The 128,166-nt window shown below is 35.9% G+C and overlaps 2 protein-coding genes across 3 annotated transcripts; one reads left to right on the top strand and one right to left on the bottom strand.

Moving 5' to 3' along the window:
• The first annotated feature begins 8,393 nt into the window (after nucleotides 1-8,393).
• LOC140141761 (sonic hedgehog protein-like) lies at nucleotides 8,394-42,391 on the top strand. Its single transcript, XM_072163629.1, has 3 exons — nucleotides 8,394-9,499; nucleotides 37,332-37,593; nucleotides 40,087-42,391. The coding sequence occupies exons 1-3, from the start codon at nucleotides 9,200-9,202 to the stop codon at nucleotides 40,785-40,787; spliced, it is 1,263 nt and encodes a 420-aa protein (XP_072019730.1). The 5' UTR covers nucleotides 8,394-9,199; the 3' UTR covers nucleotides 40,788-42,391.
• Nucleotides 42,392-45,387: 2,996 nt separating this feature from the next.
• LOC140141760 (death-associated protein kinase 1-like) lies at nucleotides 45,388-70,319 on the bottom strand. 2 transcript variants are annotated; one of them, XM_072163627.1, is made up of 20 exons: nucleotides 70,194-70,319; nucleotides 69,375-69,450; nucleotides 67,691-67,801; nucleotides 67,066-67,164; nucleotides 61,056-61,154; nucleotides 60,474-60,572; nucleotides 60,018-60,116; nucleotides 58,819-58,920; nucleotides 58,240-58,320; nucleotides 56,805-56,921; nucleotides 56,238-56,468; nucleotides 55,925-56,042; nucleotides 55,386-55,549; nucleotides 54,941-55,120; nucleotides 54,371-54,597; nucleotides 51,910-52,490; nucleotides 51,452-51,560; nucleotides 51,127-51,278; nucleotides 50,724-50,981; nucleotides 45,388-49,606 (listed from the first exon to the last, which is right to left on the bottom strand). In XM_072163627.1, the coding sequence occupies exons 1-20, from the start codon at nucleotides 70,220-70,222 to the stop codon at nucleotides 49,458-49,460; spliced, it is 3,081 nt and encodes a 1,026-aa protein (XP_072019728.1). In that variant the 5' UTR covers nucleotides 70,223-70,319; the 3' UTR covers nucleotides 45,388-49,457. The 2 variants fall into 2 exon arrangements, with proteins under 2 accessions (XP_072019728.1, XP_072019729.1); XM_072163628.1 differs by lacking the exon at nucleotides 70,194-70,319 and adding an exon at nucleotides 69,897-70,093.
• Between the last annotated feature and the right edge of the window lie 57,847 nt (nucleotides 70,320-128,166).

The following is a 128,166-nucleotide window of genomic DNA, read 5'->3' as shown; positions in this document are numbered from 1 at the left end:
GGTCAGATGAATAGATAAGCGAGTCATTTTTTTTCAATTTCTACTTATTGCACGATTACGAGTATAATACCCATACACCGTGAAAGACTAAACCTAAAGTGCTTTAATTACAGTCAAATTTAAGATTTCTTTATTAAAACCGGGTGGTTTTATTTAATTTTACCTCATTATTTCGGCTTAAAATTATCAGAAAACCTCATTGACAGTTGTTACTAATTATATATAATAATATTTGACAAAGAATAGCAAAATTAAAATTTTACCGAAATCATACATTATGGTTTTAACTAAGAGAAAAATGACAACGCTTTCTTTCCATATTTTCGTTATCCTGATGAAAAGCACAAAGGACCGCTTTCTCGAAGCATGGCTAATGGCCAGACTTCCTATGCCACCAGGCGTATAAGCCCAATCAGTCCTATGTTCCGATGCTTATACAACTTCCCATCATCCACATTGATAGGGCTAGTCTGTTGGCTTAGGAAGCCTATATAACCACCACTAGCCAAGATTCATGAAATCGGACCAAAGAGAATACAGAAGCAGATTATGTTTATTTTATGATCTGTATAGAACATCAAAATTCTTTCATAAAAAAGCTATATTGCAAGCAGGTCTCATCACACTAGAGGGTTTATAAAATGTTAAGTTTAAAACACGTGTTTCGATAAAATGGTGACACTTGACATCAGCATGGAGAGGGTTATTTGGAAAAAAATACTTTTATCCATTTGTCAACGATGAAGAAAATGTACCGTCACAATCTTATCAGAAAAAAAAATTAGAAGCTTTTAAAAAGCCAGTCTAGAACATTTCACTATCATATTAGGAGAAAACAAAACAAAGTAAGAGTTCATCTCGTGTGTTTCTCTCTATGGAAAGCGATACCACAATAATGGGGATATACATGTGCGCGATATATTTGGATCAAATCTGAACCGAACTGAATCTAGCATGAGTTCTCGAACGAGAAGAAAAGTGTAATTTGAGGCATTATAGTTTACGAAAAAATGGAAATGACGTTACTTCAAAAGACATCACCCTCTCATAAATCATATCCAGAAGGTCCTAAAGACATCCATCAGGTTGGTGAAGGAAGACCTTGAAAAAAAATTTCTACTCCGCGTTATTTGGATGTTGCAGAACTGTATTGCTGATGCGCAATTAGTGTTTTGATGCATGCTGTACACAAAAGGAGGGCAGTGTTTCAAGTGGATTAAAAAAACCCGGCAATTTCAAAAGCCTACGCCCATGTCGTGCACGATGAATACAAATTCAAATAAATCAAACACTTCCTTGATGTGTGACCAGCTTAAATTTTCTTCTACAGTACAAGGCATTCATATTCACCAAAGATTTATCAATTTCAGAACCAAAAATGACTAGTAGGTAAAATGTGTGGTCTATTTTCGCACCTTCTAAAATTTTCCCTTTGGTAAGCAACTCGGAAAATACTGCCTGAAACATTCGAGTGAAATCTAAAGGATAACATGGGATCCTTTTAAGATTCTTACCAAGTATTGTCATTAAACAATAGAATTTCTTCACCATATTTTTAACCCGGATTTTTAATAAAGAAGATATGCTGATGTTTCATGATAGAATGTAGGAAAATCCATATGAACAAAATTGTGTATATACCAGGTATAATAGTATTATTAATCCACATCGGACTTACCATGTGAGCTGCCTCTTCATGGCTAGGATAGTCTGTGGTTGTACCGTGGTGACGTCACAGGCGTTACTCATTTTGGTGAGTGATATGTAGGCTAATTTGATGGAGAGGATGAGACGATAAAATGGTACACAGATAAGAATTCATCTCGTTTTGGTAATAATAACATTATTTTACTTGTCTATCAGCTATAATATTTCTCTCATTCGATGGCAAGTGAAATGCGATATTAAGATAGGATTTTTTTCTGTAGGACCAAGTAAGCATGGTAAGTTTCCATTTCATGTGCTGGAATGTTATTAACAAATGTTCTATTTTCGCAAAATAAAACATGTGGTGCATGTGCATCTCTATGGAATTGAGTTGCATGAGATACATATCTGCTATTTAGGCCTACTTATTATTTTTAATTTTTCGAAGAAACGGGTAGACCCTGAGTTACAAAATTGTACAAGCATACTTATTTAGAAATCGATGTTACTTACGCATGCGCAAATCATGTTCACTTAACAATGATTTTGGTATAGACATAGGGCCTACATGGCAATGATGGCATACATGAGCATGGTGGATTATATCAAGAAACAGAAACTCAAAGATATGCAACAATGGCAATTATAAACAGTTTCTTTGATGGAATGCCAATTTATTTTATCAGCCTGCATATTCTGAAATTCACTTATCATGAGAAACAATCATTTCTCATCTCGTAAAGGAGAGAAATGATTGAATAATTGAAACGAAGGATTTCCGGAATATGTACTAATTGACATACTTGTGACAATTGCATAATTCATCAAAGTGACGTTATCTAGTCGACCCTGTAAACTAGGCTAAAATGTATATAAGGCGTTATAAAACTTATCTTGTCGTTTCTGAGTAAATGACATGATCGAAGGAAGATGTTTCATTTCAGATGAGGACTTAATAACAGGGTGTATCCATCAATGTTGTTCTTGTCCTCATGTGACCGTCCTTAATGATAACCGATTCCGACATACCAAACCAGTCACCGTGCCCAGACACTCCTGATGATGGGTGAAAGTTTTCATTTTAAAAGAGATGTTTTGATTTAAAAATGGAGATTAAAATTATAACAAACGTATAAAATTATTGTCAACATGGACTTTGAACTAATATTATGTTATGATACATATGGCAAGACAAATTTGACTCATTAGCATTTTTTTTACTTTGCATTCCACACTCTTTAATTGGTTTTTCTATAAAATTGTGATTTAAAAATAGAATATCCACGGTTTACTCCATGTACTCTGGATGTCTACTCGCACATATAATGTTTATGTGAAACTTGCATGTATTACACACAATCTATGATCAGATGAAAGCATGGCTAATGATTTAACATGCTTAAGTGCAATTTATACCCTTGGTGTTGATGTAAGTGTGTTGTCATGTAAAGCATGTCGTTTGGCGATATATTGACTGATGAGGCAGTCACTTGCAGAAAAACATCATTTATTATGTTCCAATACTTGTTAGTCTTATCACAAATTTGGTCTGATATATATCAACAGAAAAACAACGAGCATTTTCAGAAACATCACAAACATAGAACGTTCTTCAGAAGTAAATGGGGTAAATAGCCTTGACATCGATCACGTGACATCGAACATAAAGCGTAAAGTAAAAAATTGTATGTTGTTTTTTTTGAATTTTTTTCTTCTTCTTTTTTTAATAACCACATATCCTTTTATCATGTTTTTAATAAAAATGTGAGCTCTTTTTTCTGTTTTTATTTTTGTGATTATCGAAGATATTTATTTGCCCCCCATCCACGACTGAAACGTGCCAATAGTTTCCTGATTTTCGATTGTTTTTGTCTTTTTCTTTACATACATAATATGTATAGTCAGTCGTACATATTCAACTTCTGACACCACAGCACTGGTGACTATCAGGTTTTTGAGGAGCAAAATTTCAGCTTTTGAAAAATAGTCCACCTTTCAAATACGTCATTTCAGTGGCATCATAATAGGCTTTTAAATGTCACCTTCACCTCCAAATGCCGACACAATTCAATAACACAATTCAAATATAGCACCATCAATATCACTCGAATAAAAATCCTAAAAATGCCTCATCCACCCAAACTAATTACAATACCTCTTCTACATTGATGCTGGCTTTCCCTTTTAAAGGGAATGTTTATTTAAGAATTTGCTACATGTGCGTCCATGCATGGACGAAAGAGATGTGGATGTATATACCACTATCAATCAGATGCTGACAAAGTGAATTGAAGAAATATACGATGTTTCTTTACCAATGTACCATCAGATAGTCACTTTGTTCTCTCCCTATTGCGTCCATTGACAATTTCGTTCTTTGTAGCCTTATATCTCGCACCCTTTACTATACCCTAATCTTAACTCTAATTCCCTTATTATATCTAAGCCAAAATTGTAACATTGTAAGGCAAAAGAAAAGACCGGACGTGTTAGCTCTTAAAATTCAATTCATTGTGCATTTATTTTTAAAAACATCAGAAAAGGGTAAAAAGTGACCAAAAATATAATTTTAAAACAAACACAAAATGGTTCATTTTGCACAGCTTTTTTCGATGTTTTTAAAACTCTAAAAATCGCTAAACCGCTTTTTTTTGTAACCATGGAGGAAGTGGCAACGAGAGACTGCCGTGACTACGAATTTTTGATGCCCATTTACGATATAAAAAAAAGGTTGAACAGGTTTCCTGCGTGCTGTTTTTGGCAGATTCTTTGAACTTATAAATACCAGTTGGATTCAAACTGCATAATTGACAAAATGACAAGCATTTATAACTTTTCAAAGTCCCCATGTCACTCCGCCCGTCAAACCTCTTTTGTTAAAAAGCTACAAGAATGCAACACCATTGGGAGTGACAAATCCAAATGCTCAATTGAACAAATATTATTCTGTTGATGCATTTCGAGATCGTACGATTCCATTATTCCTAGTGGAGCACAATATAGTACTAGGTTAGTTGTATACCTTTTATCGAAGGGACGATTCTATTCCTTGTAATTTATATATATATAGCTGCTAAATTGTAGGCACGAACATTCTGTTCCACGAAACATACAATTACCGTATATTAAATTTATTATCTATAGTTTAGGCAGATGATTTAGTCTTAACATGCTTTAAGCTAGATGTACATTATACAGCAAACACAGAGGTGTTTTTAAAACGTTATAAACGTGTTATAAGCACGTTTTACAAAATGTTTTAGAAATGTTCAAAACGTTTTAATATTTAACATTTAAATATCTGGTTATATAAAGGTCATGAAGACATAAAACGTTTTAATTTAAAAAAACCACTATACACAACATATTAAAAAAATGTTGTCAAAATGCTTTTGCAAGATATACGTTAACAAACATTTTCCCAAATAACGTCAACACTAAATACCATTATGTTAGAATATTTTGTATAGGGGCCTAAGTGTTTTTTACATCTGTACATATGCCCTCTATAAAACCCGACATTTAAACTTTTTCTGTACAACATTTTGTGTTTGCTGGGTATATAATTATACGAGGAAATATGATTTCGAACACTCTTAACTTCACTTGTACATTTGTGGGATGTCTCCTGAAATGGCTCCTGACTGGTACGGCTCAATCTCCATCTGCCCCTTACTCGTTACGCCACTCCGCGTTACCTCACCACTTCAGCATTTTCAGCATACACGCGTAACGAACCTCATATGAAATCTTAATATAAGGAGCTAGTGTCCAATGTTACGTTTAATAATAGACATTTAATCAATTCAAGCATGCATCAAAGTCTACCAAAGTTAACCATTCTATAATCTCCTCTTTAATGCGACCATCTTTTTTAAAAATTGTTAAAATATTTTGATAACTGATTGCTGACAACCAAAAGGTTAACACATTTAATCTGATTGACATCTCTACTGATGTTGGCATGTTTTACCCTACAAACTTAAAAGAACGTATATCTTTAACTTCTGTTCCCCATCACATACGACTTTTTGTATGTACGAGCTGAGTTTTCCACGTGGACTTAAACTTCAATAATAATGACCGTTCGTTCACTCTTGTTATTTACTCCATCATGTCCATTGTCAACGCAATTTGTATAGGGATTAAGAACAACTACAAAAAGGTGGAAACTTTTTAACGAATGAAAACAAATTATATAAAAGGGAAAAATGGGAAACGCGATTTATGTTCTATTCCTATTTAAGGAAGTCATCTGCAAGTTTAATTTTGTCAGTAATTGAAGTTATAAATAAAAGTATATTTAAAGCTTAATATTGTATATATCAGCAAAACCAAATGCTCCATTTTCATGTTTAGTATATGTTGTTTTGGTAATCAGATAATAAGTGCAAAACATTAAGGGTTGGCCGAAACGATAGACTTACACCTAAAATGTGATTTCTTTCTTCGGCCATGACATCAAACATACTCGCATATTAACGAAGATATGCCTATTATCTGCCTGTAAGTTATTATTGTAAACCATAAAATTATGTTAATTGCGTTTCTATTTTCAGAAAGTTTACTAAAAAAATGGAATAAAGACAAAAATGAAAGTAGCCCTGAAGTATAAAGCAAGTATGCCATGGTATTACAGAAAAGTTTCAAAATGTATGGGAACAAATTGAACAGATAAATAAAAAATGTACATATCAACAGTGTAAGGTGAAAAAAGGAGGGAAACTATGTGCCAATCAAGGTTTAGTTTGGTTTTTGTGGTTTCCGGGTCAAATGCAATACACATTCCCGTTGGGCAAATTGAATATTATTCCACTTTTGAATGACGTGAGAAAACGAGTGCTACTTTCTATGCACTAAAATCACTCTTACAGTTACTTGAGTTAAGGTGGCCTTAACCCTGAAATTATGGAAACTTTCGGGCCTCATAACTGCTAAATTGTTGGTCTAAAGTATATAAAAGTACACATATTTAGCATGACTTGATAAGACTTGAGGTCAAGTTTGGGCCAAAATGCTGACTTTTGGCCAAAATCCCCCAAAACGGTTTTTGGCCCAAATATTTTCGTTCAACGTAACAAAAAAATTTTAAATAATTTTTAAAACCTAGATAAAATATTAACAGCAATGAAAAATAATGAAACAATAAAAGAAGCAAGCGCAAGTTTACTCATGTATGTGGTCTGATTTGATTCATTTCTGAATATCAACAGAATAACAATTATGCACATGCAGATAAAGTTGCCCATTGAACGCAGAATCATTGGTTTACCCAGTGTGCAGTACGATGCTCTGATAAATAAAATGAATATTCTTAAGCTATAAATATCACTTATCCGTGCAGCTTCATGTAATTTCCCATCTGCAGGTTTAAGAAAGGCGTCAGAATTTTCAACGTAAATTGAAGGTTGAAATTCATGCAGGTTGTATACCGTATCCAAGAAAACAGCAAGCAATGCATCTAAAATAGTGTTTACAATCCGATTCCCGTACCTCGATGCTTTTCGTTTTTTAACGCAAAAAAGACTGTATGCATAACTTTTGTGTTTACTGTCCGTGATTTTATCAAAAGTGTGCGGTTTTGTGTACAATTCGTCTGACTGACATTAGTTCAAGCTAGGTTTCTGTGGGTCTAACGAATGTTAAACCCCAGATATAAGTATAAGCATCAAGTTAAAGGAAGGAAGGAAGAAAGAAAGATAGAGAAATAAAGAAAGAAAGAAAGAAAGAAAGAAAGAAAGAAAGAAAGAAAGAAAGAAAGAAAGAAAGAAAGAAAGAAAGAAAGAAAGAAAGAAAGAAAGAAAGAAAGAAAGAAAGAAAGAAAGAAAGAAAGAAAGAAAGAAAGAAGAACAGGAGAAAAGAAAGAAAGAAATAAACAAACAAACAAACAAATTTTTAATATGATAATTAACAAAAAATAAAAAATCTAAAATTTAAAATTTAAAATCTAAAAAAGAAATACAAAATGAGAAAAGATTATTTATGTCATCAATAACCCTCTAACTTGATATTACAATTATCAATGAATGTATTGTTTCTTTGTGCGTGTATTTTAGGTTGTTCATAACAACAATAACATGAAAAAAATATGACATTTTATTCATTAATTGTTTTTCACAGATCCTCTCCTACGACCTCCAGTGTATGGTGCTTGCATATTCTAAGCAGTAGAACGATCGACGCAACAGGTGGTATCTTCGTTTCCTTGGGCTTGTATCGTTTATAATGTGAGCCAGCCAGCAGTGCTTACATCTATGTATGTGACCTGTCGGAAGCATCAGTGATGCTATCTTCTGAAGACAGCACGACCGAAAATGACTGCAACTTGGAGTTGCTTGGACTTTGTTTCTAAAACTACACTCAAAGTTCGTCAAGTTTCGTGTCAGAGAAATCATCTGTAATGGCTAACTCGTGGTGACAAAGGTATAAGTGTGTGTTTACCATAGCACCAAAACACAATAACAACAATCATCTAATTGAACTAACATACTAATATATAGCCATTACTGACACCGTCATCGCCGAATGATATTAATTCTAATAAACATTTGATATGTATTTTCATAATAACACTTCTAACTTAACATCGCTTATATTATAACAATGCACGTTGACAGCGCTAATTGACGATTACGGAAATAACGGTTATTAATTGTTATTCATTGTTAATAAGAATTGGGTTGAGGTATTTAGTACTTAAAGAACAAGTACAGGCAAAGCTTGACATTCAAGTTCAAACAAGCTAAAAATTTCACAGAGACATCAAAACAATGGCATCGCTATCATGGTTATGGGAAAAAACGTGAACCACTATTTTCTACAGTAAAACAGATTATTAGCTGTGATTTTTAAATTTTCAAACACTATCGATATTTTAAACAAAATTATGTCAGAATATCTACTCATGCATTATAGACTGGAATATGCATGGACCAGTCAAAATTGACAATGACGTTTCAACTTGGGCGCACTCAGCTACCAATCACCGTTATAGCAGGGTTTATCTATATAACCCTTAGCCGTCCGCCAGTAAATTGCATGGCAATGTGTACTTAAGTTCTGACGTCGTCGTCCGACCAACCAGTTCACATGCTTTACGACAACGACACCACGATAAAAAGCCTGGTCCACCGCCGCGCCCCCGTCAGTTCGTCAATCAACACCTTACTTGTCACTCGTGTACCAAACTTTTTTGCTCGGGTTTCTAGCTTCAAAATTTGGATTTTTACTTCTACCAAATAAGGTGACTGGAAGTTTAATATCTATCCTGACATCTTTGAATCACCTATCCGGGAATATATCAATTGTTTAAGAAAAAGGATAATTATTGTCAGCGTTGTTCCGGACCAGTTACTAACATGGATACCAAAAGGCCGAAGTGGAATTCCGTTTGCTCTTAAAACTTGTTGGAATATATATTTATTGTGACGTATATCAAGGAATCATTATTCACATAGAGTGGTTTATATAATAGTTGGTTATCGGAACATTTCGTTCCCTCTCTTTATTCTGAGATGATTTTACCAGTGTGAAAAACCAGAAGAAACAAACCATGGAATTATACTTATCTTGGTTAAGGAAGATATTTCTAGTGTGCTTATTGGTGTATGGTACCAGAGCGTGTTCGCCTGGTACCTCGAGTAGAACTGGCAAAGAACCCCGCGTAACTACTCCGTTAAAGCTTAAACAAAGGGTTCCTAACATATCGGAAGATACTCTTGGGGCTAGTGGGCCACCAGAAGGAATTATCGAAAGAGATAGTGCCAAGTTTGAAGACCTATCGCCAAATAATAATGCAGATATTCAGTTTAAAGATGAAGAAGGTACAGGAGCTGACCGTATGATGAGCAAGGTGGGAATTATTGTTTTAAATTTCGTAATACTAAACATCTTAGACATAATTTGAAATAACCCCTACACCATAGGTCCTATCTTGCCGAAACATGTCAAAGTTTACCTTTGATTAATCTGTGTGTATAGTACAAGTTTGTTCATCGTTTTGCACCTAGTCATTGTTTGCTTGTTGCTGTTGTCTTTTGCCCTAATTTGGTTTCATGGGTAATATTCTCTTAAGAACCATAATGACGTTAGGAACCGGAAAGTTAACCATGATAGGTATGTTTGTTTTAGCAATGAGCTCGACTGATTAGGGCAACCTGTTAACCACGTTGGTATTGCCAACCAACGGTTACTTTTCTTTATCGTGTTTATAGGAAACAAATTAATACCCCGTATGTCCTATATAAAATTAAACTTGACATATTAAAAGGTTATTGTAAACCTTTATTGTTTTGATATTTTGACATAAATTTAGAAAGATTTCGTACGAGGTATTTGTCTTATCAGTTCGTTGGAATCATCTTTAGGAAATCCGGTTATGATATGTTTAGTCAAAGACGAGGGCGGAAGTTATTTCATATTGTTGAGCAACTTCACAATATCATGTTTACTGCACGCACGATCTCAGATGCATTTATATATCAACATTGACCATGTTGACTCTTAAGTTTCATCAGACTCAGAAGCAGTATTTAACTCATATTGTTCGAAACTTTGAATTGAATGAATAGATGAAATAAAATCACGTTATGCTTTTATTTATATTTGTAAATGTTTACTGTTTACGGTTAGGACGTGACGTTTATGCCCCGGAAACGGATCACAATACAGACTAATTTATTGACAATAAGCCGAGCCGTTAACTCATGAAGTGTTAAACGTTTGCATATTTATTATTATATTAACAAGTCTATCATATCACCATGTTTTCAAACATATGGGATATAATATATAATTTACTTTGAAAGTTTACTGTTGTCTAATGTCAAAAAAAAACCACAAGAATATAAATAGTTTTACATTCATGACATTAGTTGCGATATTATTTTTTCGAAATTTGATAACTGAATGAAATATAGTGTGCATTATAAATTGTTAATCAAGAAGGCTTAAACCAAATTTGGTGATTTTAAATAATGAATCGTAATAGATTAAAAGTATGCATGTCCAGCAATGCCTTTTAAAAAAAAACTCAATTGGCATGGACATGCGACTATATTCTGGTGTGTATCCTACCCACAAAAACTCCTTGTAATGGTTTAAGCGATAATAGGTATTCAAATAGAGTCAAAGTTTACCTAAATGATCACGAATGCACGTTACCTTGCATTACCACAAGGTTTAAATATGAAAATTATGTGATAATGTTTTCTCAGCTTAAACGGTTCTCATTGTCCCAAAATTGGCCGTTGAGGTGAGAAGTTAAAAGTTAAAAACCGATCGTGAAAAACATCAAAATCTGATGTTTATTGTTTTACTTTTGTCGTACTGAAGATAGTCGCTCATACAAGATAATCGATGTGAAATTACTTTTAATATGTTATAATCAAATATTATAACATATAAATATAAGAGCAGTATGCAGTATTTATTAAACTCCATGCTGTATATTCATAAAAGTCTGGCTTCTTCACAAGTTTGTTTGAACAACCCACCGTTAGTCTTTTGTATGCCGAGTAAAGCTAAGTATACTGGTGAAACATTGGCCCTCTTATAAAAGTTAGTCTCCATAAAGGTAAAGACCTAGCGTTAGGATGTGAAGTCATGACTGCTATAAAATGGTTGTCAACTGTGTTTTGACATGCCTCAGATGTTAAGCTATTTGTTTATTTTGTTGTTTGTTTATTGCATTATATTATACTACCAGAAATTAAACATGTTGGGTAGAAATACACTGCAGTTCAATTCACGCTATACAACACACTCAATGGAAGTTATGAAACGCAGTAAAACGTACAACTCCATGTATTTTATTGATAGTATAAAAATTTAGAGATATGTACACATCAATATTACATAAATAAATTTCTAAAAACATTTTGTTTATTTCAAATAAATCAAGGATGACACGAATTATGTATTTTTCTTATTTTCCAACAGTGAAGCAAATTTAAATTGTCAATGATCTGAAAAATACAGATTGGTTTTAGTTATCAGTAGCACATACATGTAGATGAAAAAAATAATGTATAGGGCCTAATTGTACATATAAAGTATTATAATACATTCGTGTATTCAGTATCAATTCCAGATGAAATTATGAAAGCAATTCTCGTATTACAAATACTTTAGCATAGCCAAACCAGCAAAGAAAACTGGCTACTCGTTTTTCTTGTTCAAGTCATACTATACCAAATGGTAAATCCATACAAGTTTTTTGTATGTTTAAAGTACAAAGAAGAAAGCGCTCTTAGATGTGCGGTACGCCTGTAGACCGGATTGGATCATTTCCCGTTCTCATTTCTAGCCAAAATTTATCTGTCTATTTGTTCCTTTAAAAAACACCCAAAAAACCGTAACGGACCACCACCATCTTGTCGAAGGAAAAGCTTCTAGGTCCTTCGTATTTACATAAGTATTTAGTTCACAAAAGCGGGCGTTTATTGCTTAATTTATTTCTCAGGTCTCCGTTAAATGTGTCCGGTCAATGGCGCTATTAGAATCACTATGATCTCATCTCCACTGGCGAAGTTCTATAACCTCCATTTAAATACCAAGGCACAAATTCGACCTCAGTTATGAAGTATGAATATGTGTACCCAATGCATTCAAAGATAATTATGTTAGTGTATAAGCATATTTGGGTTAACGAACTATGCCTTGACGGTGAGTTTGCTCGAGATTCTATAGTGAATACGTTCTAAATAACAGCAATATTTTGCCCTCTAGCTTGTAAATGTCCGCTGATTGTGCTCATCTATTCAAGGTGAGAAGCGAATGCTAATGGCCGATGGGTTATATGGCCAAGTTCAAGCTATATGTATTAACCTAGACTGTATCTAAAAATAAATGCCTTTAAAAGGGGTTATTACATTATGAAACATTAATATTTGTCATAAAGCTGCAACTTATACAGGCATAGATCCAATGTATGGCTATGTATTATCTATACCTAATATATTTTACCCATAACTATGCTAAGGGAGATCTAAATAGATTTTTTGATTGTCATTTAATACATTTAAAAGAGAACAATTTCTTGAGACTTTGGGTACACTGAAGGTTAATGTTTGATGGATGTTATGGAAGTATCGGGGTTCTGTTCCCTGGTACCGGGGCTTGGCTCAGGGGCGTAAAACAAAAATAGTCGGGTGATTTATCTGTCTATTGTGCTTGTATGAACAAAAATAACAAAGTATTCTTTATTTCTTTCAATTTAGGGCATTAGGTCTTGAAGTGTTGAAGTAACCGTCTGATAAGTGTACGTCTACTGGAGAAATTGGTGTTAATAAACGATGTACATTTGTTACTGTGTTGAAACATTATTCTATGCGCGTACACCCCAACATAACCCAAATACGATAGGCCTACTCTCTAAATGTAAACGAGTGAAATACACTCATTTTAGGAGTTAAACGAAGGACAACACTTTATCGAGTGGGAAAAAAAGACTCTGAAATGAGTGAATGTTTCAGAGTTCACTCGTTTCAGAGTGTTTTTCAAAAGTGTTGTCCTCCTAAAACGAGTGGATTTCACTCGTTTACATTTAGAGAGTACACATTTGTGGATGTGTATGTCGCAGTGCCTTGACTTTTTCAGGCGGAAGGAGTCGGGAGGGGGGGGCTAGGCTAATTTTCAATGGGGAAAATTATGACGAAAATTGTCAAAAATGGGCTAAATATACAACAACAAAAAAGGTATAAAGATCTTAATATTTGGACGGCCAGCATCCAGCCGGGGGAGGAGGCAAGGCTTCACACATGGGGCTAGCTTTCTTCACCCCCCCTCCCTTTGCGTCCTAGCTACGCCAATGAACGATAACAGGTGCAACATTTGGATTTGATCATTTTTCAATACTAAGTGCCTATGATAAAATATAGTGAGTCTACATGCTTAATGAAAAATTTATCAGTTACTTTAGCGTTCGAAATTTTGGTTGTCCGGTTGCCCGGGACCGGGACAACTAAAAAAGTCGCCGGACAACCAAAAATACTGATTCGGTTGTCCGCCGGACAACCATAAATCTAGCCAAAAGTCACATTTGTAGGCCTACGGACAACCAAAACCTTAGACGGACAACCAGAAATTGTAATCTGGTTGTCCGTGGGACAACCATTTATTTTTCCTAAATTCGATCACCTCAAATATGACAGTTTTGAATCACATAGAGCCTATTTGTTAAATTGCCAAGATAAAAACGAGCATATGTTAGCAGATAATTCTCACATTATCACATAGCACATTCACATTACACGAAGCTGTCTTATAGAATAAATATTATTACATTGTAATATTACGGCAAAAAATATATCTCAAATATCACAGTTTTCTATCATATATAATTGGCAAATTGCCAAGATAAAAAAAAACATCTGTTAGCAGATATTTCTCACATACAGCACATGATGTTTTTAATTTATTTCATTTTATTTTATCTTATCTTATCTTATCTTATTTTGTCTCGTCTTGTCTCGTCTCGTCTCATCTCATCTCATCTCATTTCATCTTATTTCATCTTATTTTATTTTTATTTTATTTTATTTTATTTTATTTTATTGTATTGTATTGTATTGTATTGTATTGTATTGTATTGTATTGTATTGTATTGTATTGTATTGTATTGTATTGTATTTGACTGGGGTACAAAGTTCAGTGATCAACACTGTTTTCCAGTTCGGCCCATGGGTCAAAACAAAAACAAAAAACAAAGGAAATACATTTACATTACACAAAACTATCCTATACATGTAGAATAAAATTATTATCATTATATTACGGTTAAAAAACCATTGTATCACATATTTTGCAACTTGTTAAGATAAAAACAAGTATTAGCAGATATTTCTCAGCACATTCACTTTACACGAAACTATCATATTGGATTATTGTATCAATGTTACAGTTTAAAAAAATATATCTCAAATATCACTGTATCACGTAGATATATTAGGTAAATTGTCAAGATAAAAAAGAGTTTCTGTTCGCAGATATTTCTCACGTGGCACATTCCCATGATACGAAGCTATCCTGTATATACAATGTATATATTAGCATAAAATAAATATATTTGGTGCTAAGCATGCTTATGCTTTTCAATAATCATCACCAAATAACCAAATTTCATATGAGCGTGAGAAAAACAAAATCACGATAAAATAGAATTGCAATTGCAATTCAAATGGATATAGAAGTCAACCATCAGCACTACCAAAAAAGACAACGTTAAAGGTCAATTCAATGATTTGCTCATCCGGACGATCGTAAAAATCATCAAAATTCAGATTTTGGTACCTTTGTCATTGTCATAGATGTGCTAACATAGCCTGCTAGTGGCTCAGCCGAAAGCTGGGCATTTAAGACAAAATAAAGCATTTACATGTACAATGTAATCTGTAATTCATACATGTATACTGTCATAAATTAGCTATACATGTATGTGAATGGGGCTTCAACTTTGTCAATACTGCCGTTTGTTGTTGTTTTTGGTTTTTTGTTTTTTTTTCGTCTTTGGTCAAAAATATCCTTATCCTTCACCTTCAAGCAATTTATAAACAATTTAGATTTTTTTACACTTGCGCTGGGCTCACTGAATGGGACTTTAACAATTGTACCAATTCAATTTCGCATGTAACTTATGCTGTATATTTCAATTTCTTACAACTCGTAATATTTGTATATCAATCACCTTGACGACCTAACAATTATAAAAATAATATAACAAGTAATTGACAGCAAGTTTGAATAGCGTTTCACTGATTTGTATCATTAAATTTGATGTTTGAATAAGCAATATAAAAGGCAATCTCAATCTGTCAAAAAACGCTTAGTATAAAATCATTTGACTGGAAACTAAAGCCGTCACATGCATAGTGACTGACCGCCTGTTTCAAACAAATCTCGAATTTTACACATGTAATTATCATTATTATTAATTTTATTTTTTCTGTGATCGTCTTAATGTTTTACGTTGTTTTATTATTTTTTTCATATTTTCTCTTTTGATTTTTTTCTTTAGAAAGATATATATTGCGTCATTACTAGGAGCAAAACAGAGTTTGTTTTAAAATCATGAGCATCCATGCTCATTTCTTTATATCAATGAATAAATGTTCAGCTGAATCACACATATATTATTATCGCAATGATTTAAAAAAAACAAATCTTTCAGCAATGAAATCACGAAGTACAGTATGAAAACGTATGGTTATAATCAAACAAATCTTTCCATAATCAAATCATCATTCGGCATTCCCTTTCAGCATCCTATTAAATTCATTATCATTCCGAGAAAGTTTTTTTAGAGGCACAGCCGGGCTTTGGAAAGTCCGTCTTCTTATCATAATTGACTACGCCACTGGAACAAACCCGGAACAGTGAATGAAAGCCGAGTACTGCTGACCAACAAACAACGGTTCCCGCAACGGTTATTGTCTTACTAACAATGGTCACCATTGTCATGTACGTTCATTTGTACTGATATATCAGATAAATGCACTCTGTATCAGAATTATTGGTACCCTTCATTTTATTACGTAACTAAGACTACAACTTGAAAATAAACGATCATTTGACGATAAGCTGTACACAGCTACAGTTTAAATGTTGGTACCTTTTTCAATTACGCCTTCAAGAGGAACAATTGCCCAGTAATTTTTGTGGGACATGAGAGCACATCAGATACATCAAATTTCATTCTGAATACGAGGAATGTCCTTCTGATATCAAATAATTTTGATTTGTTTGAAATTCGCGATATAATACAAATGTTATGGTAAATTATTAAAAATTGATATTTTATGCCTTTTGGGGGAAAATGTTTATCTTTAATTCGTAAGGTTAATAAAAAATTTCAAATGATGGACGTCTTTACCTCCCAGCTAGATACACTTTAAGATACATATCATTGGACTTATAAAGTCTACTTCGATGTGTGTTAAATGTTAAAATTATAAAAAAAATATCAATTTTTAATAATTTGCCATACATTTGTATTATATCGCAAATTTCAAAAAATCAAAATTATTTGATATTAGAAGGACATTCCTCAAATTTCAATAAATCAAAATTGTTTGATATCAGAAGGACGTTCCTCGTATTCAGAATGCAACTTGGTGTTTCTGATGTACTCTCAGACCCCACAAAAATACTGTGTAAACGTTGCTATCCGATTAACGTAAAAATACATTTAAAGGGTTTGAATATGATTTCTTCCGAACTTGGCCTATGCAAAGGAGGCAGTGTTTTTGGCAGGCCATTGTGAAAATTCTACTCCAAAGGGTACATCATTATTGTACAGCGCATACAATGGAGTGAATACTCTTTAATATATAAAAAAAAATCTATGAGCCAGTGGGGATTCTTAATGCGTCTGTGGCCTTTTTTCTTATATGAATATCCGTGGGTAATATAGAAAAAAACTGTAGGCAGAATGGTTTTAGTTCCAATTTTATTTATTATACAAGCAACGTTAGGCCTAATTGTGTACTGAAATACCAACGCCATGCATCATGTACATGTCAGGTAAAAAACTCTTTAGCCATTATAGCTGTGTTTGAGCCTTGTGTGAAATACTGCAAAAAGAACACCTTTTCAGTTGAGTTACCAATTCTATTTTACTAAGGTCTGGCCACCAGGTTGTTATCATTGGCAAGTATAGTGTGTCGAGAATGGCATAATTGAAGGATTGTTGCAGAGTACAACTTGCCAATAATTGGAAATATTATACACGTATGATAATTAGTGAGAAAATGTATTAAGGGATACTTGTACATTGAACCTGCACAGAACAGAGACGTTAAAAAGAATAATGTGAAGTCTGTTGCTCGTTTTACATACAGATACCATAATTATGTGACACGATCTGGTCCATGGGAGCCAAAGGCGGCACATTTGAAATTGAGATACAGGCAAATATATGGAGTAAAACACAATAAAATACTCACAAAGCTTCAGATTCCAAGCGTATTGTTGTTTGTGTTAAAGATGCAATGTTAATAAAATATAACAAGACGCATGAACTATCTAATATTTTGACATATTCTCTATTAATACCACTTCAAAACAAACTGAATGCTGATTCGTGTAATTTTAACTAAAACTTAAAAAGTTCTCAAACATGTGTGTGCAAAATGGTTGGGGTGTGTGGGCTACTTTGAAAGTGTAACGAGACTTAAAATACCGTTAAATATTACATGTTTTACAAAGGTTTAGTAAATCAAATCGTATCTCTGAACATACTGACCGCAGATTACGATGGGAAAGTCCAATATTTGGTTGTTATTTTAAGAAAATTTTCAGTTTTGTTGAAACTAAGTAGGTCATTATTAACGGTATTACATGTACACCCCCGCGTACCGGCGCTTGATAAGCAGGCATAGGGTGCCATACATGGTATTGTAGGCAATTCGGGCAGCAAGAATTAGGACAGCAATTGTACAGTTACTTCACACGTTTAAAAAAGAAGTCAGAGGAAATGTATTGTGGTGACTGATTGATGTTCATGCCTGATTAAATCAAGACATTAGAAAGAAAAATACAAGCACAACCTTTGACTAGATTACTATAGAGATTTTCTTGTCATAATATTGTCAAAATTGAATGACAGCAAATCTTTACATGCGGGTAATAGAACAACTTGACTCATGTTCAAGGTATTAAATACGTAGTATAATTCTAGAACGTATTCCCGAGAACATATTGGTCAGTCAAAAGTACATTATGAAATAAATAGATAGTCTTACTCTACGGGAATTTATAATAAGTTATAGTATTCTACGAGTACGCCGTCGGTTATCATACATTGTAGTACCGGTGCAACTGGTCCCTGTGTGAGTGGTCGGGCTTTAGTCAGATGTATCTCAGTCCTGATGAAGCGGGTGATGAAGTCAGAGATACATATGACTAAAGCTTGACCACTCACACAGAGACCGGTTGCACCGGTACTGTGATAATCGACGGCGTACTCGTAGAAATAATATAACTTATTACGTATGAAATAATTATTGTAATATATAGGCACGTGATTTTCACGGTTTTGAATGCCAATGTGGCTTTTTATCATAATTAATGATACATGCATCATTAATATTACAAGGTATTTTGCAAACAGCACATTTACACACACTGGTCAAAAATATTTCAACATCCACAAATAGGGGGTTTCTGTTAAAAGTTAGGTGACACTCAATTGTGTCATATAGATTCTATATTGCATAAATACCGTAATATCGAAGTGTTCATAAGAAACAGTTAAGATTAACCTAGTCACAGGATCCAATGAATATTCATTTTGGTTACATATAAACATCCAAGTTACAAGAGCTTAACCCCATGAGAACTACCTGCCGATCTAACATTGCCTCTGATTGGTCAATTACATGATATCTTCACTTTAATCACCAATCAGAATGGAGCTTTGCAAATAATTCACCCCAATTTTTTTGTGTGGTGAAATTATTCTAACAATGTTGCTGATTGGTCCAATTGATAATAAAACTTCTTTTTGACCAATAGGCAGGTAGTTCTCATGGGGTTAAAATGACATACGTGCATAATAGAGCGGAACGTCTTGATCCAGAGAATATCCAGAAAGGTTCACTATCCAGAAAACGTTTGTATACATGTAAGAGTTGTAAGCTCAGTCAATATAATCTGTACGCAGAGGTTTGGATACTTTTTTGAACTTTTTAAAGCTTCCCAACAATCATGGCAATCACGTCAATGTTATTTGAATCTTGACTCAGACTAGATTTCAAAATTTATTTCACGGTATTTGAATTTATTAATTGCTTAATTACCATCATTATTTGCCACATAATTAGCATACTATTAATCTCGTTGACCGTTTATACAATAAGCGACCTTTTGTAACAATAACATGTACATTAATCACTTTAAATAAGAAAAATGCTTAGAAGTTTTAAGTACAGCCAAAAGTTCATCGACACATTGCTAACATCTTGAATTACACCTTCCATTGTAGTCAATTGTCTTAGTATCATTAAGAGACAAAACCATGTTACTTTCGTTTACTATCACGCTCTTGAGCAAGTATAAAGAGCAGCCATATTGGATTTCGTCCAAAATGGCGGCATCGTCTAAGTAGGGTACTAGAGTTCATTCTCATTTTATCATATCAAAGTTCAGGTCTATAGTTAAGTACGGGGCGCTTTGGCGCCTTTTGCTTACATATTATGTGTGTAAAGGGGTTATTTAAAATGTTTTACAAGGTATATCAAAATAGATATTATTTTAAGAAACTCAGCAACAGGAAGAGATTAGTAAATCCACAATAATTTCCAATAGTGGATTTTGACCAGCCGCTAAGTCAATTTGAATTCAAATTTAATATTCAAACAAAACACTGGTATAATGTCAATAGTGTTTTCAGGTCTGTGGAAAAGGGTAAAACGAACGTTGTTTAATTATCGCATTTTGTGGTCTATAAAGCCACCTTCTCATGGTCATTTACATTGTGTTTTTTGTATTATGAAACGCCCAGTCATTTAAAAATCAAGATTGACCATTACCATTCCAGATGGGAGTTTTGTATACCTTGGTTACCAATTTTGGACAACATTGTAACAGCACAAAGGGCAATGACCAATTTGGTGCGACGTGGTTCTATTATCTTAAAGTAGCATTTCGTGATCCACAGCCTCGTCCCCACCCCCTCCCCCATTTTCTAAAAAAATGATGAGATTTTTATATCATCGGAAACCTCTGGCTACATAATATTTGTGTGCAAAAAGCAACAAAAAAAAAACATCTTGCAGATTCATTCGCTTAGCAAAATTGTCTTCAAATGTATATGGTTTGTTAACAGATCGAACTTATAACGCATGTAATAACCATGTATAACTTGCAAGATATGAATAAGTGAAATAGGATAAGTGAAATTTTGGGAATAAGCTTTTGTCGTGGATATCTACTAAACATACCATAAAACGATAATGTTAGAATCGCAGAATACTCCTTTAAGTTACAACACTAATTTTTAAGACATCAAATTTGTAGATTGTAATTACCTTGATCATTGCATTGCAACACCATGTTCGTCATAGTGCTCGTATTGTATTACATCTTTAAGTGAGAGTACACAGCATCCTTTTGTCATATTTTGACCTTTGTTGGTATTAGTAATACAAGCTACTTGTAAATAACATCGTCATTCGATTTAACATGTTCTTGTAAAAATGTTATCTTCACATTAACAAAATACATTAGCGACAAAATCGTGTCCGGATAGAATCACCATGAACATCGAAACCTATTGCTCGAAAACTTCATTACAGAACTCCTCGTCCATTGCCGTGGCATGTATGTATTTCATTTATATTCACATATATTCTGGGACGTTACGGTACTAATGTCGATGTACTGCCAATTAGGCACTCGCGTAACCCAACGGCCTGTTCAACTCTCTCCTCTGCAATGCCTAATCTCAGATCCTCGGGCCGTTAGATTAGGTTAGTGCCTAATTGGCATTATGTCGATGTCAGTACCATAACGTCCCAGATTATGTGACGACAAACGAAGTACATATATGTACTTGTATGGAAGGATGGTCTGTTGTGTTATATTATTTGATTGATTAATAAGGGGACTTACATAAGGGGATTTTGGTTGCAATGTTTAATGGTACATTAATAAGAATGTGTAAAATGTTTGATGGTCAATGCTTCAGCGAAAAACAAAAGTGGTCCTGTGGTCCTGGTAGAATGTAATCGTTAATTTGTTGTTGTTTTTTACATTGAAAATCTGCAAAGTTCCGTGTACATTGTTTTCAAAAAAATCTGTACTTCCTGTATACATACACATTTTCAACACAATTAACAGAAAATTTAACAGTATTTAATACTGTCATTCATAACACACCTACATGTACTTAGATGCTACCGCAGACTGTTATGCTATCTTTACTGGATTTGATAATCTGTTGAACAACATGTTCAAGTCTTTAACTTATTGGCCGATCTCCAACAATTATTTAATGATGAATGTATTTCATCTGCACTTTAATTACTGAGGTGTGTGTCTTATGCATAACAAAAAGTCATAACTTATTTTTGTCATGATAATTTGAAATTGGTGTCTGATGTTTTCAATTCAAATCTAATTTAAAAAATTTTGATTGCGTATCATCTTGATTGGTGCTATACCCTTAAAATATACCGTCTAAGGAGTCTAGCTTTATACAATAATGTGGAATATCTTCATGTATCACACTTAAGCATGGTGTTGCGCTAAAGACCACTTAAGTGTCAGCGTAAGACATACGATACGTCTGCAGTGTATATTGATCTGTTTCTGTCAGACTCAGGTAAACATAGCTTCTTACAATTGGTAACACGAGATGGTTTAATGCTATCCCACAGTGCACTGCTTCACAATGTATTATTTAAGCATGCAGCGTTTTTGTACATTTGAAAAAGTCTGCTCTCTATATTGAACATTCTTGAAAGAAATTATTCATATTAAAAATGAGTAGTCCAGATTGTAACACTAACACGTGATGCTTTCTATCTCACATTGAGGATCAAACCTAATTCTTACATGTATATTCCAACTTCCAAGGTTTGAGGTAAATTGCTCCAACGATTGGATTCTATCACACTGAGTGGTAAATAAGCCTAGAATAACTACCGCGAGGTGGTGTTCCACCCAACAACCAAATTTTCGCCTAAGTGAATCCTATTTCAATCAGGTCTGAAAAGACAAAAATGGGCTTTCACCTGGTACCAAAATATGCACTTTGATAAAGTTAAGCTACGAGTGAGCTTCTTCTTTTTGTACACAAGGTACACAAGATTCTAGTTTTAAGTTGAAGTCAGGGGATGCACATGCACTAGGATCAACAACATGCTCATCTATCAGGGGGACGGTTCTTAAACCCCAATACATTTGTACGTTCATTGAATGACCTTTGAAGATTTGGGTACAAAAAGTCATATTCTGCAACTTGAGGTCAAATTTTGCACTATAATTATGTAATTGAGGTTATTGAACTATGCCATTGGGATGAGGCTCTTGTGGTCCATAGTGATGTACATTATATCAGAAACTCTCACGCCGAGGTCGTAACACACAATGATTTCATGAAACGTCGAACTATCAGATCATGGTGCATTACGGGATAGCCAATTTCGACATTTATTTCGACCAGGGAAAGTCCTGGCTACAATAAAGGAAAGGGTCAAAATCACAGCAAATAAGCTTGAGGCTGTGGAAAGGAAGGCCCAATGAAAACCGGATAAACTTTTTGCTCCTCCTCTGGCTATATGGGCTACTAACCTTACTATATTTTGGTAAAAGTTATACATTAGATGCTGTCGGCGCGGTACTCTTGGTAGTGATAGTACTGGGGCACGCAACAGGCGTTGATCTTGAACAACCCGCTATTATAATCGCCTTCCAAGCGGGAAAATGACACTATTAACGACATTTTTGTGAAGAATTGAATTTGATTATCGATTACTGTAAAAAGTAGAAAGACCTTTTTACAAGCGACAAATGCCTCTAGGATAACTTCCTTATAGGAAATTTTAAAAAAGGGAGAAATTTAAGTTATGCATACATGCACATTGTACAAGGTACATGATGTTATTATTACTATGATAAGGGACCGTTCGCAAACACTTGTTAGGGGGGCCTGATGCAAAAAAATGTCATCGCGAAACGTTTTCGCCCCCCCCCCCTTTTGAGATTTCAAAAATTTCAGGCCCATAGTACTAGTGAAAATGTATATCAATGATCATTTTTTGTTCGGGCACCCTTGTCGAGGCAGTATACTGCTCATTTATATTTAGAGTGTGTCTATCTCTTGTTTTAACTTGTAATCAAATAACAAAGGCTTGAAAACTAGCCTTGATACTGTTAAGCCTGATAAATGATGATAAATAACATGTCAGCCTTTCCGATTGCGCAAGTTGGACTTTAAAGCAATGTTGTGTACCTCAGAATTTATCGTTATTTAAACCTCAGGGAAATGACGTCACAATGTCGTCACAGGTGCTAGTGCCGTCAACATGATATACCAGGAACCATATAAGGATACATCTAAAATATTGTTTTTCACATTTTACATGTTTAAATTCTTTAAACATGTTAAATTCAAGTTTTCTATATTTTTGAGTTTTTACCAATAACTCAAATTACTTATCGAAAATAGGCCTCTGCAATTATTGTTATTTTTTGGAAATTAACCATATGTCCCTATTTACATAAAATTAGATTTACCTGCTAATAAAGTTCGGCTTTTGATAGTAGGAGAATGATGAGACTCATAACATCGTGTATTGATATATACAATGGCGTGCAGTAGTTGGGCGCAGCACTTACGCGTGTTGCGTAATGCGTAATGCGTAGGATATAGCGCAAGTTGGCCTTTAACGATGCGCGCAGTGTTACAAAAAATACATTTCTTCGCCAATTATGCGCCGAATAAACTATAGTCATGATAGTTCTGAAATACTTTATGTACATTGTCTCTCCCAATTTTATCATGATTAAATTGATCTTGATTACATTCTTGTTTGCTAGTTGTTGTTTAAGGTCCGTGGGGACGCCTTTTTACAACACATGATAGTTTTAATTTAAGATATAAATCCTCTCTTTCTAATACCGGGATTATTTTGTTATACGATGTCCTTACTGACAAAATTCATGTTTCTTATTAGCATAAATTAGCATACAGACTGCAAAAGAATTAAAGTACGAGATTTTTCACCTCTGTATATCCTAAACAAAGACATATACCGTATTTCGTCATATAGTCGCCCCCCCCCCCTCAAATAAACGCCCCACCACTTTTTTCAACCAAGATGTTTCAAAAATGCCTATATTTCCATGCTATCTTGTGTAGTAAGCTTACCAAGTTGCGCACCCCAGCAAACACAAAACGTTTTCGACATCATTCGCAAAAGGTTATAAAAGGTTGTCAGAAAACGTTTAAATGTCGGGTTATTTAAAGGGTATATTAAGAGAATAAAACGTTTTCATAACCTTTAAAAACATTTTTTGATAACCTACTGCTCAGCAAACAAAAATGTTTTACAGAAAACGTTTAAATGTCGTATTACATAAAGGGTATACAAACGTTTTAATAACATTCCGAAAACATTCTTGAAAACTTGATACAAAACATTCTAAACAGAATGTTATTTTGGGGTTGAAAAAATATTTTGCGAGAGATGTTTGCCCAAGATATTTTCAATAACGTTTTAAAAACGTTTTCATGACCTTTTATAACCCGACATTTGAATGTTATTAAAAGGTTTTGAAAAAAACATTTTAAGAACATTTCTGTGTTTGCTGGGTTAAAACATTTTAACATAATGTTATTGAAGTATTGACACAATATTTGGCAATAATGTTTGTAAAAATAGTTTACAATAACATTTTTTGAAAACATTTAAAAATATTGTTGTAGTGTGTTTTCATACAAAACGTTTTAAAACGTTATCATGACCTTTATATTACCCGACATTTTAATGTTATTAAAACGTTTTTACCTAAATCAAAAGCCAAAATATAACTTATTTAAAACGTTTTTAAAACGTTTTTGTGTTTGCTGGGACATGGTCGATAATAGCGTCAATAATTGGCGAAAATCTGGATCAGAAACCCGGAAGTGAGCCAGAAGTCAGTGTTTCTAGTTCGTCATTTTAGCGTGTGTTTTTAGTTTACCTAATGATTTTAACGGGAATTATCGTTCTAAAATTGACCTTGAATAAACGCCCCCCCCCCCTTGGGAAAATGTAACGCCCCCGGGGGCGTTTATTTGACGAAATACGGTATGTCATATTTAAAACCAGCAGCCAATAGCTGAATCTTTTAGATCAGATTTAAGACCTTATTCGTTGAAATCGGTCAAGAAAGAAAGGCACTGTGATCCAACATTCCAAGGAAGATGCAAATTCAAAAGTTGCAGATTGCTCTATTGAATGCCCTATTGATTTATACACAAATCATTTTCGAACATGCGCCGTGACTTCCATTGATTAGAATATAAAAAAGTTCACTTTTGATTTAGTTCCTTCCTTTGGTGTTCGCCAGCGTTTCTTTAATTCTTAACCAAATTCAACAATGAGGTTTTAAATCAGAACTAAAGTGTACAAGTATTGGTTGCTGGTTTTAATTTAGAACATAATTGATACCTTAATTCTTTTGCTGTCTCATGTTTAATAAAATGTTATTCATACAGGTAAAATACAGTGTTTTATGATCTAGTGTGAAAGGAACGGAATTTTGGTGTCGCCTTTACACGTGGAACCAAGATAATAAGATGATGCATAATAAAAATTATGAAGATTGACAATACATTCATTTTCTCAAAATCAATCACAGTGCAAAGGGGACACCAAAAATGTGGGTTTCATTTACACTGCGTGAAACCTATGGATTGTGTTCCAAGTGTACTTATTCAGTCAAAATTTATCATTGTACAAAAGAATAACGAATTAGCTTCACATTGAAGCAAAGTAATGTGCCACATTCTTTTTAATTTTCAAAATGTATATCAAATAAAAACCATACCATCACATAATTTTTTCATGCCCCACTCATCGTGTCCCATTTGATTTACACGTTTAAAACCATCATATTTTTGTGGCAAGGAGTCAAAACGCCATTGATTCATTGTTGTTATTATTATTATTACTATTTGTGTTACTTTTGTTTATTTGTTTGTTTATTTATTTTTTTATTTTTTTATTTATTTATTTATTTATTTATTTATTTATTTATTTATTTATTTATTTATTTATTTATTTATTTATTTATTTTTTTTTATTTTTTTTTTTTTTTATTTATTTATTTTTATTTATTTATTTTTTTTTTTTTTTTTTTTAGACGGAGCTTCAATTCGGCCATATATTGTGGCTAGTGAAATAACTTCAATATTTATCTCAGCGCTTTGTTCACTTATCACAATATTAGCCCCGCAACGGCATATCTAAAATACATTGACACGAAGTGCAAACACTAGCATAAATAGACTACAAAAAGACTTCAAGTGACCTTTAAACCCTTTGTCAATATAGGTTTTAGGCAAACACATGGGTTTACCAAGATGCAAACACTGGACATATTCTTATAGTTGCGATTTTTGGTGGCCATACACTCTTTACAGTTTGTACATGTACGATAAATTTTCAATTCGTTTTTCTTAGACATTGATTTTGATAACTTTTTAAGTAAAACACGAAAAAGTAACAATTCATTATGTTGTGTTTATACAGAATTAACAAATGAAAATGAACACAAATTATACTTTTATGAAGATAGAGTCTTGCATAAAAATCTATGTTTATAAAAATGAAACAGTAAATGATACTCCCAGTATGATAACAATAACTGCAATTCAAGAACATTGTAATAAAGTGTACACATTGTCGAACAGTATTAAACTGTTGTTCAATTATCCATACACACAGCTCATGACCGCCACTCTTAACAATAATAGAATATGCTTATGCCAATGAGGTCATTAATATTCACGAATGTGTCAGTGATAACAGGAAATATAAGCATACAGCAGTAGAGGTCGTCATGCTTTATCTCGCTACATGTACATCTACTGTGACATTCGTGGATGCTGCGCTAGGTAACGAGTGAAACATTTTGAATTTACCACATTTCTGACAAATCGTGCTTGTTTGTTTTCATCAAATGTCTTACTCACAACACAGTTAATGTGATATTTCCTTATTTCAATTCCAAATACTCAATAAGTATATTACTCCATTCCGAAATTGGTTTGATCATTTGTAAAATAACGTTCACTTGAGGCACGGGTCAATATTCTTTTCTTCAGTATGTAACATAGAAATCAAACATACTTAGCACAGTTTTCTTCTAAACACCACAAAAAGGATACTCGTCTTGCTAAATGTAATAATAACATTGAATTACTGATTGTATGGGTACAGTAACGTAATAAAGAAGGAGTCGTTTGTATTGGTAAAAGTTCAAATTCTTAAAACCGTGGGCGAGATGCTTGCAGGCATAACTTCAATGCAAAGTTGCAATGGGGTTACATGAATATTTGTTCATAATGTATTTCAAATAATAATGACAAACTGATTCAACAAATACAGTTTCAAAATGTTATTTAGAATGAAGGACCGCCCACCCTTGGGCTTTCATCTTCGACGAGCTTTTTCTCCGAGAATAAAGCAAAAGACATTTTACATAATGGGACTTTCAGAACTTGATATACCCGGGGCTATATTTATACCATTGAACGTATAAATCTTTTACCTATTGTTCCCTCGATTTAGGAGGCTTTTGAATTTTTCATTATTTCCCGCCCAAGTAGTCAAGTGTATGTAGTTTTCTGAGTGCGTTTTAGTCCCTTGGGAAGTTTTAACTTTTTCAAGGTGATATTAAAAGAAGGGATTCTCTAACTTTTTTAACCATATTATAATAGCTATCAAGGTCAAATGTGGGTAATCGAAATAAAAGTCCATATTGACGGACGCCATCTTGAAATTACGATTTAAATGATAAACATGATAAAGATATGGCATGACCCCAACGAAAGCTTATAATATAGAAGGTGTAAGACACATGCCTGAGATAATTTTGAAATTTGGTCGCAATTATTTCAACGTTTTGACGAAATGAAATGGCGGTCCAGAAACGTCCAGAAACGGTTGGAAAGCCCCTTTGTTTTCTTGTGTTACAATCTTAAGATGGGAGCACTAAATCTTTTGGTGACATTGCTTTTTGTTCTTCAAGTGCTAGAGCTTGTTCTTACCTTCTTTTTTGTTTTATATATCTATGGTTTTGCCAAATAATTTAATTGATCCTACAAGAACCACGAAATTGGAATTTGTTTCTTTAACTTTAGTTTGTCTATTAGTACTTCTCTCCAAATTCGTTTACTCGAAGCTTCTTTATTTTTAACTCCAGTCTAATAAAACAAAAAACAAAAAAAATCGAAACCACTCTTAGCGCTTGTGTTACTGACGTATTTATTTGTTGGTACCGCTTTACTAATGGGGTTTGTTAACACCCCCCCCCCCGAATTTCTATTCTGTATCAAAGGAGTCCTCTATTTAGTGATACTAAATATGCTCCATAATATAATGATGGAATTACTCCCTCACAAAATTGGAAACTTTTGGCTATTTTTGGCTAGAAAATCGTAAAAACATGCAATTTCCATCGGATTTTTACTAAATATGAATGGAAATCACTAATTTTATTTAAATATCAAATATTTTTGTAAGAGCTATAATGAAAATCGATGGGTTTCAGCCTCCTGCCCCCTATCCTTGAAGTTCGAGCGAACACCCTACCGCGCGTAAGTATGGTAGGTACACAAATGGACTTACTGCGATTAGCCAAAGTCATTTGGCCGCTATTTTAAGTGCACTGAGAAATTTTAGTTGGGAGGTAGTTTGGTACAAAATAAGAAAAGGCTTAAAGGACTGGAATGAGCAAGCTTTTTTTGATGAAAAAAAGTGAGCTATAGGTTAATTATTTTGAGAAGAGTGCATTTCACCTGAACTAAAAGAGAATTAACATTCAATTTAGAAGGACGTTTTCACTTCAAAACGAATGGTCACTCTGGTTTTTTATTTACCGAACGCAGCTGGTGATTTTGTCGCCTTTCCACCGAAAAAACGAAAAAATTCTGATCAGCAAGCAATATTGGAGTTAAGTACACGAAAGACTTTTAAGATGATAATTGAAATTAATGTGTTTAACACAATATCCATTTATAAACAGTTTGTGTGTGAAGTACACATATTACATTGTATTATAATACAATGTAATATATCATGTATATAGAACTGACCTGAAACAAAATACAGGTAAGCAGAGGAAAGTTCACAATGATGCAATATTAAAATTATTCTAATCTTTATCTAAATATGCTAACCAAACCAGTCTCAATTGAGTCATGTGGTGGTGTCACCTGCTTTCCGTGAGGCTATATTTCTCTTTAACATAATGTCAAGAACTACAAGCAAATACTTAAAAAGACGAGTACTGGCTTACATTTTTCAAATTGTATTTTGAAAGTGCAAGCGTCTGGCCTTTACACACATGTTCTTGAATTGTGTCTTACCAACAGGTACACCTTCTTCTACCCTTTCCATTACTTCTATCATCACAATCTCCACATAATAGTCTAGTGGAGAGCACCGGTGACAGTACGGTAGGCGTCCTTGACGCACTCCTCTCCAATCCCAACTACATTTGGGTTCACTGAAACCCCCTTCCCGAATCTCACCTGTGTCACTTGTAACATCTATATAGTTGGCTTATCAATCTTCTGTCTCTCCCGTCAACTCCAATCCTCTTCAGATTGTCTAACAGCTTTGCCAGCTTATCCTGTTAAAACAACTCAAGGCGAAAAACACACTGTTTATATAAGAAAATCATTAATGTAATGGTATGATTGAAAAATGTTCTTGCACAGTTGCATATACAATGCTAATTTTACAATGTTTACTTATCCGGCAGTCTTCTTTTTCTTCTTGTTGGTTGAAAAGATCTGTTGCACTCAAAGTTCCGGACGACTGATGCATATCCTGATTCAAACTTGTCCTGTGAAGATCACTGTAGACTTGCGTAATACCGTAAACGTTTGCCTAATGGCCCTTCTGGGCTCCTTTGCCTGGGGGAAATTTCATGTACAAATAGAGAGCTCCCTCCTCTAATAATCCCAACAAGAATTAAGGGTACGTGCCCTTATTTGCTGGTGGGATTTTTATGGGAGGACAGTTTTAGTTTGTCAAGGGAGTCCATAGCGCCATTAGCATGATTAGGCGAACGTTTACGGTATACATCCATGCTGTTCCCTCTTTAGATTTACAGATTTGTTGTTTCATAAACCAGGCTTCAGCGTGTCGACAAAAGAATACATTCTATTGTTGGAAAGGATGGGCGCTTTGGCGTACGCTGAATCTCCTTCGTTTTTGCTGGATATTGAGCCTTTGAAATTATTGTCTCTTCCAAATAATACACTTGGGTTTGAAACTCGTATTTGCTACTCTCGCCTGTGCTATTGTCTCATCTCCAAGACTCCAATCAACCCCAATCTCCTTCACAATGTCGCTCCACCCGGTTTAACATGTCAAAGACTTTCTGTGCCATTTTTTGTCTCTCAATCTACCTCAATCCCCTTCAGAATGTCTATCAGCTTCACCAAGTTTACCCTGTCAAAGATTTTCTCTCAGTCTACAAGGCAAATACATTGGCAATCATTTGATAATGTGAAATTATTGTCTCTCCCAATTACACTTGCATTGAAACTCTATTTGTCATTATCACCTGTGCCATCTTTTGTCTCTCCAGTCAATCCCTTCAGAATGTCTAACAGCTTCTCCAGGCTTACCATGTCAAAGTTTTTACAGGCAGATACATTGGTATGCCTTTGATATAAATGTGAAATTACTATCTCTCCTAACTTCACTTGGATTGCAACTCTATCTGCCATTATCACCTGTGCCATCTTTTGTCTCTCAATCAACCTTAATCCCCTTCAGAATGTCTATCAGCTTCACCAAGTTTACCCTGTCAAAGATTTTCTCTCAGTCTACAAGGCAAATACATTGGCAATCATTTGATAATGTGAAATTATTGTCTCTTCCAACTACACTTGGATTGAAACTCTATCTGCAACTATCACCTGTGCCATCTTTTGTCTCTCCAGTCAACCTCAATCCCTTCAGAATGTCTAACAGCTTTACCCGGCTTACCATGCCAAAGTTTTTACAGGCAGATACATTGGTATGCCTTTGATATAAATGTTGAATTACTATATCTCCCAACTACAATTGGATTGAAACTCTACCTGCCACTATCCCCTGTGCCGTTTTTTTTTTTGCCCCTCTCCAATCAACCTCAAACCCTTCAGAATGTCTAACAGCTTCACCCTGTCAAAGGTTTCTCAAAGTCTACACGGCAGATACATTGGTAAGCCTTTGATAATGTGAAATTATTGCCTCTCCTAACTACACTTGCATTGAAACTATGTATGCCACTGTCACCTGTGCCACTTGTCACATAGTGGATCAATCTTTCGTCACTCCAATCAACTCCAACTCTCTTCAGAATGTCTAACAACTTCACCCATCTCCACTCTGTCAAAGACTTTCTTAAAATCTACAAAGCAAGACATTGGTAATGGAAAGCTTCTGATAATGTGAATTTGTTGCCTTAATAATTATTTAAACCAGGTGTAAACCGAAATGATTAATGTGTCTTTTGCAGATTCTACAATTTGCTGAATATGAATAGGGTATGTTTGTGAATAACAATGTATTAAAAGAAAAGTAATTGATTGATTAAGTAAACCATCGTTTTCCCAGCACGATTTCATGATGGTATCTTGGGGTTGTATGCACATGGCGTTCTGAATAATGTAAAATACGATAGGTAATTATCATTTGTCGTACAATAATGGTGTACATATATTCAATCTTTTTATTAAACGTAAAAGTAATTTGACGTTACAGGAACACGAAACGAGTTCATAATATAGTTGGAGAACACCCCGGGAGAACACAGAGATTGAGAGAAAAAGACTGTAATGTGCAAAGAAAGAATGTAAATATAAGGCAAAAACATACATGATGTTTAGCTGTAAAATATTGTACAAAGTGACAAATATAAAGCTAACGAGACACTCACTCCAATCTGACATACTTCGTTTTGGCGATAAAGGCATGTTTGGCACACACCGGACAAAGTTCGTATGGTATTTGGTTGTTAAAGCATGTTCATATTTTAACAATAGACACAATAAGATTTAAGTAAAGTTTCCCCGTTGTGTTTCAACTAAAGCATTGAATTAAATGACAACAGAGGCCCCAGGATGACTTTTTTATTCGGTGTGCATTTCTCTGCAACAAAAAGTAACCAAGCAATGGCTGTCTGCATGAGTTACAGTAGGTTGTCGCGGGGCAATTGGTTTGGCTGGTGTTGTTCTTTCCTCTAACGTCAAACTTGGGGTAGAACAGTGTGAATTGTGCCACCCATAGACAGTTAAAGCGGCCGGATTTTGGCACTGCAGAGAACAAATCAAGACACAATGTCACTTCCATCCTTAATTTTACGCCCTGTTCAACATGTCAACACGGGAGAAATGATTGACACTTCAATACCCCGCAGGAGCTAGCGACTTGGGAAAGAATAGTGTAAAAGAAAGAACTATAGTTCGTCTCTCGTGTATAAGAATACAACGAGACTAACCAAACTATGAGCATAAAGTTGACTCTAAATTTATTCCAGTGGGTGTAAAAACCAAAAATTCTTGCGTCTTGTTACGGGCCTAAGCACAGGATTATCTCACGAATTGCCATACTGCGGGTTGTAGGTTATAAAATATAACGTTTTCGTTTCTAAAACCAGTTTGGTTTAGTATTAAGATGTATAGAAAAGAGTGCAAAGGACTCTCTATGACCACTTGTCACAATTCTCGTCAAATCTAAAGAATGTCCTAAAAAACTGAGAACTCCAACAAATTTGTAAAATGTCTGTTAAACTATTCTAATTCAAAATATGTGTCTATGTGAGCTTATGTGTTATTGACCAAGTACTTTTCAATCATGGATTATTAAAGTGAAAGCATCTTCCTACACCAGTGAACCGGTGTCAATTCTAGTTCACTATTTCAGAAATCTACACATTTGTGGCACCTGTACGTAAAATAGCCTTATCCTTGATTTCAACTTCAATGCCATATTTGCAGTTCAGTTTTCAAACTGTAAGTTTGTTTGTAATCATTTAAGGATCACAATTTTTAGTTTAAGTTTGCAAAATTGTGATATTAAATTAAACAAAGCAAATCTGTTATTAACAACAGAATGGAATTCAAGCCATATGCCTATTATAAACATTGATGATAGGAACACTAACATAGTGGGCCGGTCAATGTCCCTTTTCCTTATTTTATCGAAGGGTCAGTTTGAAATTCTACATAATAACCATAACACAGTATAAAAAACAAAATCGTCATTATCTAACTACCAACAGCACTACCAATTACATCGAAACCACCACCATCCCAAACAACACCAATAGCATCAATGGCAATCAAGTGACAATGGGCAGAAGGTGAAATACATATATTACATTTGACTATAATTATTTGTAGCAATAAAATGTCTGTTGGTAGATGAAACAAATACATACGTAGAACAGATGTTTCCAGCCATTGACCCTGCGACAGCAAGTTATTACAACGCACTTTTCACGCGTAACATGAGGAGGTTGCCTCTTTACTTTACTGGACACAACAAATCCGTATGAATGAATCGTTGGACGTTTTAGGCAAGTCCATTCGGCCGGCAAAAAATATCCCTCTTGTTGCTCTTTCTACAAACTTAGCTTTGTAATATATTCAAACTGACCCTTCGATAAGAAAAGGAGACGGGACATTGACCGACCCACTGTGGTAGTATTTCCTATCATCAATGTTTGTAACTATAAATGGGCATATAGCGTGCATTCCATTCTGTTGCTATAATTTCACAAAATACACTTTTAAGTGTGTTTTCCTACGGAGTTTGTTTTCGGAAGTCTAACATTCCGTGAGCTTAAGAAAATTACAGTTCTCCTCTAACTTGAAGGCAGTTCATATCGTCCATACTTTTGCTGCTTTTGCTCTTGATACATCGATATCTGTTCCTGTAATAAATACAGCAATTGAATTAGTTTGGGACGATATCTAAAGGAAAAAGAGCAAAAACACCCTCAATTCTATCGGACCATGTAAGTTTTGTACCATCCTGCTTAGTATTTTACTCCTGTTAATGTTTTGTCCTCTGCTTTACCATAGTTCAAATGTACGTCTTGCACACGTGCCACTACTAGTACTTCATCTGAAATATCTAATATTGTACACATTTTTATGTCTTGGTTAACTTGCATAACTTTGATTGATTGTACACATTTGATCTGCTGTTGTATGATTTTGTCTGAGCCGAGAAAGTTAGACAATTGAAGACCTGAGCGCAAGAAGACCGTAAGTCCACTTGGCCCCTCAACATGTATACACTAAAGTTGCGTATAGTTTCGTATAGTTTGGTAATGTGTTATACATGTTCAGGGGCCAAAACAAATCTTTCTCAACCTTTCATGATGTTTTCACCCTGGAACATGTATTAAACATTATAAAACCCTAAGAAACTATACGTAACTTTATTGTATACATGTTGAGGGGCCAAGTGGACTTACGGTCTTCTTGCGCTCAGGTCTTCTATTGTGAGTGACAAATTGGGTTAGTGGAGATACTAAATGCGTATAAACATGATAAATGTCTATTTCCAAATGGCTTTATACATCTTCTGATTTCACTACATTTGTTATCAACAATATTCAATAGGATTCCTGTGTTTGGTGCAATAGTAACAGATGGGTAAATGACACTCGACAGCAAAACAGTTGCTATCTAATCATTTTGACAACTTTTTATACTTTACATGCACTTAGAACTAGATAAAGCTGATAACTTTAACATGCGTTTACCAAGAAGAATCTGTAAAATCGTGAAGATTAGATAACTTGTTTTAAAGTGCTGTCTACTGAAGATGACGGTTAAATGGATTGCATCTGAATCATTTACTTCTTCCAAAACGATTTGGTAAAAGGCTATAGCTTAAAGCTGCTGAAATTATTAAAGAAGTTCTAGTTGGTTATTGTGTGAACCTGATACTAAAGTTTTTAGTACTCTAATTAGTACTCTGGTATTTCTAATACCAATTAGAAGTATTAAAGTATATAAATACAAAAGACACGCGAAGTAGTGTTAGACTTATATATACATGTAGATCGATCTTTTGATTACGTTTTGATTTTCCATGTCTTCAAGCATATTACAGTCGCTTGTTTTGTTTCACCCTGTTTTTCTTGGTGCTATCTACTAGGTCTATGCTCTGATCATGTCCAGAGAGGTTCTTTTATATGGAAAGCTCAGACCAGACCGCTGATCTTACTTTCAATGTAAAACAGCAACCACTCGGGCTCACTCGTCATGCTCGTGTACATTCTATTACATTTTAATGCTTAATGTCGACGATATAATGCTGTACATTTCTCTGTCTAGCTGGGTTTTTTTTTATAGAGCCAGCTATGTGCAAATCATTGGACTGAAATCAGCTAAAGGCAATAGCTAGAGTAACTGTAACGAGCCCATTCACTACCTAAACGACCAGTCTTTTATTTGGTATGTGTTTGCTCGTGTAGAACTTGTCTTTTATTATGGGGTCAATAGCCATGAGGCATTGTTACTCTGTCAGTTCCTAATTAGTGAGCTGTAATGAAAATAATATCAGAATTATAAGGGACGGGAATGGAAAGGCTTTGCTTGCAAAATTGGTGAGAATGTGTCGTTTGCTATATAATTGTTGTTGGCATAACGAGGGGAGTGTATTTTAGTTCGCAGTGCATTGACTCTCTTAAGGATATATGCCTGATATTGTTGGCACAAAATTTATTATGTTAACTGTGCTGTTGTACGATTGTATCGAAATTCAGACGGTTTCAAGTTCAAGTTGTGGAACACTGGATAACCAGTAAATTAATACATTAAATAAAAATAAAAATCTTAAGTTTTGATTAACCTAATAGACATTCTTTAATGTTTAATAAAAATATATTTCGCGGATGTGGTGATGAAATACTAAAATTCAATATTTGTTGAGAGAACTGTTCAAAATAGTCATTTTACCATGTTTCTTGAAGTTACGTTAATACCATAGTACACTGTGACCATAGTATAACATAAAGTGCTGAAATAAGCATTTACTAAAAACATTTATATCCATATTTTTCAACGTCCAACGTTAAACTGTTTTGGGTACGTGTGTTTTGTATAAGCTTAGTAACATGAACAATAAAATTGTATGTGAAACCGTATATTTGCATGTGAAATTAAATTAATTATTTGATCATTGTGTTTTTAAAACGGTTGGGTTGTTTTGACGTTTAACAAATTACTATTATGAATACCATGTCGATATGGGGTAGTGATCCTACAAATATATTATATTATTTACTTTTTCTTATCCATAACTCTCATCTTACCACCACCTCCCCTCTCACAAACACCCCCACCCCCCCCCACAAAAAAACCCGCACCAACCCCACCCACACACCTACCAATTTGTCCCGGTGCAATAAAACACTCACTTTAGCGCACACATGACTTTTGCTAATCGTAATGCCACACCTCGCGCTCATTGCAGCGATAAAACAATAACAATTAGGATACCATCTTATATATCCGCGGGTATGGTAGGCGATAAATCTTCGAGAGTAAGGGGGTTGGTGAGGATCAGCGAAATTTGTTTTGGTTCTTAAACTATTCAAGGATACATTGAGTTCAAACTGGATTTTTAAATTCGGATAGTAATTTTCTTTCAAATTTTTGTTTAAAAGCCAGTGAAAATCCATCAGTACCAAATAGAACATAATATGGCAGTTAATGTGGTCAGATGGTAACCCTCTTTGGCATTTTCAAAAATACCTTGCTATGACGAAGGTAAAGGAATAGGGTTTATTGCACAGAAGTAAAAGTAGTCACAGAGTTTAGATTAAATATATTTTAAGATTGCCCTGTTACTGTAGTGCAAATGTAGCATTATAATACCAGACGCAGACATAATCAAATTGCTACAAAGTTTTAAAAATAAACCTATTGATTTATTTTTGTTTCTCATCTGCAGAGATGTAAAGACAAACTCAATGCTCTAGCTATCAGCGTAATGAACCGATGGCCTGGTGTAAAATTACGAGTGATTGAAGCTTGGGACGAGGATGGACATCATTCGCCAGATTCGCTTCATTATGAAGGACGAGCTGTTGACCTTACTACCAGTGACAGAGATAAAGAAAAATATGGAATGTTGGCTAGGATGGCGGTTGATGCCGGATTTGATTGGGTTTATTATGAGCAAAAAAACTGGATTCACGTATCGGTTAAATCAGGTAAAGACACTTATAAATTCAGATTAAGATGTAAATATGTGACTTATTGATTTATTGTTCATATCAATTTCTCATTCAAATTATTATTCTAACTGTTATGATTAATTTTGCTTGATGTGATCCAATTCCCCGACTTCCAGGAGATTGTCGATGTCATTTTAAGTAGGCCCTATGACAGTTTACAGAAAGTACATCTAGAAGTCGTTGCATAACTTAATAATGGGTCGCACACTTCGCTGAATGAATCCTCCTACAGTGTGACCTTCGATGACCTGATGTGACTCGTCATGTCATCCTCGATCACGAAATCAGTCTCGTTCAAAAATATTATTACTTTGTCAGGGCATTAATTTTCTTGTAAGGACGATTTTTTTTTCAAGTTGGGTTGTGTGCCGGTCGGGATTTGTGTTTAACTGTAACACTTTGGGTTGGTAAACAGTTCATTTCATTCTTTCTTATTAAATATATTCAGTTTCCTCTTGTAGCGAGCAATCGTTCCCCGTTGTGTTTATTTGTTCTTGTGCAGGATGCGTATCTCCATTACCTACTTGAATAAATGATCCTTCATTACAAATATGTTTATGTCTCTTGTTCATATATCTCAAGCAGTAATTATGCTTAACAACTTCTCATGATCCGAAAACAAGTCAAATGTGAAGATATGAATCATTCCGTAATCACGTTGCATGTATCTGACTAATCTCGTCATGAGGCACGTTCCAAGGGCAAATCATATCTCTTTAGTTTAAATAATCACACTATCATGACCCAGAATTAAATACACAAACAATACGAAACTCTTTTACATGTTTAATCACACCAGTTTAGTTCAAACGTCAAAAAAGAATACTGTTTTGAAGGGAATTAAAATAGGTCAATCGCTTGACAGCAATAATATTATATTGTTTTCTACATTTCATTGTAACACACAAACCACGCAAAAAGGTAAAAAAGCACTGATGGTCATAGATGTTCAAACAAATGGCGTAAAACAATTTATGGAGGTGATATGTTTTGGAACATAAATGTGACTTCTGTCTCCCAAACATTGAAAACAGAAGTCATGCAACTTTCCTTTAAACATGTTAAATTATAATTATGAAAAATATAGAAGCTATAGACAGCAATCGCGATCAGCGCAAGCTATATACCCAAGTTGTCTTTTAACGGATTTACATTTCATACTTGGAAAAGCTTCATAAAAACCAATCTGAAGTACGATAAATTGCAATGCATGTTTGCAAGTAGTTTGTCCTCTGGACTTGGGACTTTGCTTGTTTGATCCTGCTGAAGAAACTTGCCGCCATCATATTGTAATTAGGATGTCATTTAACCCGCAATCGTCTGCTACTATCGGCAAATTAAAGACTATTTTATAACGATTTGCCCGTAGGAAAATAATATAAATGTATAAATAAAGAGATTGGGCGACTATCATAGTCAGATTATCATCCTTGAATAGATATTGGATGGCCTTAAACAGACTCTAAAGTAAGACCAGTTTGCAGAGTTCATATAATAATACTACCACGTGATCTACATGTCTGGCTCTTAGAATGCCGAGAGGCTTTGGGAACGACGACAAGCGAGACATATTGCTTCGAGTGGGTACAATGAAATGTACATGTACAATCAAATATGCATAATACTATTTTCTATTTTTTATCAAAATGATTTACTCTTAAATCATAGAGAGGTGAAACATAAATTGCATTTCCCAAGAAACACGGATCATGAAATCGTCATCAGTGACATTGCTTGGGGACATGAATGCCCTTTGCCTTCTCAGGTCTTGGGCATTGGGCCTCCAGTTGCCCTCCCCTCCCGCACACACCCCACGTGTCTCCCCGGTCAATAATCATCTAAACTTTGTGAGCACATAATTGTCTATTTTGGGTAAATGACCGATTATATGATTCAAATCAGCACTATTGTGTCAGACCAAGAAAAATACGTGCTGAACTCAATTTTATATGTTCACAGATCTGTGTGCATGTGGCATGCCCCTGTACAGGGAACATCATTAGGAAGGGAATAAGCATAAAGTTAGAGCCTAGTGGCAGGTTTCGGATGCTATGTGAAAGCTGAAGAGCACGAAACTATTCTTTTTTTGGATAACATAATAATGTACAAGTTTGAGCAGGTTATTGTGCCATGTCATATTCTGTTGGAGCAAACTAATTGATAAACATAAATCATTGTAAATAGTCATCATAATTCTATTTGCTGGAGTTAAACCTACGTTATGTGACAAACACTGGCAAATAAAAGTTTAGCTTTAGAGCTAGAGCTAGAGAAACTACAACTGACGGGTAATGACGGAGATAATAACATGAATAATACAAACTTTTCGCTGAACAAGGAATAACCTTTGACCTGACCTAAGGTCAGATCAACACTAATTGAATTAATCTAGACTTCCAGTCGTGTGTTAACCTAACTACAGTGAGAATATCTAAACCTGTGTATATCACCTTTTTATTTTCATTATAGATTCATCAGAAGCAGCCAGATCTGGAGGATGTTTCCCTAGTGATTCTTTAATTACCATGGAAACTGGTGAAAGAAGAACATTAAATGGACTCCGGATTGGAGACCGAGTGCAAGCAATAGACTCTCGAGGAGAGATAATTTACAGTGATGTTATTATGTTTTTAGATAGAAAGCCTCTTCAAAATACTTTATTTTATGTCATAGAAACTGAGGACAAACAGTACACTGCCACTTTGACGCCCCAGCATCTTATTTACGTGTCGGATTCGACGCATACGAACTTCAGTGAAGCGAAGGCGGTATTTGCTAGCCATGTAAAAACAGGACAATTTCTTTACACAACAGTACAGGATCACGATAGAGAAGAGGGCGCACTTTTGAGACAGCTTAGAATAACGAGAATAACAATAAAGACGATAAAGGGCGCTGTAGCACCTTTAACAAGACACGGGACGCTTATTGTGGACGATATTGCCGTGTCGTCATACGCAGTTATTCAGCAAGAATGGATCGCACATGCATCATTTTTGCCAGTTAGAATTTATTATAGTATAAAACAGTACTTATGGGGAACAGCGTACTCGGAAAACAATAACCACACAACTCCGACGGAATATGTTAACTGGTATCCCTACGCATTGTACAAAATTGGTGAAATCGTTGTGAAAGATTATATGCATCCGCAAGCTATTGAATTGTGAAGATTTTTTTCTAGATTTTATAATGTTTTGTATGTCTATGTAATTTATTACGTTTTCTTTGATTCTAATTATGAAAAGATTGATGAAACTCAGCAATGCGCTGGTCCGTCGAGAATGACCTTCGACAGGGGGCGCCTTATGGCGACCCACTCGCTTGGCGGCATAACGCACTCCCTGTCGTGGATCCTATTTTGGCAGACTACACTTTGCAAGAAAAGAGTTCCGAAGTTTGGCGCATCAGTGCGACACCACTCGCCTGACGACTCGGTTCTCGCTCCCTGTCGAGGGTCCTTCTTGACGGACTACAATTTGAAGGAAAAGAGGTTACCACGTGGTAGCATATTCAATAGGCTATAGCTATTTCAGATTAGATATTAATGCTTATATCTACTATCTTAAATATATAGCAGATATTTAATTTACATTTGCTGAACATCATCTATCTTTCCATGTAACCATGGTAACTATAATCATGATAATAGGACTAATGCTGGTTTCATACTTTGTGCCGCTTGCCGCTGAGCGGCGTGACGCTTCATCATGCCGCTTGCACTTGTCTACAAGCGGAGCGGTACACCGCTGAGCGGCAGCGATATGACTCTGAAAGCCACTCTTGCCGCTCAGCACCGCTCCAAAATCGTATTTTGTTATCATACGTCAGAGCGGCACCGTTCTGAATTCAACTCCCAGCGGTGCTGCCCCGCGGCAAATCGGTGGAGTGATCGATATATCGCGGCTTGCCGCTGGTCACCGCTAGCGTTTCTGGTGCAACTGCGCAGTGAAATAAAATCATCTTCAAAGCGGCAAAGCGGCAAGCGGCAGGAGAGTATGAAACCAGCATTAGTTGCCTAAAAGTCGATAAAATTGACTTTGCCTTTATATTTAAATTATTCACCAGCGTATAACACCATGTTATCATGAAAACAATAACATTATCTAACATATTTTAAAACTCCGATCTTCTGTTGATCGCAGTACTTTCCGCTCGCTCTGAAATGTACATACCTACAATGAGAGATTTATTAGCATCAAAGTTCATCTATAATGGCACATTTTATAATTAGTTATTTAAACCTACGATTTCAACACATAATTATTAAGACGTACCTCAAATTGCCGGTCAGAATTTGGACCTTCATCAGGAGACTGGCAATCCAAGTTAGTGATCAGTGACCTTTTGACACTTGACCCCAAACCTTGATTGTAAACTCATGGCAACATGTATCTTCCCCTGCCACGGTTGTGTGACGGTTGAGATCATTGGTTGAAATAATTAATTATATAGACTTGACATTTAGTATGGAATATTTCTGCACGAAGTGCCACGACTAATCTGAAAAGGGCCTGCATAAACCGCAAGGGTTAGATATTTATTAGGGTGTGTCGGGAGATGGTGTCAAATTATTTTTGATAGAAAATTATTTTTGATAGAAAATTTGTTTTCCAAGAGTCTATATATATTATTGACTTTGCTCATAATGTAGTGATTTAGCCTAAAGTGTTGATCAGAACTGAAATGCACTTCTAATGTACCAGTTTTGAATGTGGGAGGAGCTTTTGCAAAAATGTCTCTTCAAAGTGATACGTACTCAGAAAGTTTGAATACCCCCTGAGGTCAAGTGTTATAAACTTACTGTAAATAAATAAACAGCGTGAGTCCATTGGACAACCAGGAATCCGCGCAGTTGTTTTTGTACCGTAAGTTTATAACATTTGACCCCAGTAGGAGACATTCAAACTTTGAAGAGCCATATTTTAAGCTCCTCCCATTTTCAAAACATGGTACATTACAAGTGCATTCAGCTGTGACAAATGCCAATTGCTGACAAAGTTAGGAAATATCACGTCAAACCTCAATAAATTTGATAATAACAGAACAATGTTGCATAAAGTCCGAAATTGTGTCCACCACAAAGCTCAAATTCAGCCTCGTTTAATCCGCCATTTTAGGCAAATTCGCTACATTATGAGCACCATAATGTAAACTCATGGAAAGCACATTTTCTATCAAATAATTATTTTACACCATCTCCCGACACACCCCAATTAATATTTAGCCCATGCGGTTTATGCAGACCCCTTCTAGACTAGTCTTGGCACTTCGTAAAGAAATATTCCATACTAAATGGGAAGTCTATAAATTATTAAGGCCTCTAGAGAAGACAAGACTACCAACTTCACATGATAGCATTGCTTCTAAACTTTAGATAAAAGAAGGTGGGAAACAATAATCAACCTGGACTGGATCGTTCATGTTTGTCATGTCTGTTGGACATTGAAGGCAAAATTGTTCTTTAAGGGTAAAAAAAAAAGGATTTTCATTATCAAAATCAATATATTATTGAAAAATAACAATTTCATGTTTTGCAAAAGTTCATTCTACAAATCACATTATACTTTGAAAACTTGCTTGATTTATTGTTGTTAATGAGTTATGTATGTTTTACAATATGACAATATGAATGTTTCGGTGATGAGCCTCCACGAGAGGAATAGTGTGATGCAATCGGAGCACACATCTTTAATTATTTCTTTTGCTCATACTTCTTGTTTTTTCAACTAACGACTCAATTTGGTCGCGTGCGGGGTCGCGTGACATAGGGGTGACATAATTATGCACTGTGAGGACACTTTATAATTCCAAGGACTAGCCTTATTACATGTCGCACCCTGTATGTGTGGAAAACAAGTGCAAAATTTATGAAATAAGGCGTAATATGTTTTTGCGGCTCTTTTTGTAAACTACGTATATTTAGAAATTGACCATTGAGGGCGCCAACTCCAGTTTTCAATCAGTCGGACGACGCAAGGCCAATCACGACAACCCAGAGATCGAGTCTGATATGTATTTTACTAGTTAGTCATACAAAATCAAATCAAAAACAGTTATACACTTCAGTTCATTCTCGTTTAGAATGGGACGATATAGTGTTCAAATTTATTTTACTTGACACGCTTTGTATTCGCGTTATGGGGCCATGGCGATGTCAACAGTTATAATAAACCTTGACCTCCGCCGCCTGAATCAGTTTTCAAATGAGCGACGAGCGATTAGTTTTTAGCCAATGAGGTAGCGCGCTTTTTGTTGCATTGAGAAAAGCGCGATACCTCGTTGGTCAAATACCACTCGCTTCTCTCTCAGCGATTGAATATAAATTTCGGCTTTCGAAATCTGTAAATAAAAAACCAATCTTTTTATACATTCTTTTGCACAGCATATGTTGGTGGAGTAATGTTATTATATATTTCATTAATCAAATATCGTATCAGAAATTAAAAAGTATCATACCTCAAGAAACAAGATGATTCCTGAAAGCATAGTATCAAAAAATATCTGATTTATATAGCCTGCTACATACAGAGACCGACTAAAAACTCTATTTCCTGAATGGGCTTGTATGATGTACAGTCCACCTTTATAACAACTTAACGCAATTTTATTTTTTTTAAATCTGTACTACCAGTGTGTTAAAGAGGACGCCCCACCAGAGCAATTCTTCTGGGGTTAACCAAACCTGCCTGGTTATCAAATTAATCAGTTACAAGGTTATCTCTGAATGTAACGGGTGCTAATTGATACAATAACATTAAAACATCAACTTACACCTGTCACTGATTAATTTGATAACCAGGCAGGTTTGGTTCACCCCAGAAGAACTGCTCTGGCGGGGCTTCCTCTTTAAGCAATTTTGTAGTGGATTAAGACATCAGAAACATGGTTCTATCATGTAAATATTTTTTTCCACATGTAATGCTCATGAAGCTTTTTTGCCACTAAGTGTTATATTAATGACATTTATTCTGTGGATATTCCGGAGCATAACATGTTGAATGAATCGCAATTTTACGATTTTAATGTTGGACATTATATGAAGAGCTTATTACCACAAGTCCACAACCACAAGTTTCTCCTTTACTTATGTGATACAATCACAATTTATACTTTGACCTATAAAACTTATAAGTTTGACATTAGCAACAATGAGTTGTACTATCAACAAGCCATCATATACCACAACAATGCTGGTTAACAATATGCAGACTATTGTTCTCATTTGGGAATCAAAGGCATCACACAGTATTATTACTGTGCGTACATCCACTGTATGCTTTGTAATGGTGCATCCAACTGAAATTATAATACCTATAGCATCACAACCCATAGCAATATCGCACAGGTAAATCAGAAACATGTGTTTGTGGACTTAACACGGTTTGGAAATAAGCTCTTCATATATACCATCTATTCTAATGTATTTGTAGCAAACATTGCAAAAACGCATGTGGATAAAATAACACCATGTCATAATGGAGCTGAAAATCTTCACTTATAACGTATTATTACGATGCATTTTCTTTACGTAGAGACAAACATTTAGTATTTGTATTCTGTTGGTCCTATGACCCTTTTGCTCACTCTAATAAACGTAAGCGTGGTTTTTGAACACATGACGCGTTCGGAACCCATACGTTGAAATTTTTATTTTCCATTTTCCTCAAAGTACATGAAATACAGTAAGCCAAAAAATAAGGTACCAGTTGTGTTCACTCCTGTATATCCTAAGTAAAGACAAACATGCCAAACTTAAAACAACTGATTTAATATCTTATTTGTTGAAATTGGTTGAGAATTAAAGAAACGGTGATCTAAAACCTAATGAAGAAACGAAATCAAAAGTTGCACTTTTGTGTTCTAATCAATGAAACGCACGATGCCACTTTTAACGTGCTAATCAATGGAAGCATGGCGCTAGTTCTCTTGTTCGCGAACGCTTTGTGTACAAATCAATAGGGCATGCAATGCAGCAAATTGCAACTTTTAAATTGGCATCTTCCTTGAGTTTTTGGATCATTGTGTCTTTATTTCTTTGACAATTTCAACTAATGAGGTCTTAAATTCGAGATAAAAGCCGGGGATAAAAGATCCAGCTATTGGCTGCTGGTTCCAATTTCTGTCTTTGGTTAGGATATACAGGGGGCGAACATAACTGGTACCTTACTTTTTGGGTTACTGTATGTATTTACTTTTTCTGTAGGGCTTCTGAGCGTACTAAGCGTTTCACCCCAATAATTGCACAACTAAGCAGATTACATTAAACTTTTTTTTAAACTTTTCACAATTTTTACTTTTAAAAGCCTGGCGCGTTCTCCAAAGTGTCCAAGTGTTCCAAAAGTGTTGCATACACGGTGTTTAAGAACTCATTTTGCTCACTCAAGAGTATTAAATATGCCTGCAGAACCTTATTTTATTTAGTGTTCAGTGTGCAATTGATGAACGCCGCGGCGTACACAAACGTTCAAATTTAAAATTGAACATAAAAAGTGATAAAATGGTGTGTTAAACATGAACAGCAGTATTCCATACATGAATATGTTTAAAAAGTGGTTCATAAAATATTGTTTTAACCATGTTAACACGAGATGTCCGTTTCATTTAGAATGCAAGATTCGAGTCAAATGACCATTGACTGCTGTTGTTGTATGACATAGGTTCGAGGTCGAGTGTCAAAGGTCACTGATCTGTAAATTAGGTTGCCAGTCTCTTGTTGCAATAATGACGTGAAAAAATAAAATGGTAAAGTATTCCAAAGCAGTCTTAATAATTATATTTATGCTGATATATGTGATGACATACAAACCTATTTTCTTATTTTATGATTAGTTTTTTTATCATACACCTCTTCATTCCTAAAATAAATGTAGTGTTATTGTTTTTGTCGAAGAATGTGGAATCAATCACAATTGAAGACCTGAGCGCAAGAAGACCGTAAGTCCACTTGGCCCCTCAACATGTATACACAAAGGTTACGTCTAGTTTCTTAGGGTTTTATAATGTTTAATGCATGTTCCAGGGTGAAAACATCATGAAAGGTTGTGAAAGATTTGTTTTGGCCCCTGAACATGTATAAAACATTACCAAACTATACGAAACTATACACGACTTTAGCTTATACATGTTGAGGGGCCAAGTGGACTTACGGTCTTCTTGCGCTCAGGTCTTCAATTATGGGTCTTGAAAAATAGCCAAAATTACTAATGTTGCAGCTATTCTACAGAAATCATTCATGGCAGCTATAAATGCGCGTCTCTCCAATAGCAATCACATTATTCTCTGCATGAAACACAACACTGTTGTTAGATATAGTCATTTTTAATTAACTGCGTATAACAAACAAAAAATTGTCTATAACTTTGTACAAAATATGCAAATATATGTACAAATTTATGAAGCTATATGGAAGTGTATTCTGTCCATTTATCGTGTATTATTTCTTATGATATTCATAGATGTAAGTGCCATTGCTTATTTGGTATATAGCACAAAAATGTATAAAGTAAACCAGAGCTAATGATATAATATAAGTTGTACGGCCTTCTTTTCATTTATCATTTTGTGACTTTTATGTGTTACTTACATTACAACATACCGTAAAACCTCGTCTACAAGTATATAGAGTGCTTCTGCTGAAAGCTAAATTAATCCAGTCGCCATTGTGGAGTAAATAAATTACTGATCCAAGCATATATACGAGTACAAACAGGTATTATTGTAAGATCAATCTATTGTATTGGCATATTCACGCTTCTTTCGTATTAATTTAGCTTTCATCAAAAACATTATATATGCTAGTAGACGAGGTTTTACGGTATTTTATCTCAAGCAAGCTTGTCGTTACAAGTTTCATAATTGTTGGCGTTATCCCATAATGTTGGCTTGGCTTATGTAACGTGTAATAAATGTTGAGCAAATCATTTTTAAGGGAAGAATTATAACCTATACACGAAACTACAAGACTACTTAGCAGTTGATTTCAGTGGTTGTTCAACATGATGACCGCGTTTTGTTTAAATAGCTTATATACACACTGTTAGCGGTTGGGTATAATTTTACCCAAGTTGGGCAAAGCTACACAGAAATAAATTAGCCAAAATGGTATCGGGTAATTTTTACTGCCTTTACTCAATGGTATTGGGTAATTTTCAAATGGTGTTGGGCATTTATTTTACTGCATTATTGGGTAAATTGTATCCTTTTGTTGGGTAATATATGCCTTTATCAAATGGAAATACTCCTTCACACTTTCTCTTTGTGTCACTTTGTTATAAATACCATAAAAAATAAGGAATATACATTCTGTGGTGTTAGTACTGGTTGTGGTATTTTCAGGCGCAAAATGAGAGTTATTTATAGCAAGTTGTGTCTAATTTGGAGCTATTCAAAATAATCAAAATAAATCCAAAATCTAATCAGAAAAATATTTGTTCTCTTTAATGATCTCATCAGATTGAAAGATTATATGGACTATAACATTCGATAAGAAATCAAAATATATTTGTTAAGGCACTTTTTGGGGCTGTATTATGAGGCAAGGCGACGACGACACCACGAACACGAATTCCGGAACATAGTGGCAAACCTAATTTTGATAATATCATCAAGAAATTTAATAATATCAAGACCAGTCAAAACCTATGACGTTTCTGGGTGTTTCATCAACCATAGGTTAATTTAATCAGCAGTGTTGCTGTTTTGGAGTGATGTCTCATCATCTGACCTGTACACCAGTGGCCATTACAATGGTGAAAAAAGTAGAAATTCGAAAAAAATTGAGGGCGTTGCTGTGGAGCAAATCACACATGGCTTTTTACTGGTCTTGATGATGAAATTTCTTGATGTTATGGATAAACTACTGACCTGATGAACTTCTTTTGTTAAATTTGGATAGTCATAATTATAATACACTGAACGCTATATACACAAAAGTACCAAAGTGTACACAATTAATGAAAACTTAACACAAAATAGGTTAGAAATATGATTTTAACATTAAAAGTGACAGTAGATGGTGCTGAACTGATTACAATAATGCAATCAATACAAATGAATATTTAGTGACCAGAGCTTTCGATCCAAGCAGAATATCTTATCAATGGCAAAGTGACAAGACGTACATGTACAAACGTATAAAAAGACATGGACTCTTCAACATAGATGTGGGGAAACAGTCCATGTCTAGGTAAAACTGTCCATATGTCTGTTTATGCATTAATTGTTTTGTCACTCTGCCTTTAATAAAGATTCTTCTTGAGAGCACAAGCCACTAAAATTTTGGATTTTACTGCACAGGGTTGTAGTTGTGGATAAGCTGTTTATAGCAGCTCGCTTTTTTAACAAATTAAATCTGGCAACATTTCAACAAAACTGCCAAATAATAATGATAGAAAATTTAAAGCGTCATTTTAATCCAAAAATAGCATATTGCTTCCACCTTGCTCGTTTTTCACACAAAAGTAGCAATATTTCCCACAATTTCTGATGTATTTCTTTATTTGGAAAGACAAATTCCCTCCATTTTTTCCAGGCATATGCGCTAGTCAATAATCCATTTGGCTTCCTCGAGAGAATGACGTCAGTGCGTGGTCCAGTGCGAGTAGTATTCAATAGCACTGGAAATGAATTGGCGGATTTACGCACGCGATCAAAGGTGGTACAACCCTACACACGCGAAGTAACTCCGACAAAGTACTGACGTCGCTCTCCTGAGGAATCCAATTGGACTGTATTGCTGATTTGCAGCGGATGACTTGCTATATACATTTGTGAACTTATTTTATATATAGAAAAACCAGAACTCCCTTATATTAGTTGTCTCGTCTGAGTGAGGATACCTACGATGAAAAAGCCTCGTCTTCAAGTTCGATACACGCCACCATCGATACCGCCCTCTCTACTCTCTGTTCACGTGGTCTTTCTAGCGTACTCTCCGCAGATGCACTCGATGTACGTGATAGGAGAGGATGACCACTTGTTTGTGATTCTGCAATGTTATGGTAAAAATGTGAAGAGGTTGTCAAGAGCAGAAATTGTCTGGATGGTCTGCAGCAAGAGAATTAAGGTTTATATATCGTCAAGGTAACACGATTATAGGGATTCATATGTGGATGACATTCACGTATATCACATCATGCACTGTTCTCTGGGTTTACAGGTCTCGTATCCGCATTCACTTAAAAGGGTATTTCGTGATCCACAGCATCATCCCCTCCCCCCTCCCCCAACTTTTCTCAAAAAAAGTTGAGATTTTTATATCACTGGAAACCTCTGGCTACATAATGTTTATGTACAAAAACATTCTTGCAGATTAATTCGTTTAGCAGAGATATCGTGAAATTTTAATTTCGTTCCGAAATTACAACACATTGTCTATATGGAGCAGTGTAATACACATAATCAGGCATAACTCGCAAACGCAAAATCGGAATCAACTCAAATTTTGGGAATAAGCTTTTTTCGTGGATATCTACTGAAAAATGTCATAAAAAGAGGCTGCTAGGATCACGAAATACTCCTTTAATATATAGATGACATTCACGTCCACGTGCCTATATCACATCAAGCACTGTTCCAGGGGTTTACCGGCAATAGTCTCGTGTCCGCATTCACTTCGAATATCGGACTTTGATTGGACTTAACAGCCCACATTCGTACTCGTTCGTAGATATGAGAGTGCGCGGCACCCTTACATCATATAAGATACAGAGGGAAAGATATAAGTTTGGAATAAAGCATGAGCCATGTCGTGATGGGTGTTATCATGCATGGTAAACCTATACGGTATTTAGCTTCTGTTGAAGCCTGAGAAGAGTTTTGAATGTCCTGCGCGCATCCAACGCATCGTGAAGAGACTGCTACTTCCGGTAATACAACACTTATCCTCGTGTGTTTATAGTGCAAATATCTCGCGCCAATATCCTTCTGTTGAGAAGGGTATCAATGCACTGTACACCCCGTTGCGGCCACAGTGTTTTTCCAGACAATTTCTGAGCGGACAGAATTTGTACGCCAAAATATCGAACATACGCGTTTAGACAATGATGAATGCGAAATGATTTTATGATAAACCTCGGGATAAACCGAAAGTACGAAATACAAACCAAAGAGTGCTTGAGCCAAGTCATTCTTTCCTACACGTCTCAGGCCATTCGTCAAAGTAATGAGGGCGTCCTTATCGGCAGATTGTCTCTGTCGCCAAGTGACAAGCATGTTGAAAATGGCGTCTTCCACAAATGTGTGCTGTGATTGAAGTTTAGAGATATCTTCTCGCGTGAATTCTAGATAAGTCGCGAGAGGTAGCCATGATGAACCAAGGTTATGTGTCAGGTCACGGAGTTTGACATCGCTAAGATATGACACTGTGAAAGGTTGTCCAGAGAAAACATAATTACTAGTGCTAAAAATAGTTACACTCACAGTTTAGTCACGTTAGTCAACATTTGATCAAAAATATATTATAAAAATGTACTTAGAATTGCAAATATCTTAACGTTGTGCTGATACCTTTAGTCCCTTGAACTAAGTCGACTCGTTCAACCTTCTCAAGCGCACTAGCGAGTACATCAATCTTGTTCACGGATTGTGGTTGCATTTTACGCCAACGGATGAACATGTTGAATATACGGTCATTGGTCTCGGGAAAGTCAGCTGTGAGTCTGTGAGAACAAAAATTAATTAGAGTAATCTACATTTCTACTCTTTTACACATTGTATAGTTATGTAATGGGCACTATTATCTATGAAGCATCAAGAATCAAGAATCAAACAGAACGCAATGGATACGAAAACAAGACAGTGTCCGTGCAAATTTTCTATAGTTAGATCTTACCTCTGAATAATTGCAGAATCCATTCCTAGATACGTCGCCAAACTCTCCCATTCGGTACCTATCTTCTTAGAGAGATCCCTCAAACTGACGTCGTCAACAGATAAAGGACCTGGTGATAGGTTTTCATAATGAAAATTAACTCATGCACGTAGTTGATTATAAAAACAATTACAAATTGTTATTCTCGTTGTGCAGGTATTAGCAACAGGAGTTTTATACGCTGAGAATGTCTAATATCCATTATAATGTGGCATTACTACATGAATTTATTGAGGTACGTTTAGTTTGGTCCGACAGCGCTATCGATACCCGGTATGCACCGCACGGCACCGATGCCTATTCCTATCGTACCCTGGATATGTAATAAATGTTTCGAGCATAATAAAGATTTGCATAAGAGCCATCAGTACCTATCGGGGCTAACTAAAATAGTAACAGAGATGTAGAAAGCTATTAACCTGATGCCTGTTGTACGATTCCTGTTACACTCTCCAGTGACTCCGAAACGAGTTTCAATGGATGCACTAATAATGTTTCCCTCTTCTTCAACGCTTCATCAACAGCTTTTTTCCTGTAGAACTGAACTCCTGTTTCCAAATCCGAGCACTTCTTCATATCAATCGGGCTCAAGTAGCACACATTGAATTTAGTGCCTCGTGATCTGTTTCCAATCTGCTGTAATACCATCTCCTTCAACTCATTCAACTGCTTGATTCCAGGATGTTTCTTACTTGCCGTCATGCGTACACCTATATGTATGGCTCGCCGGTTGTCAGTCAGTTGCACCATGCCTTCAACTTCATCAAATACCTTCAATGCCGACTTGGATAGCTTAGGTTGGATTCCATCTTGAACGTGATAGCGCTTCATAGCTTGGACCTGGAGACATGGAAATACGTCATCGGTGAACATGTCTGTCTGATCACGACATTCAATACGAAGCCCATAGTAGAAGGTATAGGACTCATCTGGTGTCCATTCGATGGTAGATAATCCTGGTGGAAGCTTCATTGGTATGATGAAAGTGTCCACGTCATTTCTGTATGTAAAGATGATTATAAAATAGTAATTTTCTCTCCTCTTCACAAATTTTTACTTTAAGGTATCGGAGCGCTGTGTGTGCACTGAATAGGGAAAACGGACAATGACTGCATAATGCTGATCTACATGCTACATGACCACATTAGCCTTGCTATTATCGGTGTAATGATGAAAATGTTACCATCCACCATGTCCACATGTGTCTATGTTGCCATACCATGCTTTTGTTAAGTAGGTTTAGCAAGGCTATCCACGTCTGGAGTTTATTTCGAGCAAACATGCCCTAACTATAGTAAATTTGAAACGTAAGAATGTTTAAAAACGTATTGTAGTAGTGGCTATTTAGTGTATGCTTGGTTTGTAAAAATTGCAGTAATTGTTATGATGTATGACCACACTCTAAATTTTGCAACGGTTAATGTAGTTGTGAACAAATGGTTGAATCGTTTGTTGCACTGTCTTAATACTAAGTACTTTGAATAAACCTCGGCACATGCAGTGCTTATTATGATATAATTACCATTAAATGGCCATATGTGTCAAAACTAGTCTTTTGGTAAAGGGCTCGTAATTGTTAGAAGACAATTTCTTTGCTCTTTATACAAATTTATACACCATGTATTTTCGGGACATTTACGTGTAAGTGCACTAACACATAATAGAGACATTGCGATTTTCCAAACGCAGCACGTGGAACGTACGTTTTCGCGTACGTTTTTACGTACGTTAATACGGTGTTAAATATTGCTAGTCTCGGTTCCAGACTGGAATGTGCTCATTCGTCACGAAGGAGAACAAGACAGCTAGAATAAAGACTATAATATTTGATCTAATCTAACAGCTTCTAACCTAGGTTGATAGAGGGCAGTGTGATTGAAAAAATAACAGTGAGCTGAGTCTCTGTCTAAATTCAAACAGACCGCTTTTGATTTTGATTAAAATTTTGACCTACATGCTGATTAAACCTAATTGTTTTTTTGTGCTCCCCAAATATTATAGTTGCCCAAAAACATATATTTTGGTAGATTAAAGATCACTACATACATACATCATGACTTTACTTTCAAATTGAGACTTTTTCGTCCTGAAAATTGGGCGCGTTACATGGACTTAGACATGAGGTAAAATCAGCATATTTAAACGTAGCATCTGCGTTTTTATTCTACGTTGGAATCCAAACTGGGAAATCGCAATGTCATTTTTTTAACGCAAAGTATCACACACATTTCAATGGGCAATCTCTGCGTGTGAATATTGCGTTTAAATTTAGTCCATTTTTAACACATCGCTGTACCTTTATTATAATGATTTTTACAAACAAAAAGGATCATAATAATAATTAGACTTTCCTTCATACGGTATGTTCATTATCTTTGACTGTCTTTAACATATTGTGAAATGGACAAATTTTGTGCATTTTCAACAAAGTATCTACGTCGATTTCGCACGTGGAATATCTTCAAAAATAGCTAAATACGTGACTTCGCTTCGATACAGGAGAGTGGTTTTGAATAGATCAACGTACGTCCGATGTCTACGTTTGGAAATCGCAATGTCTCTAATAGTCCCGAAAGATGCGTTTGTATTTTCAGGCTAATTATGTGTTAGTGCAAATATAAATAGCCAAGAAATTACTTTTGCCAATTACGAGCCCTTTTCTAAAAGACAATTGACGCCTATGGTTGTTTTATTAGATTTATATTGTCATATAGGCACTATTTGTACACAGGTTTATTCAAAGTACGTAGCATCAAGACCGTGCAACAAACGGTTCAACCATTTGTTCACAAAGTACATTATCCGTTGCAAAATTTAGAGTGCATACATATGTAGTTTACAGTACTTAATTAATATATTTCAGCGGTTCCTTTTCCTAACCTGTATGCTAGTTCGAAGTATTCCAGCAGCGTAACAAGCAGATCTGGATCCTGAATGGCAAAGCGAGCTTTCAGGTCATGTAGCTGATAAAGCTGTTTCTCACCTAATCCAAGGTAGTCTTGGCGGAAATTTGGTCTTGCGAATATTGGGCCGAATATGGTACTTGTGAGCCAGTTTGGATCCAAAATGATCAAGTCATCCTTGTTTTCAACCTTAGCATGATGGAGCTATGATGTATAGTTAAGGGTGAAAGAAAATTAGTATTACTCTATTAAGATCATTTAAGTTAAAGTTAAAACAAACATTAGCCCTATTCTATAAGATCATACAACAACAACTTGATCTTATCACATAGCCTTACTATAATAGAGGATACAGCCTCACCCGAGAACCGCAGCGCCCAAGAAATCGACCACCAAATTAGTTCTCGGATGGCATAAGCTTTTGGAGTGAATGGGACCTATCTAGTAGAGATACTTAATCATCTGAAAAGATCGTCGTTGAATTTAATGATATAATTATAAACAACGAATGTACCAAATCAAATATGAAGTTTAATGATGTACGTACTTCACCAGTGTCGTGAAGATGAGCCACTGCAAACCGAATTAGAGACTCGCTTGCCATATCACTGACATGCGTCCGTACTTTGCGCACAAAGTCTGGCCAATACAATATGGGGCACCCAGAATCGCTCCAAGCAGGTAAGAATTTCGTTATGTCATCACATATACTGGGAACCTGCACATCCTGGTATGAAAAGTGAAAAGGTGAAAAGAAAGCCATACAATGTTAATAAAATTAGAACAGCAACCAGCCAGTTTTATCTCCCTCTCTATAATAACACTTTATGTATCGCCTCTCCCCTTATTATTAGCTTCGCCTCGTGGATTCGTATCCAAGAAACAACAGTTTTTCGTGTATTTTACTTAACATCCTCTTGCCATATTCACTCATTTTATTCCTTTATCATATTTATTATTCCTATTATCCTTGTTTCAACTGTACAACTTACCCTCAATGGTTCGCTCAATTGTTTTAGGGTTTCCTTAAAGCTGGTGATATTTTCTGATCCTGAATCACGGGCATCGACGAGAGTTGCCTCCTTATGTATATCCAAAGAGTCGCCATACATCTCGACCAGTTCATCTAAAATTCTTTGGGCTGTTGTCCTAGCCACTGGAATGGAGACCAGATATATAATATCAATATTACTTCACTTCCAATTATTATTAGACACGACATCTTTTTGGTCCTATAGCGCTATCGGTGCCCGAAGAGGTACCGATGGCACTTTTTATCGGACCCTGGACCATGTGTACAATGCATTCGGTTTTTATTTAAATGCAAAGCAATAACACTATGCATTAGTATGCAACTGTTAATTATTATGCTAGATACAATTTATTACATCTACATGGAGTGCTGTTAAGAGTCATCGGTACCTCACCGGGCACCGATTTATAGGACCAAATTGGATGTGGTGCCTTACTCAATGGTTATCCTTAATTTCGATGATGTTAAATAATATTATATGTGGCATAAAGTACATACCTGATTTTTGATTGTCATTTTGAAGCAAGTCAAGATGTGTTCCTACTATTACAATCAGGTTCTTCGATTCGTCACTTGGATTTTGTTCTGCCTTAATAAAACTCAACCAATATCTTAACTGCAAGATCAAAATCATTTACAAATAAAAGTATACGAAAGCAAAACATAGGCCTGCATTAGATACAGGTTTTGAAAAACAATACGATGTGTGGCATGCAGATGAACAGTCGTTTCAACACTTGTCCACAGCACTGATGAGCAAAGATAAACCAAAAACAAAACAATAGGTTATAGGGCTAATATATTTTCTTACCTTTCGGGTTTGTTCTCCATCAGGCTCACTGGCATTATAAACCAGAATGAACAACCCTCTACTCGAACCCAGCATCATGGCATGCGTGACGTGGTACTCTATCTGGCCTGCCATATCCCATATAACGAAGGTTCCAGCTCCCCGAATACATTTCTCTTTCACGTGAATACCGGGCGTTCTAACGTGGCCCGTTGATTTAGTTTTGGGCCTTACAGCAGACTCCAGTAGACCCTGTGAAGATTACAGAATATTGATATAATTAAAGGTTTCGCTAGTCAGAGGAAATCTAATTTTGTTTATGTCAAGCTTATCTAGACATAAGCAGTTGAAATTGAGGAGAAAAGCCTGACGAAACGTTAGCCAGACCAATTGACTTGGTTAAGGTGGTCGCCCCAGGCAGCGGGTCGGGCCATTTAACAGGAGAGGCGAGTGTAGCTAACAATCGGACTTTACCCACCCTCATCGGAACCGACTGTAACGAGATCTTTAACATGGGCCATCATCTGCCATTTCCAGAGGAGCCAAGAGGTTATGGCATAAAGTTATAGGTGCGATAATATCCCCTACCTTTGATAGAGTTTTGTATAAAGTCGTTTTTCCAGCACAAGGATCGCCACACAAAAACAACTTGACTGTCTTCACAGGTCTCTCGCCATTCGCCTTGAGCATGTTGTATCGTGTTTTCTGTGTATCATGGTAAAATACGATGGGATGTAATTAAATTGAAAAAGCTCATCAATATTATCAACTCAAGAAATTGGAATTTGCCTCAAAAATTATTTAACATTATTATGTTTCCTGATTTTTCATTTCGTCTTGTATCAGCTTTACAATGGTCATGTGGAACAAAATAATATCATTAGCACGGCAAAGGCGTTACTATCTCCCTTTGTATTTCCTTATTGCGATAGCAGAGGAGAACATAAAAACCTATGGTCTCAGATAAAAGCAAAATCTAATTAAAGACGGTGGTTCAATTTAATCATTATTATATTTTCTCTATATTACAAGGAGGCACATCACCCAAACATCCCAGCAAACACAAAACGTTTTCGACATCATTCGCAAAAGGTTATAAAAGGTTGTCAGAAAACGTTTAAATGTCGGGTTATATAAAGGGTAAATTAAGAGACGTTTTCATAACCTTAAAAAACATTTTTTGATAATCTACTGCTCAGCAAACAAAAATGTTTTACAGAAAAGTTTAAATGTCGGGTTATATAAAGGGTATAAAAACGTTTTAATAACATTCCAAAAACATTCTTGAAAACTTGATACAAAACATTGTAAACAGAATGTTATTTTGGGGTTTAAAAATATTTTGCAAAAAATGTTTGCCCAAAATATTTTCAATAACGTTTTAAAAACGTTTTCATGACCGACATTTAAATGTTATTAAAAGGTTTTGGAAAAAACATTTTAAGAACATTTCTGTGTTTGCTGGTTTCCAATATTTTAACAAAATGTTATTTAAGTATTGACACAATATTTGGCAAAAATGTTTGCAAAATTTTTTTACAATAACATTAATTTTTTTGAAAACATTTAAAAATATTGTTGTAGTGTGTTTTCATACAAAACGTTTAAAACGTTATCATGACCTTTATATAACCCGACATTTTAATGTTATTAAAACGTTTTTACCTAAACCAAAAGCCAAAATATAACTTATTTAAAACGTTTTTAAAACGTTTTTGTGTTTGCTGGGATTCTTATTCCAAATGTTCTTGTAGATGGATCGTTGTAGAAGAAATCTTCATACTGAACGCATGACTATGCATAAGAAGAATTCTGGATGAAGGTAAGTATTCAAATAGTTGAGCAGTAAATTAAATAGAAGGATACTGGTGTTAATGATAATGTAGGGACAAGAGACAAAAATAGACAAGACACACATGACCAAGGAATGACTTCACCATTAAATAACAACAATGATGGTGGCTAAATCGTGAAACTACCACTAAAAATGTGTATGTTCAACTTATTATTATTAGAATTTTACCTGAGTTTCCTTTTGCATATAGATCTTTAAGTCTTCGAGTCCAAAAAACGATGGGCACAGATCTAGTGGAGTTTCTTCTGCCTGTAGAAGTAGGGACAAAACACGTATATTATATCAAAATTTTACGCTGAGGCAATATAATCAAATTAGGTCGATGTTTCGATCGACCAACGATGCTTGGTCGATCCTTATTATTATAAACCAATTAAGTAATTAAATAATTGATAACAGTGATTAGATTCCCGGGGAGTAGATGTGAATCTGTGCATGAAATGATATCAACCAATATAAATTAACCAGTAATTATGATTAATTAGTTGATATATCATTAATAACAAGTATCGAATCAGCATCGACGGATCATCGAACATATTTGGTTCTAGTGCCTAAGGCCGTATCGAAAATGTTTATAAAGGCGCCTTGAGCATCTTTTTATAGGCGGATATAAGTTTCGTTATTATTTTCATTATCAGTACATAATTTTAGTCTTTATTATTGTCACTTTTTAGCCTCGCTCTGTAGCAAAATAGAATTAAAGGCAAAATATATTTTGAAAATATAAAAGTAAAGTGACCACACCTTGTTCAGGATAAGAAGACAGCTTGCATCTCTATCTACTAACATCCTACAAACAATATCGTTTGAACCAGATGCTGCTAAGTGTAGTGGTGTGTTGCCAGTCTGTAGTTAGTAATAGAAAGGAAACAGCATTCTTTTGGTGAGATACAGACCTACCATTTTGGAATATATACCATCTATCTTGGATATTTAGTGGTAGACGTCAAGTTTTCTTGCAATTTTAAAACTTTTTAATATTCTCCCCCCCCCCCATATAAACTCCTCAACAAAAGTTTGGAAAGTTTTTTCAAGCATCTGTATCTCCAATTATTTGTGACCGTATTCATATCGTGTTGCATATCACTGGATAGCTACAATACTCCCCTTTACAATGACACCCCATTTGAAACAATAACGTTTTTCACGGCTGAGTACACGCCTTGTGAATGTAGTGGGGTCTCAAAAAGAATTTGCCAAATTGATCATTATTCTGTGCAGCAAGCTGCAATCCCATAACTTCACAATCTGGGACCTAATGCAATCCTCCAAGATGACACCGCTCGCCCCACATAGCCACGGTAGTCAACGACTACTTACAGAATATGGGAGTAGAGTCAAAATGGCCTGCCATCAGGCCAGACCCGGGGGCCAGACCTCAACCCGATTGAACACTTGTGGGACCAACTTGATCGTGCTGTAAGTGCCAGAGAAGCCCACATGCAACCGCATTGAATGACTGGCGACGAATCCTTGTTGAAGAATGGAATTCCATCCCACAGTAACGTGTAACCAGGTCGGTGAGCAGCATGAGGAGAAGATGCCTGACTATTGTGGCTGCCTGTGGTTTTTCCACCGCTATTGAGGTTAGTGGCTAGCGTTGTTTGGCGCAGAATAATGGTCAATTTGGCAAATTCTGTTTGAGACCCACTACATTCACAAGGCGCGTACTCAACCGTGAAAAATGTTATTGTTTCAAATGGGGTGTCATTGTAAAGGGGAGTATTGTAGCTATCCAGTGATATGCAACACGATATGAATATGTCGCAAATAATTGGAGATACAGATGCTTGAAAAAACTTTCCAAACTTTTGTTGAGGAGTTTATATATATCGGGCCCACTTGATGCACACAGGGTAAATGTGTCTTTGCCTCATCACCTCCCCTTAACTGACCCTCTGATAGCTGATACCACTGCTTCACTAGCATCTCACCATGCTCACCTTATTAATCAATTTACAGTCGGAACCAGCTTCTAACAGCTTGCGAACAACCCCAGTATCACCGGACTTTGCCGCTCGATGCAACGGAGTATTGCCATCCTTTTAGAACAAAAAGTGCAACCAACATATTAAGTCTTGTATGCCTATGAGTTTAATTTTCTGTCGAATTAATGACTATAAAAGAGTTGTTACAAAAATCATGCAGCTACAGCCTGAGTACAAACAGTGATAAAAAAAAAAAAAAAGCATTATGTCAGAATGAAATAGAACTTTTCAGTTGTTAACAGTTTATAGAAATGCTACACCGACGCGGACTATTAGTATTTCATGATATAATTAATGTAATATCTTGGTTATTGTCTTCAGGATTAGTGAGCAGATACTTTCGTATGATTGTAAACAAGGAATGCTGTAAAATCACATCATAATGTGCTACCTAAATTACAGATTACAAACCTTATTGCAGGCATGACAGTTGGCAGACTGCTGCAAGAGTAAATGGCATATCTTCGACTGGGCATAATTAGACGCATCGTGTAAGGCAGTATCTCCATTCTGAAAAATTATCATTTTGAAATAGATATGCATGTAGTGCACCTTAATCTACCGAAATATTAGTTGTTTTTCTTGTTTTGGGGTGTTTTTTTTTAGTTAGTCCTGTTTTAAAATCAAATTCAGGCTGAATTCAAAATGTTAAAAAAGAACCGCTAACATAGCTAAGAAACCTGTACTGTGCGCCCTCCTGTCACCAAATTTTGGTCCTACACATTTGGGGTCACAAGAGGGCCGAATGCCATATGCAAAATCGTTAGCTGAGCAGGCCTGTGGCTGAGTTTGTACCACCTCATGCGATAAACGTGTATATGTACGTTATGAACGCACGTATGAACGCACGTACCACGTATGGAACATCGCAACCTCTCTAACACAACGTACATACGTAATAAAGAATCACGTAAAAAATCTCCGTGTTTGAACGGAGGTGGGGAGCGTATACGTGAGTATAGTGAAGAGTTCTGTGTCAAATAAAACGATTACCTGATCAGGTTCATTGATTGGACAGCCAGCTTTTATGAGCTGCTCACACACAGTAACGTAACCGTTTTTGGAAGCCTCGTGAAGAGCGGTACGTCCAAACTGAGGAAAGTTAACAAAGAATTGCGAAATAAGTTTTGATATTTCTCCTCTGTTTCTCCTGTGAGAATTCATGATGCAGTCATGTCTACAGTAGAATTCAATTCGACCTTTGCAGGACTTAAACCCCATTAAAAGCTATTAAACCAAGATAACACTCATTGAAAACAGCTCATCTGATTAAATTATATCTTCTCTGGTTAAATACACACATCATATGTTTCTGCTTTTACACGTACAATGGAGCAATGCGCTGGGATTATCCTTTCGATTATAAAGCGAGCCCTAGAGAACAATTGTGTGTGGTCTTTGTTTACGAAATGAGACAATACGTGCTTATTGTTAACCAGCGTTCTTGAAAATGAGAAACATGGTGGTTTGCAGACTTAACATGGTTTGGAAATAATTTCTTCATATTTTTTGGTGTTATCTGTCGTTTACATATCCTTCCTAAAACACCAAAGTGCGAATATTTCCAAACATCTAAATTAGCTAAAAATTTAGGACATGTTACAAAACTATATTGTCTAGAATTTTAGAAGAGTACTTTTAATATTGGCCGGTTATTTTTCACACAGCGACGTTAACAAGGCAATATACTATTACCTATAACATTAACTAAAACACCAAAGTGCGAATATTTCCAAACATCTAAATTAGCTAAAAATTTAGGACATGTTACAAAACTATATTTTCTAGAACTTTAGAAGAGTACTTTTAATATTGGCCGGTTATTTTTCACACAGCGACGTTAACTAGGCATATCCCCATACTTTTTACGTAGGCTATTTGTAGAGGTCACGCGTCAATGGGAAAGAGCACTGTGTAGTATGTATAGGAAAACGGACAGTAACTGCAGTATGTATAAGCCTATGTTTGAATTTACACGTACACGTGCATGTATGATAATTTTAACACCTCACAAAAAGAAAGTGTCAACTTTGAGTGGTCGTAATGTTCATTGAAATAATAACATTGATATGGACGTGGTGAGAGTATCATTGTTAGCAATTCGATACAACATTGAGTAAAACAAAATAGGAACTAGACTTAGCTGTGGTCTAAGACCACGAACACAGCCGTGCTGTGACCCCTTAATGACCTTTGACCCTAAAATATATGAAAACCCCATAGACATTGGCTAATGTCAATGTATGTGTGCACGTGGCATCACTTTGCCATGTTATTTGTGGCAGAGGGGGCATTTTGAAGGTTTTTGTCTCAGACCGGAAGTGACACCTTTATGACCTTTTACCCCCAAATAAAAAAAATACCACGTATACACTGAGTAACATCAATTAATGTGTGAATGTACCGTCTCTGTGCTATATTTTTCTTGGCTGATATATCGTTTTATACCGGAAGTGACCCCTTAATGAGCATTGACCCCAAATAATAAAAATACCACACATACATTGGGTTACTGCAGATCATATGTGAACATACCGTTACTGTCCCATGTTTAACTGAGCTAATAAAAATTTTTGAAGTTATTTCGTTTTATACCGGAAGTGACCCCTTAATGACCTTTGACCCCAAATCTGTGTACACCTCATTGACACTGGGTAATAACAATGCATGTGTGCAAGTGGCATCACTGTCCTACGTAATTTGTGGGAGAAGATGTATTTTAAAGGTATTTCGTTTTATACCGGAAATTACCCCTTAATGACCTTTGACCCCAAAATAAAAAATACCATATATACATTGGGTAGACATAATTCATGTGTGAACATACCATCACTCTCCTATATTTTTCTTAGCTAATAGAAATTTTTTCAGGTATTTCGTTTTATACCGGAAGTGACCCCTTAATGACCTTTGACCCCAAATCTGTGTACACCCCATAGACACTGGGTAATAACAATGCATGTGTGCAAGTGGCGTCTCTGTCCTACATAATTTGTGGAAGAAGATGCATTTTAAAGGTATTTCTTTTTATACCGGAAGTGACCCCTTAATGAGCTTTGACCCCAAATAAAAAAAAAAATACCACATATACATTGGGTGACTGCAGATCATATGTGAACATACCGTTACTGTCCCATGTTTTACTGAGCTAATAAAAAATTTGAAGGTTTTTCGTTTTATACCGGAAGTGACCCCTTAATGACCTTTGACCCCAAATCTGTGTACACCTTATAGACACTGGGTAATTACAATGCATGTGTGCAAGTGGCGTCTCTGTCCTACGTAATTTGTAGGAGAAGGTGCATTTTGAGCTGAAATCACGTTTTGACCCCTGTGACCCTGCGTGACCTTTGACCCAACAAGTTTCATGTGACATGTAGGGGCACGGTCAATGATCATTGTGACCAAGTTAGGTCAAAATCGATGTAGGCATGTGAGTGCTAGAGCAAATGTAATGGTTGACAGAAGAAAGAAGAAAGACTAGACTTAGCTGTGGTCTAAGACCACGAACACAGCCGTGTTGTGACCCCTTAATCACCTTTGACCCCAAAATATATGAAAACCCCATAGACATCGGTTAATGTCAATGCACATGTCCACGTGGCATCACTTTGCTATGCTTTTTGTGGCAGAAGGGATATTTTGAAGGTATATCGTTTTATACCGGAAGTAACCCCTTACTGACCTTTGACCCCAAATGTGTGGACACCATATAGACACTGTGTTATAACAATGCATGTGTGCAAGTGGCGTCACTGTCCAACGTAATTAGTAGAAGAAGAAGAAGCATTTTCAAGATTTTCGTTTTATACCGGAAGTGACCCCTTAATGACCTTTGACCCCAAATCTGTGTACACCCCATAGACACTGGATAATAACAATGCATGTGTGCAAGTGGCGTCACTGTCCTACAGAATCTGTGGAAGAAGATGCATTTTAAAGGTATTTCGTTTTATACCGGAAGTGACCCCTTAATGAGATTTGACCCCAAATAAAAAAATACCACATATACATTGGGTGACTGCAGATCATGTGTGAACATATCGTTACTGTCCCATGTTTTACTTATCTAATAAAATTTTTTGAAGGTATTTCGTTTTATACCGGAAGTGACCCCTTAATGACCTTTGACCCCAAATCTGTGTACACCCCATAGACACTGAGTAATAACAATGCATGTGTGCAAGTGGCATCTCTGTCCCACATAATTTGTGGAAGAAGATGCATTTTAAAGGCATTTCTTTTTATACCGGAAGTGACCCCTTAATGAGCTTTGACCCCAAATAAAAAAATACCACATGTACATTGGGTGACTGCAGATCATATGTGAACATACCGTTACTGTGCTATGTTTTACTTAGCTAATACAAATTTTTGAAGGTTTTTCGTTTTATACCGGAAGTGACCCCTTAATGACCTTTGACCCCAAATCTGTGTACACCACATAGACACTGGGTAATAACAATGCATGTGTGCAAGTAGGGTCGCTGTCCTACGTAAGTTGTGGGAAAAGATGCATTTTTAGTTGAAATCACGTTTTTGACCCCTGTAACCCCTGCGTGACCTTTGACCCCACAAGTTTCATGTGACATGTAGGGGCATGGTCAATGATCATTGTGACCAAGTTAGGTCAAAATCGATGTAAGCATGTGAGTGCTAGAGCAAATGTAATGGTTGACAGAAGAAGAAAGAAGAAAGAAGAAAGAACTAGACTTAGCTGTGGTCTAAGACCACGAACACAGCCGTGTTGTGACCCCTTAATGACCTTTGACCCCAAAATATATGAAAACGCCCATAGACATTGGCTAATGTCAACGCATGTGTGCACGTGGCATCACTTTGCCATGTTACTTGTGGCAGAAGGGGCATTTTGAAGGTTTTTCTTCGCAGACCGAAGTGACCCCTTAATGACATTTGACCCCAAATAAAAAAATACCACATATGAATTGGGTAACCACAATTCATGTGTGAACATACCGTTACTGTCCTATGTTTTTCTTAGCAAATGAAAAATTTTGAAGGTTTTTCGTTTTATACCGGAAGTGACCCCTTAATGACCTTTGACCCCAAATCTGTGTACACCCCATAGACACTGGGTAATAACAATGCATGTGTGCAAATGGCGTCACTGTCCTACAGAATCTGTGGAAGAAGATGCATTTTAAAGGTATTTCGTTTTATACCGGAAGTGACCCCTTAATGAGATTTGACCCCAAATAAAAAAATACCACATATACATTGGGTGACTGCAGATCAAGTGTTAACATACCGTTACTCTCCCATGTTTTACTTAGCTAATAACAATTTTTGAAAGTATTTCGTTTTATACCGGAAGTGACCCCTTAATGACCTTTGACCCCAAATCTGTGTACGCCCCATAGACACTGGGTAATAACAATACATGTGTGCAAGTAGCGCCTCTGTCCCACATAATTTGTGGAAGAAGATGCATTTTAAAGGTATTTCTTTTTATACCGGAAGTGACCCCTTAATGAGCTTTGACCTCAAATAAAAAAAAATACCACATATACATTGGGTGACTGCGGATAATATGTGAACATATCGTTACTGTGCTATGTTTTACTTAGCTAATACAATTTTTTGAAGGTTTTTCGTTTTATACCGGAAGTGACCCCTTAATGACCGTTGACCCCAAATCTGTGTACACCACATAGACACTGGGTAATAACACTGCATGTGTGCAACTGGGGTCGCTGTCATACGTAAGTTGTGGGAGAAGATGCATTTTTAGTTGAAATCACGTTTTTGACCCCTATGACCTCTGCGTGACCTTTGACCCCATGAGTTTCATGTAACTTGTAGGGGCATGGTCAATGATCATTGTGACCAAGTTAGGTCAAAATCGATGTAAGCATATGAGTGCTAGAGCAATGTAAAAATTGACAGAAGAAGAAGAAGAAGAAGAAGAAAGAACCTGTAAGAAAAAAGCCGTGACACAGGCTGTGTAAAGAACCTGTAAGAAAAAAGACACAGCCGTGACTAACGTCACGGCTGTGTAATGACAATCAAACATGCATACCCCGCGGTCAGTTCGGGTTCTTCCCGATCGATGACACCCGGGCTTAATTTCACACCACGCGTAGGCCTACTGTTTGAATTGCAACTTTTCAGTCAATTTGTAGGTATAAAATTGTCTTCACTGTCTATACTGTTTCTTTGTGTATAGATTGTCAACTTTCAACATGGGAACACGTTATGAAGTACATTTAAAACGAATTTATTATAAGCAGTCTGAATTATTTTTACACACTTAAGTGTGGTATCATACTGTAACTATAATAAATTCATTTTACTTTGACAGTCGCGGGGGTTGTTCTTTTCTGAATGATAATTGACTCACCTATTCGAAGATTTATAAGTTATGATCATTTAAACAAGTGGGTACTTTCTTTTTGAGGGGTGTTTAAAACATTGTTCAAATTATTCATTTATTCACGTAAATATGTAAATTTTATTATAACTTCATCATACAAGCTTTACGCGTCCTGTTTTACAATTGGATCGAAACTAAACTTTAACTTTTTTTTCTTATCATACACTATCGTGTGTCCTGAATATTACCGCAGACATAAGGCGAGTCGGATGACCAGATCGAGCTTTATGTTTCTAGTTTTAGCCATTTAACTAAAAAAAATACAGTGTACAGTACTTCTTAATATTATTTTATTAATACATTGATCTTGCATAAAATGAGTAAATGAAACCAGTAATCGCATTATATTTGAGTTAAGGCCAATAATATAGGCCTACAAAAGTTTGAGCGTTTTCCCCATCTCATGAAAAATCACGCACATCGTGGGGAGGAAATGACACCCTGAATAACAAGCCTTGGTATCTCCTTTATAGAACCCGTATCATTCCTCTTGTGTGTCAGCTTTATTTGTTTCAATATTTGAGTGCAAATACCGCTAGACCGTGCTCCCCTCTGACCCACCTTAAACTTTATGGCTCGTCAAATAAAACATAACGTAAGTAAACTCACTTTGTTCTTGATGTAACAATTGCATCCATATTCTAACAGCAGACTACACATGGATAGGTTTCCTGTTGAGGCTGCTCGATGTAGAGCTGTATCACCATCCTGTGAATGGATATTAAGTAAAGAGAGAAAGATAATAATTATATAATTGATTAATTAATTAATTAATCAAATGATTGATTGATCGATTGATTGATTGATTAGTTGATTGATTCATTAATTTATTTAAAGATAATAATTAATTAATTAATTAATTAATTAATTAATTAATTAATTAATTAATTAATTAATTAATTAATTACTCTATCAATCCATTTGATTGATTGGTTGATTGATTGATTGATTGATTGATTGATTGATTGATTGAGTCACTAATTTATTTAAAGATAATAATTATATAATTAATTAATTAATATATCAATCATTTGATTGATTGATTGATTGATTAATCAATTCACTAATTTATTTATTTATTTATTTATTTATTTATTTATTTATTTATTTATTTACTTTGTTTGTTTGTGTATTTATTTATTTATTTATTTATTTATTTATTTATTTATTTATTTATATTTATTTATTTATTTTCCATTTAATTAATGCATTAATCGTGTGTTCTTTTACGTACCGAATCCCGTACATCGATGAAGTTCTTCGTGATTTTATTCATCTGTAGTAAAACTCGTAACACTTCTGTATGCCCTCCCCATACCGCACATGTCATGGCTCTTTTACATTCCTGAGTATCAAAGAATAAACACAGAAAATTAAAACTAGCCAACATAAAAACAATTATATTTAAACTGTTCATTTAGACAGATGAATAGTTTTTATATAAGGCAAAAAAAGGGTTTTTGCGCGCCGATTTGTAAAATCGCACGATTTGAAAAAAAAGAAATGCGGAATTTTTTTTTTCCGCATTTCCTTCTTTTTTTCCCCTCTTTTTCATTTTAAAGCTATTAAAAAAATGTTCCCTCTTTTGCAACATGGCTGCCAAAAGCATACATGTTGTAATTAGGAGGTCATCGGTTCCTTGTACAGTTTTTTAAGTTGCGTAGTTGTATTTCTCATGCAAGAAAACATATAATTAGACACCAAAATCACCGAAATCGGACGTTGTTTACTATGGTCAGAATTCAAAAAGGTCGTTGACCTATGAACATTTTTCGTCATAGCGCCCTCTTGAAAGGTCTGACACATAACAAACTATACATTTTTGTTTTTCTCTTGACCACACGAGTAATTACTTGACATAATTGGAGCATTCTGAAAATTTGACCCCCATGTAACCTTGATTGACCCCTCCCCGGAATGCCCGGAAGTTTCAGGAGGTGAGCCCAAGCTAAATTGATTCAGAATCAATCAAAGATCCCACAATAACTTTCAAATCTATCTTTGTTCTATGAGTTAGTCAAGAACTCTACAGGCTGGTCTTCTACTAACGTGCTTTCATTGATTAGAACACAATAGTGCAACTTTTGATTTCGTGTCTTTAATAAATAAATAAAATGTTGGTATTTATACAGCGCCTTTCACATGTGAACATGTACCAAAGCGCTTTACATTTATTCCGCCGTCATTAGAATATGTCAGCTGCCATACAATGCCCAAGGCATGCTCATACCTTTGGGCGGCGCTCAATGGACAGTATTCATAACAGCTCCCCATTTCACCCCTGGGTGGAGAGGAGTAATCGAGATAAAGTGCCTTACTCAAGGGCACAACACGATGGCGTCGCCGGGGCTCGAACCCGCAACCTTCAGATTATGAGTCCTAACCCGTTCCGCTCGGCCACCGTGCTCCCATACTCTTTATTCGGTTTTAGATCACCGTTTCTTTAATTCTCAACCAATTTCAACAAATAAGGTCTTAAATCAGAGCTGAAGAGTACAGGTATCGGCTGCTTGTTTTAATTTTGACATATTTATCTTTATTTAGGATATACAGGGGTGAACACAACTGGTACCTTAATTTTTTGGCTTACTGTATAATACGGAATAATAAAATCCTCCACCCCCCCCCCCCCGGCGTAAATAGTGATCCCTCCCTAAAGGCATATTTCAGCATGCTTTTGTGCGATTTTGGCCCGATAATGTAGTCCTGTACCATATGATACAGGAGCATGTTTTTCAATTTAAGTACATGCTCCAGGAGCGGTTTGAATTAGAAACAAGCTCCATGGTCATGTTTGTCAAACATGCTCCTGTACCATGGTGCAGACCATAATGGTCCAGGACTATATGGTCCTGGGCCATTTATCGTGTCAAAGTCGTACAAAAGCTTTCAGCATCGGGCTGGATTATGCTTCTTACCTTTTCACCTCGTGTTTCAGATAGAAGTACATGTACTCTACTTGAGTTTCCATTTCTAGCTGCTTCCACGAGTTCACTAAATATATTTTAAAAAATATACAAAAACATAAAGATGATAAAATTCTAGATTTGAGAGATTTTCCTAGTTCTGTTTCTAAGTTTTGGGTAAAGTGTGGGACGAGGCTGTCAATCGGGTCACCTTTAACATGTGTTGAGCTACAAGTTTATACAGAAGTACAATTTAATAATCAGAATTCCAAAGCAAGTATTATTTTGCTTAAAAGGCACTTTTTATTCTTGTTGGGGTAAGTGTTATAAATAAATAAATCCATGTTTTAAATTCTAGAAAAAAGGGGGAAAAAGGAGTAGGCCTAGGCCTACCTATATACCAATTAGGATGATTTTCAGAGGGATGAAACAATTAAGTTTAGTTTTAACCACGTATACCCTTCGCAATTAAGTATAACTGAACTGCCACCCCTTCCCAAAGTATTTCTGAATTATGAAAAAAAAATCACTCACCTTTAAACCGCACAAAAATAGCATCCGGGATGTGAATAATTGTTGAAAATGGCGGAAAGAAAGTATGCTGTATCAGCTAACTCTACATTACCTTTTACATAGGTATTATTGTATACTTAACTTCCGTATACGCACGGTGTAGTCCCTATAGTGTATTATCGGTCTATACCCGGGAGCTACACATGTAGAAACCACTTTAAAACGACTCCTGAAAAATGCATAATGCAATCGAGATCGAGACTAACATGTAAAGCATATAATATCGTCTCCCTATATTAATTTCTAATTTAGACCTACCTCTGTTGGTGTTCATCAAGGCTCCACATATTTGAAAACTTGTTGTCTCAGTATTCCTGGTACTGATGTAATACATGACTTAACAGGAAGAATTGATATTCAATAATGACATGAATGACCTTTGCACTATTTAATGAAAGTCAAGTTTATTAAAGTCACATAATCTCGCCTAGTCACTGAAAATTATTGTTAAACGAATTGAAATGCCTCTGCACCAGTTCAACCCAGTTGCTATACTTCGTTTTCATGTAGGTTTATAGCGCTTTCAATTCTTTTTTGAAGCACTTAGGGAATCGGATAGCAACGTTTGCACAGTATTTTGTGTGGAATCTGAAAGTACATCAGACATATCGAATTACATTTTGAATACGAGGAATGTCCTTCTGATATCAAATAATGTTGATTTTTTTCCCCTTATTTTTGAAATTTGCGATATAATACACATTTTATGACAAATTATTAGTAAACTTAAATAAATCTAATGATGTACTTAATACTGTTAATAAAGTGTATGTAGCTGGGATGAAAACCCGGCCATCAATTGGAAATGTTGACCTCTCATATTGAAGATATACATTTGCCCTCAAAAGACTATTGTTTTGGTGTTTTGGGGAACAAATCTATATCTTCAATACGAAAGGTCAAATTTTTTGTATGATGGACAACTTTCCATTATATACACTTTAAGTACACATTATTAGACTTACACAATTTACTTCGAGGACTGTTAAATTTCAAAAATATAAATTTTTAATCATGTACCATAAAATTTTTATTATATCGCGAATTTCAAAAAATCTAAATTATTTGATACCAGAAGGACATTCTTCGTATTCAAAATGCAATTCGATATGTCTGATGTGCTCTCAGTCCCACACAAAATACGTGAAAACGTCGCTATCCGAGCCTTTAAGGCCACATAAAATAAAGTTCGTTTCACGTCCACATGTTGTTGGAAAGGTGAGGAGAGCAGGAGGTGTTTTTGTTGTTTTTGTTTTGTTTTGTTTTGTTTTGTTTTGTTTTGTTTTGTTTTGTTTTGTTTTGTTTTGTTTTGTTTTGTTTTGTTTTGAAATTTGGGTCGGTACAGGAGTTTTTTTCCCAAATTATTTCAAAATCTGGGTCGGTCGTGCCCGTAAAACATGGTTTTCTTTTTTCGTCTCCTTCAACACTTGAAAGTGATTTATGCTAATAAACTTGTTTATCAGCATAACAAACTAAGTCTAATTTTTATTATTAGAGAGATTGCGATGTTCCATACGCAGCACGTGGACCGTACGTTTTTACGTACGTTTTTACGTACGTTTTTACGTACGTTAAGACGGTGTTAAATATTGCTAGTCTCGGTTCCAAACTGGATTGTGCTCATTCGTCACGAAGGAGAACAAGGAGGCTGGAATAAAGACTATAATATCTGATCTAGACGGATCTAGGTCGATAGAGGGCATAATGATTGGAAAAAAAATGGTGTCTCCAGGTTACCGAGTCTCCGCCTAATTCAAACAGCACGCTTTTGATTTAGACTAAAATTTGTCGTTTTATTTCAAAAGCAATGCTCTATAGCAGAATAGGACAATTTCCGATTACGAAATGTGAATAGTGAGTTTAGTATATTTTGCCCTTACTTTTTGCATCGCGAAATAGCGACAAAAGTCAATGGTCATCGATATATGCCAACAAAAGTTTTGGAATCTACAGAAACAGAGCTTTAATTTGATACCAAATTTCATTTGCAAAGTATTGCAGGGACGCCAGTATTGACGTTTGAAATAGGCCGAATTAACGCGGTTTTTCTATGGGACTCTGAATTAGTGTTGCGCCCCCTTGAACGAAATTGTTGCGCTCGTAGATTCACAGAGCTAGATTACCATTGGGCCAGATGCCCCAAAAATGTTGGTGTTGATTTTAATTAAAAAAACTGAATCTATAAAGTGAACCAAAATTGAAGCTTAAATGAAAATTCAGTCCTTATTAATACAGGGATGACGCATGATAGCAGTAGCGTACGCAGGAATTTTTCAAGGGGGGTGTGATGATAAAAAAAAAGTTTAAAATGGCCGCGTAGCGGATACCGCGCCGCGCGCGCGCCAGGGGGGTGTCTGAGGGGATGTGCCCCCCTCCGAAGTAAGAAACTTTTGCAAAATGAATACCTAATTGAAGTGATTTGGTGGACCATTTTGGCACTATTAGTGTGTAAAATTTTTGTCTGAAAAAGCCGAAAATTTGTGAAATGACGGTCTATGAAGCCTTTCGTGTACAAGTTTTCCCTCCTCAGAAATTTTGCAAAATGAAGGTCCAATTGAAGCCATTTAGTGCATAATTTTTACACTTTTTCAATGCAAAATACTGTCTAATTATGCTTTATTTTAACATATTCTTTTGAAAAGCGATTAGATTTGGATTACAAAGTAAAAATCATCTGAATTACATTATGCTTGCGTACTTGCACCGTGTTTTGACAGAAAAAAATCGCAAACGGTTTTCAGCTGATAACATGGCGCAATGCGGTGTAAGAGATGCAGTTTTTTTAAGCGTGATGATGGGGTTGACAATTCAAACTTTCAAGTACGTTGCTGGGGGGTGTGGGTGTGATGATGTAGGGGTGGGTTTTGGTGTAAACATGTATATCCATGTCAATTAACAATTAAAACCTTTACGTACGTATGTTGCCAGGGGTGTGATGATGTGGGGGGGGTGTTGACATGTATCAACAATTAAACATTTACGTATGTTGCCGGTCAATACCGGGTAGGCCTATAGGGGTGAGATAATTTGTGTGGGAGTTGTTAAGGCATCTAAAGGCCTATGATTGTGATGTCCCCTATGCCTTGCTCATCTCACCCTCTCCCCTCTCTCTCTCTCTCTCTCTCTCTCTCTCTCTCTCTCTCTCTCTCTCTCTCTCTCTCTCTCTCTCTCTCTCTCTCTCTCTCTCTCTCTCTCTCTCTCTCTCTCTCTCTCTCTCTCTCTCTCTCTCTCTCTCTCTCTCTCTCCCTCCTTCTCTCTCTCTTTCTTTCTCTTTTCTTTCCCCCCATTTTTTGGACAGATCCAAGGGGGGTGTTTCACACACGTAACACCCCCCCTGCGTACGCCAATGCATGATAGAGAGAGACGGCAAACCGACCGCTCAGCTTTTCAATGGGAAAAGTTATTTGGTGGTCTGCGCCCTTATACTGGAACGTAAATGTTTCGGGGTCAGGGATTGTACTACGAACCCTATTATCATTCAACCTACAAAACGTTCACCAATTCAATCAAAATTGCCCACGAAATTGCTTAAAACATACTGATGCAGGGAAGCAGCAGAGATTTCGGTTATCGTGGATCAATAATAAACCCTGAATATTATTGATATAGGATCTAATTCGTGATTTTTGTTATCCCGGAAGTAGGCCTATATGTTCCATGAAGAGATATTGCGTGATACGTGATGCACTACATTCACACTACGAGCCGGTTCTGTATACAGAGATGTAATGTATCAAAGATATTATAAAACTGTATGAATTTATTTTCTCTGATCTTGGGACGCCAGTGACGTACAAAACTTTCAAGATGCCAAGAATACGGAGAATTCATCAACTTCAAGAATTACATGTTGGAGAAGATAGGCGAATCAGACATTTTATACATGAACCTGAACATGCACACAGAAGACATCAAGTGCCGATGATTTGTATGCGAATTTTATTTGATTTGATACTTTGTTATTTTATAGCATGTCGGTTTTTTGGTGTGGAATTCAAGTATATTGTGTTTTTCAAATGCCTTTCAGTTTTCTTCAGATGCTGTGGATTTCGTCTAAAGGTCGGTGTAGATTTTGCTGCGTTCGTCTGTTGCATTAAGTGGTTATTGAAACGTCCACTGCCAGATGTATATGAACAAGCAACGGAACAAACTCAAATTTTACCTGAAGACATGGTCCAGGCGATATCAAAAATGAGGATTTGGATATACGAAATGATGTGTGTCGAAGAATTATTTCAGTTATTTTCATATAAACTGGCATCAGTGTTCACATTAATTGCAGATATCAGCCAATCTTCTTTGTCGATGCTTTCAAAATCAATATCTAACACTGTGCACACACCCCTGATAACTGCTTCTGCATCGATAGCCTCTGTACATATTTCTGTGCTGTCATGTGTTCTAATAATAACTACCCTGGTGTTATTGATACTTGGTGCGAAACAACAGATGGAATCGATTAATAATGGCCCAAAATATACAGAAAACTGCGTAAATTGCAATAAACTTGAATCAGAATCAAACCAATGGATTATGTATCTCCAAAAGGAACTTTCTCATAGAAATGTACTGCAAACAGAATACAATAGGGGACTACAGCGCATACACAATGATAATAAACGAAAAGGAGAAATTAATAAACTCTCTGAAGAACTGCGACGTCTGAAAAAGAAACATATTGAAGTTATTGATAAATTGACTTGTATAGTTTGCCAAGAAAACGAACGCGATGTCGTGATTTTGCCCTGCAAACACCTCTGTTTGTGTCACAGTTGCGCTGATAAAATAAGGAGATCAAAAGAAAAAACATGTCCTGTGTGTCGTCAAAATATATCAGACTCGGTTACATTTTATTTATAACAAGGCTATCGGTTTGATTTGGTTTAGTTTAGTTTGGTTTGGTCCCGGGTTTGGTTGTAGTTCAGCTTGGCAGCAAACAAGTTAGGGATCAATGGAATATGAGGGTGTTTTCAGAACATTTTATTTTTATTCACAAGTTTCTTTGAGAAGTATTGTCTTTACCAATGCAAGGTACACTATGTTGCATGCAGGTAAATAACAGAAAATAAAACTATAATTCTAATTGGCTAATATAAAGTTGAATACAACCTGTTTGTTCTTGGAAATTGTTGTAAAATGGGACAACTTTGCCAGGCTGGCATCTTTTATACCAACTCGGGGAATTTTCACGATCTCTAGCTCTATTTTTGCAGGGAGTGCAATATAATATGCAGTATGTTTTCCTAATATAAGGAGCTAAAAAGGAAAGTCTTTTCAAGATACGCCTACATGTCATTGAAATATTTCCACAACATTAAAAAAATACTTGTTGAGGAAATAACTTTCAATTGTACATCTTTACAAATTACCAAAAATATCATCAGAAATTATTTTTAACATGAATTGCTTGAATAAAGATAATGGAATAAAAAAAGAGCCGTTGTATACGTTATTATTTCGTTATTAAAACATTTTGGTGCAAATATTCAGCAATCAAGAATTGAACTGTTACACGGCAGCGTTTTTAAAACGTTTTTTAAACGTTTCACAAAAACGAAACCAAACTAAAACCAATTTAAAACGTTTTGAAAACGTTTTGTGTTTGCTGGGCTAGGAAAGAATAATGTTATGACTCGAAACTTACAAGAGATTCATCAATCAGTAATTCTGGTGAAAGATAGATTTCACACCATAATAGATGACCGATGGATCTCAAAGTTTCACGGGGAAAGACTCGCTGAATATACGAAAAGAAATAGCTGGATAACAAAATATAACTTCATAATAATCATAATAATTCCGCATTATAAAATATCAACAAAGTATCACAACATAGATTACGGATCGAGTACACTTGTGGTGTCTCCTTCAATAGTTGGTCGCCAAATACGATGATTAGTATTTAGCAATCGATGAGAGAAAGACCGCGGAGCGATATATTTAAATAAATGATTAATAGAAAGAAAATAGCGCCATAACAATGAGGATATACAGAGAAAGGAAAAGAAAGGAATGATAAATAAATGTTATAATTATTATACACTGCAAAAACATAGTTTAGAAATTAAACACTTTTCTAAACACAATTTTGCCTTCACTTTGTAAACACGAATAGAAGCTAAACATCATGTGTCAAATTTCTGAACATTGGTCAGTGATGGTGTTCAGTTTCTAAACATCTGACATCCATATTCTAAACATAACGTTTCTAAACACATTCTTGCCTTCACTTTCTAAACACTGTTTTTGCAGTGAGTGTAGGGACTAAACACATAACAGCACTAGGCAGCCATTCGATAATATCAATGCCTTTATGCGTTATGCAATTGATACGCCCAGTCATTTTTTCACACCTGCCAAGTCACCTAATTTTGAAATCTGGACGTTGAATGCAACGCTCTGCAGGGTCTTTTGTTCTATTGTTTCCGATTAGAGCGCTGACATATTGGAAAATGTTGCCAATCAATATTCATGAGAGTGTACATTCAACGTCCAGTTTTCGAAATTGGGTGACTTGTGTTTGGCAGGTGTGAAATACATCTGACTGGGTGTTTTAATTACGTAACGCATAAAGGTTTTGGCATTGAATGGCTGCCTAGTGCTGTTATATGCTTAATTTCTATAATAATAATTATTTTCTTTATTCATCACTTTCTTTTCCTTTCTCTGCACTTATTCTTTTTTATTCCTACACTTTAGCAGTGGCGCGCAAAAAATGTTACCACAAGCCTATTGAAACTAAACTGTTGAAATATGGGACAAAAGTGGAATAATTCGCGCGAAGCACTAAAAAATTGGCATTTTGTGGCTAACATGGCCAAATATGAGGTTGATTTCGACAGAAACCCACACACAGGCGTCAACATGGGGTGGGGGTGGGGGTGATTGTATGGACAATCCCCCTGACAAAATATTCGGTGGATTTATCCCCCCCGATCTATACGACATCGCTCTCCGTCTCCCTCTCTATCTCCTTCTCCCCATCTTCCTTTCTTTTTCTTTTTGTCTTCCTCCCCTCCCTACAATCACGATCACACATCCGCTTCTCCACTTTTCACCCCTCGACTCCTCCTGCACTACCTCAATTGCCTCTACTGGCCTTTAAAATGGATATTCGTGATATTAAGAAACCCATTTGACTTCATTGAACAGGCCTATAACCATGATAACAACATAATATAAGCCTACTGCGAAGGAGTTAATTATAGATAGTGACACATATACATAGCAGCTATGGCACGTTGTTACGGTAATCGAACAATAACTCTATTGAATTGATTTAAATGAGGTGCCTAAATAAAGATGGGTCGTAAATAATTGTACTTCGACGGTATAGTGTGATTTTGTGTGCTGGCGAACACTCAGTCACACCCTTGGGTTTAATCAGGACAATAGGTACCTCCCAGTCAAGTGGGCGCTTTCACATGACATTCTTTTGATCACTTATTGACAGTAGCCTGCCTGGTAAAGCGTTAATACGCTGTCAGGTTAGTTACCGATTTAATGGCACAAAGTTACAATGCGTTATGTAATCCATTGCGCCTCCACGAATATGATACCTCCGTGGTTGAATGTACACTCTCATGAATATTGATTGGCAACATTTTCCAATATGTCAGTGCCCAAATCGGACACAATAGAACAATAAACCCTATAGTGCTGTGATGATGACGCTGTGCGACCATGCGACATAAATCGATTTTTATGGAATGTTATAATAATGGCTTTAATTGCCTAATGTAATAATGAATCCCGCATGTCCTACTGTCTGTTCAATTAGCTTAGATTCTTGATTTTTTAAGATATTTGAACAAATAAAACATTGTGGCCTAAGTCGCAAAGAAAAGTGTTAGCACAGCCTTAGACCTAACGTGATTTATACTTTTCAAATTCCAAAGTTCAATTTAAAACCCCATTTCTTTTCAATTTTGCCTCATTTTAGGCAGTTATTTGGGTCCAGCAAAAGGGTTCGCGACCTTTTTACAAATAGAGTGGGACGGTCCATTCATAACTTAGGGCATAGACCCTATCCAATTTAGCAAAACAATCTGTCCACCAATCTGTCCTGCCATTCCAATTGTTATACCGTTCCGGTTATTGGATAGGTTCTATAGGTGATGATGGTCCACCGGTTTTTGTTACACGAAATTGTATGGCGCGATTACTTTTCATGCATAACAATATTCTGAGCATCATTTTTTTCCTAAACAATGACATTAAGATTATGGATTTCGTTCTTATTTCAACTGGTTTACAATGTAAATTGAGTTTTGTTTAATACCACCATTCCTTCCCAAGAATATCAGCATTCGCTTGACATTTTCAGATACAGTGACTTTACAAGAATTGTTTTCTGTAACATGATTGTTTTAAATAATATTTTCTTGTGCAAAAGTTTTTTCAGTTTGTATTCAACAAACAAAACGAAATAACAAATTAAAAATAAATGTGTAGTTTTATAATAGGCCTATAGGTCTACACCTTCTCAGACCCATTCGCAAAATAAATAAATAATAAATAATAAATAAATAAATAAATAAATAAATAAATAAATAAATAAATAAATAAATAAATAAATAAATAAATAAATAAATAAATAAATAAATACACGGGAGAAATGTGATATGACAGACGTAGCAGTAACTTTATTGATATTGATAATTGCTAGCTTTCGACTATGTCTTCATCAGGCAACTCAAATAGGACACTAAGGGTCCTTTCATCTTTTCTGTTTCGGTTTCCGGTTTCGGTTTCGGATCTCATTGTTATTTTGAAGTGTTAGCATGGTACGTGTGAACAATCCTTTTATTCTAGTCTTTTGTTGACTACAGAAAAGTTGAACGAAGATAACTTCTGTTTCGGTTTCGGGAGTTATGTTAATTTCTGGCAGGAAAAAAAGTGAGATGAGAGGGTTGATGCTAATCTAGACAAAAGAAGTGTCTAAATTTTACGGTCGTAAATTCGCGATAAATTGTACGGCTTCAATTGACTTGCGTTGGATGTATAGGTACTCCAGCCTAAGCGGGAGTAGATTGTGAAAATTGCCCAACCAGTCTGCCGCCTGGACAACCAATTCTTTAGAAATGCTTAGTCGCGCTAAAAGTCGATCGATACATGTAAAAATCAGCACAATTCAGAGATACACCTTTTGCTATGAAATTAATTTTCTCGGTCAAATATAAAGCAATATTTTTTTTCTTCAGTAATGTCAGTTAAAAACTTGGTGCTTGGATATACATTTTTTTTTAAATCCTGGTGTTAAAATTAAGCATCAAATTGTGTCTTTTAGTGTGATATTTTTGATTTTTATAGGCCTTGAATTCGCCTGCGAGCTTTTTTTACGGAATTCATGTTTTAGCGTCTCAAACTAACATAGTTTGCTAAAGAAAGATATTTCCCACCTCTGTAAAGCACATCGTGTGGGTCTATATGTTATAGTTTTGTCAGAATTTCCGTTTTGTTTTACCCTTTTTCCATTCATGATCCGAAAATGTCAAACTAAGTAAAAGTAGGCAATGGTGAGTACTTTTATCTCGAGAGCAACCAGTAGAAATAGTCGATATTTCCTTTGTTGTTATCCAGGTCAATTTTTCATTGAAAGCAAATTGCCCGACCAGCGATTAAATCCCCAATTGGGTGTTCTGGTTAAACATGATCAGTAGGAGCGCTATAGGTCTGGGAATTTCTTTGCTATATTGAAGTTCTGGCAACACTATAGCCATGCCGGTATTCCTATTAAACCCAGGGATATCGATCCACAATGCTAGTACTAGCCTTTAGATTTCACGTGTTGATTTAGAAATTTTTTCAGCCGACAGTGAAAGATGGTGAAATCAAAACGGAAATTCTGACAAAACTATGATATATAGCTCACGGTGATGTGCTTTAGAAAGTTGGGGAAAATCCTTCATTAGCGAACTATATTACTTTGAAAAGCTAAAAGGTTGATCCAAGAAAAAGCTCGCGGGCCGAGCTGAAGCCTATAAAAATCGAATATCTTACACTAAATGACTGAATTTCAGGCCTAAGTTTAACACCAGGATTTAAAAAAAAAATCAGTATCAAGCATTATAGTTTTTCCAGCCATTTACTGAAAAAATGAAAATTATTGCTTTTCATTTGGCTGAAAAAAAATTTTACACTGAAAAGGTGTAACTCAAAATTTTGCTCATTTCAACACCAATTTCGATCGTTTGTATTGCCTCATTAAATGACTGAGTGAGCCTTGCAGAACAAAAGAATCGGTTGTGCAGGTAGCTGACTGCAACGTAGAAATATATACATTAACACGAGTAATCAGTGTTGCCAAGCATTACGTACTTGTTCGTGCAATCGCGCAAAAATCGGTTATATTATGATTATGTAGCGATTAAACGGGGAATTGTTTTCGTCCCAAATACACCTTAAAACTTGGTAATATGCAACACCAGAGAAGTGCGTTGAAGTGAAACTAATAGGATTTCTTTCATTGGAATTGGTAATCTGATAATTGCTTCAGGCAAAATTGCCAGACTCAAATCTATTTTAAATGTATATTATTTGAGAGAGTGGGGATGATGAGACGCGGAGATGATCTGGTAGAGGAGAGGAGAGGAGAGGAGAGGAGAGGAGAGGAGAGGAGAGGAGAGGAGAGGAGGAGAGGAGAGGAGAGGAGAGGAGAGAGAGGAGAGGAGGAGGAGAGGAGAGGAGAGGAGGAGAGGAGGAGGGAGAGGAGAGGGAGAGGAGGGAGGGGAGGGAGTGGAGGGAGGAGAGAGAGGAGAGGGGATGGGAGGAGAGGGAGGAGAGGAGGGAGGGGAGGAGAGGAGGGAGGGGAGGGAGGAGGGGAGGGGAGTGATGAGATGATGAGTTTATTTAAATTTGTCCATGTTTATGATAGGCAAACTGCTAAAGTTTTCCAATTGCGTAGCAGGGTAAAACAGATGAATTCAGAAAGCCCAAAGTTTACCAACATCGAAGGCCTATCGGTATTAGAGGACATTAAAGCGAAAGGGGCGCTAGACCACTAAAAACACCGGTCTTCCACACACAGTGGGTGTCCCATAATCTCGTCTTATCCATCCTTGTTTATTAACAACAGGTATCTACCTCTATTGAAATAAGCTGATTGGTACTTAAAACTTAACAATGAATTCAAGGAACAGATCAATTCACACAATCCCTTGCGTTTTCGTTTCTGAACAATAGAGCTCCCGAAACAGAAAAGATGAAACGAGGGTTAGACCAGAGCTCTGTGGATAATATGAAATTTAAAAAAAAGGAAATTTAGTTCGGCAGAGCGGGGATTTGCCATTTGGTCTAATACCATTTGGTCTAATATCCATTTCATCTATATCCATTTCGTCTAAACCCATTAGGTCTATATCCACTACGTCCAATAATCATTTGGTCCTTTAACAATTTGGTCTGATAACCATTTGGTCCGATAACCAATAAGTCTAAAACAATTTAGTCTAACAACCATTTAGTTTAATACTCATTTGGTCTATAACCAATAGGTCTAATAGCCATTTGGTCTAATACCCATTTGGTCTACACACCATTTAGTCTTACAAGCATTTAGTTTATTAATAAATAGACGAAATTGTATTAGACTAACTGGTTATTAGACCATACGAGTATTAGACCTAACGGTTATTAGACCAAACGGTTATTAGACCAAATGGTTATTAAAGAAATATTAGACCAAATGGTTATTAGACTATATGGTTATTTATTTATTTATTTATTTATTTATTACACTTTATCACTGGCACAGAATTACAAGAAATATATAATATTGCACATAAGTTACATCAAAAATTACACAATATTATGAAAGGAACATTTGTTTTAAAAAGTCCAGTGAATGGCTGGAGCGAACAGGTGCCAGGCACCTCTAAGACCGCCCCACCAAAACCAAAAAAAGAAGGGAAGGGAAAAATAAATTAGAGGGGAAAATGCAGGTAAGTTACATTTGCCTGCAATTTGGACAATTACAAAAAGAGGTCCAAGTGCAAACAGAAGTTGCATCAAAGGTGCGAGCAAATTTGGACTGGTAAAACTCCAAAACTTGGTGCTTAAATGAAGCAACAGAATTTGTAGATCTGATAATACTAGGGAGCTGGTTCCAAATGGGCACCATACGCTGAAAAAAGCCCATCTTGTGGCACTCAGTTTTAGAAAGCTGATTTACCAGCAACAAAGGATCAGAGGAAAATCTGGTGGTGGGACGGTCTTTGTTAATACCATTAAAAACTACATAATCATCTAGATTGATGTCATATAATCCCAGATTGCACTTGAAAAATATATTGAGATCAACATATTCTCTTCTAAAACTTAATGGGAGCCTCGGGATAATCTAAAATGAATTTAGTTGCCCTTCTCTGGACCCCCTCAACTTTCTGGATGTTGCGCTTTGAGGTACCACTCCAGAGGGGACTGCAATATTCCAAATCACTACGAACCAAGGCTGATTAAAAATAGACAAGGATGAATGAAGAATAAAAAGATAAATGACGATTAAAAAAATATAGGAAGGTAAAAAGGACAAATTCAAAAACATATTTATAAATCAAAAACGTTTCCTTGACGAAACATTGGCTCATAATTAGAGTCGTTCATACCTAACACAAATACGGTATATTATTTAAATCACAAAGGTCTAACGTTTGAGTTTAATTGCCCCATCCGTATAAAATAAATATATTAAATAATATTAATTTGAATACACGTTCCTTTTTCAATTTTGTGATTCCGGTATGACCATTTTAGAGTATAATCATCCGGTAATTTTTGTTGGGACACATTGTATATGTTTCTAGTGTTAAAAGTTGCATAATTATGAAGCCTTTAAATTTACCTTTGGTTCCGATGATTAAATGAAAAAGGCAGACAACACACAACAAAACCCGCATCCTTTATATCTGATGGGTAGACGTGTGCCACACTGAAACAAATATACAATGATTAAAGAAATCCAAGCAAACAAACAAATCAGAACAAAAATATAAATAATATTAAAAAACAAATCGTTTTAAGCGTGTTGACATTTTCTTGATCTTTGTGTTATTTAAACAACACATTCGTCGTCTTTGAAAGAAACATTAAAATGGCAATACCATGTTGCTACAGTTGGGGTAAAGTTGGAATTTGTGGAAAAAAGAGTGGTTATTAAACGGGAATCTACTTCTTACATTAACCTCTCCTATATAGCAGGATATATAAAAATTGTAAATTAAACAATAAACACAATAAATCATTTAGCATCAACAACTGATTACCTTTGCAATAGTAGGCCTATTTTTCCTCTGGATCCTTGGCAGACCGATACTAATTCTGTGTGCTATATTGCCGAAGACGGATATAATTTTACATAAGTTGAGTAAGATAGTCTTTACTATTTTTGGAATACACTTATCGTCTTGTAATAATAAACAATAACACCTTCACGCGATTTGTGACAGAAATTGAAAACATCAAATACTGACTACAATACCAAATGCAGCATCCTCTAAAGCAACGCAACAAAAACGAGCTACCTCATTGGTCAAAAACAAATCGCTCGTCGCTCAGCGATGAAGTATAAATTCAACTTAATGCATTGGGAGTTTGAGTCTTTTGTTACCTATTTTTATTACCAGTACACAACTGTGGACTTGTGAATTCTCACTAAAAGCACTTATACCCTTCCCGCTTGTACCGATATTGATATGACAATAATCTGCAGCTGTACTTGCTTGCAATACATGGTTATTTGTTGATATTGTCATATAATTACTCCGTTACGAAGCAACGATCGGTGTACACCTGTTGATGACTGCTGCTTAATAAGAAAGTTGCCATAGCATTTCTCCATCAACAAATTGTTATGGTCTAAATTGTATTACCCCTCATCTGTGTTCTCTTGCCATCTTCATTTCACGTATCGTATATTTGAGAATAATGCTGAAAAACGTAAAGTCAGTTTGTTTATCCAAGTCCCGATGAGTGTTGAGCGGTCTTAAAAGCAAGAGAAAGACAAATGATATGTTTAAATACTATTGAATTCCAATATTAATTTTGAGAAAGTTGTAGGGGTGAGCTTTAATAGGAGAACAAACAAACAAACAGGTACGACTCGTACATTCCATGCAAAATTAACAGACATTTCAGTTGCTTTATTTGAAGAAGAGTTACCCGTTTAGAGGTATATTTTCCACTACATCATGTTAACACTCACACTGTAAATGAAAATGTTCAGGTTCTAAACACATATTTAAACACTTTACTTTATAACACTGTGAATCACTGCAAACTGCACAATGTGGTGGGTTGCCAGTATGATGAAACCACTTGTGCAGGTTTGAAACGTCTTTCTTTGGAATAATTGTCCAAAAAAAACATTATCTGTTGAAATTAACATTACTAATGAACTTGCTCAAAACCTAACAAATTTAAACACTAAATTAAAGACATGAGTTTAAACCCTCAAACGATAAAAACACCACAGGTTTTAGGTACAAAAATATACACATGGAACTTCGATTACTATCCGGGAATCGCGACTGAAAAAGGTCAGAAAGTTCGCAAGTGGTACCTCATTTCCATGACTTGAATTGACAAAGGTCAGTTTCCTTCCCGGCATGGCCAAATCCAATCTAAGTCCGTAGATGATAATATTCTCATGTGTTCCACATATGATTATTTCGTCACATTAATTAATACGATTAATAATATGAAATGATCACTACTTTATAGTAAATTATGACGCAATGACCAACGATGACATTTATCCTATGATTGACAGGTACGCATCATAAAATGCATGTCAATAATTTTATCTGCGCATGGTCAGAGCCGATTCCTTACTAGCCACATACTGTCCGACACTTACTAGTTAGAACAGGATCCATTCGTTATAATTAACAAAATGGCTATTGGTGGTATCTCATGTTCTGACATGCTGTTACCCCGAGGTTCCCGACATTGCCCTAATGAACTCTCACCCTCCTGTCTAAACATCTTGCTTATGAACTTTCTTCCTTTCCTTCCATAGTACACCTCACTCGATATTTGAATATTAACGGACGAGCTTTTCGTTTAAAGTTTACCTATTTCGTGCATATGGAACCTAGAATTGATTGCAAATATCAGAACTCGAGATGTTCCCCTCCTTCTCTTTTCGAATAGCTTTGACACTTATCGTTTAAAGAAATGACTCATCCTGTACACAGGACCAACATCTTTACGTGACTTCCGAACCACGGGACGTCGCATATACACTGCTTATATCTGTACGTGCTAAGCAGTGTATGGGGTGAGAATAAATTCTATAAGGGTCACACCATTTAATTTCCAGGGGCGGGATGGGTGTTTCTTGGAGAAAAAAAAACTTCGCCCACTAGTCAGACGAAAAAATAATTGCTTTACTGATGAGTAAAGAAAAGATTTTGCTCCACCCAACTCTGTATAAAGGTATACATTAAAATTGAAAAAAACAATATAGTCGCTGAAGGTGGTGAAAACAAATGTCGCCAACTTCGGTGGCGAAAAACAAAAACCGCCTGATCCAAACTCCCATGCCATCCCCCTGAGAATCTAATGGTGCGTCCCTAACTATATTCTGCAAAATAAATCAACATAGCGACCTCATGTAGCAACATTTCGGGAGAGGAAGGGAATCCGTCACGTAAGACAAGCAGATTGTATTCTCCCGTTCGACTTATATATTATTTAAGTGTTTATATGGATATTTAGTTCATTTAATATAAATACTTTAATTATCACCAAAAGGAATATACATAATACATCTTGATATTTCCTTACATTTACAAAAGTGCATTTATAATACATAAATTGTCACTGCGCTCAGCTCAAGATATTTAATTGGAAAAAGAGGTCACGAACTCTTCGGGACTCTATGGCAAAACTATTTGATTTTTTTTTCTCGCTAAATCTTTGGGTGAGGCAAATAATGGTTACATCTTCAATTACAAAAATAATCGTCTGCATAAGTTGCAACTAGAACTAAAGAACGATTTAACTTTATCACGATATGGCTTTAAGTTAAAAATATATATGAAAGGATTACATGCTGAATTTATAAGAACCAAGCTTTTTGAGAAATGATTCTCTGGTCCCGGGAAGTGATTGTATCCTCCTAAATTGTACTGCAGAAACAGCACCTGATTGGTGATCCAACAGAGAATGTACAGGACAAACGCGATTATAAATGTTTTAGTGACATCACGGTTTCGACGACTCCTATCGGCATTACTGTCATCAACGTTTGTGATATCTTCATTAGAAATCTCACCATCATCGTCTGCGTTATCCATAACAGTGTACATGGTCAATTCGACATCATGACTGCGCATCGCCCGTTTAGTTAGTTTGTCCTTCCGGTACAGCCTCAGACAAATGCGAATGTAGCATGTTCCCATGATAACACACGGGAAGAAGAACTCCCACAAGAACAGCATTACCCCAAAAATAGCGTTTTCAAAGGTTCTTCCAAACATTCGCCGTTCTTGTAATCCAATTTCGGTAGGAAGTAAACGAACTGCATTGTGGGTGCGAGTATCCAAGCAACAAGTCCCAATATGGCGGCCTTCTTGGGAGAAAATTTCGACTGGTACCACGCGGTGTAAAAGACGGACGTGTATCGCTCTATGCTAATGGCCACGAGGTTGAAGGTTGACATTGCAAGCAAAGAGAAGAATAATGCACCACTACTCCAAAACAAACAATGCAAATGTCCGAAGATATTATTTCTTGGATAAATGATTGCAGGGGCAACTCGGGTAATTGTATCAATCGCTAAAACCACAGACGTCGTAAGATCAATAAATGCCTGGGAGTTTATCAAAAATTTGAAATTGTGTGATGGTAGTTGACGCAATACGAGAATTGCAACCAGGTTTCCCATCACTCCAACGAGACTAACGAGTAATTTGAATACCAGGAGGAACTGGTCGGCATTAGAGGTATCATCTTGATTCGTGTCCATCTCAACTGATGCAGTATACATGCTGGATGTGGTCATCGTACCTGGTTGCTGAGTGCATATAAAGATCACAATATATCTTCTGGAAATAAAACACACACTTTTAACTGATATAAGATGAGGTGTTTTTATCTTTACAAAATGGGAAATCGCACATATTTTACAGAATTTCTGCTCAGTATATAGAATTCATCACAAGTTTGTTGTTTCTTAGCAGATTTTGTGCGATCTAAGGCGATTTTAGCAAATTTATCAGAATTTTAAACAATTTAATTTACCGCCATTTCCTGTGATTTATCAAAAGTAATCGGTCACAATTTAGCCAGGTCTGCAGTGAGCAGTCACAATTTTGCATAATTTAAACAATTTACAGCCATTTCGCTCTATATAGGGCCTACTGCGACTACCAGCAATTACGGGCTCCTTTCCTAGTTTTTTCCTATGCCTTCCCTATTTTCTCCCTATTTTCTCTTTCATTTTTGTCAGGGGAGCACTTTTCTCTTTCATTTTTTGTCAGGGGTCACTCTGCCCACCAGCATCCCCTCCCTCTCCCTCTGGCTACACTACTGGTCTATCACACCTATGCCATTTTACGTAGCGGACAAAATGGGACCAGTGGAACATGGATTATGAGTAAAGAATATTTTTCGTGTTTGTAGCTTGATTTTGTTTTCCACTTGATGAAGAACAATTCTACACTACACAGTTAAGAGGAGAGAGTTCATAAGGGCAATGTCGAACCCCCGGTCATAGGAAGTGAGAAACAATGGCAATTGTAGTGCCAAGTTGCGACTTTATTCCACTTTTGCACCATATTTCATCAGCTTAGCTTCAATATGACCCAAAAAAAATTCCGTGCTTCGCGCGCATTTGTACCATCAACTTATTCTGCCGCCAACATGTGCTGGGTGCACTATACTTCAAGAATTTGTTTCCAACCCCATCCCTCCATGTCAAAGAGAAATCTACGCCACTGGCCATTTTGTTCATTCTAACGTTTCAAGTACCACCCGACATTGCCCTTATGAACTCTCACCGTCCTGGCTCTATGTAGTGTAAATTTGTTCTTCATCAAGTAGAAAACAAAATCAAGCTGCAAACACAAAAAATATTCTTTACTCATAATAATCCATGGTCCACTGGTCCCATATTGTCCGCTACGTATAACATGTAATTTCTGCTAAAAATGTGTGTGTTCGGATATTTCCTCTATGAAAATTTATCAAAATCCAATACTCAACTACATTATATTGCTGCCTTTTCCTTTCTGCAAAATACTGGATCATAACATTCTCCTTTCCATTACTTGCATGTTTTGAGCACAGCCGATAGACGCATGTAGCAGAACTTTTGTGTTTTATGACCTTTGACCTGCTTTGACATTCACAAGTCTTTCAATTCGCGCGGATGTCCTTGACTATGCTTCAGTAGCTATGAAAAGACTCTATGATAGATAGACAGATAGATAGATAGATATAAATATGGTTGTATTTTGTTTTGTATTTTATGTGCTTATTTAAGCGTCAAACGGCAATTCAAGTTCGCGTAGAAGATTGCAATATATGTTGTCTACCAAGCTGTATTTGAACCCCGTGACCCTAAAAAGGACCCTAACCCCTACTAGAAGCAAAAATTAAACATGCTCCAAATTCACTAAAACATATCAAATTATTTGCCTGGGCCTAATGATCACAAAAGTATAACATAATTATGTGTGAGTTAGGGCATTATAATTACCAAGTTATAAGGCTTAGCAGTACCAAGTACTCTAGGGGGTCGTGTACATGACTCTTTTAGAAATTTACTTTGCATTTTCATGTAAACGGAATGTCGTATGAGCTTCATATACAGTAAGCCAAAAAATTAAGGTACCATTTATGTGCACCCCCTGTATATCCTATACAAAGACAGATATGTCATAATTGGAACCAGCAGCCAATAGCTGCATCTTTTAGCTCGAATTTAAGACCTCATTTGTTAAAATTGGTCTAGAAATGAAAACACGACGATCCAAATACCCAAGGAAGATGCCAATTTAAAATTTGCAGTTTGCTGTTGCTGTGTACACAAAGCTTTCGCGAACAAGAGAACTAGCGCCGCGCTTCCATTGATTAGCACGTTAAAACTAGCGTCGAGCTAACGAGTACAGGTATTGGCTGCTTGTTTTAATTTTGACATACGTGTCTTTATTTAGGATATTCAAGTGTGAACACAACTGGTACCTTAATTTTTTGGCTTACTGTAGGCCTATCCCATGAAAAAGCAGCTGATTTTACCTACCAATAACATACTTGGCATATGTTACTTTGGATGAGAGAAGTGAAATATGCCCATGGGCCACCTCAATCAAGATGGCGTCCAAAGTATAAAAAGAATTCCACTAAAATCCCTAAAAACTCATGTTTGCAGTCTTAAAATATTATCGAACTCTGTTTCATTTTACCTTTAACTTATACACAATATGAACTCACCTTAATCCAATATGACCCAACTACCATTGAAATATCTAAGTACAGGGTGTCCCAGAATGATCTATACCGGGAAAGATGGAATTTTTTAGGTATGAAGGACATGTTAAATGGTCATATTGTTTTGCATTTTAAGTTTTACATATATTTAGCTTTCTCAGATTTTTTAGATTTTAAAAATTGGACGTTTCTAGTAGAAGTTATAGAAGATTGCGTAAAAATTGTGAATTCTAAGTTTTGACAACGCAACCTATTTTGAAAATCTGTAACATTACTAACCGTTCAGCACAAAGTTATTTGGAAAAAGTTATGCAGGTATTTTAGTTGTGGCCTGTTCATATTCCACTAAATAGCCGATATCCGATATCTATCTATTATTTATGACGTTACAAAGCAATCATTATATGGAATTAAGGATTTGTGGCCTAATCCCATTCTCTCTTTGGCGGTAGTTTTAAATAAGTTATTGTGGTGTGAGGTCCATGTCATTTTAAATGCTTGCAGAGATCGAACTGGTTTTGGTACAGAAAAGACGGCTCCTCAATTTACTGTACAGCAGCATGGATTTCTTTCAAAAACCTACTGGCAAACCGGCAGCTATGTTGAGACGCAAAGAAGATTCATTATACAATAGTGTATAACGTACAGAAGTTTGACGAGCACGGAACTGTCAGGAATCGGCAGAGTGAAGCTTCAGGTGCTCGTAAAACTGTAAGAACTAGAGCGAACTTTGCATCTGTCCGGCAAGCTTTAAGGCGCAACCCCAACAGTAGTTGTCGTCGAAATGCTGTGCCAAACATCCCACGTTCTTCATTTAATCGTATCGTGCCATTTTTCAAAGGTATGCGAGTCGTTTTTCATCGATTTTACATTATTGCATGCCACGCCAAAACAAATAAAGGCAGCGTGCTGAAATTAACAGAATAAGTAGGAGACATGTCCAACATTATAATGCTGGTATCAAAAATAGATACACTGCCCGTTTTCTATTTTTAGTTATTTTTGCAAACACGGTACAAATCATTCTGGGACACCCTGTACTAAAACTTCAAAGGTGCTTGTATGATCATTGAACCATGATGATTAAAATAAATCCATAGGCCACATCAAAAGTGTACTTCAGTCCAAGATGGCGCCAAAATTCGTGAACGGGTCATTCCATGCTAATATAACCATGGATGTTGTTATCTACCATTGGTCGTGGGTACCTTTGTACCCCCTATTTGAGTTGAAATTGGATAATAGCAGGCCACTTTACATGATGTACCATTTGTAAAGGGCAATATCATGATATCTCAGTAACTACATCAGCTACGACCTTCTTACTAATAACCAGCTACGGTAGTCATAAATGATCAACAGCATAAAAAATGGATATTTACATTTAGTATTTCAGAGGGGATCAATGTCAGACCCTCGTGCTGTTAAACAAAATATTTTCTCTTTTTCAAGGACCAATGATACTATTTTTAATGCTCAAAACGTGTCAACTATCTGCCAAAGTATACATTTCAGTCAAACAACAAAACATCTATAGCATACCGTATTTGGTCCGGCCACAGAAGTTGCATAAATTTCACATACAATTTATAGTATAACTATGTTTAATGAGAAGTACAATCCTTCCTCTTTCCCCTTTCCTCTCTCATTCCCCCTCGATCAATATTGGGAAGAGGGTGGCGATTTACATTTTAGTATGCCAGAGTTTGCCAACATTAATTTCCTTGTTTGTAGCTATCGAGATTTACCAAATAAAAAACCATGAAGAATTGATTTCAAAATTTGGTCCATTGGTGTTTGCCCCACAGTAATTGGCGGAAAACATCGCAGCAAAATGTACATTTTAATTTCATCGCGCGATGCTGCGATATTTTGAAAGCATCGCATCGCGCTGATGCGATATTTTGAAAGCATCGCAGCATCGCATCACGCCGCGATGTGGAGTATGAATCGGACTTTTTGAAAAAGGAAACACGTTTTACAACAAAGGGGTTGCAAATATGTCTTACAACCCATCCACAGCTATATTAGGGGTAATCATATTATGATATGTCCAGTTTAATATACCCCGTTTAGTATACCCTTAAAATGAACATACAAAAATATATTTTTAATATTTCAGGATTACGTTTCTGACATGGAACACGGGGTTGCCCAAAAAAACAAATTATATTAACAAATATGACCCAACAACCCTTGAAATATAACACTACCGTATTTAGTCCATGTGTCGTTATGGTCATAGTAATACAAGTACTAAAACTTCAAAGGTGCATGCATGTTCATTGAACCATGGTGATCAAAATAAATCCATAATAACAAAGTAGTTTGTTTATAGAGGCCTTGCATTCTTTTATCGATTGGCTCCAAACAAAGGATTTGAACCGGTGTCCTTCACCGTAGTTATGGCGGAGTGCAGTCCATTCAATCAAATGTTGTCATCAACCTATTCGATCGTAGTGCAGGGTTATATGAGCGAGACGAACTGTCACGGTAGATTGCAATCATGCTTTTGTTGAATGCATTTGAGTAGTCCGCCATATTTACGGGATGATACGTCACATGCAAGGCCTCTATACGACGTTTGTTCCCTAATTATGCCACAATTGTAAACTAAACTGCCTATAGGACTCAAACGGAGTATAATAATCTTAAAGGAAGTGTCCGGCAATCACAACATTATGTCTTATATGTTAGAAAAATAATAAATAAGCACGAATCACATGGTTTTATTTAAAACAAAGTCATATTAACCATAAAAACGAATAAAAACATCCATCTCTCAACACGCGATATTCAAAATTCCCGCGCCGAAATTGTCAAGAGCAATGACGTCCTAATAATTCAGTGAAGCCTGACGACATTTGAGCACAAATAACCATGACGTCACTGCTCTAGAAAATTTCGGCGCGGGAATTTTGAATATCGCGTGTTGAAAGATTGCTGTTTTTATGGTTAATGTGAGTTTGTTTTAAATAAAACCATGTGATTCGTGCTTGATAATTATTTTTCTAACATATAAGACATAATGTTGTGATTGCCGGACACTTCCTTTAAGGGATGAGCCTATAGGAATAACGACCAAACAAAGAAATTCTTGTTTATGTCTTAATATTGTAGTCTTTCAACCCTTTCACAACTTCAGCTGTGTAACTTACAAAAATTCCCGCTAAAAAGTGGTTCTTTTAATTTTAGAAAATACATTAATAATCGCATTGGACTTTTCGTACTGATCGTACTATAAGTGACCACCAGCCTATAATGTTCTAATCACACTATAGACTGGGATTACATGTGACTTCATTGCCAGGCAATTGGTCTCTATTGTTCCTTGCCCGGAAATATGCCCACGCAGTCAGGGACCGTGCTTTTAAAACGCCCGCCAGATCACAATAAGGCCATTGAACTGTGTAGTGGCCATACGTACTCGATGAAGTATAACGGTAGCACGTTCCCTTACCGACTCATTATTAATGTGTGGAAAGGGGTCAGGGACAGTATTCTAATCATTCTAATCCTTTCTTTTGAGGTCAATAGATAAAAGAAAGGCCTTGAACACAGGTTCCTGGTTGTAGATAATATTTAATCATCAAAGCTGCTGGCATAAGAAATTTCGAGGAGGCAGCGCTTATCATTTCTTGTAATCACAATCTAATGTGGTACTCGCTACATGTAGAAGGCCGGGCGGGTCTGCAAATTAGTGCATGAAGCTAGTAAATATATAGCTTCATGTTCAGTTTAATCAATTAAAATACTATGGCTGGATATCAAAAAAATCGCGAGGCATTCTTTCTTGTTATGGACAACAAGTATTAATTTTTATATTATTATGACAAAATTCAGTCCCTTCTCAATTGAATAGGCTCCGAGATTAGACTTTCCTTTCCAAAAATAAATTATATGGCCTAGAGGACATGATATAGGCCTAATCTAAACCCATATTCGGTATCCAGAAACCTTCACAGTCCGAGCGGCGCTTGCACTCGCATCGCATTAAACTAGACAAAGTTCGCTAAACTGAGGCCTGCATCAATTGCCAACCTTTATCGAGGGGCGAGTTTGAGGTTTCATAGTCATCTATTACCTATACCATTTTTCACCCCGATGTGGCAGTGATGTCAACGCGTTGTGAACAGCTGTTTCGCTCGCGCATCTATGCGGTGTCTTTAAGCGCGTGCGTATGTACACCAGCGCCATCGAACTCCAGCGAGTGATGCTGCGCCTAATAAAATTCGTATAATGCCCCCAGCATACTTTCCTGCAGCTTTCCGCTGCGGCAAGCGGCAGAGCGTTTCAACCAATGACAATCCTTGATTGTGTCCGATTGTCTGCAATGCGCGTGCGCCACGCCGCTCATTGCAAGCGACAGGGTAGTATGAAACCAGCTTTATACTGACGTGACCCCGGATGTGACGTCACTGTCACATCAGGGTGAAATGGTATTGAACAACGCAAACCAGCCAAATTTGTCATAAGTTTAAATAGCCATTAGAAAAACCGTGAATATAGTGTCAGAAAGTCTTACACATCTTAGTATAACCTTGTCGTTAGTGTGATACTGAATGCAGCGCCATGTTTGGAATATATTCGTACACGGTGTGGGCAAATAGTTGGTCAAATGTAGGCTAAGTAGGCCTAAATCATGAAAATCGCTTAATGTGAATAATACCAACCAGTAACGGACACTCAGACAACACTACGTGCGAAGTTTGAGGTAAGTAAAGCTTTTCCTTGTTATAAAAAACAAGGAAAAGGCAGTCATTTTTATCACAACGCGATATTTAAAAAAAAAAGTACATTTTGAGAGGGCCTACGCTGGTTCTTTTGATTCTAGTTTAAAATCTGTTCACCACATGCAGTCCGATTGGTATCTATGGCTTCATCAAAGTCTTGAGAACTAATTTGGATGGTATGTTGGTTAACAAAAACGACACTGTTAAAAATAGCGGTATTTATGTAAGCGACGTATCTATTGTGTAAAATGCATTGAAAATTGTCGGCTAAAGAGGGCATAAATTAAAATCGCGAAGAGTAATAGCAACAATAACTATCTACATTCCAAGCGGAAACGCTTTTCAAAAACATACCACCTTTTTCGGGCAATCGCTGAAACCGAAATATGAAATTCCAGGCCATCTGTAAAAAAAGTGCGTGAGCAGAAATGACCATGAACTTGGGTCACCGAAACAAGTGTTTATATTGGTGTCAGGCCTTTCATAGTGATACAATAATTAGCCCCCAATAATGGCTTTCATTTGAACCATTATTTGTTAAACTGCGATTTTTACTTTTTGAGAAATCAATGAATGTATCAAAAAACTTTTCGAAAGTTGATTTAAAATGGCCTAACCCGATAAATCAAAGACCGAATTAAAAAGACTACATGTAATTTGCGTTTGATGTCAAGGCAAAGGCAAAGGCGTGATTGATTGCTGACCTGCGCAGTACGGCATTTTCGGTCTTAAACTGACAGGATGTCATAGTACGCAAACCAGAATAAGTTCGGTCTTGAGTTATATGATTCAACAATCAACGTGTAACAGTCAACGTGTAAGCAATTAGGTAAGATTGATAGATAATTTTGGTAAACTTATATAACATTTACCCCTTCCCCCACATGAATTTAGTAAGACAACTTGAAGTAAAAACGCTGCCGACTAACGCTGTTTTGTAATTAGTGTCATTTTAATGTCAATTTTAATTTAAACACAGTATCAAACCCAAACGTAGGGTACACAACTTATAAATTTTCCCCTAATGCTTTTTGAAAAAAATCGAAAACTATTTAACGAAATGTAAAATTGTAAAAAGTTATGAGTAACCTTATTTGTTTTACAAATCTGATCCTATTTGTAGTGTCACACATCATTGCGTTCGGTCACAATGGTTCATTATGTAAAAAAGAGGCAGTTTGAAAGGTTGCACCTTAATTAGTCCATAGGGAGTCAATTTTCAAACAGTACAGTATGTCAGGTTTGTTCATGAAAGTCTAAATGTTCAATAGGGAATGTGTCCTCCTACACTGTTAACAAGTGCATTACAACGTCGGCGCATGCTGTTTATTAAAGTCCGGATCCGTTGCTGGTTTCAGCCAAATTCACTTTTGGCATGTCCTGAAGAACATACGTGACACATCGACGAGATGAGGTGCTCTCGGCTGATTTTTCACTTCTCCTTTCACTTGAAATTTTGTTCTCAATTTTCGAATCGCATTGGGCGCAACTCCCATACGACGAGCAATTTTTTCACTGGTACATTTTCATCCAGCAAACCTATTGGTCGACCGCGAAGGAAATCGGACAAACGCGGTGGCATTTTAAAAATTACTCTTCACATGTGATGAACTACTGGCAATGTATGGTCTATTCTCACTGCAGTACATATCCCGCCCAACTCAGCCATTTATCATTAAAGAGAAAAGAATTAAACATCTGCTTTGCTTTTGAAAAAGAAGAAAAACAAAGATTAAGTTATCTTTAATAAACACATGAATATTTCTGGCCTACTGTATTGTTTTAGAGTTGCCTCCTATGACTTTTAACACTGTTAAAAACGGTCTCTTTGATTACATAATGAACCATTATGACCAAACGCAATGACGTGTGACGCTATAATTTGGACCATATGTGTAAAATAAATAAGGCTACCCATACCATTTTATACTTTTGCATTTCGTCAAATATTTTTCGATTTATTTTAAAGAGTATTTAGGGGGAACTTATAAGTTGTGGACCCTATAGTTTACATTGCTCTTATAAAGAATATTAGTGATACAGAATTATAGTGATATAGAATTATTATACATTTTTGTCTGCCTACATAACCTATATTAAGACATTTTTGGAACACGTCTAAATAAGATAGGTATGGGTTTGCTTTATCCATTTATACCCACAAACATACAAACATCCCCAGATTGACCTCATAATTGACCAATACCTTAAAAATCGCTGACTTCGAGTAAAATTGGAATTTTCCTCCCAAAATTATAGAAACTTCGGATTTCATTACTCTACAGCCCCATCACCCCCCCGACACCCACCCTAGAAGTTAGACGACCTACCGTACCTTGTGGTAGGATCAATTATTTGTCGCTACAATGACCACAAGGATGGCTGGACAATTATATTGAGCCATGTTGCAGTTTGTTTGTTCGTTTTACGGGCAAATGAGGGCTAACCTTTCTATACACAGTCAAAATATTATGTTTTTAAGGTGTAATATAGTGATTGGGTGCTAAAAAGCAATTTTCGGAATTTCTCTTATGATATTACTTAAAAATTCAGCTTTTTTTTTACATTTTATTTGATACAAATTCAAAAGTTGCGGGTGAAAAACTTTCAACAGATGACGCAACAAACTGTCAGAACGAGCCTTCATCCTATATATCACAATGCATTATATTTCTTATGTATTCTATTGTTTTCAAACAGTGTTATTTAAGTAATCAACTTATAGAAATTAATTACAGGCCAAATTGACTCCATCAACAGATCCGTCATGTTTTCAGTGCGGCGGCATTATGGAATACCAAAGGTTGTGGTAAATGCCATCCAGGTGCTCTACAAGGACTCCAATAGTGCTGTTATGGTAGATGGAAGTATCTCAGAGTCTTTCCAAGTAACAACGGAAGTGCTTCAGGGTGATGTGTTAGCACAATTCCTGTCCATTATCCTGGAAGATTACCTTCTGAAGAAATCAACTTCTGGAAATGATGCTGATTGACCTGGAGTTTGCTGATGATATCGCCCTGTTGGACCCTTTCATAGCCCGGGCCCTGTCACAGCTTACTAGAACTGCAACAGCAGCAGCAGATCGAGGCCTTGTCATCAGCGCACCTAAGACAGAATATATGACTGCAAACTGTAACGCCCAACCAGCACTTGAAGTCTATGATAGTACCATCAACCATGTCACAGACTTCAAGTACTTGGGTTCCAAGATGGGCTCTAGTGTTGGAGACTTAAAAAGAAGAAAAGCACTAGCCTGGGCAGCTTTCCCTGCCAATCGAAACAAAAATCAAGCTGTTTGAGACAACTTGTGTTACTGTCTTTCTGTACGGGTGTGAGTCATGGTTAATTTACCAAGGACATGGAAAACAAGATCAACGCCTTTGCAACATCTTGCTACAGAGTCATGTTAAACATCAAGCGTGTGGATCGGATTCCAAATGAAACCATCTACAATCTGACCAACACCACTCCACTGGTTGCCAGAGTCAAGATTCGTCAACTCAAATTTCTCATCCATATACTGCGTCTTGAAGATGACGAGCCTGTGAAAGAATATGCCCTCTATATTCCACCACACAGGAAGAGGAAGGAAGGGATGCTGCAGCCAAACAAAATTGTTTCGCTTGCCCAAGATCGCAATAGTTGGAGAAAGCTTATAGTCGCCTGCTCCACAGCCGACTGATGATGATGATGATGATGATGATGATGATGATGATGATGATGATGATGATGATGATGATGATGACAGCCAAAAAACATCAATGGAACAGAAAAATTGTTGCATTATATAAAATAATAATTTCTAATCATAATATTATGCTAATTAGCTAATTAATATTCATATTTCAACATTTATAACTTTAAATGCGATTTTCTCCATTATGAAAACCAAAATTGAGTTCAGGTACTGTTCGGATAATGAGAACGACCTTCATGAATATTAATGAGCTTGAATTTTAAAATATAATGAATTTTATGTTCTTTTTATGTAATGAATTGTTAATTAATTGCATAGATCTCATCAAAACCTTTAATTAGAACCCTCTTCTAGTTCTCTAGTCCACTTAGAACTGAAGTTATGACTGTTGGCGTTTAATTGTAATACGACACCGCCATAGGCAACCGCGTCAAAAATCACCAAAAACCGTATTTTCAACTTATAAATCACTTTACCCCCAAGTTTCAAATCAGTTTAAGATACAAAAATGTATTTTTTTGAAAATCACCATTTTGCCACCTTTTTAACTCTTGATATTACAAACGATAATAACAAATATTTGTTTATTACATTTTCTTCTAAATACGCCGACATATATGAGCCTACATAATCAGGAGAAAAACAGTTTAAACTTTTAGGGCGTGTTTTCAACTTGTTGGGCATTATTGGTGCAAATTTGAAATGCAACATGATTTCATGTTGATGGTGGCCAAGCCATCCGTGATCATGGTCATTTATACGGATATATTTTGCTGTAGTGATACTTACTGATACAAACAATTCAATAACTCATCTTTACAGTATTTTCGACTCTCCGACTCCAACGAATTTATAATGTCAAAATATTGTTTCATAACATAGTGCAAATTATAACTGTTTGTGCACATTTCGTGATTACGTGTTAAACCAGTGGTTATAAATTTTGATAATTTTGCCCCCTTACTCAATGATAAATAAATTTATTTTGCATTTTGGTTGAAGCATCTGAAATCTAGCATCGCTATGGTATAAATTAAAGGATTGAGTGACGCATTAATAGGTAAAATGAAGACCACAGCCCATACATAAATCTGAAGTGGTAAAAATACAATCTCAGCTTGGGATAAAATACCCAGCACGATGATAGGCATCCAGCATAGAAAATTTACCATCACAAGACCACTCATACGCAGCGCCATTATAATTTCATTTTTGACCTTGGATGATTTAACCTTTCTGCGCGATTTTGTTACGGAGATGAAGATAATGATGTACAAAATCATTTTGGTAAGTAGTAAGCCAAAGTTCATTCCAAGAAAGACCGTAACAGAAAAATACCAAGCTACTTTAGATTCCTCTGCCACTGAAACAGTGAATGTTTGGCTAAAAAGAGTACTATTGATTTGATTTTCTTGAAAACTGTAATTTGAAGGCCGTGTTATCAGAGGTAAACCAATGCAAACGTCAGAGAGACTGTAAAAATCGGAATCAGGTTGGGCTAAAATTGACGCGGGTAAACTGAGAGACGTTGTGACGACCCAAACGATCACCACTGCAACAATTGCAGATACTTTCTTGAAGCGAATTTGGCCAAATGGAAATACAAGGACCATGTACCTAGAAAAAGTCAGTAATACCAACAATATCAGTGATGTCTCGTTTGAAACCAGGGTTAGAAAACTAGCGATTCTACAAGTAATGCTTGATTTCCATATATCTGAAAACTTGTAGTAATCATTGCCGTAATATGCATCTACAATTGCAAGCAACAGCATGTATACACCCATTAGAAAGTCAGAAAAAGCTAAATTTCCTATAAAAATGGCTTCTGCAGTTTGAACGGCAGATTTAGTTTTGTTCGTAGCTCTAACAAGTAACACAAGCAGATTTACAACGCAGGCGGTAAGTCCGATAGTCCACAAAAATACTCGAAATAAGACATTTTGCACCATGCTCCCGCATTGGAAGAAACTGGGTATTTTTTCTACGGTAGTACATTCATCCAAACTGTCGAAATAACAGCAAACTCTATGATCACTGACATACCTGAAAGAAATAATGATTAAATTTGATCAAAACGTGTTTTCCTTTTAAAAGTCTCACCTTTCTTTTGTTGTGTTTGCTGGAAAAAGAAAATTGACGAGTTGCCTATATATTTACGTCGTAGTTGGGGCAAAAAACCCAAACGCATGCTTATGACGTTTTTGTTTCGCTATTAAAGTAGTTATTCTTACAATTCATTTTGTTTCTAACCAATCAAATTTAAAAGGGTTGTGGAACTTGTTTTAAACATTATTTTAACGCATCTAAACACTTTATTGCTTCCTTATTCTTTGTGGTGCCAAGTAAGTGCACTCGTAAACCTGGATGTTCCTCGAGTCCTGACAATATAAGAAAGCGAGTACAATAAGTCTTACAAAGATGTAAGGTTTTGAATCCAGTCTAAGCTCCCATCAGCTACTGTTATTTTGTTGTCCGATCCAACATCCGATACAAGAACCCTAAAATAGACAAATACAAGCAATTGATGATTAGTTTTAGAATCTAGAAATAAATATTATTTGGAATAATCTGCTGATGCCCAGGGGTGACACAATAATATCATGACATCATGACGTCATACTGTCATTTGCATGAGGTCATCAAATAGTATTATCCCGATTCTAGACAAGATGTCATCACACAATCATCATATATCTGTTGAAGATGCTAGTCGACCTACAACTCTGGCGGAAATTCGTTGCCACACCAGCACGTTCTGATGTTAAAAGCACGCAATCGAAGCTAAATATGTGATAGTTCCGTATTATTTTGTATAACAGTTGCAAATGCACATTCAGATTACACTTGCCCCTTTCCCACCCCCCCACCCATTTTCCAATGTTGGGAGACTGTAATGTAGAAATGATGACGATTTTGTCCAAATCAACATTGCAATAGGGGAGCGGGGAAGGTGTGGCAACATTTTTCGCCAAGGTTGTAGCAAAGACGTTCCAGGTGAGCGAAAAATAGTTATGTTCTTTAATCATTTTATCTACCAATACGTATTCTTAGTCAGTGGGAGTGGTCTAGTTCGTAGACACATTTTTGATTGGACACTCGCAAGATTTCGGGTGCCGTTTATCAGGCCGTAGACGACCCCACGTCATCATGCGCCTTGATAATGCTTTACCCGCTTGTAGAGGTGCGCGTATGTATCGCGCTGTATGCGTAGACTAGTGCGGAATACGCGACGCGCTAGCAGTACGCGCAACAGAATACGTGAAAGTTGTAAACAAGTTTCGTCCATTTTATAATGAGAAGAATTTTTATGACGTTAACTTAGTTTTTAAAAAAAAAAATTGTTTACAGTTATTAAAATAATATTTAACTGACTAAGAATGAGAATAAACGATAGGAATTTTTATTTTGCCTATCCTCTACCTATGATAGACGACAGGCAGGTCCAATATTTTTATCGTAGTGGATACCGGCTGCGCCGGCATCCACTACTCAAAATATTGGACCTGCCTGTCGTCTATCACACGGTAGAGGATAGGCAAAATAAAAATTCCTATCGTTTATTCTCTAATGAATATCCACTCGTATAATTTTTGATTACCTTACATTAATATAAACCACTATTTTAGGAATTTTTCACTTTACACGGTTTCTAGAAGTTTTACAAAGTACTTTTAAAATAATAACATTATAATAAAATTATATCACATTATTATGCACATTTTCCCTTCTTCAGCATGTCGGTCGCGATTAAAGCCATATTGTAACATTTGCTGATGGAGGACGCCCTCAATATGTTTTTAAATTATGTTTTATACGATTGTAATGTACTTCAGTAAACTAAGATACTCTTATTATTACGATGGAAATGTTAGTCGAACGCGTATGAGATTTTCATAACACAGTACGTACCCCGATACGTACCATGGCATGCGGGATGGTCATATACACACATCAACGGATCGCACCGTAGCACGAGTAACACGCATTGGCGCTGGTAATAAATTCTTATTTTCTTAGCTGGACCTCAGTTGTTCGGCTCAAAATTAAAAGGGGATATATCTGACCATATTTTATGGAAAAGAAATACTGGTATATTTTTATGAAAATATTACATTTATTATTATGGCTTTAAATTACGTAACATAAGGTCCAGCTTATATTATGCATAATATGCACCTGACTTGTGAAGAAGCCCTGTGTGGTGTAGTTTCAGGTTATAATTAGAGTGCGTAAATGGTACATTGAGTCATACTTACATAGTTCTTAAGTTTGTCAATCCTCTAAAACAATCTTCAGATATATAAGGCAAGGTTACATTCCAAAGAAATCTAAGAAAAATTGAATTGAGTAGCATTTTATTTAATTATAACTTACTATCCTTTTATGTAGATATATGTTCAATGCATCAATTATAATCATGTTTACTTGATAACATACACATCTATTCCCATATGATAGTAGGACAATCAATATATAAAGAGCTTAGTAACAAAAGCCCTTACATCCACCTCTGGCTGAAATTGAGTTATTGGTATGACATTATAGTGTAAGTAATAATACACACATTTTGGTGGTTCTTTGATCTTCATACCACCTTTCATTCCGGAGATATCGTATATTTCCCGATTGGGAAATCATAAGGAATTTCCGGATATCTGAACTTAAAATGAATATAAAATAGTTTTGTTTTAATTTTTTGATGTATAATAATATCTATGAATGTTCTTTAACTATTAAAACAAAAAGAAACTGTTTTTGGGTCACTATGTTTGAAAAAATCATTTAAATTAACAAACGTAGCTTTAGATATACTCAAAAAATGGCATTTTGCCAAATTTAATTAAACATTCTTAATCAAAAAAGTAAATAAGATTTTAGTTCTTGATTTTGAAAGCATTAGTTACGTTACATAAAGAGGTGCAAAAATGGGCTCACATTTGATTGCAAAGGTAGTTTCTAGAAAAGGGGTAAATTTATATTGTTGCAAAAGGCCTTATATCCACAAAAGGCGCGATATAAAAGAAATAATACAAAAATCAACATCACCACTTTACCTAAAACCAAAATGAATCAAACTGAACAAGTGCACAATTTTTAAAAAAAGGTGTTTTTCTTGATTGCAATAATAGTGTCTCTGCTAAAGTGCTTATATAATAGTAATGTATAACAGCCTTAAAGTACTAATATTGAGCACTTTAGAGTAATGCTAGCGACGAACTCAAAGATTTCCATAGTAAAGACTTGCTAGTGATGTGGGTGCAATTTAGAAGAGCTCCGTAAACCGCAATCCTAGTGGGCACACACCACTAAATAATCGTCCCATTGAAATACACGGCAAAATACAAGAAAGTAAGTTTGTTTTTCTACCCCATGTAACAACATTTTTAATATTTTGATCAAACCAATGTCTTAAATAAAGATTAAACTTTTATTTAAATTTAATTTTTTGGGACAAGTTAAGACAAACTTGAGAGATACGAACTCCTGAACAGCGCCATCCCGAATTTCAGCCGACACGCTCGCCTCCTTACCAGTTCCGGCCATGTTATTGTTCCGAGGGCCTATTACCCATGCACATTCGATTCAGAAAATTTTCTGAACAGATATGTAATGTTGAGCTCCTATTCTATCTTTTTATCAAAACAACCAAGAGTCACTCAAATTTGGTTCCTCAGGACGCCGATATATTTCGCATAGGTGCTATTTTTACCGGAACTATGAAGGGTTACACCAAATGCGGAAGGATTTAGTGTAGTGCACCCTTATAAGAAAACATATTTTTGATATTCTTTATTTTTGGAATCAGTGGTCAACATCCTAAAAAAGTGTAATTGCTTTTTATCGCTAGTCACTCCAAAGTTATAAAACAGGGCTCCAAACAAGCTCGGACTGAGTGAAAATATGATACTTTTCGCAATTTTCAGCATTCAAGGGCCAGAGCAACATTTTGACCATGTTAAACTGTATTCATAATCCCATTAACATCAGGAAAGTGACTTTGTTTACAAAAATATATGTACAATCACAAATTTAACATGACCGAAAAGCGACATGTGATCATTTCACCCCCCCCCCCCCCTCTTAGATTAAGGACATGTCAATAGGCATATGCCTTAAGTTTGGGGGGTGTTATCAGGTAGATAGAACGGTAATTTGACACTCTAAAATGTTAAATTTCCAAGTTGCGTGTATTATTTTTGCAAGATCTAAAATTAAGAAACCCCATCATTAGAATTAATTGATAAATTTCTCTCTTGGGAATTGAACATTTGGTCATGAGATAAAAATGCCGTTATTTTGTCATCATTAGGCCATAATATAGTATGCTTTGACTTTAAATGTCTATTGAGACCCAATTAAAGGTTCAGTGATTATTTTCAAAACGGTTATAATTGAGTTTTGATCTTATAGTTACATTTTGCATCAAAATAATTCCAAAGATGTTTCATTTTTTCAGCACCGAGATAACCAAAAGTGACCACTTCTATGATATTGGGGCCAAAATAGCTCAATTTCAAGCACGGTCTTAAATTGTCAATTCGACGGGAACTTGCGTTTTGAAGCTAATTTCTCGTGCGTTTAAGAATGAAATCGCGTATTTGTAGACGGAAATAGAAAAACAGACTTTTTTTCTTTGCAAAGACATCAGTTTCAGTCAAAAATCTCAACTTTTTGGCACTTAAAATCAGGTATTAATCATGTCCATAGCATTTAAAAATGAGTCTTCGAAGGGCACACACCACTAAATAATCGTCCCATTGAAATACACGGCAAAATACAAGAAAGTAAGTTTGTTTTTCTACCCCATGTAACAACATTTTTAATATTTTGATCAAACCAATGTCTTAAATAAAGATTAAACTTTTATTTAAATTTAATTTTTTGGGACAAGTTAAGACAAACTTGAGAGATACGAACTCCTGAACAGCGCCATCCCGAATTTCAGCCGACACGCTCGCCTCCTTACCAGTTCCGGCCATGTTATTGTTCCGAGGGCCTATTACCCATGCACATTCGATTCAGAAAATTTTCTGAACAGATATGTAATGTTGAGCTCCTATTCTATCTTTTTTATCAAAACAACCAAGAGTCACTCAAATTTGGTTCCCTCGGACGCCGATATATTTCGCATAGGTGCTATTTTTACCGGAACTATGAAGGGTTACACCAAATGCGGAAGGATTTAGTGTAGTGCACCCTAGTAAGTCAACTCCATTAGATACTGACCGTCATCCATTTTATTCTTAGAGACAGGCCGTCACCCATTTGATACGCTTACTTTTTTACCTCTTAATTTCCCTCATTCTTTAGGCACTGTATAATTTCACCGATTGGTATTGGAAAGCACAGTTTAAGTCGACTTACTGGCCCTGCGGACCAATATTGTCCTTGATCGTTATTGTTGTTACGACCGACAACTCCATAACCGTCCACATACCTCATTTAACTAACCAAATTACTCATCTATATACTTACTCTATGGTGACAAAATAGTTTCAAAGCGTTTAATATACGGAAATGAAAATAACAGAATTGAACACATTAGGTACTTACATGTCCTTTAGTTGCTGAAACTCATGTAAGAAACCATTATTGATATCAGATACATTATTTTCCGATAAGTCACTGTAGTAAATAATATTCAATTAAATGAAAATGGAAATTTGAATATTATTGTTAGTGAGGGCATTTCTAATAATAGGGTTTCCAAGAATGATTTATACCGTGTTTGAACAAAATATCAAAAATATTTAGTCAACGGTGTATCTAATTTTAATAAGCATGATAAGTGCAATACAATGACACATACGTCTCCTAATTATTATGTGACTTTCATGGAAATAGCTTGATTCGTTTTGTAGTTTACAGTGCAAAGGCATCATAACACATGGATCTTTTATCACCATCGTCCAGCCGCACTGTGCAATATGGTGGAGAAATCTACATTCTTTTATGAAATACACCAAGTTTGGCACAGGTGTAGAGCTTACAACGCTGGATAATTCTTGATATGGGATAAAGTGAAACATTTCAATATGACTTTTACAACAATTTTTACCCGCAAATGTCATTATTATAGAGGATATAACTTCCTCAAGGATCCTCCGTTACGTAGCTGTGGTTTACTATGGACATAAATACATGCTGTGACACTAAGGATGAACCTTCTCTATACTTTTATTAAAAATCCATCTCTGCCGGCATTTTAAATGATGAAACTCACACATCGCCATAATTATCTTCAAAACTGCCGGTATAGAAATAGTATAGTAGTTTAAGGTCACTCAAGCATAAATCTTTTGTTCCATACAAGGATTGCTTCGTAACATCATAAATAATCGATAGATATCAACTATTTAGTAGAATTAAGAACAGGACACAACAAATATACTGCATAACATTTTCCAAATAACTTTGTGGTGAACGGTTAGTAATTTTACAGGTTTTCAAAATAGGTAGTTTTGTCAAAATTTGGAATTCACTATTTTTGCACAATATCCTGTAACTTCTATTAGAAACGTTCAAATTTTAAGTCTAAAATTCCTAAGAAACCTAAATATATATAATTTTTAGAATTTAAAACAATACTACCAATAGTAATGCTCCTCATACCTAAACAAACCAACTTTCCCGGTATAAATCATTCTGGGACACCCTGTAACACGATATACTCATATAAGTTTCTATCATTGCAAGATATATCACTTAAATAATATAACTGCGAGTGAAGTGAAATCACTTGAAGTGATCGCCAACTGTTTTCTTTCATGACTTTTACTTTTAATTAAACTTAAGATTTTAAGAAAATAAGTCCAGATTTCAACGATTGATTATATTTATTTACAATTTTACATACAGCCAAGTCAATTGATCGAGTCCTTGAAATGCATCGCTTTGAATTCCATTAATCATGTTATTGCGTAGAGACCTCCGAAAGGAAAACAGAAAAATAAAACATATAATATGATCAAATTTGAAGTTGCTGATTGCGATAATACTAGAGCATATATGCTTTCTTGAATATCATTAAAGCTAAGCCTCCAATTATTGGTTTTTGACTTTCAGCAAGGGAAGAAAGAGCAAGAAAGAAGAGAAGGTGGACAAAGAAGTTGCTTGGTACCCTCCGGGTTTCGACCCCAGAGAACCACCTTATGGCAAGCAGTGCATCGCCGTCCTGTGGCCGCAGTGATTTCGCTGGCCTGGTCATCAAAACCTTGCGTGTATGTGAGTGATTGTGTCATTCCGTCACGTGGAATGCATGCACGCGCAGTGGTTTTGCTTCGTCAGATTTTGTTAAATTTGGCATGTTTGGGGTTAACAATTGAGAGTCACAAGACCCTTTTACACCCCCCCATGGGAAAAGTGTCCTTAATCTCCCACACATGGGTAGATATTAAATGGAGTCATCCGTTCAAGGAACCCCATTTGAAATTCACACTACCTGTGTGGGAGATTAAAGTTATGTCTTAATTCCATAAGGGGTGTATGGGCTTCATCTGGAATTGCCCATTCTTAATAAGTCCCAGAATAACAAGTGTATAACAGTGAATGGGTTGTGTGTGTATAAATTGTCGTGAATACGCGTGTAACTCACAAATATCTCAAATGTCGAAAGGATTTAAAGATGGCACTCCCTATCGATGTCGTTGTGGTTCTTCCTGTCAGGATACTGTATGCATAATAACATTAATTAGTGTCGTACAAAGGCACATTACAAATTGGATTTTGTAATCAAAGGCAAATTTCTTTATTTCGAATTTTTGACCTGGTTTATGTCAGCTGATGCGTTAGCATAATATAAATAATTGAATGTCATTATTATTTTACTTTAAAAGACGACAACAAAGCTGAATCTGTACTCCATCGCTGGTATATGACCAATGAGATGCAACAAAAAGCGCTCCACCTCATTGGCTAAACACCAGTATAAATTCACCTTAACTGCTTGCGATTGTGATCAATCCCATGATGAAAGAGTGAAGATGCGGTAATTAGGGGCACCGTAAATTAAACTCTTTCTGGAGTAAAATTTACCCGTGTGAAATTACCCAGGGGTGTAAAATGGATAATGAAATGGTCTCTCAATAGAGTGATTAACTAAATTCTTTTGAATTTATCTATGATGCAATACGTTATTACCATACGATGATCGGAAAGCAATGACGCAAGCTCAAGAAATTGGGATATACTGTAAATCCTAATTTCTTACAGTTCGAGCAACTTAGTCAATCATGACTACTGCAGATTACCCGAGTATCAACAGTTACTGTGAACCGGTAATCGAGATTGATAATGTCCGTTGCTGAGCTTCATAAAGTCTTTATACGTTTAGTGAGAAAAAATTATAGTAGAGAGATTGCGATTTCCAAACGAAGGTATCGGACGTACGTTGATCTATTCAAAACCACTCTCCAGTATCGAAGCGAGGTCATGTATTTAGCCAGTTTTGAAGATTTTCCACGTCCGAAATAAACGTAGATACATCGTTGAAAATGCACAAAATTTGTCCATTTAACAATATGTTAAAGACATTCAATTATAATGAACATACGAAGGACAGTCTAATTACTATAGTGATTTATTTTGTTTGTAACAAATCATTACAATAAAGGTACAGCAATGTGTTGAAAATCGACTAAATTTATACGCGATGTCCATACATAGAGATTGCCCATTGAAATGTGTGTGATACTTAGCGTACAAAAAATGACATTGCGATTTCCCATTTTGGATTCCAACGTAGTATACGTAAAACGCAGATGCTACGTTGAAATATGCTGAATTTACCTCCATGTCGAAGTTCATGAAACGCGCCCAATTTTATAACGAAAAAGTGTCATTTTGAAAGTAAAGTCATGATATATGGATGTAGTGATCTTTAATCTACCATGTGTTTTTGGGCAACTCTAATATTTAGGGAGCACAAAAATACAATTAAGTTTAAGCAGCATGTTAAGTCAAAATTTTAGTCAAAATCAAAAGCGGGCTGTTTGAATTAGGCAGAGACTCAATAGCCTGCGCTTACTGTTTACTGTTAATTTTTCAATCACTGTGCCCTCTATCGACCTAGATTAGATTAGATCAGATTTATAGTCTTTATTCCAGCCGACTTGTTCTTCTTCGTGACGAATGAGCACAATCCAGTTTGGAACCGAGACTAGCAATATTTAACACCGTATTAACGTACGTAAAAACGTACGTGAAAACGTACGGTCCACGTGCAGCGTTTGGAACATCGCAATCTCTCTAGTATAACGACACTTACAAGATGCTCGTAATTCGAGCCACATTGTGAACGGTTTGCATATTCCAATTCCGACAGTAAGTTACATAATCTATTCCAATATAAGAGCACGTACATTCAGCGGGGCATCGTGTGGTCACTGAGTGCATAGAAATACATTTACATTATTCAGTTGTGTTGTGTAGGTTCATACGTGCAGGTAGTAAACAAGAAGTAGAAATAGTAAAACATTCAACTGCACTCACCAGATTATTTTCCATTTCAGAAGCAACTGGTTTCTTCCTCAGTGGGTAATGGTGTGTGAAACCAGTGAAATCAGTGAAACCAACTGGCAACTCTAGTAGAACATCTTCTAGAAACACTGATCTCAGCATCTCACACACCATTACCCACTGAGGAAGGAAGCAGTTGGTCGGAAATATTTTGGGAAATAACCTGGTGAGTGCAGTTGAATATTTTAATCTTTCTACTTCTTATTTTCATTATTATATTCATGAAATACCATTAGGAATCGTTATAGCTTCATCATCTGATATTTAGACAATTCGCGCTGACGGGGCCTCAGCCTCAAAACAACTAGTATTGGAGCCATACCATACACACACTTTAAGGTTACACGAAGAAACGTATAAAAACGTATAAAAGACGTATAAAGTTGTTCTCTAAAACCGCGTTTTCTCAGCAATCAAATATCGCAGTGAGTCAAATGTTGGTGCATGGATGTATCTTTACATTATTTTTGTAAAAATAAAAAAAAATTTAGAATCCGTTTGAAAATCCTTCGTTTAAATCATTTTTACGCACCATGTTCACAAGATCAAAAACACGTTCCATGCAGTTTTTTCAAATGTTCGCTCCGTATAAAACCACGCCGAGTGATTGTTTTCTCCTTTTTTGTATTGTACTACAAATCGATTAAAGAAATAATGTTGCCATGGGGAAGAACCAAATACAGTACCGATTAAATTTAAAAAGCCCGTTTTTGGGGAAAATTTTCGAGAATCTTGTCTGAGAAAAAAATGTTTTGTGAAATTATCGATATCTTGATAACGGGGCGTTAATTTAGACATCTGAATACCTACATTATTTCTCAACATTCTGCCAATTGCTATCCCATTTGATTTTCACTCCAAATTGAAGTATTGCAAAAAACGAGGTTTTTCCTCCATCACTTCGTTCAAAATTTCAGCGCCGACATGCGTGTTTATTCTAAGAGCCATTGTGCGGACGCGATTGTAATCATTAAGTAATTGCATCAATAGTTACATATCCGCTTCGAGAACAAGAAATTTCGTAAGCTGATGTATGGTCGAGTGGATAGGGCGTTGGACTGTGAATCTGTTATGAACAATTTTTGTGGGTTCGAGTCCCCGTGTGGCTGAATTTTCTTTCCTTTTTTTCTCTTTTCTCATTTTTACTTTCTTTCTTTCCTCTTTTCTTTCTCTTTTCTTTTTTCATTTTTTTAAATTTCTTTCTCTCTTTCTTCCTTTCTTTGTCGTTCTTTTTCTTTCTCTCTCTCTCTTTCTTTCTCTTTTTCACTATTTCTTTATTCTTTCTTGCTCCTTTCTTTTTAGTTTTATTTGATTGATTCGCTGACTGCAGTGAATCGTGATTGATTGTTTTTCACTTTATATAATTCAGAAATTTGTAGGCCTGCTAAGTCTGTCTTTTGAATATTCTTCCCAAATTCGATTTGCAAATAATTGCTTTTTGATACTGTTGTTGATGTTATATTTAACATTTATAAAATCCTTATGAAAATTGCCGAAAACGGCGTGTGCCCCTCCCTCGGCATCCGACCCGGCATGCCGCCCCTCATGACACCCCCGCCCGCCCCCGAATCACGAGCTCCGGGCACGAGCTAAGCCAAGTTTCATGTCTTGACCGTGGATCAATATTCTATTGTAAAGTAGGCCTACGTCCCAGTATAGTACGCTTGATCATTTTCTGCATGGCTGTTTCTGTTATGAACATACGCCCCTCTGAAATCAAGCGCATGAAAAACTCTCGGCTAACCTTAAGCCGTTTTCCCTCTTGCGTCAAAATACTTGGAATATAAAACTTGAATTACCACAGTTTGTCTCATCCTCCCCTGTTGGACAATGGTTGACTCCATCACAGACTTGATGCATTGATATACAAAATGCGTTGCTCGTAGCGGACGTCAGGTGCCTTTTACATAAAAAGTGTCCCGGGCACATTGTATAAGCTGCAAAGCAAACAACAAGACATGGACATACAAGTATTTGATCAGTGCTATAATCATGATAATTCTAAGATGAGGATAAAAAAAAGATAAATGGTTGAGGAGTAAAGTAAAAATCAGAGAGTCAGAGAAATTATAAAGGTGATAACGGAGAGAAGAGAGAAACCGCATTACTAACCACATAATTGCTCATCTGCGTGGTTTTTAGGACAGTCTTGAAAACCATTACATTCGCCTGAGACATCGATACAGAAACCACTCCCGCATTTATATTCATCCTCAAGGCATATTTCTAATATAAAATATATTTCAAAGATCACAGGAAATTAGAACATGTGGCACAATATTAGGAAGCAACCATACTAAAAGTTTTAAAATATAAATAGGAAAAGTAAACAAAATAAAGACAATAAATAATTCTGACCCGGCGTATGTATATTCTAATGAGACAGACTCCCCCCCCTCCCTATTTTGAGGGACATTTGGGACGGAAAGAATGAAAATTAATGTTACATCATCTCTTATTTGTCAAGCCTCTGCCGTTCGCAACTAGGTTAATCAGTAACTCGACTGTTAAACTGTAAAAGTAACGAAAATACATTGATACCTTTTTCATCTCTTTCAGGATTCACCAATGTAATAAGTATGTCATATCCTGTCTGCACGCCAGATGAATCGGTAAGAAAAGTGAGCCACACGTGTCTCTTTCTCGAAGTCATTGTGCGTAACTTAGTTTTTCCTGTTAATGATGTAATGACGGACTTTTTATCAGTTGTATCTTTACCATGACCTATAATAAGGAAGTCAAAATCTTCTTCCAAATCAAAGTGAAGAATTCGAAGTACAATGAGTTCTTTAGTAATAGAGTTGTGAATATATTGAGTGCAAATTACATCATTTGAGTAAGTTTGAAGTCCTTTGATTTCATTAAATGAGAGAGTTGGTATCAAATTACTATTTTGTCCAATATTCAAATATACATCCAGTTGGCCACAATCTGTAAAAATGTAAGCATAAATTGATTTTCATACAATCTTAGATAGAGAGAACCAATCAGAGCTAGCGTTAGATAAATCCAAACCATGCATTGATTGTGTATAATGTGCACTCTGCGTACTACAAGCAGTGCTTTCACACGCGTTCGCGTCGCGTAGTCTTGATTCATTTTTCGGACAGGTTGGTGCATTTATATTTGCTTCTATTTTCCAATATTTTTAGTGATAATTTTGTTATAAAAACAGCAAATGACCCATTCCATGTCAACTCCAGGGATGTGCACCGCAGCACCTCTTCATTTTTTTTCTTTTTCTGTGTGGTGGTAGATATTGATGAGAAAGTACAATCCCGAAAATTTGAGCTTCACACTCCATTTCGTTTTCCCGTGGCATCAATTTGAAATTTAGGGGGGTCAGCATAAAAAAATGTGTCCTGGGGTACTTATTTGTGTAGAATTCAAATCTGGCATCAGAAAATTTGTAACTTCTTTACTTTAAAAGATATAGGGCCCTCAAAATGCAACTTCGTCCATCCAGGACCAACTTTGGGGGGGCAGAACTCCAAAAGTAAAAATCATTTTAGCGTCGATTTTTACTTTTGGAGTTCTGACCCCCCCAAAGTTGGTCCTGGATGGACGAAGTTGCATTTTCAGGGCCCTATATCTTTTACAGTAAAGGAGTTACAAGTTTTCTGATGCCAGATTTGAATTCTACACAAATAAGTACCCCAGGATACATACTTTTCAAAGTTGTAAAGGGTTCCCTTTATACATTTATGGACCTCCAAACGTCGTCTTTCGCGTTGCGACACATTTTTTGCGCATGGTCTAAAATCAACTATATTTACATTTTTAACCCCTTTGCCTGATTTAAAGATATATTAATAATAAGAATGAGGATAACCTGTATTATTATTATTATTATTATTATTATTATTATTATTATTATTATTATTATTATTATTATTATTATTATTATTATTATTATTATTATTATTATTATAAGAATAATAAACTTACGGCAATCTTCCTCGTCGTCCATTTTACCAGTAACATAAAAAGCGCAGTGTTTGAAACCATCACATACTTCGTGACTGAACAGACATATTGTAATAAAAGAGTCGTTTGATTGACATCGAAATTCACCAAACCTGCATGCCCAAGTAACTTCAAAACAATGCACATCAAAACAATTTTATGTAACTTTAAGCCTTATTGTAACATTTGCTGAGAAATTCTAATTTTGACACGATTGTTTAGTACCTTTTTGAATAAGCTCATCAGCACTGTTAGATATCAATTATTGGTCAATATTGTGCTTTACAAATCCACTTGATTACTCACGTTTTTGACGTTCATCTTCCGTCGGAAGACGCTGATTAATCGGAAAGAAGACGGTTCGGTGAAGACAACAACGTACAGAAAGAAAACGCACACCGACCAATATTTCAATTTTGCTTCGCAACATCCCTTAAACCAGAAATTGGGAGTAGTCAGAACATTGCAAGATCGGAAAGACGCGATTGTAACGGAAGAGGAGGATAAACAACAGGAGGAGGAACACATCAAATATGCGCTAAATTAATGTGGATATCCTAAATGGACGATTGAAAAAGTAAAACATCAGATCAGAGATAAGACCAAAGCGAAGAAGAAAGCAGAGGACAAGAACAGAGAAAGTAGTAAGGGCATGGTAGTGATACCATATGTCCAAGGTGTGTCTGAAAGACCGCAACGAGTGTTTAAAAAGCATAACATTCAGACAGCGATGAGACCACACAATACGATAAAACAAAACCTCGTGCACCCCAAAGACAAAATAGAAGCCACCAAAACTTGCGATTGTGTTTATGAAATATCATGCAAAAACTGCAAGAAGTCGTACATTGTTGAAACCGGCAGACCTTTCGGGGTAAGACTGAAAGAACATTTTAAATAATCTGAAAAAGCTAACAGGGAGGAAATTCACGCACGTTGTTCGAAAGGAGTCGGTCGATGAAATTAACAAGTCCGCCATCACAGACCATGTATCACAGCAAAACCATGTCATTGATTGTGAGGGAGCTAAAGTAATCGACAAATACTTATGCAAGCAAACCAGATGGATTAGAGAAGCAATGTGGATCAGAAAATGGGGGCCAACGTTATCAACCGCGATGAAGGGACATACTCACTCAATTATGTATATGAACAGCCAGAACAAAGAACTAAACCCTCTGGAGATGAGAGTAGGAGTGCTGCTGCTTCATCACTTTACTGATGAAGTCTTCCGACGGAAGATGAAACGTCTAAAAACGTGAGTAATCAAGTGGATTTGTAAAGCATACTGCAGTTACTGTCCGTTTTCCTATACACAATACACAGTGCTCTCACCATTGACGCGTGACCTTTACAAATGATCTATGTTGGAAGAATGGGCACTTGCCTAGTTAACATCACTGTGTGAAAAATAACCAGCCAATATGTTAGCTATTCTCCAAACTTCTAGCAAATATATTTCTCTAACATGACCTAAAATTACAGCTAGGTTAGATGTTCAGAAATAGTCGCACTTTTGTAAAATATGAGTGAGGGCAAGGCATAGCTAGCCAACTCCCCGTGTTAATTGAATGGAGATTTGACCGAAAATATTGGTATCGGACCGCTCACTTCTGAAGGATGCCACAAAAAAACGGTACAAGCTACATTTTAACTATTCTCTGGCAATCATCATGATGAGTTTCTTATATAGTATGCCGAAATTGGGTACTGTAGGTGATTGACAAATGGTCGCACTTTTCTGATAAATAAGTGACAGTGAATATGAAATATCAGCGCCCATAAACCCAAGTTAGTAGCTAGTTAGTGGAGGCCGTCACGGACTGATTATTGATTATTGAAGTGCCTTATTAATAGATACGCACGATTTAGGGCAAGAAAAACAAACCGGGACACTTTTGGAGACATCATCATCATCATCATCATCATCATCATCATCATCATCATCATCATCGACATCATCATCGACATCATCATCATCATCACTTTCTACATTTTTTCTAAACAACATAGGGCCTACCGTTTTAATAAGATTTTTTCTTGAAATGCATGTAACTATAATTATTGTTTAGAGCGTGATGAAATAAAACATCACGATTTTCATCACAAAACAAAGTAATAGGCCTACAAAAGAAATACACTTTTCAAGAGTGATTGAATAAAACATCACGATTTTCATCACGGAACAAAGTAATACATAAGACATCGTTTGTTTGATCGCAATCAACCGCGACAGTTCGTCTCACACACATAACAATGCACTGTGATCAAATAGGTTGATGACAACATTTGATTGAATGGACTGCACTGCGCCATGATTACGTGCACCGGTTCAAATCCTTTGTTTGGAGCCAATCAATAATTTCACGTACAGCCTCTATGCAAATTAGAGTTTACACACGCTGCAGCTGGGGTAATCGACCGAAGCTTGTTGCCGTTAGTGATCGAATGCATGAGCTTATTTGCTTTACTGAATCGATTTACTGGATTTCCTGTTAACTGGGTTTAATGCCACAAAGGTCGAATCGCCTTTGCCATGGACCATGACTGCATCATGGCACAATTTACCAATAAACGATTGTTTAGTGTATATATTTTCTTGCTCTCAAATGCAAATATCCTGGACTTTCAGTTATGGTATACTTTACACTCTTTACTCGATGTGAACCAACAGTCACATGCCGGCAGTTGCGAAAATCATGGGGTCCATTTTAACAATTTAAAAGAAATACATAAGAAAACTAGAGGGACTAATAATTTGCAAACAAATTAAGCTATACCCGCTTGTTATCGGTGTATAAAGCAAGGTGTCGCGGTGGTGTAAGTCCTATAAAACTACTTTATTTGCTGAGAAACGACCGGCCCTTAAAACTGGGGGCCTGAGCACTTTTGACATATGGGATTAATTTACAGTGCTATTGGGCTCATGATTATACACATGCAACAATATAATGCTCAAGTGATATCGTTATACCAACTCAGAGCGCTGTAGCTTATTTATTTAAAGAGAAACGACTGCCGTTTGTTTGAACATTTAGGGTCTTGGGCCATAATATTTGACTTAATGTACGTTACGGTATAATGCTCAAGTGCTGTCAGTATACCAAATCAGAGAGCTGAGCTGCTTTATTTACTAAGAAACAACCGGTCCTTTGTTTAAACATTTGGGCCTCTGGCTCTTGTCTCGAATATCTGGTGCCAAAAGGACAAAATCTACATCTATGGGTTAAGGCCCAAAGGTGTGTCACATATGAGCCCTAACGCTCTTTTAGTTTTAGAACTAGCCATGTCATTCTGTTGCCCTTATTTTAACATTTTGGCCCCTGTGCCCACAATAGATGACACATGAGGCTCATATGAACTTATAAAATGTAGTGTGCCAATAGGGCTATCAGTGTACCTACTAAGGGTCTTGAGACTGCTTTATTTGATAAGAAACGACATGCTTCGTATTTTTACATTTGGGCCCGTGTCACATAATGGGCCCTTGGGCCTTTTTATAATGTTAGTTTTAGCGCTAGCCTTGTCACTTTGATGTGTTTGTATGGAGAAAATGGAGTTGGAGATGGAGTAGAAACACAAGAATAACAATATACCTAATATGCATGCGGATATAATTGGAATTTCACATGCAAGTGTTTCAGCAATGGTACACTTGTTTGGTTTGCAAGTTGATATGCAACTTTAAAATTGCCTCCTTTGGACTGCTTGGATCAAATCGTGTTACAAATTATTGTTTTTTAAACAGGATAGATTACCATTGTCTTTTAAAGACAACGCTTTGACGTATGTTAAGAAAGCCACACGGTGTTCCCGATCCGGCAGTGGTCTCATCTCTTTAACCCGAATTGAAATTGTTGACTGATTTCCAATGGTTATAGAATTAATAGGTAACTTCCTGTCGGTGAAACTTTTAAAAAGAAGCCAATATTTATTAATACTGGCTTCGGCTCCGGTATTCAAATACATCTGCAATGGATTTCTGCCACTATGTTTAAATTCTACAAACTCTAATCGATAGGCCAGATCACTAATTGCATGGATGTACCAATAACAGTCAAACGCATATTGAGATCGTGGATTGTTAGGATAACCTGGACTGGTGATTTTTATCATTTGGCCATTCAATAGTGATATTTCTCCATCCAAACAAAAAGGAAAAGGATCTAAATATACAAAATGACAAAGAAACAAAATAGCAAATTATATTTATGTAATACTATTTTCTCACTTACATCGATCTACTTAACCCGGCAACGTTCCGTTAATAATATGTGACCCAGAATGAGTAGAGACTCTATGGAGTTTACAACTGGGGTTTAGTTTACAAAGACAGCAATATCCATATCAGAGTTAAAGGCACCTTAAAATGCGAGTGAAAGAAATTATGCCGACTTAAGGGATGTGTGATGGGCGGGAACCTAGTTTGGATTCCAGAAGGAGTGTGCCTGTAACAGACACAGTCACCAGAAAAGGACCAGCTGAGATCGCGCACCAAAAGGTTTGTAGTTCAGAGTTACATTTTTTCTCAGCTTTGAAAAAATAGGCAGAGCTGTGAATCAAACCAGCGACCTCCCTGTTGTAAAACTCAGTGCGTTACCACTGAGTCAACTGACTATTAGCTGTGAGAAGTTTGAAAATAATCCTTGATATTGCTGAATAAAATAAATCAATACTGATAGGCCTATTTATACTATTCAAAATAAATAGACGTTCCATAGGGGCCTATAAACTAGGACTATAATATGAAATCACGTTTTCAAGTTATCAACAATCAATAATAAACCGATGAATCATGGAATATTACTAATTACTAATATACCAAATAAATAAATAAATAAATAAATATATAAATAAATAAATAAATAAATAAATAAAGAAATAAATAAATAAATAAATAAATAAATAAATAAATAAATAAGCATAGGCCTAAATAAATAGATAAGTACATAATGCAGAATGCAGTTAGTATTTTAGTTACAAAATTCCAAACATTCTATTATAATTTTCTGCTATACACGCAAAAGACCTGTGCTTTTAATATCCGCGCCCGGGTCCGCGCCTAATCAATGATGAGTCTTTTACCATGCTTACACCATAGTTAAACTACTATATCCCTGTAGTATTATCTACTGACCAGGTGCTAAACAACTCAATAAAGTAGATGATATAACAGTACCCAATCAAGCGTACATATCAAAGGTCATAGCAGGGCATTATACAAAAGAATGGTCAAAGGTCAACGTTTCCAAAGAAGTATAGTATAGATGTAGACGCAAGCTTTTGTGCGGGAAACATAAAAACATACTCGCCAGTCGTGTGCTTTTTATTAGATTTGATACGGCTCTGAAGCCTATAGCTGTTCCAAAATCAGTTTCAGACCCTGTTCCAGACGAAAATTTGTATGTTGTTACAAGGAATTTAAAGTAATTTTATCATCAAGTGACCCACATAGAGGAATACGACATCTATCGTGAGCCAATCTGCATTTTGTTGCCTGCAAAAACCGACGATCGGGTAAAAATTCTAAAAGGAGCGTGACTAGATATTCGCGTTAATTTCATGATAAGCTTAAAATGCAATGAAAACGCCAAATTGCAGTCACAAAATATATAATATTAGTAAATCACCAACGCGAATGGTAACGTAGTTATGTGGAAAAGAACTGCAATAACAATAACAAACTATGTATGTGCCCATAGAGTTGTCTTTGGCATGTCGCTTTTTGAAATATTACCAAAAATATCAAATTTTGGAAAAACGCCCCAAAATTTAAAACAAACACGAACCTTCATGATAAGCTTAAAATGCAATGAAAACGCCAAATTGCCGTCACAAAATATATAATATTAGTAAATCACCAACGCGAATGGTAACGTAGTTATGTGGAAAAGAACTGCAATAACAATAACAAACTATGTATGTGCCCATAGAGTTGTCTTTGGCATGTCGCTTTTTTGAAATATTACCAAAAATATCAAATTTTGGAAAAACGCCCCAAAATTTAAAACAAACACGAACCTTCCAAAATAAATACATATTCGCACTCGGCGGCCAAGTCACTACCTGCCGCTGTGATTTGGGGTAACTCGTTGCTTCCCTCTCCAGATACCTGTACTTCAAGTTCGCCCATATACACCTTGAGGCATTGACCTTTAAAAACGCAGTGTACTTAGCAATATTGATTTATTGATCTAATAGGAAATTGTCGTGGCATATTATGCACATGGTTCGGAAATGACAGCAATTATATGGAGCATTTGGATTTTCTGTATAGAACAAAGTGTGTCAACTTTATTTGTGTCACTATATGAGTGCAAACTAGGTCATGCTCCCCTCCGACCCGCATTAACTGTGATAGAACTATGTTTGCAGCAAGCCATCGCCTTTTACGAAAACATGTAAAAATACAGATTAAATAAGTTCGAACCCTCACAAGCGTGTGACTTACTACAATCACATTCGTCTGATTCGTCCTGACATAATATTTTCCCGTCACATACAAGATAACCAGGTAAACAACCATATCCTGACGTACATTGGAACTCACTAGAGCTGCAATTAACTAAAAACAAAATTGAATGAGGTTAACATAAGAAATGTTAACATAAAAAATATCATGGTCTCCATCAACGTGTCTCTTTCATAATCATGACACCTGTAAACCAAGGGAGTACACTGCCAGTGCATTTGATTGGTCACTCCAATAAATAACACATAAATAAATAAATAAATAAATAAATAAATAAATAAATAAATAAATAAATAAATAAATAAATAAATAAATAAATAAATAAACACATAGTCATAGGAAGAGGAATAATTTTAGGTATTATTTTGTGATGACTGCCAACATAAATTGCCTTACTGAATTCATCAACACTTCGAATTACAAGCAAGAAACCTTTGGCCCTTCCTTCATGATCGGAATTAAATATAATCCAAATGTCCTTGGAATCGATCGATACTGAATTTGGAATACCAGATGCTCCGTTTATTGAAATCACTGAGGCATTGCTGTTTAATTTTTCCGAGTCCTATGACAAGCCCGTCCCCCTTGTCAAAATCTGCATCCAAAAGGTCGACGAGAGTGAAATGGTAAGCAGTATTTGATATCTTCCACTTGCACTTTAGGGTGTTAGGGTAAGCACTCGGATAAAGCGGAGATGTAAGAGTAAAATTACTGGCGCTAGTAAATTGATGGTAAACAACTTCTTTACAGAAATCTGTGGTATGAAAATATTATTTGAAATAAATTCCCTTAAAAGAAGTCTCCAGCAATCACAACATTATGCTTTACATGTTAGAAAAAGAATTATCAAGCACGAATCGCGTGGTTTTATTTAAAACAAACTCATATCTTAAAAACAAATAATAACAGCCGTCTCTCACCACGCGATTTTCACATTTCCCGGGCACCGGAATCAAAAGAGAGGTTGTGGAGTGTATTAACTCGTGACCATTGTGATTAATGCATTGCAAAGAGTTGAATTTCTAAATGACGTATGTCACTATCATTGGTATCGAACACAATCAAATTTATCAAATTTATATCTTTAGAAATTGTGTATAAGCACATCTTTAAAGAATATTTTAAGCCAGTGTCTATTTGGTAAGCTCCATTCTGGTCATAGCCTTGCACACAAGCGGCTTGACCTGAAATGGGTACCGCTGGTTAACTGTGAAGCTTCCCTGTGCGTTTTTAAGGTTAGGATCAGGGTTAAGTCAAATTATCTTTCAAGAACTATTATATCCATGTACTAGCTAACAAAGTACTTTGCATTAGGCAAAACAGTTACATTATATTCATGAATGTTGTTATCCTAATTTACTCATAATTTGAATCGATTTAAATTTGTTTCTTAATGTTTCTTAATGGCGCACCATGGTGTTATGTAAAAACTTTTTTCCGCAATCGTATGTTGTGATCCTTTCCATAGTGCTCCTAGACTGTCCATTGTATTATTTTGTGTAGCTCGCTGCGCATAGACCATTATTTTTACATATTGTTTGATAATGTGTTCGCCACCTATATACTACTCTCGATAACGTTTGGGACAATGATCTATGGAGAACAAAATTACAATGGATAGTCTCCGAATAGAAACGAGCTAGATGTACTTCTCATCATCGTATCACGTGAGCAATGTCGATTTATTTCGGTAATTACCTCAAGGCGAGGGTTGTGACAAGACTTATATATTCCAGTTTTAGCCATTTAACTGCAGTGTACTTCTTGATATTAATACATTTTAATTAAAGCCATATTATAACATTTTCATACAAAATAGATTAGCATTTCTTTGCCATAAAATGTTAGTTCTTACTGTCAGATATATTCCCTTTTATTTTTGAGCCGAACAACTCAGGCAAAGCAAAGAAAATTGGAATTTACTACCAGCGCATATGTCGCCAATACGTACCACTCCTTCGGTCATGTTATGGTACGACCCTTTGTTGTGTAGATCACCGTCCCGCACGCCGTGTACGTACTGTGTGTTATGAACATCGTGTATGCGTTCGACTAATAATTCCATCGTAAAAATAAAACGCCGGTTCCGGCGGTTTAGTCAAAATCTCTGATTTTGACAAACCTACAACATCTAGAGTCTTGATTTTAATAAAGTACAATATAATCGTGTAAAAATGAATTAAAAAAATCAGTGAGGGCGTCCTCCTCAGCAAATGTTATAATATGGCTTTAAGGAAATGAGACAAGAAAGCTAATATTCGTATTTATATTTCCATAGGTCTTGCGGTTCTTAAGCTCAGGCCATAAGTATATCAAAACGATGGTTTTGGGTGTTTTCCTCCTCCCAAGAAAAATCAGGCACATGGAGAGTAAATGACACCCCTTGTATTATTTATAGAACCCATATAATTCCTCTTCTGCTTTGTCTCAATATTTGAGTGCAAACACGAATCTAATGATCACACCAGGTTTAAAGTCGCCTACCTATCAGTTCCTAAGCTAGTTCATTGGAAAACACTACGAGTTTCCGTTATTGTCTTTATATATATAATTATATTTTTCTTCATAAAGTAGGTGTCTTATTCTTATGCTGGGGTTAGGAGGCAAATAAGTGATTCATAACACTTGCAATCTACGTAGCAATAATCTGCATTTATTAACAGGGCGCTGCCATCTTGGAACAGCTCGCCAGCTGGGTTGCCAGTCGTAACGATGCACAGTGGGCCAGGTCAAAGTCAAAGTGTGCCAAAACCCTACTTTAGTGACTTTCGATGTTCGATTTTTTTTTATGCGATTTGGAAAGATAATGAACCTAATAATATTTTCTGAAGATATTTCGTCGCTGGTTTGTTCTTAAAGGTGGTATTTTTGGGGGTAAAATTCTATCATTTTGTTTTGACATTTTTAATTCATCTGTGCTTTCACAGCTATTTGAGAAACTATTTGTAGAATATAACAATAGGATATGAAGAATGTGAAAACCTTCAGGGAATTAAATATTTTGGCTTAAACGTCCTCGAAACTAAGGAAAAATTAGATTTTAACAAATTTGATCTCGAAAGATTAGATTCCCGTCGATTCCCGCCGTAAAACTTATATAGGCACCTTCAGAAAAGATAAATCTTTGTGATGGTACCAAATTCAGCTGCAGCTTTCTGAAGTCTTCTGCAGTGGAGTCAGATTTATGAGGCCCTGTGCCAGTAAAAGTGGCCACAAAATCGTAAATTCAGGTGAAAAGAGATGTACCGCGCTGTAGCGTGTACAAACATCTGCACCGAGTTCTATTTATAGACTGATGCTGGGAGACAAACACAACCGCCGTATAGAGATGGATTTGGATAAAGTTTAACAAACTTTTAAATACATTAGTAGGCCTAGAATTTAATATTTAATTCGCGAATTTAACATTGAATTCGCAGATTTAATATTTAATTCACCGATTTGTTATTTAATTCACCGATTTGTTATTTAATTCACCGATTTAATATTAAATCTGCGAATTAAATATCAAATTGCAATTTTAAATTTATAATTAATCAATTCACAGATTTAATATTAAATTGGCAGATTTAAAATTTATTTTGCGAATGTTATAAATTCGAAATTTTATTTTAATTCTTGAATTTAATATTTAATTCGCAGATTTAATATTTAATTCGCAGATCTAATATTCATATATCTTAATATTATATTAGCATTTGAATTCGCAGATTTAATATTTAATTCGCACAAATTGAATATTTAATTCGCAAATATTAAATGTGTAGATGTAATATATAATTCGCAGATTAAATATCAAATCTGCGAATTTAATATTAAATTCAAGAATTGAATATAAAATGTAAATTAAATATCAAATCTGCGAATTAAATATAAAATCCGCGAATTTAATCTAAATTTCGCGAATTAAATTTCAAATCTGTGAATTCAATATTTTATCTGTGAATTTAATATTGAATAAATTAAATATTAAATCTACGAATTTAATAAATAATAAATAAGTTGCATCATCAGGGGTGGGGTCGCCCATTGACATGGTATACGTATATGACTTGCCTTTTGGGGTGCTTTTTCGCCATTTTTTGTAAAGCGATGGGTGGGTTTTCACCACAGACGAACGCGCCCAGTATGTCATTGTGTATTTTGAGAAACATGTTGGGAAAAGTACCCAATTTGGGCAAAATTGGTTGATTTTTCAAGGAAATTGGTATACAGTAATGGGTTGAAAATTAGGGCCAAAATTACGTTTAAGATAATGGCGACGTTTTGGAGTTGGGCAGGAAGAATCACGTACACATTTTGTGAGAGAAACCTCCCCCAACATCTAGTCTGGCTGGTTGTTTGTTTGCTTGCTTATATTAAACAATTAAAATGTATTAGAAAATGCCGTCTGTTAATTTTGCAGTCCATATAATCTTGAATATGCTATTTGCTAATACTTTTCCAACCGGACATTTGAATTACTGTTGTAAGAGTAATTAGCCAATGACGGTTCGGTATTTTAATGACGCCACATGCTTTGGAAAATGGCTCTATTGGATTCCGCAGACCTTAAAACCCCCGATTTGAAAGTTTTTATAATAATTCTTACACAGGCATTTGAATAACTGTGGGAGGACTAATTGACCAATCACATACCAGCATATTAATGACGTCATACGCTTTCCAAAATGTCATCACTGAATTTCGCACCCCTTGGAACCCCTATTTTGCTTTTTCAATAAAAATTTTAACATATTTCATTTGAAATACTGTTGTAAAAATGATCGACCAATCACAGTTCAGCATTTTGATGACGTCATACATTTTTGAAAATGCCTCCATTGAATTCTGCAGCCTCAAAAACCCTAATACAGTCATTTTACCGTGTTTTTATGCGTTTGATTGTCCGTTTATAATTTTGGCACACTTTGAGGCGATTCTGGCCCACTGTGCGATGTGAGCCAGTTGTCAAATGTAATAGCCTAAATCAAATATCACCACTGTAGGCATATTTTTCGAGGTTTGGGCGTAAATAGTGTTAATTTCATACAGTAAGGTTGTCGATCTTGGGGTCATGCGGGTATATCCATCGCTTCATGTAATTTATTACTTATTAATAATTTGTCATGAAAAATGTTTTAGTATGATACAATTATTATTAATGTTATAAAATTTCTGGGGAGCATAAAATTTTAAAATAATTTTAAAATGAACACGGGTACAAATGTACAAAATTTACAATACCGCATTTTTCTTCGTTTGATGGTACGCACTGGCGTATCCCATCGCACACCTGGCTTTGTGGCTCACAGCCGTACCCACAGCTGAACGCAGTGTCGTTTGCATAGTTCTAAAGCATCAAAAATAGACAGACAGACTAGTCAATTTAAGTAAAATAAAGGACACAATTGAAACACGAATGTTTTTTCTTTTTCTAGTGTCTCTAAGTATTTTGGGCGAATATGAATTTAAAAAGATCTAATTGTATTACTCTAGGATTCAGAAGAAGTATATTTTTATCTAAAAAAATTAAAAATGCTCCTATTATGATCAAATTTGTCTCAAATTGTTTCGTTTGGAAAAACATTTTAACCTTGACCTATTCTTTCTTTTCAAATTCAATTTGCCCCATTAAGTAATGATGAAGCATGACAGGAAAATAGCCAGTGGTAGCGCTTCATTCATCTATTAGTGTGATCTCAACCTCTTCGAAATAAATCTTACCGTGCTCAGTCCAATCTATCTGTACCATAAATGTATCACGACTCGCCATACAGTAATATTGTTGAAACATAATCCACATCCACGTTGTATTCATACCAAACCAATGGGAGTTTTGCGCCACGCCTATGTTGAAGAGTCTATTGCGGCCATCTTTAAATGCTCCAGGTCCAATTAAAAGAATTGTGTTTCTTGCCTGTAATTTGTTATCTATGATAGTTATCTTATAATTTCCACGGCCATCAAGAGATTGAAATATCCAAATATATTGTTGGTATGTCGTATAACAATGAGCGACTGGAGGTCTCTGAATTACCATAGATTCCTCATCAGACATGATAATGGTTCTTTGATTTCCGCTAATAGCTGATTAAAACATTTAAAAGGTTTTATGTCTTTAGGCAGCTCTGTACTCTCATAAGGTGCCATAAAAACCCTGTTCTACGGGCGGACGGACCATTCAATTAGGGTCGGTCTGTCTGACTTTTTTGTTTTGTTCTTTTGTAAATGACCTCAAAAATTACCAAACTCTGTAAATATTTTGCAATTTGGGGAAATGCAAAAAAAAGTTTGTTCCCCATATGTATCAAATTCATATGAATTTGTAAGCGCTCTTTAAGCAAAGTCATTGTTCATTGAATTTGCACCGTATGACAAAACAGGCGAAACTAGTAACTTTTCGCACAAGATTGGCAATTTAAAGCGAATTGCTGATTAAAATGAAGCTAGTAAATGGACAATATAAGTGTGATCTTTTATTTAATGACATAAAATCTGACAAATATTGTAAGGATCACTTTTGACTTTTAAACCTACATTTTGGTTTACAATTGTGCTTGGATAGGTCATTTTCAACAGATTTACCACATTCGCCTTGCTATAAATAATGAATAATGACATAATGAAAAAAGTGTTTTAGGGGTAAGTGTCAGCTTTCGTTCGATAAAAAAAGGGAAAGGATGAAGGGAACACTTGAGGTTTTGACAAAAACCAATCACAGATGCCTGTTTACCACTAGTCAGCAGCTAGGTGCTCACACAGCTCTTATGATGCTATGCACTCAACCGTTTAGTGTAAACAAAGACTGTGTAGAGACAATTCACTGCTTGTTTGGAAACTCTTGGACGAAATTGTGTGCTCAGGTGTATCGAGGTGGAAACTGTGCATAGATGCGTTTATAAGAGAATCGTTTTGTAGCCAAGCCTTTCCATGTGTGGGTCGGCATTTATTTGTACAGGAAAAGTTTGTTTCACAATGCTGTTAAAATCTGGGCTGATCCGGCCAGAAGAACAGGGTTTTCTTTCTTCGTCGCCTAACATTGTAATTATTCAAGGTAAGACATATAAAAGTATAAATTTTGCACTTCATCGAAGCTCACAGGAGAATGCCACAACTCTCAAAGTTTGAGCTAAATCCATTCGAACGAAAGAAAAACCATATTTGGATCAGCTGGAACAGAGCCATTTGACCACTATGTTTTTGTAAAATCAGTGCTTCGATAGGTTGCGCCGCGCTTGCAGATTTAATAGCGTCATGTTTGCATAGCGTATCTGTGCGTTAACAAATTGCGCGACTACGCAATGCAATGCGCTATTGCGCGAGTGTACCTCGCCGGTACAACAAAGATTTTCTTTCCATTTAAATTATGAACACGAATGAAATAGTGAAATAAAATCCTTAAAATAGTGTAGTTGGGGTTTACAAATCTGGATTTTCTTTACTTGTATTTATAAAAACTTATGTTTCACGTTACGGACATATGCACAATGAATTTTGAGGAAGGAGGCATGCAAGAACACAGGCATTAAAAGGGCATTTCGTGATCCACAGCATCATCCCCCAACTTTTTTCAAAAAAAGTCGAGATTTTTATACCAATGAAAAGCTCTCGCTACATAATGTTTATGTTCAAAACATTTCTTGCAGATTAATTCGTTTTGCAAAAATATCGTGAAATTTGAATTACGTTCTGGTATACAAGAATGAAATTACATCGCATTGTCTATGGAGCAGTTTAATACACATAATCATGCATAACTCGCAAACGCAAAATCAAATCGGAATCAACTGAAATGTTGGGAACGAGCTTTTATCGTGGATATCTGCTGAAAATGTCATAAAAAGAGGATGCTAGGATCACGAAATACTCCTTTAATGAATAATTGAATGAATGAATGAATGAATGAATGAATGAATGAATGAATGAATGAATGAATGAATGAATGAATTATTGATTGATTGATTGATTGATTGATTGATTGATTGATTGATTGATTGATTGATTGATTGATTGATTGATTGATTGATTGAATAAATAAATTGCCCCGTGTCATGCAATTTATAAAGTGTTTCATTTCCTTGAACTGATGTCAACACTGGCCAACTGACATACAAATTCACCACACACCGTCCAATCTGGTATCATAAAACATATACAAAAATAAGAGACAAAGCCCATACTGCCACATGGTCATGGTTGCCGTGTTGAGACTTACCATCGTGTAGCTCGACGTATGGAAACTCGCACACAACTCCCTTGAAACAACCCTCGACGCATTCGAACAACTCGATGTATGGAAACTCACACGCAACTCCCTTGAAACAACCGCTGACGCAATCAGGGAGGCTCAACGAATTAACCCTTACTTGGTTACATGTGGTAGATTCGTTATCATAGGTAGGAACGACACCTTCTAAATAAGTGACA

The sequence above is a fragment of the Amphiura filiformis genome, chromosome 20 (assembly GCF_039555335.1).
Source record: "Amphiura filiformis chromosome 20, Afil_fr2py, whole genome shotgun sequence".
NCBI classification, from domain to species: domain Eukaryota; kingdom Metazoa; phylum Echinodermata; class Ophiuroidea; order Amphilepidida; family Amphiuridae; genus Amphiura; species Amphiura filiformis.
The sequence above is the reverse complement of the archived record's forward strand: the minus strand, read 5'-3'. Positions and strand labels throughout refer to the sequence as shown.

Excerpts from the sequence above, each read along its gene's own strand:
- LOC140141761 (XM_072163629.1), top strand. The coding sequence starts at position 9,200 with ATGGAATTATACTTATCTTGGTTAAGGAAGATATTTCTAGTGTGCTTA. Across the intron at positions 9,500-37,331 it reads CTGACCGTATGATGAGCAAG|AGATGTAAAGACAAACTCAA; the intron begins GTGGGAATTATT and ends TCTCATCTGCAG. Across the intron at positions 37,594-40,086 it reads TCACGTATCGGTTAAATCAG|ATTCATCAGAAGCAGCCAGA; the intron begins GTAAAGACACTT and ends TTTTCATTATAG.
- LOC140141760 (XM_072163627.1), bottom strand. The coding sequence starts at position 70,222 with ATGTGGAGCCTTGATGAACACCAACAGAG. Across the intron at positions 69,451-70,193 it reads CTTGATGAACACCAACAGAG|TGAACTCGTGGAAGCAGCTA; the intron begins GTAGGTCTAAAT and ends AAATATATTTAG. Across the intron at positions 51,561-51,909 it reads AATCGTACAACAGGCATCAG|GTCCTTTATCTGTTGACGAC; the intron begins GTTAATAGCTTT and ends ACCTATCACCAG.